This window comes from Salvelinus alpinus, chromosome 13 (genome assembly GCF_045679555.1).
Source record: "Salvelinus alpinus chromosome 13, SLU_Salpinus.1, whole genome shotgun sequence".
Lineage (NCBI taxonomy): Eukaryota > Metazoa > Chordata > Actinopteri > Salmoniformes > Salmonidae > Salvelinus > Salvelinus alpinus.
This window is the reverse complement of record NC_092098.1, coordinates 1,754,410-1,898,588: the sequence shown is the minus strand read 5'-3', so window position 1 is coordinate 1,898,588 and position 144,179 is coordinate 1,754,410. Positions and strand designations below refer to the sequence as shown.

The 144,179-nt window shown below is 43.0% G+C and overlaps 2 protein-coding genes across 8 annotated transcripts; one reads left to right on the top strand and one right to left on the bottom strand.

The window, feature by feature from the left end:
- Positions 1-28,750: 28,750 nt before the first annotated feature.
- Positions 28,751-119,517, bottom strand: LOC139536833 (stromal interaction molecule 1-like). Of its 7 annotated transcripts, none has more exons than XM_071337480.1 (14): positions 119,168-119,516; positions 110,703-110,827; positions 82,084-82,214; positions 80,377-80,491; positions 79,826-79,937; positions 73,824-73,939; positions 69,218-69,395; positions 52,164-52,341; positions 46,438-46,605; positions 40,628-40,728; positions 39,087-39,322; positions 38,627-38,713; positions 36,201-36,264; positions 28,751-31,389 (listed from the first exon to the last, which is right to left on the bottom strand). In XM_071337480.1, exons 2-14 carry the CDS (start codon positions 110,821-110,823, stop codon positions 30,969-30,971), a joined length of 2,028 nt encoding a protein of 675 aa, XP_071193581.1. In that variant the 5' UTR covers positions 110,824-110,827; positions 119,168-119,516; the 3' UTR covers positions 28,751-30,968. The 7 variants fall into 7 exon arrangements, 6 of the variants coding, with proteins under 6 accessions (XP_071193581.1, XP_071193583.1, XP_071193582.1 ...); XM_071337482.1 differs by lacking the exon at positions 119,168-119,516 and adding an exon at positions 116,470-116,488; XM_071337481.1 differs by lacking the exon at positions 119,168-119,516 and adding an exon at positions 116,353-116,474.
- Positions 119,518-120,018: 501 nt separating this feature from the next.
- Positions 120,019-134,189, top strand: LOC139536801 (rho-related GTP-binding protein RhoG-like). Its single transcript, XM_071337432.1, has 4 exons — positions 120,019-120,159; positions 130,588-130,767; positions 131,172-131,342; positions 131,456-134,189. Exons 2-4 carry the CDS (start codon positions 130,639-130,641, stop codon positions 131,729-131,731), a joined length of 576 nt encoding a protein of 191 aa, XP_071193533.1. The 5' UTR covers positions 120,019-120,159; positions 130,588-130,638; the 3' UTR covers positions 131,732-134,189.
- Positions 134,190-144,179: the final 9,990 nt, after the last annotated feature.

The window sequence follows — 144,179 nt, the reverse complement described above, 5'->3', positions numbered from 1 at the left end:
GTAACTGGGAGTCTCGTGAGTGCAAACATCCGAAGATCATCAAAGGTAAGCAATTCATTTTATTGCTTTTCTGATTTTCGTGACCAATCTACATTGCTGCTAGGTGTTTGTAATGTTTTGTCTAGTGATCGATAAACTCACACAAACGCTTGGATTGCTTTCACTGTAAAGCATATTTTCAAAATCTGACACGACAGGTGGATTAACAACAAGCTAAACTGTGTTTTGCTATATTGCACTTGTGATTTCATGAAATTATTATTTTTTTGTAATTTTTAAAACATTTGGCGCTCTGCAATTCAGCGGTTGTTGATGAAAATGATCCCGCTAAAGGGATCCGTGCACCAAGAGGATCCGTGCGCTTCCTGACTGATGTCTTGAGATGTTGCTTCCATATACAGTGGGGAGAACAAGTATTTGATACACTGCCGATTTTGCAGGTTTTCCTACTTACAACGCATGTAGAGGTCTGTAATTTTTATCATAGGTACACTTCAACTGTGAGAGACGGAATCTAAAACAAAAATCCAGAAAATCACATTGTATAATTTGTAAGTAATTAATTTGCATTTTATTGCATGACATAAGTATTTGATACATCAGAAAAGCAGATCTTAATATTTGGTACAGAAACCTCTGTTTGCAAATACACAGATCAAACGTTTCCTGTAGTTCTTGACCAGGTTTGCACACACTGCAGCAGGGATTTTGGCCCACTCCTCCATACAGACCTTCTCCAGATCCTTCAGGTTTCGGTGCTGGCGCTGGGCAATACGGACTTTCAGCTCCCTCCAAAGATTTTCTATTGGGTTCAGGTCTGGAGACTGGCTAGGCCACTCCAGGACCTTGAGATGTTTCTTACGGAGCCACTCCTTAGTTGCCCTGGCTGTGTGTTTCGGGTTGTTGTCATGCTGGAAGACCCAGCCACGACCCATCTTCAATGTTCTTACTGAGGGAAGGAGGTTGTTGGCCAAGATCTCGCGATACATGGCCCCATCCATCCTCCCCTCAATACGGTGCAGTCGTCCTGTCCCCTTTGCAGAAAAGCATCCCCAAAGAATGATGTTTCCACCTCCATGCTTCACGGTTGGGATGGTGTTCTTGGGTTGTACTCATCCTTCTTCTTCCTCCAAACACGGCGAGTGGAGTTTAGACCAAAAAGCTCTATTTTTGTCTCATCAGACCACATGACCTTCTCCCATTCCTCCTCTGGATCATCCAGATGGTCATTGGCAAACTTCAGACGGGCCTGGACATGCGCTGGCTTGAGCAGGGGGTCCTTGCGTGCACTGCAGGATTTTAATCCATGACGGCGTAGTGTGTTACTAATGGTTTTCTTTGAGACTGTGGTCCCAGCTCTCTTCAGGTCATTGAGCAGGTCCTGCCATGTAGTTCTGGGCTGATCCCTCACCTTCCTTATGATCATTGATGCCCCACGAGGTGAGATCTTGCATGGAGCCCCAGACCGAGGGTGATTGACCGTCATCTTGAACTTCTTCCATTTTCTAATAATTGCGCCAACAGTTGTTGCCTTCTCACCAAGCTGCTTGCCTATTGTCCTGTAGCCCATCCCAGCCTTGTGCAGGTCTACAATTTTATCCCTGATGTCCTTACACAGCTCTCTGGTCTTGGCCATTGTGGAGAGGTTGGCGTTTGTTTGATTGAGTGTGTGGACAGGTGTCTTTTATACAGGTAACGAGTTCAAACAGGTGCAGTTAATACAGGTAATGAGTGGAGAACAGGAGGGCTTCTTAAAGAAAAACTAACAGGTCTGTGAGAGCCGGAATTCTTACTGGTTGGTAGGTGATCAAATACTTATGTCATGCAATAAAATGCAAATTAATTACTTAAAAATTATACAATGTGATTTTCTGGATTTTTGTTTTAGATTCCGTCTCTCACCGTTGAAGTGTACCTATGATAAAAATTACAGACCTCTACATGCTTTGTAAGTAGGAAAACTTGCAAAATCGGCAGTGTATCAAATACTTGTTCTCCCCACTGTATCTACATCATTTCCCTCCTCATGATGCCATTTATTTTGTGAAGTGCACCAGTCCCTCCTGCAGCAAAGCACCCCCACAACATGATGCTGCCACACCCGTGCTTCACAGTTGGGACAGTGTTCTTCGGCTTGCAAGCCTCCCCCTTTCTCCCCTTTCTCCAAACACAACAGGGGTCATTATGGCCAAACAGTTCTATTTTTGTTTAATCAGACCAGAGGACATTTCTCCAAAAAGAATGATCTTTGTCCCCATGTGCAGTTGCAAACAGTATTCTGGCTTTTTTAAGGCGGTTTTGGAGCGGTGGCTTCTTCCTTGCTGAGCGGCCTTTCAGGTTATGTTGATATAGGACTCAGTTTACTGTGGGTATAGATACTTTTGTACTTGTTTCCTCCAGCATCTTCACAAGGTCCTTTGCTGTTGTTCTGGGATCGATATTCACTTTTCGCACCAAAGTACGTTCATCTCTAGGAGACAGAACGTGTCTCCTTCCTGAGCGGTATGACGGCTGCGTGGTCCCATGGTGTTTATACTTGCGTACTATTGTTTATACAGGCGTTTGGAAATTGCTCCCAAGGATGAATCAGACTTGTGGAGATATACAAAAAAAAATTATGAGGTCTTGGCTGATTTCTTTTGAATTTCCCATGATGTCAAGCAAGAGGCACGTTTGAAGGTAGGCCTTGAAATTCATCCACAGGTACACCTCAAATTGACTCAAATGATATCAATTAGCCTATCAGAAGCTTTTAAAGCCATGACATAATTTTCTGGAATTTTCCAAGCTGTTTAAAGGCAGTCAACTTTGTCTGACCCACTGGAATTGTGATACAGTGAATTATAAGTGAAATAATCTGTCTGTAAACAATTGTTGGAAAAATGACTTGTGTCATGCACAAAGTAGATGTCCTAACCGACTTGCCAAAACTATAGTTTGTTAACAAGAAATGTGTGGAGTGGTTGAGTACAGTGGGGCAAAAAAGTATTTAGTCAGCCACCAATTGTGCAAGTTCTCCCACTTAAAAAGATGAGAGAGGCCTGTAATTTTCATCATAGGTACACTTCAACTATGACAGACAAAATGAGAAAATAAAATCCAGAAAATCACATTGTAGGATTTTTTATGAATTTATTTGCAAATTATGGTGGAAAATAAGTATTTGAATGATCCCCAATGATCCATCGCATCTCCCAAAAACGTTTTCAACATACATCTGTAAAGTTATAGTCTAGAAACTAAAGCTGTGGTTGTCTTCCTCTCAGGCTTCCATGTCTTCTCCCTGGCCCTCCTCAATGTCCACCTCTTGAACATCAGACTCTGAGGACTCATCTTCACTATCATTTTCCAACTTTGTTTAGGATGGCTCGTTGTCAGGCTCAAAAATACTCAAATTTACCCGGACGGCCACCAATTTTTCAACCCTTGTATTGGTCAGCCTGTTGCATGCTTTGGTGTGTGTGTTCCCAAACAAGGACCAGTTGCGCTCTGAGGTGGCTTTGGAGGATGATGGAGGCAACAGGGGAAAGAGCCTCAGATCCACAAAGTCCCTTCCACCAGGTGGCTGATGAGATATGTTGACAAGACTGCCATATTGCATCTCCATCCCAAAGCCCTTGCTTGGGAGTGTATTTCGCAAGACTGCCAAGAACCTTGCCCTCATCCAGGCCAAGGTGGCGAGACACGGTAGTGATGACATCAAAGGCCTTGTTGATCTCTGCACCAGACAGGATGCTCTTGCCAGCATACTTGGGGTCCAACATGTACGTTGCGGCGTGTATGGGCTTCAGGCAGAAGTCTTCATGCTTTTTGATGTATTTCAGAACTGCAGTTTCCTCTGCCTGGAGCAACAGTGAAGCGGGCAGGGCAGTACGTATTTCTTCTCTTACATCTGCAAACAGAGTCTGAACATCAGACAGGATAGCATCGTCTCCCTCAATGCGTGCAAAGGTTACTGCTATAGGTTTCAGGAGTTTCAGGCTGCTTACCACTCTCTCCCAAAATACATCATCCAGGAGGATCCTCTTGATGGGGCTGTCCATATCGGCAGACTGTGATATGGCCATTTCTTGGAGAGACTCCTTCCCCTCCAGGAGACTGTCAAACATGATGACAACACCACCCCAATGGGTGTTGCTGGGCAGCTTCAATGTGGTGCTCTTATTCTTCTCACTTTGCATGGTGAGGTAGATTTGCTGCTATAACTTGATGACCCTTCACATACCTAACCATTTCCTTGGCTCTCTTGTAGAGTGTATCCATTGTTTTCAGTGCCACAATGTCCTTGAGGAGCAGATTCAATGCAGGAGCAGCACAGTCAATGGGTGTGATGTGAGGGTAGGACTCCTCCACTTTAGACCGAGCAGCCTTCATGTTCGCAGCGTTGTCTGTCACCAGTACAAATATCTTCTGTGGTGCAAGGTCATTGATGACTGCCTTCAGCTCATCTGCAGTGTAGAGACCGGTGTGTCTGTTGTCCCTTGTGTCTGTGCTCTTGTAGAATACTGGTTGAGGGGTGGAGATGATATGGTTAATTATTCCTTGCCCATGAACATTCGACCACCCATCAGAGATGATTGCTATACAGTCTGCTTTCTCTATGATTTGCTTGACCTTCACTTGAACTCTGTTGAACTCTGTATCCAGCAAAATAGTAGATAAAGCATGTCTGGTTGTGGTGTGTATGCTGGGTGAAGAACATTCAGAAATCTCTTCCAATACACACTACCTGTGAGCATCAGAGGTGAATCAGTTGCATACACAGCTCGAGCAAAACATTCATCAGCATTTCTCTGACTACGTTCCTCCATTGAGTCAAAAAAATGTCTGATTCCAGGAGGACCATGAGCTGTTGCTATCGATAAGGTGTCTGATTCTTCATTTTCACCTCAAATAGAAGTAGAGGGACTTTTGTCAGAGGTTGCTTGTTGTGAGCGCTGAGGGAACTTTATGCACTTGGCCAGATGATTCTGCATCTTTGTTGCATTCTTCACATATGATTTCTCAGAGTAATTGCAAATGTACACAGCTTTTCCTTTCACATTAGCTGCAGTGAAATATCTCCACACATCAGATAGTGCCTGCTGCATTTTCCTGTAAAGATTAGAAAAAAATTAGTAAAGGAAAAACAAATACAATTCCATGTACAGATAAATAGTTAAGCAGTTAGATCAAACAACTCCTTTTTAAGATGTATTTAACTAGGCAAGTCAGTTAACTTCTCACGAGTCAGCAACCCTGATCCGGTAGCACCCCCCAACTCACCCCACTGATTAGCACAGATAGCATAGCGTCACAAGTAACTTGTAGCATCTAAATATCATTAAATCACAAGTCCAAGACACCAGATGAAAGATACAGGTCTTGTGAATAAAGCCACCATTTCAGATTTTTAAAATGTTTTACAGGGAAGACAGAATATGTAAATCTATTAGCTAACCACGTTAGCGGAGGACACGATATTTTTACCAGGCAGATTCGGCTAGGCGCCCACGTCCAGTTCACATGCACAACAGATATGATATAAAATCGTAAATTGGGTCTTACTATGGCTGATCTTTCATCAGAATGTTGATCAAAGTGTCCTTTGTCAAGATGAGTCGTTGGTTCCGTTCAGAAATGTTCTTTTCCCACTGCATTTAGCACAGGTACCGGCCGAGTGGCACGAATTTCTCAAACGTAAATACAATCCGACAACGGTACACCGAAAAACTCCCGGAAAAATTCAAATAATCTGATTAAACTATATTGAAAAAACATACATTACGATGATATGGTCACATGTATCAAACAAAATTCGACACGGAGATAGTTTGCATACATAACGCCAGCAAAACAGTACACCAACGCAGCTCAAATTCGAGCGATTCAGTAAACCGGAAGTTGTCGGTCACGCCAAAGAATTGGGTCCTATTTCACGTCAGTCCCAGATAAACAAAGAATTTCTCCTCTGACGTCATCTTGACAACCAGAGGAAGGAGAACGAGGTGTGTTTCTGGTCATAGGGGGCACGACCATATATAGGCAGAGCTTTGAAGCCAGCATAACACATCTTGATTTTATGTTCTTGGTCATGGAAAGTGCTGTTGAATGACTTCTGTATCACTCAGAGACAAAATTGAAACGGATTTAGAAACTAGAGATTGTCTTCTTTCCAATGGTATGATTCATATGCATATAGTAAGAGCAATGATTGAATAAGAGGCAGTTTAATCTGTAGAGCAAATTATGCTAAAGCGAAAATATTACCTCCAGTATTCTCAAGAGGTTAAGAACAATTTCTTATTTACAATGACGGCCTAGGAACAGTGGGTTATCTGCCTTGTTCAAGGGCAGAATGACAGATTTTTACCTTGTCAGCTCGGGGATTCGATCTAGCAACCTTTCAGTTACTGGCCCAACGCTTTAACCACTAGGCTACCTGCCTGCCCTGTTTTAAAATGAAACATGTATGGAAACAGGTGATTTAAGACTTCTCAGTTGGCAGGCCCAAGCTAGCTACAAACCCACATGGTAGCAAAAACTAACTAGCAGAAATTGTTAACAAATTTGAAATGATTTAAACATTTACATTTAAGTCATTTAGCAGACGCTCTTATCCAGAGCGACTTACAAATTGGAAAGTTCATACATATTCATCCTGGTCCCCCCGTGGGGAATGAACCCACAACCCTGGCGTTGCAAGCGCCATGCTCTACCAACTGAGCCACACGGGACCACACTTTGCTGTAGGCTACTATTTACTAGGTAACACAAAAACATGTATGTCATATATAAAATATATTCACCCCACCCAGTATTGCAATTAAAAATGACCAGAAAGCATCTTTGGCTCAGACAGTGTAGTAGTGTGGGCTCAATATCATCTCATTAGTGTGCAAGATCTTGAGAATCAGCTGTACATGTGATGGAAGAGTGCACTGTGCATGCAGAGGGTTGCAATTCCATTGAATTGGGGATAGTTGAACCAAAATATGCCACAAGACCTAGAATTGCCTGTATCCCACAAAAAAGTTTCACTGTTATAGGAAACTTTTTTGATGAATATAAGCAAAATCCCCCAAATTCCCGGGCTTATCTTCCCATGGAAAATTTCTGGACATTTCTGGGAAAGTTTCCACCCCTTTGCAACACTACCCATACACATCAGACCATGTTTATGATCAAATGTAGGCATGATCTATGTTATTAATTGATCTAATGTAAAAATATTTCATTCAACTGATTACGTTACCATAAACAGCAGAGTACTGTCATGACGTGGCCCTCTTTGGGTATAGCGTGTGCCTTCCCCCTCTCTCCCTCTTACACCCAGGTTCTGTTATCACAGGTTGTAAATTCCTGGAGGAGACTCTCTCCCTCATGGCCAGGCAGTATAGAGAGAGAAAGTTTCACAGTAGAACAAAGGAACAAAGGAACTTCTTCTACATCACAGAACTTGAGAACTGAACAATATCCATGTTTTGGAGAATGTGTAAATGGTCGGTGGAGAAACCAGCTACCACCGGTCCATTTTGTTTCATGTTGTGACCTCATGGAAAACCAATACAGCCACATTACCATAACTCTGTTTATACAGGAGCCTCCGTTATGCGGTTTGCATCTAATTATTGTATAAAACGAATGAGTAAAGATGAAACTATTTGAGAAATTATGTAAGGTGATGTTGAAAACTTAATGTGAGAAAATTGTATTTCTGTTTAAAGTTTAACTAAGTCATTGGCCTGCCCCCATGAGCACAGACATAGATCTGGCTTCATGGGACAGCCCTTTTCTACTGTTACAAATATAACCCCCACCTGAAGAAATTCCCTGCAGACCATGCCTACCTCGGTCAGCTGAGGGAGCTAAGGTTTGAGTAGAGACCACAAGAATCTCAGTATAAGCTAAGGTTGTAATGGTTGTTGAAACTCAGAGAGTATCGATTCCGACAGAATAAGAGCAACTCTTCAATACTAATTACTAGTCTGCAAGAATTACATTGACTTCAGTTGACCGATGGAACGGAGCTCCCTCTCACGTGAACGCGCCTGTTCAATGCGTGGTCACCTCATGGCAGTGATTACTCATTCCTGTCTCCTTCGGCCCCCCTTCACATGAGTCAACAGACAAAGTTATATTGACTGTTGACATCTAATTTCATTGGGAGCTTGGTTGAAAATCTGCCACCCCCAGAAAAAATCTAAAGTGGAACTTCTCAGGTTTTTGCCTGCCATATGAGTTATGTTATACTCACAGACATAATTCAAACAGTTTTAGAAACTTCAGAGTGTTTTCTATCCAACACTAATAATAATATGCATATATTAGCAACTATGACATAGGAGCAGGCCGTTTACTCTGGGCACCTCTGTGTACCTTTCATCCAAGCTACTCAATACTGCCCCTTCAGCCATAAGAAGTTAACACAGGTGTGAGTGTTGATAAGGACAAGGCTGGAGATCACTCTGTCATGCTGATTGAGTTGGAGTAACAGACTGGAAGCTTCGAAAGGAGGGTGGTGCTTGGAATCATTGTTCTTCCTCTGTCAAACATGGTTACCTGCAAGGAAACACGTGCCGTCATCATTGCTTTGCACAAAAAGGGCTTCACAGGCAAGGATATTGCTGCCAGTAAGATTGCACCTAAATCAACCATTTATCGGCTCATCAAGAACATCAAGGAGAGCGGTTAAATTGTTGTGAAGAAGGCTTCAGGGCGCCCAAGAACGTCCAGCAAGCACCAAAACGTCTTCTAAAGTTGATTCAGCTGCGGGATCGGGGCACCACCAGTACAAAGCTTGCTCAGGAATGGCAGCAGGCAGGTGTGAGTGCATCTGCACGCACAGTGAGGCGAAGACTTTTGGAGGATGGCCTGGTGTCAAGAAGGGCAGCAAAGAAGCCACTTCTCTCGAGGAAAAACATCAGGGACAGACTGATATTCTGCAACAGGTACGGGGATTGGACTGCTGAGGACTGGGGTAAAGTCATTTTCTCTGATGAATCCCTCTTCCGATTGTTTGGGGCACCCGGAAAAAAGCTTGTCCAGAGAAGACGAGGTGAGCGCTACCATCAGTCCTGTGTCATGCCAACAGTAAAGCATCCTGAGACCATTCATGTGTGGGGTTGCTTCTCAGCCATGGGAGTGGGCTCACTCACAATTTTGCCTAAGAACACAGCCATGAATAAAGAATGGTACCAACACATAATCCGAGAGCAACTTCTCCCAACCATCCAGGAACAGTTTGGTGATGAACAATGCCTTTTTCAGCATGATGGAGCCCCTTGCTATAAGGCAAAACCGATAACTAAGTAGCTCGGGGAACAAAATATCGATATTTTGGGTCCATGGCCAGGAAACTCCCCAGACCTTAATCCCATTCAGAACTTGTGGTCAATCCTCAAGAGGCGGGTGGACAAACAAAACCCCACAAATTCTGACAAACTTCAAGCATTGATTATGCAAGAATGGGCTTCCATCAGTCAGGATGTGGCCCAGAAGTTAATTGACAGCATGCCAGGGCGGATTGCAGAGGTCTTGAAAAAGAAGGGTCAACCCTGCAAATATTGACTCTTTGCATCAACTTCATGTAATTGTCAATAAAAGCCTTTGACACTTATGAAATGCTTGTAATTATACTTCAGTATTCCATAGTAACATCTGACAAAAATATCCAAAGACACTGAAGCAGCAAACTTTGCGAAAATTTATATTTGTGTCATTCTCAAAACTTTTGGCCACGACTGTATATATTGATTACAATTATTCCCGAATGAGTGAGCGTTCATGTGTAAAGGATTAGCATTTCAAACACTATAATTATCAACTAGGTTGTGACTTTTGTCTTTCGCGCCCTTCTCAGTCCACACCCACTTCCCTTTGTCTACCAAGCCGTCATACCGGCATAGCCCACTAGGGAACCTCCCCTATCATTTCCTTAAAACCATATCTACTGTTTGTTTGTTATGCATTTCTGTGATTATTTAGTTCGTTAATAAATAAATTATTAAGACAATTGATGTATGGATAATTCATAGTGAAGGCTGGGTTTGTGCAGATAACCAACAACTTTTGACGTTTGGAATGAGAGTAACGTGAGGTAAAGAATAATTCATTAATTAGAAGACTAATTGATCAGATAATAAAAAATTATAACTTTGTAATCTGAAAGTTTTCCTTGGTGCCCCGACTTCCTAGTTAATCACATTTACATGATTCGTTTAATCACGTAATAATAATTACAGAGAAGTGATTTGATAAAATAACAGTCTTCAATTTAATAATGCCAAAGACACGACAGTACCTTGTGAACCACAACTCTGCGTGCCTTGTAGAATGTTACACCTGCATGACAACAAATGCTTTAGAAATTAGTTGATTTCTTTGTAATCTCTATGTTTGTGCCTCTATAGTAGCTCTGTAACTTATAGTCATGCAATATATCTGAATCTACAGTCAGTCTAATCACCCCTTTTATTCAGACGACATCAAGAGGAGGCATCAGATTCTGAGAAAAATTGTTGAGGACAAGTCAGCCTTGACAACTGCCATTGTTCAACTTCACGAGCAGCAGGCAGAGTTTAGGCTCCCCACAGTGGATGAGCTGATCAATACTGACAACTTTGTGTGGCCATGGGAGAGACTTGCCACCAGTAAGTATATGATTGCAGAAGGTATCTGTTGTGATTACATTTTTACCTTCAGGGTAGGCTGCAATCATTGCTGTTGTTCTGTTAAATACCTCTGTGAGTTTACATCTCACAGGCAGCAGTCATCTTGCCATCAAAGATACAATCTTGGACAGACTGATGTTGGTGAACAGACTGCAGGAGATGAAGAGCCACAGGAACTCTGGAGGCACTGTCCCAGCAGCTGCAAGTTCAGAGGAAGTTGAGGTTTATACTACATTTGGACTAAACTACCCTCCACACTATTTTGTGTAGTGGAATTGTAAATTATTTCCTGCTTTACGTGCAGTGGACTGGAGTTGTCAGAGGGAGGGAGGAATGGCCTTCTCTGCCACCTGAAGAGAAGATTGAGTGAACTGACACAAGACCAAGTCAACACCAGGAATACCTACCACAATCTGATTCTGGGAGAAGGGGATATTTTTGATGACTCTGATGTAGATGAGAACTCAGATGAAAATACAAGTCCTATTGCTGAGAGCTCAGATGACGACTGCTATGCTTTCTGAAATCATACACCGCCCCTGCCTCTTTCTCTCGGTTTCGCTCTCTCCCGCAGGAGAGGGAGAAGGCCGCCACCAGAAGGCGGCCACCAGAAGACCGCCATCTTGTCTGGTCCAGCGATGGTGGGTTTGTGCCCATAGGCGACGTTGTTGCCGGTGATGTCTGTTGAGGACCTATCTTACAACAGGCCTACAAGCCCTCAGTCCAGCCTCTCTCAGTCTATTGCGAACAGTCTGAGCACTGATGGAGGGATTGTGCGTTCCTGGTGTAACTTGGGCAGTTGTTGTTGCCATCCTATACCTGTCCCGCAGGTGTGATGTTCGGATGTTTTTCAGAGTCAGTGGAAAGGCCTCTTTAGGGTCCTACGTTTTCATAATTGTAACCTTAATTGCCTACCGTCTGTAAGCTGTTAGTGTCTTAATGACCGCCCCACAGGTTCATGTTCATTAATTGTTAATGATTCATTGAACAAGCATTGGAAACTGTGTTTAAACCCTTTACAATGAAGATCTGTGAAGTTATTTGGATTTTTACGAATTATCTTTGAGAGACAGGGTCCTGAAAAAGGGACGTTTCTTTTTTCGCTTAGTTTATCTGACTAAGATCATAACATCGTGTCAGAAGTGCTTCAACCTCATCAAATTTAAGATGAGAGATTATTTCAGATAAAATAATAAGGTTCCTTGAGTTTTGGCTGAGTTTAGAGTGATAAAGAAGTCACTAGCTAACTGCTCTTTCATACTATATCTCTTCATTGAGCAGAGCAGCCCAAGCGAATAGAAACACACACTCAGAGCCACCATGAGCAGAGTGTATGGAGAAGGAACTGCTTGCCTGCACAGAGTAATTGAGTGACCCGGGAATACTTCTTTGACATTCAGAGGCTGAGCTACAACAAAAAATGTACTTTGCTTGGGAAGTAATGTACAGTGAACAAAAATATTAACACAACATATAAAGTGTTGGTCCCAGAAATGTTTCATATGCACAAAAAGCTTATTTCTCTCAGAATTTGTGCACAAATTTGTTTACATCCCTGTTAGTGAGCATTTCTCATTTGCCAAGATAAGCCACACCTGTAAGGTGGATGGATTATCAAAAACCTGATTAAACAGCCTGATTATTACACAGGTGCACCTTGTGCTGGGGACAATAAAAGGGCACTCTAAAATGTTCAGTTTTGTTACACAACACAATGTCACAGATGTCTAAAGTTTTGAGGGAGCATGCAATTGACATGTTGACTGCAGGAATGTCCACCTGAGCTGAAATTAATGTTCATTAGACATTGGCAGTACGTCCAACTGGCCTCATAACCGCAGACCACGTGTATGGCGTTGTGTGGATGAGTAGTTTGCTGATGCCAACGTTGTGAACAGAGTGCCCCTTGGTGGCAGTGGCGTTATGGTATTGACAGGCAAAAGCTACGGACAACGAACACAATTGCATTTTATCGATGGCAATTTGAATGCAAAGAGATACCGTGATGAAATCCTGAGGCCCATTGTCGTGCCATTCATCCATTGCCATCACCTCATGTTTCAGCATGATAATGAACGACTCCATGTCTAGTTGTTCATTGTTTAAGGTTGTTACAGTTGTTTGTATTTTTATATAGTATAATGCAACTTAATTGAAAACTATCAGGGGGGTGCATGGGTAATATTAATACAAATTTGCATAGGGCCACTTCTGGGGGGATTCTGGCAAGACATTGGCAGTCTCCGCTTAGATCTGGGAGACGGAAAATGAAGTCGGGCTGAGCCTGTCGATTAAATCAGTTCTGACACACCAGAATAGGGCCGTGCTGGGACTTGATGTTTTGCCTTTGAGATAAGATCTCTAGCTAGCCTGAGAGAGAGAGAGAGTCATAAATCTAGATTGGCATCAGTAATTAGCCTGTCTCTGCTGAGATGTTTGTCTTTCCATTGGGCACAAACTTGTTGAATCAACTTAATTCAAAGTAATTTGTCAAGGTATTGTGACCTGGAATCTATGTTTAAATACATTGAATTTAAAAAAAGTCATCAACAAACTGTTGTTTTGAGGGTGAATTTCAACCACAGGATTATGTCATCATGGTAACCATAGACAAACCATGAATAAAAAATGTATTATTTGTACCTTTGAAACAATGTCAGATCTTATATGCCAGAATCTATATGCTGGTGACCAGCCACTAGGCAGCACCTCTTACTGGAGAATTTATCTATCTACAGCTGCCCTTTGGTCGCCCATTCAGGGTTTTAACAAAGCTTTGCTATTATTAACTGACTACTACCAATGTGTTATCGTGGAAATGATTATTGAGAATCCCCCAATTAAAAATTAAACAGATCCACAACACGATATCATAGGAAAATGTCATCTGGCAGGTTTTTGCAAAATAGTAATGTCACAGTAGCTGACATTTTCCTCAATAGATTGCAGTCAATGGGAAAATATGAGTGTCACAGGGTTGATGTTTTTCTCAATACTGTACATTGCAGTAAATAGGAAAAGACGAGTGTCGCATGGTTAACATTTTTCTCAATACATTGCAGTCAGTAGGAAACGATTAGTGTCACAGGGTTGATGTTTTTCTCAATAGATTTCATTCAATGGGAATAGATGTTGGTTTGACATTTTTCTCATTTATCTCATGACTGTCTCTATACCTCCTTTATCCCCCTCATTCTCTTCTCTCTCCCTCCCGTTCTTTCACCCCTCCACCCTCTCCCCTTCTCTTTATCTCCCTCCTTCTCTCTCCACATCCTTCCCTCACTCTCCCCCTTCTCCTCCTTTTCTCTCCCTCCTTCTTTCTTTCCCTGCCTCCCTTTCCTCTCATCTCCCTCCATATGCCTCCTCTCTCATTTGTCTGTCTTTTGACTCTCCCCTCGCTTTCTAGCCTCAACAGTTCTGCCAATGTCACTCAAAAGCACATTAACTCCAGGTCAGGCATTTATTTTTGCCATGTGGTGGGGGGAGGGGCAAATTAAATAATTGTTGATTTGATTAAGGTTAGGGCTATGTCTAGGATTGAGAACCATAACCAAAATCTAGCTTCATGTCCACTCCCAGCTCAACCCTAACCATAACCCTAACTCTAGCTTCATGTCCACTCCCAGCTCAACCATAACCATAACCCTAACTCTAGCTTCATGTCCACTCCCAGCTCAAACATAACCATAACCCTAACTCTAGCTTCATGTCCACTCCCAGCTCAACCATAACCATAACCCTAACTCTAGCTTCATGTCCACTCCCAGCTCAAACATAACCATAACCAAACTCTAGCTTAATGTCAACTCCAGGCTCATGCCAGACTCTAACACTGCCCCTAACCCTCACTTCATCTTGGCTCAACCCTAACCCTTACTTCTAGTCCACATCCCGGCTCAAACCTCAACCCTGCCCCTAACCCTCACTTCATCTTGGCTCAAACCTCAACCCTGCCCCTAACCCTCACTTCATCTTGGCTCAACTCTTACTTCTAGTCCACATCCCGGCTCAACCCTAACTCCAATAGCTGAGCTAAGATGTGGAATTTAACTATGCTCCCCCTAATTCTCGCTCTCTTTCTCCTTCTCTTGCTCTTTCTCTCGGAGGACCTAAGCACTAGGACCATGCCTCAGGACTACTTGGTCTGATGACTCCTTGCTGTCCCCAGTCCACCTGGTCGTGCTGCTGCTCCAGTTTCAACTGTTCTGCCTGCGGCTATGGAACCCTGACCTGTTCCCCGGACGTGCTACCTTGTCCCGGACCTGCTGTTTTGGACTCTCATTCTACCGCACCTGCTGTCTCTAACTCTGAATGATCAGCTATGAAAAGCCAACTGACATTTACTCCTGAGGTGCTGACCGGTTGCACCCTCTACAACCACTGTGATTATTTTTATTTGGCCCTGCTGGTCATCTATGAACGTTTGAACATCTTGGCCATGTACTGTTATAATCTCCACCCGTCACAGCCAGAAGGGGACTGGCCACCCCTCAGAGCCTGGTTCCTCTCTAGGTTTCTTCCTAGGTTCTGCCTTCCTAGGGAGTTTTTCCTAGCCACGGTGCTTCTACATCTGCATTGCCTGCTGTTTGGGGTTTTAAGCTGGGTTTCTGTACAGCACTTTGAGACCTCGGCGGCTGTAAATAGAGCTTTATAAATAAATGTGATTCATTGACGACTGACTGGTGATTTTTGATGTTGCAGTCACTCACCCGTTACTCAAACATCACACACTTCCTCTCAAAGCCTGGTGATGAGGTTACGCATTCATTAGCTATTTTATCGCTGTAACACTTCTGCACCCTATGGGCCCTGGTCAAAGGTAGTGCACTATATAGGGTGCCATTTGGGATGTAGCTATGGTCATTTAATTAGCAGTAATTTATCCCAAGAAATGTAATGCATAACAAAACTAAACCCAGATTCTTGATGTTGCTACCATCGTGCTCAAACCAAGTTATTTGGAGTGTACTATTGATTTCCAATGCATAAAACAAAGCTTGATGAAGTGAGCTTGCACCATGATTATATTATACCCAGGGGTGGAAATGGAAATGAATCACTCATGGAACAATCCAATGTATTAGCCATGAATTCAATGTAAAAATGCACATTTTAACATGTCAAAATGTCTGGATTATACCTGATCCACAAAGACTGGCTTTATTTAAAGAGGGACCTTTCTTACAAGCTCTGACGTCATGGACACTCCTGATTTGTGAATGAGATCATTTGTAGTCCTGTTGCGTACTTTGCTTCGTCCCGCAACAAGCCCTTGTTTACAGACGGCTCGTTGCGGAAGCTTCCAGAGCCTGGTGTCCTTGATTAACCAAATCGAAACTATGCGGTTTCACTAAAATAACGTTTCCAGTCAACAGAGGCATGTTTAGTATCTATAGGAACAATATTTACAATTTCACGTGTTACATTTTTATTAACATTAATTTAAACAGTGAGTCACATTGAGATAAAACTATTTTTACAAGAGAGCCCTGTATACGTTTACAAATAAAAACCCAATACATCAATAAAACACTATAATAAAACACATAATACACAACATTAAATATATTTAAGAAAAGCAATCCTATTCTGTAACACAAGTCTCCAATCAATAATGTAAAATGCTAGAAAAGCACCAGAATATCTAATTACAAGGAATTATGCATACACAAGGAGAAAAAAAAACTAAAAGCAGATTTTCCCAATTCCCAATTCTGTGGGATCTCCAGAGTTATCCATTCCTGAGAATGGGTTTGGTAATTTGTACGTCTAATATTAATCAATGAAGTAATGTACAGAGAAAGTTTCTGCAAGACCGCTTTGTAATTAAATGAAAGAAAGCGCAGCTCTTCTTACAGACAGAGAGGTCCATCCCACATGTTCGCAAAGAATACAATGAGTCTTAAAACCATCCACAGTGATAAAACGTATTGCTGAATGGAATACTGAGTCCCATGGTTTCAAAACAGAGGCTTCCACATGCATATAAATAATGTCACCATAGTCTATTACAGGGAGAAATGTTGTTTGAACAATCTTCCTTCTATTTTCAAAACTGAGGCTGGATTTATTTCTAGATAAAAAACAATCATAGATCTCATCTCCTTTGTCAAGTTTTCAATGTGTGTTTCAAAAAACAACTTGTCATCATCCAGATACCTGTCACGCCCTGACCCGAGATATCTTTGTTTTCTTTATATTTTGGTTAGGTCAGGGTGTGACTAGGGTGGGTACGTTAGTTTTTGTATTGTCTAGGGTTTTTTGTATGTCTAGCGTTTTTGTAGGTCTAGGTGATTTGTATGCCTATGGTGGCCTGATATGGTTCCCAATCAGAGGCAGCTGTTTATCGTTGTCTCTAATTGGGGATCATATTTAGGTAGCCATTTTCCCTTTGCTGTTTGTGGGTTATTGTTCTATGTTTAGTTGCCTGTCTGCACTACTCATATTAGCTTCACGTTTTGTTATTTTGTTCGTTTGTTCAGTGTTCATTCTTAAATAAAGAAGAATGTACGCATACCACGCTGCACCTTGGTCCGATTCATACGACGATCGTGACAATATCCAAGTACTTATAGTGAGAAAGTTGCTAAATTTGGGCTCCATTTGGAGTGTAAATACGCACGTCCTCAGGGTCAACACCTACAGAACAGCATAAACTTGCTTTTATTTGCATTTAACACGAATTTAACATCAGTAAGTGATTTTTGGATTGAGTCAAAATCACACTGAAGGTCACAAATGGCCTGGGTTGCACTGAAGATGCACTGAATAAATATCTGTGTCATCTGCATAGAGATGAATGTTACAGGTGTCAACAGTATTTCCAATGTAATTTATATACCATGTGAACAACAATGGCCCCAAAATTGAACCCTGGGGTACCCCTTTAAGTACTTCAAGAAATGTGGATTTAACCCTGTCTATCATAATAGCTTGGGTTCTGTCACTAAGATCATTCTGAAACCACAAACAGGCATCAGTGCCAAGGCTTAACACAGACAACTTACTCAATAAGATAGAATGATCAACTGTATCAAAAGCTTTTGACAAATCTATAACAAGGGCAGCAAAATGCATATTAGCATCCAAAAGCATTGACAATATCATTTAGAACTGATGTGGTTGCAGTACTAGTACTGTGCCCTGGTCTAAACCCTGATTGATGTACATTCAAAATACAGTTCACAGATAAAAACAGAACGAAGTTGCACATTCACCAAGGTTTCAAGAATCTTAGCTAGACAAGAAAGCCTTGATATGGGATGATAGTTATCAAGATCACAACAATCATGTTGGGGGCAGCACATACAATGATTTCCACACTTTTGGAATATTTCCTGATACATATTAAAATAAAGATGTGAGTTATTGAACCAACAATAAGGGACGCTGCAGACTTGAGCAGACCTGGATCCAAATGGTCGGCCCCTGGAGATTTCTTAATGTCTAATGCCAACATCACAGCAAGGACCCTGTCTGACATTTTCAAAATGATTCAGTAAAATTCCCCCATCAACATCCAGTACATTGTCACAGTGAGTAGGTTTTTGAATTATATCAAAGAGAGAGCCTGCAGAAGTAAAATGTTGATTAAATTCATTAATTATATCACCTTGGTCAGTAATCGTGTCAGACGCTACATTCATTTGTAAGGGAAGAGTAAGGGAACACTTTAACGTTTTCACAGTTTCACAGAATTTATATGGATTTCCAGTACAGTCAGCTAGTGTTAATATAATAATCAGACTTTGCTTTTCAAATAAGTTTTACACATAGATTTCTCAATTTTTGGAAGGATTGCCAGTCCCGGCCAGAGTCAGTACTTCTAGCCATGGCCCAGGCAATATCTCTATTGCGTATGAACTCAGATAATTCAGGTGTGAACCAAGAATTCAATCTATTTTGACCTCTTCGTTTTTTAAAACAGGGCATGCTTATCTGCAATGTTGTTGCCACCTTCTCCTCCCTCCTGAATCCTCCTCCCCCTCCTCCCCCCTCCTCCCTCTCTGCTGATGACTTCGTCAACCATTTTGAAAAGAAGGTCGACGACATCCGATCCTCGTTTGCTAAGTCAAACGACACCGCTGGTTCTGCTCACACTGCCCTACCCTGTGCTTTGACCTCTTTCTCCCCTCTCTCTCCAGATGAAATCTCGCGTCTTGTGACGGCCGGCCGCCCAACAACCTGCCCGCTTGACCCTATCCCCTCCTCTCTTCTCCAGACCATTTCCGGAGACCTTCTCCCTTACCTCACCTCGCTCATCAACTCATCCTTGACCGCTGGCTACGTCCCTTCCGTCTTCAAGAGAGCGAGAGTTGCACCCCTTCTGAAAAAACCTACACTCGATCCCTCCGATGTCAACAACTACAGACCAGTATCCCTTCTTTCTTTTCTCTCCAAAACTCTTGAACGTGCCGTCCTTGGCCAGCTCTCCTGCTATCTCTCTCAGAATGACCTTCTTGATCCAAATCAGTCAGGTTTCAAGACTAGTCATTCAACTGAGACTGCTCTTCTCTGTGTCACGGAGGCGCTCCGCACTGCTAAAGCTAACTCTCTCTCCTCTGCTCTCATCCTTCTAGACCTATCGGCTGCCTTTGATACTGTGAACCATCAGATCCTCCTCTCCACCCTCTCCGAGCTGGGCATCTCCGGCGCGGCCCACGCTTGGATTGCGTCCTACCTGACAGGTCGCTTCTACCAGGTGGCGTGGCGAGAATCTGTCTCCGCACCACGTGCTCTCACCACTGGTGTCCCCCAGGGCTCTGTTCTAGGCCCTCTCCTATTCTCGCTATACACCAAGTCACTTGGCTCTGTCATATCCTCACATGGTCTCTCCTATCATTGCTATGCAGACGACACACAATTAATCTTCTCCTTTCCCCCCTCTGATAACCAGGTGGTGAATCGCATCTCTGCATGTCTGGCAGACATATCAGTGTGGATGGCGGATCACCACCTCAAGCTGAACCTCGGCAAGACGGAGCTGCTCTTCCTCCCGGGGAAGGACTGCCCGTTCCATGATCTCGCCATCACGGTTGACAACTCCATTGTGTCCTCCTCCCAGAGTGCTAAGAACCTTGGCGTGATCCTGGACAACACCCTGTCGTTCTCAACTAACATCAAGGCGGTGACCCGTTCCTGTAGGTTCATGCTCTACAACATTCGCAGAGTACGACCCTGCCTCACGCAGGAAGCGGCGCAGGTCCTAATCCAGGCACTTGTCATCTCCCGTCTGGATTACTGCAACTCGCTGTTGGCTGGGCTCCCTGCCTGTGCCATTAAACCCCTACAACTCATCCAGAACGCCGCAGCCCGTCTGGTGTTCAACTTTCCCAAGTTCTCTCACGTCACCCCGCTCCTCCGCTCTCTCCACTGGCTTCCAGTTGAAGCTCGCATCCGCTACAAGACCATGGTGCTTGCCTACGGAGCTGTGAGGGGAACGGCACCTCCGTACCTTCAGGCTCTGATCAGGCCCTACACCCAAACAAGGGCACTGCGTTCATCCACCTCTGGCCTGCTCGCCTCCCTACCTCTGAGGAAGTACAGTTCCCGCTCAGCCCAGTCAAAACTGTTCGCTGCTCTGGCACCCCAATGGTGGAACAAACTCCCTCACGACGCCAGGTCAGCGGAGTCAATCACCACCTTCCGGAGACACCTGAAACCCCACCTCTTTAAGGAATACCTAGGATAGGATAAAGTAATCCTTCTAACCCCCCCCCCCCCCCTTAAAAGAGTTAGATGCACTATTGTAAAGTGGTTGTTCCACTGGATATCATAAGGTGAATGCACCAATTTGTAAGTCGCTCTGGATAAGAGCGTCTGCTAAATGACTTAAATGTAAATGTAAATGTTGTTAAAAACAGTTTTAAAGTGACTTAGAGACAATTCAGATTCCGGTATTGTCACATGCTCTCTCTCTCTGGCGCTCTAGGTCACCATGCTCGGGAGACTCAGCCGGATTGACAGGTTCCCTGATCCCAGGAAATGCCCCTTTGGTCGACGTCCTGCGGCTGAAGCCACGCCTCTGGTAGAGGGTACTGCCATGTGTGCTCCCTCTCCGGCCTCTAGGTCATCAGGCTGCTCATTATCCCGCACACCTGTCACCATCATTACACACACCAGCGCCTCATGACACTAACCTGGACTCAATCACCTCCTTGATTACCTTCCCTATATATATGTCACTCACTTTGGTTCCTTCCCCAGGCGTTATTGTTTCTGTTTCATGTCTGTGCGTTTGTTCCTGGTTTGTATTGTTTATTTATTAAATCACTCACTCCCTGAACTTGCTTCCCGACTCTCGTCGTTACAGGTATAGCTAAGACACCATTAAGATCACAATGGTAGACGTCATGTAAAAAAAACTTTTTCACAAAATAGTTTAAAATGTATCCTGATAATAATACATGGTTTTCCCCTATGAGTCCTAACATCTCTAAAACAAACAATAGGACATTGATCACTAACATCAAGGGAGAGTTTGACAAGGTCAATTATTGTTGATTTAGTAGAATCCCTCAGATTTGGACATTTGGGTTTAGTAATCAACTGAGTGAGGTTATTACAAAAATCCTTTAAAAGTCTTGAGTTCCCCAGGACAGGTTAAAGTCACCTATGACCAACATTTCAGAAGTAGAAAAGGAAGATATTTCGTCAGTGCGACTAGTTAACAAACATTTCTTAGCGAAGGGAGGGTGGTAGACTCCCAGAACAGTTACTTTACAATTAGAACCTAGTTGAATACGTAAAGCTATACATTCTAATTGCTTAGGACTGGACAAAGCCTTTAAAAGACACAGAAAGGTAACTTTTTGTGTAGATAGCAACACCACCACCTTTGCCCATTCTATCTGCCCTGAAAACCATCAATAGTAATCTCAGAATCCACAATGTTCTCAGATAACCATGTTTCTGATCAAATACAAATATCTGGATCCGCCTGGTCAGCCCAGATCTTGATGTAGTCCATTTTTGGACTAAAAAGGCTGGGAACATTTAGGCAAATGAATTTCAAACCCTTTCAGGCTTTGAAATCACATGGAGTGTCAACAAACGCTGGGTCATTACTTTCCAACCTATTATTGATAACCAAAGGCTGCATAGCAATGGAAATTAAATTGTCAAAATCGACCCCAATCCGCCCTACATACTGTTGGCATTGAGACGTAATAGTAGTACGCATTACCTGAGACAGCAGCGGCTTCAATTTACAATACAAATTAGTACAAATGCTAGGCAGTATCCTCCTTTCTAGCCATAGCAGGGCTAGCAAAAGAGCATAAGAGTCCATTTCTAAGAGCTGCCTTGTAGTGATTAGATGTGTTCTTCGCTGTCAAATAAGCGTTTAAAACACGTTTGTATCCAGGGTCGCCCTTTCGCCAAGCTACGGAAGCTTCCACAACAAGCCGTCTGTAAACAATGGCTTGTCACGGGACGGTCCGCTTATACAAGACTAGTAAAGGCCCAGTGCACAACGTTTAATTTTTTTACCAGTATTTATAACTTGTCTGATAATTATCTGTACAAAACAGTTAATCTGATAATACTTGTGGAATATAAAACACTTGCTTGGTACACGTTTTCCAGTTTCTTGAAGCACTTTGCAAATGCAACCTATTTCTATGTGAAAATTGAAATGGTTTATTCATTCCTTTTCACTAGATGCTCTTATCTAGAGTAACTGGATACATTTTCACACTGGTCCCCCGCAGGACTTGAACCCACAACCTTAGCATTGCAAGCACCATGCTCTACCAACTGAGACACAACACACCATCACAAACCACGTGATGTCTCAAAGTACTCAATTACTGTATTGTGCATTTTTTTCATCATGGTGATTGAAAGTCTACAGGTACTAACCTAGATGACCATCCTATCTGCAATACAGTGATGTACATTTGGTTTGTAAGGATGGTCAATTAATACCGCAAAAAAAGTGGTTGTTTTCCATGTTATTTGATTAAGAAAAATATTTAATTTGATGTGGATGTTTTGTTTTTCGTCCTCCTAGCCTTCTACACCGTGAACCATCAGATCATCCTCTCCACCCTCTCAGGACTGGTCGTCTCAGGTTCTGCACACTCTATATTGGCCCACCACCTCAAGCTCAACCTCGACAAGATGGAGTTGCTCTTCCTCCCGGGGAAGGCCTGCCCGCTCCAAGACATCTCCATCACGGTTGACAACTTCACAGTGTCTCTGTCCCAGAGTGCAAAGAACCTTGGCACTGTGTCATTCTCTGCACCCTGTTATTCTCTGCAAGCATCAAAGTAGTGACTTGCCCTACAAAATGTGGGTGTCAGAAAGGGCATCCTTAATTCCCGCAACTATGCCCTATCCCCTAGAAAATACTACAAAAGTAGTGCACTTTATATGGATTAGGACTCATACCCAGTCACACAGCTGAGTTAAAGGAGAGAAGATACCTATCTGTGTTCATAATCATATTCTCCTTAACAAGTGAATCACACAATCAGAGATTTATATTTATTTGCTTTGCAAAACAAGAGGAAAACAAAACTCTCTTCATAGTGCTGATTATTCCCAGACAGGAAGTTAGATGAAAAGCCGCCGAGTCATGATACACTCAATAACACGCATACAATAACTATACTGAAACAGAGTAAACAGTGTGTGTGTGTGTGTGTGTGTGTGTGTGTGTGTATATGTGTTACAAAGCTTTAAATCACATCTTTATCTACAGGTGGCAACAACCTACAGGGCACAAACTAGTTGAATCAACTTTGTTTCAATGTAATTTGACAACGTATTGTGAAGTGGAATTTGACATCACAATATGTCCTCAACCACAGGATTATGTCATCATGGTAACCACATTTCAACATAAACAAACCATGTAAAAATCTGTTGAATTTGTACCTTTAAAACAATGTCAGATCTTCAACAATCAGAAGAAAACAGTAGGCTTAGAAGCACCTCCTAGTGGAGAATTGATCACTGACTATTATCAATGTGCTATCATGACAATGGCTGTAGAACACTCCACTTAAAAATTCAATAGATCCACTGTTGCTATCAAAGTCATTCCAAAGGGTATGTTTAACAGAGCAAATGAATGATGAAAGGCCTAGGGTTTCAAGCTCTGATTGATTTCAAATGTAATGATATTTAGTGATATTGAGTTGTGTTTGGTTGTCAACGCAGCCAATTATCAACATTTGAAGGAGATGTATCTTCTGCTTGGAAGATTTAAATTGCATTTAAAGTTTGACTTGATTTACTCCTATTCTTGAACTTACTTTTTGGTTGAGATAGAGGTGTGAATCCAATATAACGACATTGAGTAAGGCCAGTGTGTCTATGTATGCGGATGACTCAACACTATACACGTCAGTTACTAGACTGACTGAAATGACTGCAACACTTAACAAAGAGCTGGCAGATAGTTTCGGAATGGGTAGCAAGGAATAAGCTAGTCCTAATTATTTCCAAAAATAAAAGCATTGTATTTGGGACAAATCATTCACTAAACCCTAAACCTCAACTACATCTCGTAATGAATAATAATGTGGAAATTGATCAAGATGAGGTGACTAAACTACTTGGAGTAACCCTGGAATGTAAACTGTTATGGTCAAAACATATTGATACAACAGTAGCTATAATGGGGAGAAGTCTATCCATAATAAAGCGCAGTTCTGCCTTCTTAACAACACTATCAACAAGGCAGGTCTGTGGTTTTGTCACACCAGTCGTGTGGTCAGGTGCCACAGAGGGACTTTGAAAGTACACAGAGAGCTAACATTAATGACATGCATGTCAATCTCTCATGCTCAAAGTGGAAGAGAGATTGACTTTCCTCATTACTTGTTTTTGTAAGAGGTTTTGATAAGCTGAAAGTACCGAGCTGTCTGTTTAAAATACTAGCACACAGCTCGGACACCCATGCATACCCCACAAGACATGCCAGCAGAGGTCTCCTCACAGTCCAAGTCCAGAAGAGACTGGTAACTGATGCAAGCAGTAGAATCAGATTTAAAAAGCAGGTAAAAATACAACATCTACTGTGAAGGGGACTGTGAAGAAACACAAACATAGGCTCAGACACATGCATACACACATGATAACATATGCACTATACACACACGTACACATGGCTTTTGCGCTGTAGATCTGTGGTAGTGGAGTATGGGCTTGAGGGCACACACTTAAGTGTGTTGTGAATTCTGTAATGAATCTATTATGTTTTTAAAATTGTATAACTGCCTTAATTTCACCAGACACCAGGAAGAGTAGCTAATGGGGATCCATAATAAATACAAATAACAATCATTCATTTGTAGACAAACTGAAATTAAAGCCAGACTAAGTCCGTGGCACAGATGGAACTATCCAAGCAGAAGATACATCTCCTTCAAGTTTTGATATTTAGTGGCATTGAAAACTGAACAATTCAATATCACTTTTGAAATACAATAAATAGCCTACTAACCTCTACAGGTATGGTGGGCCCCCCCGGGACGATTGAGCTAATGTAGGCTAATGCGATTAGCATGAGGTTGTAAGTAACAACATTTCCCAGGACATAGACATATCTGATATTGGTATAAAGTTTAAATTCTTGTTAATCTAACTGCACTGTCCAATTTACAGTAGCTATTACAGTGAAAGAATACCATGCTATTGTTTGAGGAGAGTGCACAGTTATGAACTTGAAAAGGTATTAATAAACCAATTAGGCACATTTGGGCAGTCTTGATTAAAAAAAAATAACAGAAACGAAATGGTTAATTGGATCAGTCTAAAACTTTGCACATACACTGCTGCCATCTAGTGGCCAAAATCTAAATGATGCCTGGGCTGGAATAATAATAATGCCTTTCTCTTGCACTTCAAAGATGATGGTAAAACAAATACAAAAACACACATGGATATTTATTTGTATTATCTTTTACCAGATCTAATGTGTTATATTCTCCTACATTCATTTCACATTTCCACAAACTTCAAAGTGTTTCCTTTCAAATGGTATCAAGAATATGCATATCCTTGCTTCAGGTCCTGAGCTACAGGCAGTTAGATTTGGGTATGTCATTTTAGGTGAAATTTGAAAAAAAAGGGTGTGATCCTTGTGGACAAGTTAACAAATTATACACTACATGACCAAAAGTATGTGGACACCTTCTTTTCGAACATCTTATTCCAAAATCATAGGCATTAATATGGAGATGGTCCCCCCTTTGCTGCTATAACAGTCTTTATTCTTCTGGGAAGGCTTTCCACTAGATGTTGGAACATTGCTGCGGGGACATCTTCCATTCAGCCACAAGAGCATTAGTGAGGTTGGGCACTGATGTTGGGCGATTAGGCCTGGCTCGTAGTCGCCATTCCAATACATCCCAAAGGTGTTCGATAGGGTTGAGGTCAGGGCTCTGTGCAGGCCAGTGAAGTTCTTCCACACCGATCTCCACAAACCATTTCTGTATGGACCTCGCTTTGTGCACAGGGGTATTGTCATGCAAAGGACCTTCCCCAAACTGTTGCCCCAATGTTGGAAGTACAGAATAGTCCAGAATGCCATTCTATGCTCTAGCGTTAAGATTTCCCTTCACTGGAACTAAAGGGCCTAGCCCGAACCATGAAAAACAGCCCCAGACTATTATTATTCTTCCACCAAACTTTACAGTTGGCACTATGCATTGGGGAGGTAGCATTCTCCTGGCATCAGCCAAAGCCTGATTCGTCTGTCGGACTGCCAGATGGGTGAAGCATGATTAATCACCCAGAGAACGCTTTTCCACTGCTCTAGAGTCCAATGGCGGCGAGACTTACACCACTCCAGCCGACGCTTGGCATTGTGCATGGTGATCTTAGGCTTGTGTGCAGCTGCTCGGCCATGGAAACCCATTTCATGAAGCTCCAGATTAACAGTTATTGTGCTGTCGTTGCATCCAGAGGCAGTTTGGAACTCGGTAGTGAGTGTTGTAACTGAGGACAGATGATTTTTAAGCGCTATGCACTTCAGCGGTCCCGTTCTGCAAGCTTGTGTGGCCTACCACTTCGCGGCTGAGCCGTTGTTGCTCCTAGACATTTCCACTTCACAATAACAGCACTTACAGTTGACCGGGGCAGCTCTAGCAGGGCAGAAATTGGACAAACTTGTTGGATAGGTGGCATCCTATGACGGTGCCACGTTGAAAGTCACTCAGATTTTCAGTAAGGCCATTCTACTGCCAATGTTTGCCAATAGAGATTACATGGCTGTGTACTCGATTTTATACACCCGTCAGCAACGGTGTGGTTGAAATAGCCGAATCCACTAATTTGAAGGGCTGTCCACATACTTTTGTATATAGAATGTTGGACTCACGTCTCCAACTCACCCAAAAATAAAAGATAAAGAATGAGGTTAAGTCAGTGGCTCAGATGAAACTATCCAAGCAGTGGATACATCTCCTTTTACATGTTGATGTTTGGTTGAATTATCAAATAGCCTAAAGTTAAGGCTATCTTACAAACTAATTTAACATTCAACTTTAAAATGAGTAACATCCATGGCCACATATTGAGGTTACCGTGACTATAAATGTCTTCTTTTTTTACCCCTTTTTCTCCCCAATTGGTATTAAAGTTTTGTCCCATTGCTGCAACTCCTGTACGGACTCGGGATAGGCGAAGGTCAAGAGCTGTGCACAACACAACCTTGCCAAGCAGCACTGTTTCTTGACAAAATGCTCGCTTAACTCAGAAGCCAGCTGCACCAATGTGTCAGAGGAAACACCGTACACCTGGCGACTGTATATTGCGCCCGGACCGCCACAGGAGTCGCTAGAGCGCGATGGGTCAAGAACAACCCAGCCAGACAAACCTTCCCCTAACCCGGACGACGCTGGGACAATTGTGCACTGCCTCATGGGTCTCCCGGGCGTAGCCGGCTGCGACACAGCCTGGGATCAAACCAGGATCTGTAGTGACGCAGCTAGCCCTGCGATGCAGCCTTAGACCGCTGTGCAACTCGGGAGGCCTCAAAAAATGTATTCTTATGTAATAATATCAAGTGTGCATGTCCAAGATAGCACGCATAGGTCGTCGCAGGTCTGTGGAGATGTTCACAATGGCTGTAACAATCTGTGCAGAATCTCGAACCACATTTATCACTTGCATTATGTACTTTTAATGTAATATCATCTACAATCTAGGTCATTTGGTTCTGCTATAAGATAAAGCATATCTGGCATTGCATTCCCATTTGAACTTTGCTGTGCATTTAAATGGTTAAAAGCGCTGTGATAAACATTTCGCTGACAACTTCGTTGGAATTTGGTTGTGCTTTTAGATGGTTGAAAGCATAGCGACTCCAGGATGCTGGCCTTCTAGGCAGAGTTGCAAAGAAAAAGCCATATCTCAGACTGGCCAATAAAAATAAAAAATTAAGATGGGCAAAAGAATACAGACACTGGACAGAGGAACTCTGCCTAGAAGGCCAGCATCCCGGACTCGCCGCTTCACTGTTGACGTTGAGACTGGTGTTTTGGGGGTACTATTGAATGAAGCTGCCAGTTGAGGACATGTGAGGCATCTGTTTCTCAAACTAGACCCTCTAAAGTGCTTGTCCTCTTGCTCAGTTGTGCACCGGGGCCTCCCACTCCTCTTTTTATTCTGGTTAGAGACAGTTTGCGCTTTTCTGTGAAGGGAGTAGTACACAGCGTTGTACGAGATCTTCAGTTTCTTGGCAATTTCTCACATGGAATATCCTTCATTTCTCAGAACAAGAATAGACTGACGAGTTTCAGAAGAAAGTTATTTGTTTCTGGCCATTTTGAGCCTGTAATCGAACCCACAAACGCTGATGCTCCAGATACTCAACTAGTCTAAAGAAGGCCAGTTTTATTGCTTCTTTAAATCAGCACAACAGTTTTCAGCTGTGCTAACATAAATTGCAAAATTATTTTCTAATGATCAATTAGCCTTTTAAAATGATAAACTTGGATTAGCTAACACAACGTGCCATTGGAACACAGGAGTGATGGTTGCTGATAATGGGCCTCTGTACACCTATGTAGATATTCCATTAAAAAAATCTGCCATTTCCAGCTACAATAGTAATTTACAACATTAACAATGTCGACAATGTATTTCTGATCAATTTGATGTTATTTTAATGGACAAAAAAATTGCTTTTCTTTCAGAAACAAGGACATTTCGAAGTGGCCCCAAACTTTTGAACAGTAGCGTACATCTTTGGCAGGATACATTGGGCCGGTTTCCCAGACATGGATTGAGCCTAAACTTGAACAAAAAGCACCTTAAAAAATTTGGGACACATCTACTCATTCAAGGGTTTTTCTTTATTTTTGCTATTTTCTACATTGTAGAATAATAGTGAAGATATCAAAACTATGAAATAACACATATGGAATCATATAGTTACCCAAAAAGTGTTAAACAAATCAAAATATATGTTATATTTGCAAATCTTCTAAGATTTTGCCTTGACAGCTTTGCACACTCTTGGCATTCTCTCAACTAGCTTCACCTGGAATGCTTTTCCAACAGTCTTGAATAAGTTCCCACATATGCTGAGCACTTGTTGGCTGCTTTTCCTTCACTCTGCAGTAAAACTCATCCCAAACCATCACAATTGGGTTGAGATCGGGTGATTGTGGAGGCCAGGTCATCTGATGCAGCACTCCATCACTCTCCTTCTTGGTCAAATAGCCCTTACACTGCCGGGAGGTGTTTTGGGTCATTGTCCTGTAGAAAAACAAATGATAGTTCCACTAAGCATACACCAGATGGGATGGCGTATCGCTGCAGAATGCTGTGGTAGACATGCTCGTTAAGTGTGCCTTGAATTCTAAATTAATCACTGACAGTGTCACCAGCAAAGCACCATCACACCTCCTCCTCCATGTTTCATGGTGGGAACCACACATGCAGAGATCATCGGTTCATCTACTCTGTGTCTCACAAAGACACGGCGGTTGGAACCAAAAATCATCAGACCAAAGCACAGATTTACACCGGTCTAATGTCCATTGCTCGTGTTTCTTGGCCCAAGCAAGTCTCTTCTTCTTATTTGTGTCCTTTAGTAGTGGTTTCTTTGCAGCAAATCGACCATGAAGGCCTGATTCACGCAGTCTTCTCTGAACAGTTGATGTTGAGATGTGTCTGTTACTTGAACTCTGTGAAGCATTTATTTGGGCTGCAATCTGAGGTGCATTTAACTAAAATAAACGTATGCTCTGCAGCAGAGGTAACTCTGGGTCTTCCTTTCCTGTGGTGGTCCTCATGAGAGCCAGTTTCATCATAGCGCTTGATGGTTTTTGCAACTGTACTTGAGGAAACTTTCAAAGTTCTTGACATTTTCCGGATTGACTGACCTTCATGTTTTAAAGTTATGACTGTCGTTTATCTTTGCTTATTTGAGCTGTTCTTGCCATAATATGGACTTGGTATTTTACCAGATAGAGCTATCTTCTGTATACCACCCCTACCTTGTCACAACAAAACTGATAGGCTCAAACAAATTAAGAAGGAAAGAAATTCCACAAATGAACTTTTAACAAGGCACACCTGTTAATTGAAAGGCATTCCTCATGAAGCTGGTTGAGAGAATGCCAAGAGTGTGCAAAGCTGTTGTCAAGGCAAAGGGTGGCTTCCTAGAAGAATCTCAAATATAAAATATATTTAGAATTGTTTAACACTTTTTTGGCGTTACTTCATAGGTTTCTTCACTATTATTCTACAATGTAGAAAACAGTAAAAATAAAGAAAAACCCTTGAATGAGTAGGTGTGTCCAAACTTTTGGCTGGTATCAACTCCATTCAAATATATAAATATTGAACATATGTGATCTATCTGTACCCACAGCCTCCGGAAAAGTAAAGTACCTAGTACCAAACCCCTTTCAAAACATAAACTAAAAAAAAAAAACACTTAAAGTACCCTTAAAATTAGAAATTACAAAAATAATATCAAATAAAACCTTGCTGGCCTGTATGGTCACAAACAACTTTATAAATAATATCTTTAATTATTGCTGCATTCGCATTTAAAGCTTAAAACATTTCTTCAACATTTCTTTTTCTTTAGTCTATGTAACTTCTTTTTTTGTTTTTAGTCCATGTAACTTATTTATTTTTCTTAAATTCATGTAATTTATATGTCTTTAGACCATGTCTCTTATTTATTCTTAGTACACGGCCATGTTCTAATATCCATACTAGTTGTAGACCCCTTCGAATGCATGCCCAATACACTGGTTTATTCTAAGTGGTATGCTAGCCTATAGTGTGAACAACGGGAATGTAGCTCTTCCTCTGTGGTGCCTCCCTGTGATTTTACTACGCCTACTTCCTCTTCTTGAAGATCTTGAAGGTGTGTTTCTTGCGCCCGTTGCCCGAGTCGATCTCTTCGCCCGTGAAACAGCTGTCCTCTTCCAGGGGGCTCTTCTTGGCCTGCATGTGGGGGATACGGCTGTCCCCCTTCCCTGACCGCGCATCAGGGTCAAAGGAGGCGGGGCATAGGGAGTGTGTGGAGTAAGCAGGGGCGAGGGCGGGACTTCCTCCGCCGCGGAGCTCCCCGAGACTGGAGCTCTTCTCCAGGCCGTATGACATCATCAAGGGGCTGTCAATGGGAGCCCTGCTCCCATTGGAGCTGTGGCCCTGCTGGGGGAGGGGCTTTGGTGGGAGGGGCTTAGATATGTAGGTGCGCTGTGATTCGCTCTGGGACAGGAAGAGGGAGGAGTCTGAGTCAGACCGGTTCAGATCCCTGAGGGATGGAGAGAAGAGAATGAGAGAGAGTGAGAGACAGAGCGAGAGTAGGTGAGAGAGGGATAGGGAGAAAGAGAGAGGTTAGGCTGATAAGATACATGAAAGATTGTCAGCAAAAACAAGCTTATAAAAAAGCAACTATCAAAAGCTTTCTACTGCAAATTGAAATCAGATCTTAACACTAGAATCTAGATCTACAGATAAATGCAGTTAGCCGGGGGGGCACGTACAGGATTAAGGGATGGAGAGGGGTGAGGGAGGGGGTAGGTAAAGAGAAAGGGGTGAGGGAAAGGGTATGCAAAGAGAGAGGGGTGAGGGAGGGGGTAGGTAAAGAGAAAGGGGTGAGGGATAGGGTAGGTAAAGAGAAAGAGGTGAGGGATAGGGTAGGTAAAGAGAAAGAGGTGAGGGTTAGGGTAGGTAATGAGAAAGGTTGAGGGAAAGGGTAGGTAAAGAGAAAGGGGTGAGGGATAGGGTAGGTAAAGAGAAAGGGGTGAGGAATAGGGTAGGTAAAGAGAAAGGGGTGAGGAATGGGGTAGGTAAAGAGAAAGGGGTGAGGGAAGGGGTAGGTAAAGAGAAGGGGGTGAGGGTTAGGGTAGGTAAAGAGAAGGGGGTGAGGGTTAGGGTAGGTAAAAAGAGAAAGGGGTTAGGGTAGGTAAAGAGAAAGGGGTGAGGGTTAGGGTAGGTAAAGAGAAAGAGGTGAGGGTTAGGGTAGGTAAAGAGAAAGGGGTGAGGGTTAGGGTAGGTAATGAGAAAGGTTGAGGGAAAGGGTAGGTAAAGAGAAAGGGGTGAGGGATATGGTAGGTAAAGAGAAAGGGGTGAGGAATAGGGTAGGTAAAGAGAAAGGGGTGAGGAATGGGGTAGGTAAAGAGAAAGGGGTGAGGGAAGGGGTAGGTAAATAGAAGGGGGTGAGGGTTAGGGTAGGTAAAGAGAAGGGGGTGAGGGTAGGTAAAGAGAAAGGGGTTAGGGTAGGTAAAGAGAAAGGGGTGAGGGTTAGGGTAGGTAAAGAGAAAGAGGTGAGGGTTAGGGTAGGTAAAGAGAAAGAGGTGAGGGTTAGGGTAGGTAAAGAGAAAGAGGTGAGGGTTAGGGTAGGTAAAGAGAAAGGGGTGAGGGAGGGGGTAGGTAATGAGAAGGGGTGAGGGATAGGGTAGGTAATGAGAAGGGGTGAGGAATAGGGTAGGTAAAGAGAAAGGGGTGAGGGAGGGGGTAGGTAAAGAGAAAGGGGTGAGGGTTAGGGTAGGTAAAGAGAAAGGGGTGAGGGAGGGGGTAGGTAAAGAGAAGGGGGTGAGGGAGGGGGTAGGTAAAGAGAAGGGGGTGAGGGCTAGGGTAGGTAAAGAGAAAGGCTGAGGGTTAGGGTAGGTAAAGAGAAAGGCTGAGGGTTAGGGTAGGTAAAGAGAAAGGGGTGAGGGTTAGGATAGGTAAAGAGAAAGTCTGAGGGATAGGGTAGGTAAAGAGAAAGGGGTGAGGGTTAGGGTAGGTAAAGAGAAAGGGGTGAGGGTTAGGGTAGGTAAAGAGAAAGGGGTGAGGGAGGGGGTAGGTAAAGAGAAAGGGGTGAGGGTTAGGGTAGGTAAAGAGAAAGGGGTGAGGGAGGGGGTAGGTAAAGAGAAAGGGGTGAGGGTTTGGGTAGGTAAAGAGAAAGGCTGAGGGATAGGGTAGGTAAAGAGAAAGGCTGAGGGATAGGGTAGGTAAAGAGAAAGGCTGAGGGAGGGGGTAGGTAAAGAGAAAGGGGTGAGGGAGGGGGTAGGTAAAGAGAAAGGGGTGAGGGAGGGGGTAGGTAAAGAGAAAGGGGTGAGGAATAGGGTAGGTAAAGAGAAAGGGGTGAGGAATGGGGTAGGTAAAGAGAAGGGGGTGAGGGTTAGGGTAGGTAAAGAGAAAGGGGTTAGGGTAGGTAAAGAGAAAGGGGTGAGGGTTAGGGTAGGTAAAGAGAAAGAGGTGAGGGTTAGGGTAGGTAATGAGAAAGGGGTTAGGGTAGGTAAAGAGAAAGGGGTTAGGGTAGGTAAAGAGAAGGGGGTGAGGGCTAGGGTAGGTAAAGAGAAAGGCTGAGGGTTAGGGTAGGTAAAGAGAAAGGCTGAGGGTTAGGGTAGGTAAAGAGAAAGGGGTGAGGGTTAGGATAGGTAAAGAGAAAGAGAAAGGGGTGAGGGATAGGGTAGGTAAAGAGAAAGGGGTGAGGGTTAGGGTAGGTAAAGAGAAAGGGGTGAGGGAGGGGGTAGGTAAAGAGAAAGGGGTGAGGGTTAGGGTAGGTAAAGAGAAAGGGGTGAGGGAGGGGGTAGGTAAAGAGAAAGGGGTGAGGGTTAGGGTAGGTAAAGAGAAAGGGGTGAGGTAGGGGGTAGGTAAAGAGAAAGGCTGAGGGTTAGGGTAGGTAAAGAGAAAGGCTGAGGGATAGGGTAGGTAAAGAGAAAGGCTGAGGGATAGGGTAGGTAAAGAGAAAGGCTGAGGGAGGGGGTAGGTAAAGAGAAAGGGGTGAGGGAGGGGGTAGGTAAAGAGAAAGGGGTGAGGGTTAGGGTAGGTAAAGAGAAAGGGGTGAGGGATAGGGTAGGTAAAGAGAAAGGGGTGAGGAATAGGGTAGGTAAAGAGAAAGGGGTGAGGAATGGGGTAGGTAAAGAGAAGGGGGTGAGGGTTAGGGTAGGTAAAGAGAAAGGGGTTAGGGTAGGTAAAGAGAAAGGGGTGAGGGTTAGGGTAGGTAAAGAGAAAGAGGTGAGGGTTAGGGTAGGTAATGAGAAAGGGGTTAGGGTAGGTAAAGAGAAAGGGGTTAGGGTAGGTAAAGAGAAAGAGGTGAGGGTTAGGGTAGGTAAAGAGAAAGAGGTGAGGGTTAGGGTAGGTAAAGAGAAAGGGGTGAGGGTTAGGGTAGGTAAAGAGAAAGGGGTGAGGGATAGGGTAGGTAAAGAGAAAGGGGTGAGGAATAGGGTAGGTAAAGAGAAAGGGGTGAGGAATGGGGTAGGTAAAGAGAAAGGGGTGAGGGAGGGGGTAGGTAAAGAGAAGGGGGTGAGGGTTAGGGGTAGGTAAAGAGAAAGGGGTGAGGTAGGGGGTAGGTAAAGAGAAAGGGGTGAGGTAGGGGGTAGGTAAAGAGAAAGGCTGAGGGATAGGGTAGGTAAAGAGAAAGGCTGAGGGATTGGGTAGGTAAAGAGAAAGGCTGAGGGAGGGGGTAGGTAAAGAGAAAGGGGTGAGGGATAGGGTAGGTAAAGAGAAAGGGGTGAGGGATAGGGTAGGTAAAGAGAAAGGGGTGAGGGAAAGGGTAGGTAAAGAGAAAGGGGTGAGGAATAGGGTAGGTAAAGAGAAAGGGGTGAGGAATAGGGTAGGTAAAGAGAAAGGGGTGAGGGATAGGGTGGGTAAAGAGAAAGGGGTGAGGGATAGGGTAGGTAAAGAGAAAGGGGTGAGGGTTAGGGTAGGTAAAGAGAAAGGGGTGAGGGATAGGGTAGGTAAAGAGAAAGGGGTGAGGGATAGGGTAGGTAAAGAGAAAGGGGTGAGGGATAGGGTAGGTAAAGAGAAAGGGGTGAGGGATAGGGTAGGTAAAGAGAAAGGGGTGAGGGTTAGGGTAGGTAAAGAGAAAGGGGTGAGGGATAGGGTGGGTAAAGAGAAAGGGGTGAGGGAAAGGGTAGGTAAAGAGAAAGGGGTGAGGGTTAGGGTAGGTAAAGAGAAAGGGGTGAGGGATAGGGTAGGTAAAGAGAAAGGGGTGAGGGATAGGGTAGGTAAAGAGAAAGGGGTGAGGGAAAGGGTAGGTAAAGAGAAAGGGGTGAGGGTTAGGGTAGGTAAAGAGAAAGGGGTGAGGGATAGGGTAGGTAAAGAGAAAGGGGTGAGGGATAGGGTAGGTAAAGAGAAAGGGGTGAGGGATAGGGTAGGTAAAGAGAAAGGGTGAGGGGCAAGGGGAAGTAAAGGGAGAGGGGTGAGGGATAGGGGGGATAAAAGGGAGAGGGGTGAGGGAGGGGGTAGGTAAAGGGAGAGTGGTGAGGGAAGGGGTAGGTAAAGGGAGAGGGGTGAGGGAAGGGGTAGGTAAAGGGAGAGGGGTGAGGGAAGGGGTAGGTAAAGGGAGAGGGGTGAGGGATGGGGAGGTAAAGAGAGGGGGGCAAGGTAAGAAATGGAGAGGGGAGAATAAAGAGAAGGGAAGAGGATGGATGGAGGGCTAGAGGATGAACAAATGAAGTGTGAGACTATACTAGTCCCATGTGGCTCAGTTGGTAGGGCATGGGGGACCAGTATGGAAAATAAGTATGTATGCACTCACTACTGGATGTCGGTCTTGGATAAGAGCGTCTGCTAAATTACTAAAATGTAAAAATATAATGCATATGATCAACTACAGATTCAAAATCTCATAAGAGAGACATATATGAGAAACATGCATGGGTCAAGCCGGCCAGCTCATCCAAGTCCCAAGTCATGCTGAGTGTGTGTGTGGGTGTGTGAGTGTGTGTGTGTACCCAAAGCTGCAGGAGTCTAAGCGTTGGGACCTGGCAGTGAGTGTGTGTGTGTGGGTGTACACAAAGCTGCCAGAGCGTTGTGGACTGGCTGTAGCGCCCCCTGTGGGTGGGAGATCAGACAAAGCCTCCAGAGACTGGAAATGGGAGGAGTGGAAGAGCAGAGTGGAAAAACAAGTGCCTTCAGAGGACGGACGGATGGATGGATGAACGGGGAGGGGGGGGACAGCGAGTGGGGAGGGATGGGAGGGGGAGGAAGAGAGAAGGCATAGGAAGGAACTCCAGCTGGCCAATGGAGTGGCTGCGAAACTGGTGAGCGTGTGGCTGGGGTGGGCAGGAAGATTATAGACCACATCCCTTGCCCTGAGGACCTCCGGGTGAGCCCAGCCCCTCTACCAACCTCTGAAAGCCCAGGGCCAGTGAGGGGTCTCCCGGGCGCTGTCGCAGGGGCATCAGGTTGGGAGCTAAAAGGAGGAAAGGAACACAAAAACGTTATACACTGTATACTGCAGACACACATGCACACTCATCACAATGACACACAAATACAGTATAATCCTCCACAGAGAGGAATGTGATATAAGGGTATGATACTGTACTGATAAAGCCTGGGAGTGTTTAGACATAATGAAGCTGAGATTGGAGGTGGGAGTGTGCAGAGCCAGACTCAACTGCACTGTTGGAAAAATACTAAAGTCCTTAGCACACAGAGTCCCATGTATGTTTGCAGTAAAGTTTGCAGTATTATAATTCTTTTTAAATATAAAAAAAAAAAATCCGTATTTTTTTCACTCCAAATACAGCCATATACATAAGGACAAAAACGTACAGACACACAAACGACTACATCTCATCTGTCCAGACACGCATGCTCACACCCCCATCCCCAGTGCCCCCATTATTGTGTGCCACTTGGCCTTAAATTGTACCAATTAGTTTTTCTCGGTCACCCATGCTATTTCAATATTTCGATAATAAATCATAACATTTTTCCAATGTGTTAATGATGGCGGATTGTTTGATTTCCATGCTTTAGTATACGTTTTTTCAAGATGAACGATGAAAAGAGAATCGTCCAGACGATTGGGTATCTCACTACACCCCCATGTGCCATGTCTTGAAATATGCAGACAGACGGAATAAAACTACATTTTACATTGTAATAGTAATACTTCTGACAGCCAACTTTCTAGCTCCGCTCATCGTTTTTGGACTTGATAGCATTCCCAGAAAGCAGGGATTATTGAGTCAATATTAGTTTTACACTTAAGACATGACTCTGTCATTGTGCTGTAGAATTGATACATTTTGTCTCTTGAATAATAAATTGTATACATTTGTTTATACTGGATTAAGCGTACCTTTTCGTTACTGGTAATTTCGTTAGTTATGCTCCAACTTTCCCTCCATCTTGTGCCAACAGTTCCTTTTAAGTATTTTTATTATTTTACATTTTTTTAGGGGGTAGGTCAGCTTTAATATTGCAGATACGATTGTAGCTTACATCAATGTCATTGTCTGCATCATTTCCAATTTCCCATATATTGTTTTGCAAATACAGTATTTATATATATATTTTCCTTTATTATTTCCCCCTAACCCTACCACCCCTCTCCTGTTTGGAGTAAACTAATGGACAACAACACATAGGCTTCTACTTCCAGCTTATACATACTAAATACATTTTACGGACACAATGTATTTTACAATAGTCATCTTCTGTTTGTTTTTAATCCCATCCTTCAGCTACCCTCAACCCCCCTCCCATCAATCTCAGAAGACCATCTAGTTGGATTTTTATTTGCCATACATTTTTAACTGTGCTGTTTCATAAATGTTCTGAACCTATATACATTTTACGGACACGGTATATTTTACATGAGTTATCTTGTTGTTTTTAGTCCCACCATTCAGTTCCTTTTAAGTTTTGGTTCCAATAGTTTCTATTCTTTAAAAAAAAAATCTTAATATAATGCAGAATTGAAAGTCATTTTGATAGAATTTTAAAATGGGCAGTCTGTTCCGGCACAGATACTGTAGAGAGGTTCGGCACAGATACTGTATTTTTCAGGCTCAACAATTTCCTGTGTGCATCAGAATGGTCCACCCCCCAAAAGGGCATCCAGCCAACTTGACACAACTGTGGGAAGCATTGGAGTCAACATGGACCAGCATCCCTGTGGAACGCTTGACGCCACGAATTGAGACTGTTCTGATGGCAAACTCAATATTAGTAAGGTGTTCCTAATGTTTTGTACACTCAGTGTATATAGGAAGTGACAGACATGCTAGAAATCATATTTTATCAGGCTTTTTGGTGTTCTGAGAAAATAAAGTGTTCTGACTGAAAACCCAATGTGCAAATATCCTGGTGTACCAGCCAGAAGATGTGGAGGGACAGAACAACTGTAGACCTGCAAGTGGAGGTTAGTCAGCAACAGAGGGAGGACAGGAAAGGAGGATAAATAATAAGCTTTCTGAAGGAAGAGTGAAAAAGGCGTAAGAGTCTTCCAGTTGGACAGAATGTCTGATTTGTAGAGAGATAGGGGGAGAGAGGAGAGAAAGAGAGAGGGCATGTGGATATAAAGTGGCAAATTCTTGTCGCTTCTCCACAAGATAAGATCAACCCCCCCCCCCCCCCCCCCCCGTCCGGCTCAACCCCACTGCTTCTGAGAGACAGTGGACCATCCACAGGTAGTGGAGCAGAAGGGGTAGTCTGTCTATGTGGGAGAATCCACAGAGAAAAGAGAAAATGGGGGGTTGGAAGGGTACATTAGTAGTGCTTGGTTAGGATTGGCAAGGAGAGTAAAGGAGGGTGGGCCCAACCAGAATACTTCCATGGGGATTGGCTGTCGGAGATGCCGCTCATTGGCCAGAGGTCACTCACTCGCCGGTCCATCTGCCAGGCTGCGTCTGAGGATAGCCAATCACGGGACAGATGATGAATGTGAGGAAACCAACCAATCAGGACAGAATTTGAGGAGATCATCCAATAAGGAGACAGAGTGGTGAGAAGATAGGATACCATTGACCTGGCACAGCAAATCACCAGTACAAATCACTTGTTTAGGAAGAGGTGTTTGATACAATCAACCCTGATACAGGACAGGACAGGAGAGTGGTTAAATAGCACTTTGACAGTTTTGCATTTTGCAGTTAAGGTTAGGATCGAGTGAAGGGAAACTGATCCTCAATCTGTACCACAGGGACACTTCATCCCGGAGCCACTAATACTCTATCTAACACAGAGTGATGTGTCGGTGTGCGGAGAAGTGATGACACGTACACCGCAGCGTCCCTGGGGACAGCATATTCTCGTCCATGTCGTCTAAATCGTCTGATAGGATTAGGTGCTGCGGGGTGGACGGGTGCAGGCCCAGGAAGGCGGGGTCTAGGTTGAGGGCAGCGGCCAGTGCGGGCAGACCGGGGTTATTGACCAATGGTAAGCCTGTAAGAGACTCCAACTGCTGCCAGCGGTGAAGCTTCTCCCTCAGCGCAGCCGTCACCTCACCGAGAGCCTGCCTAGAGAGGGGGGGGGGGGTGACAGACAAGAGGAGAGAGAAAAATGGAAAGAGCCTCAAGGACTTGAGAGGTGTGTAACCCAACAAGGTAAAGTCACTTGGTCTGTTGGCTGAGCAATTTAAAGTCATTTGGCTGAACAATGTGAAGTCAATTGGCTGAAAAAGGTGAAGTCAGTTTGTAAAGTGATTTGGCTGAACAAGGCAAAGTCTGTTAGCTGAACAAGGTAAAGTCAGTTGGCTGAACAAGGCAAAGTCAGTTGGCTGAACAAGGTAAAGTCAGTTGGCTGAACAACGTATAGTCATCTTGCTGAAAAACGTAACGTTAGTTGGCAGAACACAGTCAAGTCGGTTGGCTGAACAAGGTAAAGTCGGTTGGCTGAACAAGGTAAAGTCGGTTGGCTGAACAAGGTAAAGTCGGTTGGCTGAACAAGGTAAAGTCGGTTGGCTGAACAAGGTAAAGTCGGTTGGCTGAACAAGGTAAAGTCGGTTGGCTGAACAAGGTAAAGTCGGTTGGCTGAACAAGGTAAAGTCGGTTGGCTGAACAAGGTAAAGTCGGTTGGCTGAACAAGGTAAAGTCGGTTGGCTGAACAAGGTAAAGTCGGTTGGCTGAACAAGGTAAAGTCGGTTGGCTGAACAAGGTAAAGTCGGATGGCTGAACAAGGTAAAGTCGGTTGGCTGAACAAGGTAAAGTCGGTTGGCTGAACAAGGTAAAGTCGGTTGGCTGAACAAGGTAAAGTCGGTTGGCTGAACAAGGTAAAGTCGGTTGGCTGAACAAGGTAAAGTCGGTTGGCTGAACAAGGTAAAGTCGGTTGGCTGAACAAGGTAAAGTCGGTTGGCTGAACAAGGTAAAGTCGGTTGGCTGAACAAGGTAAAGTCGGTTGGCTGAACAAGGTAAAGTCGATTGGCAGAACAAGGTAAAGTCGGTTGGCAGAACAAGGTAAAGTCGGTTGGCAGAACAAGGTAAAGTCGGTTGGCAGAACAAGGTAAAGTCGGTTGGCAGAACAAGGTAAAGTCGGTTGGCAGAACAAGGTAAAGTCGGTTGGCTGAACAAGGTAAAGTCGGTTGGCTGAACAAGGTAAAGTCGGTTGGCTGAACAAGGTAAAGTCGGTTGGCTAAACAAGGTAAAGTCGGTTGGCAGAACAAGGTAAAGTCGGTTGACTGAACAAGGTAAAGTCGGTTGGCTAAACAAGGTAAAGTCGGTTGGCTGAACAAGGTAAAGTCGGTTGGCTGAACAAGGTAAAGTCGGTTGGCTAAACAAGGTAAAGTCGGTTGGCAGAACAAGGTAAAGTCGGTTGACTGAACTTACTTGGCAGTCAGGATCTTGTGATCAACGTCGTCCAGGGAGGAGCTATGAGCCACATGGAACGTCCCAAATAGGGTGCTCCTCTTCTTCTTGATCTTGTCAGCCTATATCATCATCATCATCAGCACCATCATAATTCACAAAACCACCATCAACTTTCTCACCAGGTTCATGTGTGTGTGTGTGTGTGAGCATGTATGAGTGTGTGTTTCTGTGTATCTGTGTAACTAAATGACTATCGCCCCGTAACGCTCACTTCTGTCATCATGAAGTGCTTTGAGAGGCTAGTTAAGGATCATATCACCTCTACCTTACCTGACACGCTAGACCCGCTTCAATTTAATTACCTCCCAAATAGATCCACAGACGATGCAATCGCCATCGCACTGCACACTGCCCTAACCCATCTGGACAGGAGGAATACCTACGTAAGAATGCTGTTCATTGACTATAGCTCAGCATTCAACACCATAGTACCCTCCAAGCTCATCATTATGCTCGGAGCACTGGGTCTGAACCCGGCCCTGTGCTACTGTGTCCTGGACATCCTGACGGAGGGTCAACAAAACAAAGAAGCTAATGGAAAGGTGGAACGCTTCAAGTTCCTCGGCGTACATATCACTGACGATCTGAAATGGTCCACCCACACAGACAGTGTGGTAAAGAGGCTGAAGAAATTTGGTTTGGCCCCTAAAACCCTAAAATTTTACAGGTGCACAATTGAGAGCATCCTGTCTGGCTGTATCACCGCCTGGTACAGCAACTGCACCACCCGCAAACGCAGGGCTCTCCAGAGGGTGATGCAGTCTGCCCAACGCATCACCGTGGGCAAACTACCTGCCCAAACTACCTGCCCTCCAGGACACCTACAGCACCTGTTCCGCCCGCTATCATCCAGAAGGTGAGGTCAGTACAGGTGCATCAAAACTGGGACCGAGAGACTGAAAAACAGCTTCTACCTCAAGGCCATCAGACTGCTAAACAGCCATCACTAGCCGGCTTCCACACAGTTACGCAACCCTGCACCTTAGAGGCTGCTGCCATATATACATAGACTTGGAATCACTGGCCACTTTAATAATGTAACACTAAATCAAATCAAACTTTGTCACATGTGCCGAATATAACAAGTGTAGACTTTACCTTGAAATGCTTACTTACAAGCACTTAACCAACAGTGCAGTTCAAGAAGAAGAAAATATTTACCAAGTAGACTAAAATAAAAAGTAATAATAAAAGTAACACAATAACGAGGGTATATACAGGGGGCACCGGTACTGAGTCAGTGTACTGGGGTACAGGCTAGTTGAGGTAATCTGTACATGTAGGTGGGGGCGAAGTGACCATGCATAGGTAACAAACAAACGAATATACAAAAGGGAGGGGGGGTTCATTTTATGAATTGTTCAGCAGTCTTATGGCTTGGGAGTAGAAGCTGTTGAGGAGCCTTTTGGTTCTAGACTTGGCGCTCCACTTGCCGTGTGGTAGCAGAGAAAACAGTCTATAATTTGGGTACCTGGAGTCTCTGACAATTTTATGGGCTTTCCTCTGACACCGCCTATTATATAGGTCCTGGATGGCAGGAAGCTTGGCCCCACTGATGCACTGGGCCGTTCGCACTACCCTCTGTAGCGCCTTACGGTCAGATGCCGAGCAGTTGCCATACCTGGCGGTGATGCAACCGGTCAGGATGCTCTTGATTGTGCAGCTATAGAACCTTTTGAGGATCTGGGGACCCATGCCAAATATTTTCAGTCTCCTGAGCGGGAAAAAGCTCTGTCGTGCCCTCTTCACGACTGTCTTGGTGTGTTTGGACCATGATAGTTCGTTGGTGATGTGGACACCAAGGAACTTGAAACTCTCGACCCGCTCCACTACAGCCCTGTCGATGTTAATGGGAGCCTGTTCGGCCCGCCTTTTCCTGTTGGCCACGATCAGCTCCTTTGTCTTGCTCACATTGAGGGCAAGGTTGTTGTCCTGGCACCACATAGCCTATAGGGAGGAGGTCAGAGAACTGGCAATCTCATCGTTGTCGGTGATCAGGCCGACCACTGTTGTGTCGTCAGCAAACTTAATGATAGTGGAGCCGTGTTTGGCCATGCAGTCGTGGGTGAAGAGGGAATACAGGAGGGGACAAAGTCCAGTTGCATAGGGAGGTGTTTAGTCCCAGGATCCTTAGCTTATTGATGAGTTTTGAGGGCACTATGGTATTGAACACTGAGCTGTAGTCAATTAACAGCATTCTCACATAAGTGTTTATTTTGTCCAGGTGGGAAAGGGCAGTGTGGAGTGCAATAGAGATTGCGCCATCTGTGGATCTGTTGGGGTGGTATGTGAATTGGAGTGGGTCTACGGTGTCCGGGAGGATGCTGTTGATGTGTGCCATGACCAGCCTTTCAAAGCACTTCATGGCTACCAATGTGAGTGCCACGGGCGGTAATCATTTAGGCAGGTAACCTTCACTTCCTTGGGCACAGGGACTATGGTGATCTGCTTGAAACATGTAGGTATTACAGACTCGGTCAGGGAGAGGTTGAAAATGTCAGTGAAGACACTTGACAGTTGGTCCGCGCATGCTTTGAGTACACGTCCTGGTAATCCGTCTGGCCCAGCGGCTTTGTGAATGTTGACCTGTTTAAAGGTCTTGTTCACACTAGCTACCGAGAGCGTTATCACATAGTCATCCAGAACAGCTGGTGCTCTCGTGCATGCATCAGTGTTGCTTACCTCGAAGCGAGCAAAAAATGCATTTAGCTCGTCTGGTACGCTCGCGTCACTGGGCAGCTCGCGTCTGGGTTTCCCTTTGTAGTCCGTAATAGGTTTCAAGCCCTGCCACATCCGACGGGCGTCAGAGCCGGTGTAGTAGGATTCAATCTTAATCCTATATTGACACTTTGTTTGTTTGAAGGTTCGTCTGAGGGCATAGCGGGATTTCTTATAAGCGCCCGGATTAGTGTCCCGCTCCTTGAAAGCGACAGCTCTAGCCTTTAGCTCGATGCGGATGTTGCCTGTAATCCATGGCTTCTGGTTGGGATATGTACGTACAGTCACTGTGGGGACGACGTTATCGATGCACTTATTGATGAAGCCGATGGACTGAGGTGGTGTATTCCTCAATGCCATTGGATGAATCCCGGAACATATTCCAGTCTTTGCTAACAAAACAGTCCTGTAGTGTAGCATCCGCATCATCTGACCACTTCCATATTAAGCGAGTCACTGGTACTTCCTGCTTTAGTTTCTGCTTGTAAGCAGGAATCAGGAGGATATAATTATGGTCAGATTTGCCAAATGGAGGGCGGAGGAGAGCTTTGTATGCATCTCTTTGTGTGGAGTAAAGGTGGTCTAGGATTTTTTTCTTCCCTGGTTGCACATGTGACATGCTGGTAAAAATTTGGTAAAACTGATTCAAGTTTGCCTGCATTAAAGTCACCGGCCACTAGGAGCGCCACTTCTGGGTGAGCATTTTCTTCTTTGCTTATGGCCTTATAGAGTTGGTTGAGAGCGGTCTTAGTGCCAGCTTCATTTTGTGGTGGTAAATAGACGGCTACGAATAATACAGATGAGAACTCTCTTGGTAGATAGTGTGGTCTACAGCTTACTATAAGGTACTCTACCTCAGGCGAGCAATACCTCGAGACTTCTTTAATATTAGACATCGCACACCAGCTGTTATTGACAAAAATACACACACCCCCACCCCTCGTCTTACCAGAGGTAGCGTCTCTGTTCTGCCGGTGCATGGAAAATCCCGCTAGCTCTATATTGTCTGTATCTTTGTTCAGCCACGTCTCGGTGAAACATAAGATGTTACAGTTTTTAATGTCCCGTTGGTAGGATAATCTTAATCTCAGGTCCTCCATTTTATTTTCCAATGATTGCACGTTAGCGAGAAGAATGGAAGGCAGTGGGAGTTTACTCGCCGCCTCCGGATTTTCAGAAGGATTCCCGATCTGTGGTCCCTTTTCCAGCGTCTTTTCTTCACACAAAAGGTGTGGATCTGGGCCTGTTCCAGTGAGAGCAGGATATCCTTCTCGTCAGACTCGTTAAAGGAAAAAGTTTCTTCCAGTCCGCGGTGAGTAATCGCTTTTCTGATGTCCAGAAGTTATTTTTGGTGGTCAGAGACAGTAGCAGCAACATTCTGTACTAGTCACTTTAATAATGTTTACATACTACTTTACTCATCTCATATGTATATACTGTATTCTATTCTACTGTATTTTAGTCAATGCCACTCCGACTTTGCTCAATCTAATTTTTATATATTTCTTAAATCCATTCTTTTACTTTTAGATTTGTGTGTATTGTTGTGAATTGTTAGATACTACCGCACTGTTCGAGCTAGGAACACAAGCATTTCACTACATCCACAACAACATATGCAAAATACAGTGGCAAGAAAAAGTATGTCAACCTGGATTTCTGCATAAATTGGTCATAAAATTTTATCTGATCTTCATCTAGGTCACAACAATAGACAAACACAGTCTGCTTAAACTAATAACACACAAACAATTATACATTTTCATGTCTTTATTGAACACACTGTGTAAACATTCACAGTGCAGGGTGGGGAAAGTGGATTTAATAACTGGTTGACCCTCCTTTGGCAGCAATAACCTGTAGTTATTCTGTAGTTGCGGATCAGACCTGCACAAGAGTCAGGAGGAAATTTGGACCATCCCTCTTTACAAAACTGTTTCACTTCAGCAATATTCTTAGGATGTCTGGTGTGAACTGCTCTCTTGAGGTCATGCCACAGCATCTCAAATCAGGTTGAGGTCAGGACTCTGACTGGGCCACTCCAGAAGGCGTACTTTCTTCTGTTGAAGCCATTCTGTTGTTGGATTTACTTCTGTGTTTTGGGTTGTTGTCCTGCTGCATCACCCACCATCTGTTGAGCTTCAATTGGAGGACAGATAGCCTATATTCTCCTGCAAAATGTCTTGGGAATTAATTTTTCTGTTGATGATAGCAAGCTGTCCAGGCCCTGAGGCAGCAAAGCAGCCCCAAACCATGATGCTCCCTCCACCATACATTTACAACTGGGATGAGGTTTTGATGTTGGTGTGCTGAGCCTTTTTTTCTCCACACATAGTGTTGTGTGTTCCTTCCAAACAACTCGAATGTAGTTTCATCTGTCCACAGAATATTTTGCCAGTAGCGCCGTGGAACATCCAGGTGCACTTTTGCAAACTTCAGCAATGTTTTTTTGGACAGCAGTGGCTTCTTCCGTGGTGTCCTCCCATGAACACCATTCTTGTTTAGTGTTTCACGTATCGTAGAGTAGTCAACAGAGATGTTAGCATGTTCCAGAGATTTCTGTAAGTCTTTAGCTGACACTCTAGGATTCTTCTTAACCTCATTGAGCGTTCTGCGCTGTGCTCTTGCAGTCATCTTTGCAGGACGGCCACTCATAGGGAGAGTAGCAACAGTGCTGAACTTTCTCCATTTATAGACAATTTGTCTTACTGTGGACTGATGAACATGTTAGCTGACTCCTGACTCCAATTAGCTTTTGGAGAAGTCATTAGCCTAGGGGATCACATACTTTTTCCAACCTACACTGTGAATGTTTAAATTGTATTCAATATTGACAAGAAAAATACAATAATGTGTGTGTTATTAGTTTAAGCAGACTATGTTTGTCTATTGTTGTGACTTAGATGAAGATCAGATACAATAGTATGACCAATTTATGTAGAAATCCAAGTAAGTCCAAAGGGTTCACATACTTTTTCTTGCCACTGTTTGTGTATGTGACCAAAATGTTTTGATATGATTTGATTTCTGCATGTATGCGTGTGTCTCACCCCTTCTTTTGCCTGAAGTAGTTGTTTCTCAGCGCTCTGTTTCTTGATGTTGTAGTACTGGACCTCTATCTCGTAGGTCAGCTGCAGCCAGGTCTTAAGGGCATCAGGGGGAGACCAACAGGCCCGAGACTCCAGCTCCCGCTCTGCCTTCTTCAGGGCCATACGCACCTGGATACACACACACACACACACACACTGTCACGCCCTGGCCTTAGTATTCTTTGTTTTCTTTATTATTTTAGTTAGGTCAGGGTGTGACATGGGAAGTTTGTGTGTTTTGTCTAGTTTAGGGTGTGTGTATTGTTTAGGGGGTTTTGTATAGTGTATGGGGTTGTGTTCAGGAGAGAGGTCTAGGAAAGTCTATGGTTGCCTGGTTTGGTTCTCAATCAGAGACAGCTGGTTATTGTTGTCTCTGATTGGGAGCCATATTTAAGGCAGCCATAGGCTTTAGGTGATTGTGGGAAATTGTCTATGTCTATGTTGCATGTTTTGCACTTAGTCGTTTATAGCTTCACGTTCGTCTATTTGTTGTTTTGTTTCGTTTTTTTCTTCTTCTAAATAAAGAGAAGATGTATTTTTCACACGCTGCGCCTTGGTCCTCTCTCTCACCGCAAGACGATCGTGACACACACACACACAAGTATATACACAGGTCTACGCACACACAGACGTATGCACACGTGCATGCACACGCAAACAAACAGATGGACACACACAGGTATACACCCACACACACCCATGCACGCTCACAGACACACATGTCTATGAGTGTGTGTGTGTGTATGTGTGTGTAGAGGTGTGTATGCAGGTCAGTGGAGGCTGCTCAGAGGAGGCTGCTCAGAGGAGGAAGGGAAGGACCATCCTCAGTGAATTTTATAAAAATTTTAAAACATTTAAAAAGTTATTTAGATAAAACTATACTAAATATATTCACGGCACCAAATAATTGATTAAAACACATTGTTTTGCAATGAAGGTCTACAGTAATCCCAACAGCACTTTGTAGGGTAGCACCATGTTGTAGCAGGAGGACAGGTAGCTTCCGTCCTACTCTGGGTACATTGACTTCAATACAAAATCTAGGAGGCTCATGGTTCTCACCTCCTTCCATAGACTTACACAGTAATTATGACAACTTCCAGAGGACGTCCTCCAACCTATCAGAGCTCTTGCAGCATGAACTGACATGTCGTCCACCCAATCAAAGGGTCAGAGAATGAATCTAGTACTGAAAGCATAAGCTACAGCTAGCTAGCACTGCAGTGCATAACATGTGGTGAATAGTTGACTCAAAGAGAGAGAAATACAATAGTTAAAAAGTTTTTAACAAATTAATTTCTTCTAAAATGAAGGATAAGCAAGAGAGAGAGAGTATACATTTTTTTCTCACTTACTTAGCTAGCAAATGCAGCTAGCTAGTTTACCCTACTCAAACATGCTATGTTAGCTAGCTGGCTATCAAACGCAAAACTGGAACTTTTCCAAGTCAAGGTAAGCTTTTGGTTTTACTAATTTATTGCCACCGGGGCCCGCCGGTGTAACTGCTAAACTGTTAACTGACTATACACTGTAAAGTTACTGCATGATTGTAGTGTGTTTACTAACGCGTTACTTCTATTAGCTATGTTGACTATGACGTTACTTTAGCTAATATGGTGACAACGATGTAGGCTGTGTGTAGGTGTTTTCGCCTGATGACTCTTCGCCTGTGCATTGAAGTCCACAAACGAAGGGAAAAGGTGAGAGGAGGAGAGCGCATAGATGTGAGAAGGAATACAACGTGGCTGCTATGAAAGTGAACTGTGCTTACGCATGATCAGGGGTTAATTCATTCCACAGATTCAGTTGAAAAACGTTTCTTAAACGGAAGCAAACGTAACAAAACTGGGATAAACATACCTGCATTTGTCCAATAGAAACTCTTGTTTGCAACTGTTGTACTAACGATTACACCCTAGATCAGCTAGATGCAGGCAAGAGTGTGCAAGGCAGTATGGAATGTGTCAATATCTGTCCAAGTGTCACTGTCTTTAATTTTCTTTTATTTGCATACCAAATAAAAAAAAAAATAATAATATATATATCAAAACTTTTAAATTTAATTGAGAGAAATATAATCTCTATTGTTCTCTATACAATGTTTAATGTTGATTGTATGAATCTCAAAATTGAGTGTATTACATTTACTTATGCAAACATTTTATTATGTTGTTAGATGTTTAAATGATCACTTATCCTTATTCTGCCAAAATAACAAGTGTTTCAGTGTCAATCGTAGAGATAAATAGGACTCTAGATTGAAATAACTCGTTTCGGTATAGACATTTTCATTGGGGGCTTTCACTATTTAAATGTAGTCATCTGAGTGGGAATTCCTATGGGTTGGGAGTGATCACTCAATGATCGGAGAGCATTGTCTTCTTCAAATTGGGTTGCCTATGGTTTGTAAACCAAAGACTAATGTAATATCCAGGAGCCTAGATCAAGATTTATACCAGGACATTGGTCCAAAGATCCAGGCCCATTGAGTTGAGACCATGACAAGTTATTAAAAAACAAATTTGAAGACCACTAGATCAAGAGTCCATGGGTCCTTTCTTCAATGTTGTTTTTGTCGCACTGCTTTGCTTTATCTTGGCCAGGTCGCATTTGTAAATATTTTAAATTGTAAGATTAAACTTCGGTACAGTACAGTAAAGCACAGTTGAGCCAGTATTTATACTGCAGTAGTTTATGTGTCGGGGGGCTAGGGTCAGTCTGTTATATCTGGAGTATTTATCCTGTCTTATCCGGTGTCCTGTGTGAATTTAAGTATGCTCTCTCTCTCTCTCTCTCTCTCTCTGAGCCCTAGGGCCATGCCTCAGGACTACCTGGCCTGATGACTCCTTGCTGTCCCCAGTCCACCTGGCCGTGCTGCTGCTCCAGTTTCGACTGTTCTGGAACCCTGACCTGTTCCAGACCTGCTGTTTTCAACTCTCTAGAGACAGCAGAGTACTGGCCACCCCTCATAGCCTGGTTCCTCTCTAGGTTTCTTCCTAGGTTCTGGCCTTTCTAGGGAGTTTTTCCTAGCCAACGTGCTTCTACACCTGCAATGCTTGCTGTTTGGGGTTTTACGCTGGGTTTCTGTACAGCACTTTGAGATATCAGCTGATGTAAGAAGGGCTTTATAAATAAATGTGATTTGATTTTAGATTTGATTTAGAGTACAGTACAGTAGGGCAGGGGTTTTCAAACTTTTCTTGCCCAGGGACCCCCCACACAGGTAAATTGGCAACGCAGGGACCCCCATCATATATGACTCGATTCAGGAAACTAGGCATATGTCGCGGGTCACTACTTCACAGGAGAGCCATTTGAACGAAAACGTATTTTTTATCAAAATATGTTTTTTTGCAGGAAATGCCTACTGGAACATGTGAACTTTCGTGTGCCTTAATAACAGACTTGTATGCCATCTGTAAATACAAATAATACATATAATTACGAAGCAAGTTGGTTTAGCCACAGAAAAAGCCAGCAACCTTCCCGCTAGCCATTATTGGCTGAGAAAATGAGTGGGCTGGACATGCCAAAAGATGAGTTTGGATTGGTCTGCCATATAGTACGCTTGTGTCTATTTGAGCTGGTCAGTTTGATAGCTAAGGAGATGGAGAAAACACATGTCTCCGGATTACATCTTCAAACTAAGGGCAACCATGGCATCCGTGACAGGGAGAAGCGTCCATCCATGACATAACGTTATGGGTAAGATAGTCTAGCTAGCTACATTTTCAGATATTACCTGTTTCCAATTTTGACAGAAAGACATTTTCATTTCAAGTTAATGTGTACTGTTAGCTAGCTAGCTAACGATAGCTGGCTGGCTCACTAGCTAACGTTATGTGTATGATCTCATTATTCGTATCTGAGAGCCATTTGCTTTGCTAGTTATAGCTTAATGTTAGCTAGCTAACATTGAACCTGGTTGGTTATCTACCTGCAGATTCATGCAGGGTAGTAACATCATGAGTTGGGATTATAATTAATTGTTTACCTCGGGTGTGTTCGTAAATTCGCTCTGGCTATCTACTCCAATTTCAGAGCACTCTTGTCTGAGTGTGCCAGAGCGCAGAATAACTGATGAATTTACGAACGCTCAACACCAGTTGAATATGGCTGGAATCAGTAAATGGTGGCCAAAAAAAGTGTAATTAAACTGTTGCCAGCAGCACAGTTACAGTCACCAACGCTCTAGATAACATGAAAACAGCCTAACCAGCTCTGCTAGGGGGAGTAAAATGGTCAGAGTGGGGTGTTCTCTCATTATGTGTCTGGAAGTAGCTGGCAAGACAGTAAGCTTGGGTGCTTGACTGCCATTGTGAGGTCAGAACGCTCAGATCAACCCTACTCCTCGGCCAGAGCGTCCAGTGTGCGCTCTGAATGCTCCGAGAGCGAAAGGCTCTGAATTTATGAAAGGACAATCTGACAACGCTCTGAATTTACCAACGCCCTGAGCTCACTATGAGTGCACTCCAGATTGAATTCACAAACACACCCCATAGCTAGCTAGCTACATGCCTTAACAAAATACTCCATCATGCAAGTAACCATTTCAAGAGAATGTCACTGCGACAACTGTTGATAGACGTGGCTGGTACTTTGGCACTCTCGTCTGAGTGCGCCAGAGCGCAAAATAACTGATGAATTTACAAACGCTCAACACCCGTTGAATATGGCTGGTGTCAGTAAACGTTGGCAAAAAAGCATAAATTGTTGCCAGCAGCACAGTTGCAGTCACTAACACTCTGGATAACATAAAAACAGCCTAACCAGCTCTGCTAGGGCGAATGAAATGGTCAGTGAGCTGTTCTCTCATTTGTGTCTGGAAGTAGCTAGCAAGCTAGCCGACATTAGCCAGTTAGCTTGGGTGCTTGACTGTTGTTGTTAGTACAGAACGCTCGGATCAAACCTTAAAGAGATGGGTGGGGCTAAAAAGAGGGTGTGAACGATGCTGAATGGGTGTAGACAAAGAAGAGCTCTCCGGTAGGTACCAAATCATTCAAAGGCCATTTTCTCAAAAGTGAGGTTACAAGTTTATCAACTTTCAAAGCAGAATTACTTTCCCATTGTTCCTCAAATGCAGTGTATGATATACCATTTTGTAGCTCTGTGTCTCTGCTTTTATCCAATGTAAAAAACACAAATTCACATTTTGCTACAAAAGATCGAATCAAGGCGGTCGGTCACATGTTAGAAAAAAACAAATAAAAATGTGTATAAAAACATGTCTTCTCATCAGGTGAATAATAAAGGCAAGTAGAAGTAATTAACATTTTAAAATTAATAGATTTGGTGGAACGCTTCAACAAAGTACTGAGAAAAGCGTCTGAATACTTATGTAAATGTGATATGAGTTTTTTTATTTTTAATAAACTTGCAAACATTTCTAAAAACCTGTTTTTGCTTTGTCATTATGGGGTATTGTGTGTATATTGTGTATAAAAAAACTCTTTAATACATTTTAGAAAAAGTCTAATGTAACAAAATGTGGAAAAAGTCACAGGGTCGGAATACTTTCCAAATGCACTGTATACAGGCATATTTCTTTTTGTGTGTGTGTATGCAGTTTGTGTGTGTGTGTGTGTGTTAATGTGTGTATGCTGTGAATGCACAGTATACAGGTGTATGTGTATAAACAGGTGTGTGTATGTCCAGGTGTACTGTATGTGTGTATGCAGTGTGTGTACCTGATCCAGCTCTTCCTCGGCGTATTTCTGCCTGCTCCACTCGTTCTCTGTTCCCTCCCGTAGCTTACCGAGTCTCTGGGCCTCTTGCTTGGCTTCGTTGATCTCGTCCCTCAGACGTTGCTCCAACGTTACCTTCTCAACCTCCACACTACGATGCTCCTCCTGGGCGATCTGCAACCTACAGAGAGAAGGAGAGATGGGGGAGAGCGAGAGAGAGACGGGAAAGAGAGGGCAAAAGAAGATAGTGGCAGGAGATGAAGGGAAGACAGAGAAAAAGGGAAAGAGTGAAATAGAGAGAAGATTAATACACTACTTTAAGATTATACATATAATTGGCTATATAGTTATGTTTATGCATTACCAGGGCAAAGATATCCTGTGGCGTGCCACATTGCTATTCTTAACCTATACTGAACACAAATATAAAACGCAACATGCAACGATTTTACTGAGTTACAGTTCATATAAGGAAATCAGTCAATTGAAATAAATAAATTAGGCCCTAATGTATGGATTTCACATGACTGGGCAGAGGTGCAGCCATTTTTCTATTTTACCTTTATTTAACTTGGCAAGACAGGGCCAGGAAGGGCATAGGCCCAGTCAATGAGGATGAGTTTTTCCCCACAAAAAGGCTTTATTACAGACAGAAATACTCCTGAGCACCCCTCCCCACCCCCCTCAGATGATCTGACAGCTGAAGAAGCTGAATGTGGAGGTCCTGGGCTGGCGTGGTTACACGTGATCTGCAGTTGTGAGGCCAGTTGGACTTACTGCCAAAGATGTTACTATGGAACACTAAAGTATAATTACAAGCATTTCATAAATGTCAAAGGCTTTTTTGACAATTACATGAAGTTGATGCAAAGAGTCAATATTTGCAGCATTGACCCTTCTTTTTCAAGACCTCTGCAATCCGCCCTGGCATGCTGTCAATTAACTTGTTATGGATAGGGGGCAGCATTTTCACGTTTGGATGAAAAGCATGCCCAGAGTAAACTGCCTGCTACTCAGTCCCAGTTGCTAATATATGTATATTATTAGTATATTTGGATAGAAAACACTCTGAAGTTTCTAAGTTTCTAAAACTGTTTGAATGATGTCTGTGAGTATAACAGAACTCATATGGCAGGCAAAAACCTGACAAAAAATCCAACCAGGAAGTGGGAAATCTGAGGTTGGTCGTTTTTCAACTCATTCCCTATTGAAGATAGTGGTATATTGGTCATGTTGCACTTCCTAAGGCTTCCACTAGATGTCAACAGTCTTTAGAACCTTGTCTGATGCTTCTACTGTGAAGCGGGGGCGAATGAGAGGAGATTGAGTAAGGTCTCTCCCAGAGTGCCACGAGTTGACCATGCGTGTTCATGTGAGAGTTAGCTGCGTTGCATCACATTTCTGAAGACAAAGGAATTCTCCGGTTGGAACATTATTGAAGATTTATGTTAAAAACATCCTAAAGATTGATTCTATACATTGTTTGACATGTTTCTACGGACTGTAATATGACTTTTCGTCTGAACTTTTGCCTGGACCTGCCCGTGCGTCGTGAGTTTAGATTGTGTACTGAATGAGCGAACCAAAATAAGTAATTTGGACATAAATTATGGACTTTATGGAACAAATCAAACATTTATTGTGAAACTAGGATTCCTGGGAGTGCATTCTGATGAAGATCATTAAAGGTAAGTGAATATTTATAATGCTATTTCTGACTTATGTTGACTCCAACATGGCGGATTGGCTTGATTTGTCGTCTGAGCGCCGTACTCAGATTATTGCATGGTGTGCTTTTTCCGTAAAGTTTTTTGAAATCTGACACAGCGGTTGCATTAAGGAGAAGTGGATCTAAAATTCCATGCATAACAGTTGTATCTTTTATCAATTAAGTTCTGCTTTTCTGATGTATCAAATACTTATGTCATGCAATAAAATGCTAATTAATTACTTAAAAATCATACAATGTGATTTTCTGGATTTTTGTTTTAGATTCTGTCTCTCACAGTTGAAGTGTACCTATGATAAAAAGTACAGACCTCTACATGCTTTGTAAGTAGGATAACCTGCAAAATCGGCAGTGTATCAAATACTTGTTCTCCCCACTGTAGGTGTTCCTTTTGTCCAGGTGGGAAAGGGCAGTGTGGAGTGCAATAGAGATTGCATCATCTGTGGATCTGTTTGGGTGATATGCAAATTGGAGTGGGTCTAGGGTTTCTGGGATAATGGTGTTGATGTGAGCCATTACCAGCCTTTCAAAGCACTTCATGGCTACGGACGTGAGTGCTACGGGTCTGTAGTCGTTTAGGCAGGTTGCCTTTGTGTTCTTGTACACAGGGACTATGGAGGTCTGCTTGAAACATGTTGGTATTATAGACTCAATCAGGGACATGTTAAAAATGTTAGTGAAGACACCTGCCAGTTGGTCAGCACATGCCCGGAGCACACGTCCTGGTAATCCGTCTGGCCCTGCGGCCTTGTGTATGCCAGTGACTGATGTGGTGTATTCCTCAATGTCATCGGAAGAATCCCGGAACATGTTCCAGTCTGTGATAGTTCCAGTCTGTGATAGCAAAACAGTCCTGTAGTTTAGCATCTGCTTCATCTGACCACTTTTTTATAGACCGAGTCACTGGTGCTTCCTGCTTTAATTTTTGCTTGTAAGCAGGAATCAGGAGGATAGAGTTGTGGTCGGATTTACCAAATGGAGGGCGAGGGAGAGCTTTGTATGCGTCTCTGTGTGTGGAGTACAGGTGATCCAGAATTAGAAGTAGAACTGATTTAAGTTTCCCTGCATTAAAGTATCCGGCCACTAGGAGCGCCGCCTCTGGATGAGCGGTTTCCTGTTTGCTTATTTCCTTATACAGCTGACTGAGTGCGGTCTTAGTGCCCGTATCTGTCTGTGGTGGTAAATAAACAGCCACGAAAAGTATAGCTGAGAACTCTCTAGGGAAGTAGTGTGGCCTGCAATTTATCACAATATACTCTACTTCAGGCGAGCAAAATCTAGAGACTTCCTTAGATTTCGTGCACCAGCTGTTGTTTACAAATATGCACAGACCGCCCCCCTCGTCTTACCTGAGTGTGCTGTTATATCTTGCCGGTGCAGCTTATATCCCGCTAGCTGAATATCCATGTCGTCATTCAGCCACGATTCCGTGAAACATAGCATATTACAGTTTTTGATGTTCCGTTGGTAGGATATTCGTGATCGGTCCTCGTCTAGTTTATTGTCCAATGATTGCACGTTGGCGAGTAATATTGACGGTAACGGCAGCTTTCCTACTCGCCTTCTGCGGGTCCAGACGAGGCATCCGGCTCTTCGTTCTCTGCGTCGCTTCCTTTAGCGTATAATTGGGATGTCTGCCCAGTGGGGTGTTTGGAGAATATCGTGTGAGTCCTGCTTGTTGTTGAAGAAATCTTCATCTAATCCGAGGTGAGTGATCGCTGTCCTGATATCCAGAAGCTCTTTTCTGCCGTAAGATACGTTTGCGGAAACATTATGTACAAAATAATTTACAAATATCGCGAAAAAAAACACATAATAGCACAATTGGTTAGGAGACCGTAGAACGGCAGCCATCTCCTCCGGCGCCATTTCTACAGAGGGTGCCCCTTATGGTTTTCATATGACAATGTTTGTGGAACAGTTTCATTTAACTTATAATAATGTCTTCATATCTCAAAATCTGTGTCATGTGCTTAATCAAAATTCAATCCAAATCTAAATGAAAATTATACAAACCTAAAAAGTAACTTCTATTGCCATTGCCAACAATGTAAAAACAGCCTATATAAAGCCCCCCCAAAAAACATTGCAGCCTGCAGGTAGAAATCACCCTGATTTAAAAATAAATATCCTATAAATCACATTGTTGCAGACAGACCATGTGTAGCCAAATTTTAAACATTGTATCAACTATAAATTTGAGTGCGCCCGAAGTTTGCAGCTAGAGAACTTGCAATATTGTATAAAATAATCTGGGCCCTCAGAGTTTCCTGTGCTAGTGAGCTCGGGACAGACACAGCTGTAGTCTATTTGCGCAAGGGATAAGAAGCAGTGCTTGACTTGGGCAGGAGCTCACCGGAGCCGAGTACCAGCACCTCAAATGTTCTACTGCTTGAGTTCCTGTTCCTCTTATAGAATATTAGCTCAAAAGTATTGTGGTTCTCCTGCACATAAATATAAACAGTACCAGCACCCAAAATGAGAACCGGAACCTATTTCAGTCCAAGTCAAGCACTTTTAAGAAGCCTATTCCACTGGATCAGAGCATGACATTTTTCCTTTCATGCTGAGTGGTTATCAAAAGGGAGAGAGCTGGAAAGATTTTTCAAATGCATTGAGGAACTATTGTCATTATCAACGGATGTAAAAACAAACTTTGCTTGCTGTTTGAGGTGAAGAAAACATTACTTTAAGAAGCTCCACAGCTCATTAGTGGTGGTGCGTCAAGCCAATCAGAAATACTATCAGATCCCCAAATGGGCACATTTATATGTCTACATTTGCGCTCAGGCCAGGTAGCCTATAGGCCTACTTCTATGCGTGCGCGTCCTTACTCAACATTGACAGGAGCGCTCCAAACAAAAGACAATGACTAAATTGACAGAAGTCGTAAATGGAATTAAATAAACCAAAACCTGTTTCTCACAAGTGTAGCATAGGTTGTGCACTCTGCCAACTTTGTGTCCACTCGGACAATGAGAACAGGAAGACTGTATTAATATTGAATGCATAAAAATAAATGACCATAACAAATTAGAAATTATAGGAATTGACGGTAAATGTACTACTGGTGATATATGTAATGGGGAATTGATAGACACTAACAATCAAACACAAACAATTCACACAATGAAGTTATGAAACAATGAATGTGCACAAATTGGCGGGAGAGAGCGCATTCTGGAGAGAGAAGTGCATTGTGGAGAGGGAAGTACATTGTGCATCTGGGTGCAAGGTCAATCTGACGTCTGCATTGGCCATGCAGAATTTACGTTGATATGGCCTCAGCAGAAGTCAGGGCATTCAGGGCACTCTTGCGCTACGTGGAGCAGTGCAGAGCTGTTGTCAAGGAAGTGAGTTTGTGTTTATACAGGATGTACCGCCCCCACCTACAGGCAACCAATCATGTCAATGTGGCGCTTTACAGAGCCCTCCACATTGTTACAACATTTGGAAGGCGCATGGCCATGCGGTACAGAACTCGATATGACCTCTGCCTGCCTCTGGAGGCTCCACAATTGCATCACACCCTCCATAAAGGAGCCTCCGAACACATTTTCGAATCAAGCATAAATTGGCTTTTAGTCTAGGTCTCCGCAAAGAATTAGTTCACTATACGACTAAAACTATCTCGATCGACCAACGGCTTAATGACCAAACAACCGACCAGTCGACTAATTGGGGTCAGCCCTAGTCGTCTATCACTTGTTTTCTTTGGTGAAAATAAATCAAACAAAATAAAACGGACATATCAATATAACTGATAAGGAATGAGTAGTTTTGTTTAGTCTACTTCCTGGCGAAGTTTCAGTAGGAAACAAAACACCAATATCGCCCATATAAGTAGTGGGAGGATGTTCTACAACTCTTAACAGCAGGGGGAGCCAACAGGAGGACAGAGAGCAGCCTTGGGAGATCAAAAGTCACAAAAACAGAAAGGCAGGCAAGGCAGACCGGCAGGCAGGCAAGGCAGACAGGCAGGCAGACAAGCAGACAGACATGCTCTCCACAGAGCCAGAAAGACGGGAGAGATGAAATTAAGGGGAGAGAAAGTGGGGAGGGAGAGCAGAGCAGGGGAGGGGAGGAGAAAGGGGTGACAGTTGGGGGTATGGAGGGAATGGGGGTGAATGTTTTTGAGCCTGCACGTGACTGTGTGTATTTTGGAGATAGAGAGGGGGGGGAGGGTATATTTCCAGAATGAGAGATATATTTTGAGAGGGGACACACCCTTTCATAGAGAACAAAGGGATTAGCTAGAGGAAATAGAGTGGATCTGTGGGTTGATCCCTGTTTGTGTCTGCGTGTGCATTTCTCTCTCTGTGTCTGTGTTACCTGCATGGTCTCCATGGAGAGAAGGGAGTGTGTCGATGTGCCCTTGAGCAAGGCACTTAACCCTAATTTGCTCTAGGGGCACTGTACTACTATGGCTGACCCTGTAAAACAACACATTGCACTGCACGTATACGGTGTGTGTGACAGTAAAACATCCATTTAAAAATAATAATGATTACTCTGTGTTCATCATTTGTAGTAGGCAAAATGACCTTTCCACACTTTGTGATTCTTCATCTATGTTGTTGTTCATGTGTTATAAGACCAGACCATACTGTCATTCATTGAACCATTTATTTAACCAGGTATACTATTGAGAACATTTACATTTTACAGCAATAACCTGGTTGGTCCAGAGGTGAACTGAACGATGTCTCTGTCTGCAGAGAGCTAAACCATGGTCTGCATCATCTTTATTTGAGAGATCTGACATTACCAGGATTTGAGCCTGCATGCCCATGGTTACATAATGTAATAAAACAGTGTGTGTGTTGTATGTGCCTGTGTTATGGTCTGAGACAGTCTGGCTGTATTCTCAGAGAACTGGCTGGTCTTTTCCCATGTAAGGGCCTCAGACAGAACCCTACGTCACTAAGCACTGACAGCAGGCACCCAATGTCCGGTCTGGAGTGTGAAGTCACCAGCTTTGTGTGGTGTCAAAAGCCCTGGTCTGCTCTAGAAAGCCTATGTAAGTTACGATCAGGAGAACGCCCCCCCCCCCCAACATTTTTAGACGGACGTTTTGGCCACAAAAATGTGTTTATTATGATCAAGTTCTATCCCCAATGAATTATGAAAGAATTTGCTACAAATCGAGATATTTAATGAAATAAATAGTGACCCATTCTGACTCCTACATTTGTCTTCACACAGGACCACGTGCTGACACAGACCAATCACAGGCAAGCTAAAAGGAGGCTAGCGCCCTCATACACGCTCTTTGCACGTGCATCATTTAGTTGTGTTACATTCTGAATTTAAAATGGATTCAATTGAGATTTTTTTTTGTCACTGGCCTATACACAATACCACCTCATGTCAAAGTGGAATTATGTTTTTTGAAAGATTTACAAATTAATACAAAATGTAAAGCTGAAATGACTTGAGTCAATAAGAATTCAAACCCTTTGTTATGGCAAGCCTAAATAAGTTCAGAAGTAAAAATGTCCTTTAACAAGTCACATAATAAGTTGCATGGTCTCACTCCGTGTGCAATAATAGTCTTTAGCATGACCTCAATTCTATATGTGGGGTACAGAGATATCTGTAAGGTCTCTCAGTCCAGCATATTCAACCACAAAGACAAGGGAGGTTTTCCAATGCGTCTCAAAGAAGGCCTCCTTTTGGTAGATGGGGGGACATTGAATATACATTTGAGTATGGTGAAGTTATTAATTACACTTTGGATGGCGTCACTACAAAGATACAGGCGTCCTTCCTAACTCAGTTGTCGGAGAGGAAGGAAACTGCTCAGGGATTTCACCACGAGGACAATGGTGACTAAAACAGTTGCAGAAAAAACTGAGGATGGGTCAAAAGCATTGTAGTTACTCCACAATACTAACCTAATTAACAGAGTGAAAAGAAGGAAGCCTGTACAGAAACAAAATATTCCAAAACATGCATCCTGTTAGCAACAAGGCACTAAAGTAATACTGCAAAAAGTGTTATGTTTGGGGCAAATCAAATACTGTCACACCCTGATCGTTTTCACCTGTCTTGTGCTTGTCTCCACCCCCCACCAGGTGTCTCCAATTTGTCCCCATTATCTTCTGTGTATTTCTACCTGCGTGGTTGTCTGTGCCAGTTAGTTCTGTCTTGTCAGGTTGTTCCAGCGTGTTTTCTAGTCTTTCTGTTTCATTTATTTATATTTTTTACCCCTTTTTCCCCCCAATTTCATGGTATCCAATTGGTAGTTAGAGTCTTGTCCCATCACTGTGGATGTTAAAAATATTTGTTGGTCCGATGTGATTAATGAGGAGCATCCAGATGCTGCACTTGATGAATTTATGAAATTTCTTCTTGCAACTATTGATAAACATGCACCTGTTAAGAAACTGACTGTTAGAACTGTTAAGGCTCCATGGATTGATGGGGAATTGAAAAACTGTATGGTTGAAAGAGATGGGGCAAAAGGAGTGGCTAATAAGTCTGGCTGTACATCTGACTGGCTTACTTACTGCAAATAGAGAAATGATGTCACTAAACTCAACAAAAATAAGAAACTTTATGAAGCCAAGATCAATGATATAAAGAATGATGGAAAAAAACTTGAGTACTTTAAATTCAATTATGGGCAGAAAGACAAATTCAACTCCATCTTTCATCGAATCAGATGGCTTATCACAAAACCATTTGATGTTGCCAATTATTTGAATGATTATTTCATTGGCAAAGTGGGCAAACTTAGGCAGGAAATGCCAATGACAAACAGTGAGCAATTATATTCATGTATAAAAAATCTAATAATGAAAAAAAAGCAGTGCAAGTTTGAATTTTGTAAAAGTTAGTGTGGGAGAGGTGGAAAAATGACTGTTATCGATCAATAATGACAAACCTCCTGGCATTGACAACTTAGATGGAAAGCTACTGAGGATGGTAGCTGACTCTATAGCCACTCCTATCGGTCATAGTTTTAATCTGAGCCGAGAGGAAAGTATTTGTCCTCAGGCCTGGAGGGAAGCCAAAGTAATTCCGTTACCAATGAGCGGTAAAGCAGCCTTTACTGGTTCTAACAGCAGACCTATAAGCTTCCTGCCAGCTTTAAGCAAACTGTTGGAAAAAATTGTGCTTGACCAAATACAATGCTATTTCTCTGTAAACAAAGTAACAAGACTTTCAGCATGCTTATAGAGAAGGGCACTCAACATGTACTGCACTGACACAAATGACTGATGATTGGTTGAAAGAAATGTATAATAAGAAGATTGTGGGAGCTGTACTGTTAGATTTCAGTGCAGCCTTTGATATACGCATCAGCAACCACAGCTAATGAAGTCACTGAAACCCTTAAAGAGTTGCAGTCTGTTTTGGAATGGGTGGCCAGTAATAAACTGGTCCTGAACATCTCTAAAACTAAGAGCATTGTATTTTGTACAAATCATTACTTAAGTGCTAGACCTCAGCTGAATCTGGTAATGAATGGTGTGGCTGTTGAACAAGTTGAGGAGACTAAATTACTTGGCGTTACTTTAGATTGTAAACTGTCATGGTCAAAACATATAGATTCAATGGTTGCAAAGGTGGCAGAGGTCTAGCCGTAATGAAGAGATGCTCTGCTTTTTTGACACCACACTCCAAAAAGCAAGTTCTGCAGGCTCTAGTTTTGTATAATCTTGATTATTGTCCAGTCGTGTGGTCCATTGCTGCAAGGAAAGACCTAGTTAAGCTGCAGCTGGTCCAGAACAGAGCGGCACGTTTTGCTCTTAATTGTAATCAGAGGGCTAATATTAATACTATGCATGCCAGTCTCTCATGGCATCACTTCTTTTGATAAGAAACATTAATGTGTTGAAAATCTTTTCATAGTCCCAAAATCCAGAACAAATTCAAGAAAACATACAGTATTATATAGAGCCCTTATTGCATGGAACTCCCATCTCATATTGCTCAAATAAACAGCAAACCTGTTTTCAAAAAACAGATAAAGCAACACCTCGCGGCACAACGTCTCCTCTATTTGACCTAGATAGTTTGTGTGTATGCATTGATATGTAGGCTACGTGTGCCTTTTTAAAAATGTCGTTTTGTCCTTGAGCTGTTCTTGTCTAATGATGTTATGTATTATGTCATTCTGTATTATGTTTCATGTTTTGTGTGGACGCCAGGAAGAGTAGCTGCTGCTTTTGCAACAGCTAATGGGGATCCTAATAAAATACCAATACGAAATACCGTACGGTCGAGAGCCGTGCGTCCTCCGAAACACAACCCAGCCAAGCTGCACTGCTTCTTGACACATTGCCTGCATAACCCGGCAGCCTGCCGCACCAATGTGAGGAAACATCGTACACCTGGCGACCGTGTCAGCGTGCATTGCACCAGGCCCGCCACAGGAGTCGCTAGAGCGTGATGGGACAAGAACATCCCTGCCGGCCAAACCCTCCCCTAACCCGGACGACGGTGGCCCAATTGTGCGCTGGCCCATGGGTCTCCCGGTCACGGCCGGCTGCGACAGAGCCTGGACTCGAACCAGGATCTCTAGTGGCACAGCTAGCACTGCGATGCAACGCCTTGCGCCACTCGGGAGGCAGCCTTCCCGTTTCTGACCATTCTGCCTGCCCTGACCCTGAGCCTGCCTGCCATTCTGTCCCTGTATTGACTCTGCCTTGGATTACTGACCTCTGCCTGCCCTTGATGTTCCGTTTGCCTGCCCCCTCTTGTATAATAAATCTGAGATTCGAACGGTCTGCCTCCTGTGTCTGCATCTGGGTCTCACCCGGAGTCGTCATAAATACAACACTGAGTACCACTCTGCATATTTTCAAGCATAGCGGTGGCAGCATCATGTTATGGGTATGATTGTAATCGTTAAGGAAGTTTTTCCAGGATAAAAAAGAAACGGAATGGAGCTAAACACAGGCAAAATCCTATTGCAAAATCTGGTTCAGTCTGCTTTCCACCAGACACAGGGAGATGAATTCAACTTTCAGCAGGAGAATAACCTAAAGCACAAGGCCAAATCTACACTGGAGTTGCTTACCAAGAAGACCTTGAATGTTCCTGAGAAGACTTCAAAATGGTTGTCTAGCAATGATCAACAATCAATTTGACAGAGCTTCAATAATATTGTACAATCCAGGTGTGTAAAGCTCTTAGGGGTGTGAATACTTATGAAAATTTGATATTTCTGTATAAAATTTTCTCACACTATAATGCTGATGACATAGCAGAGAATGGAGGATTGAACTCACACTATGTTTGAAATATCTATTTAGTATGCAATACATTTTGAATTCCAAACTACATCATATGTTAACAGTTTTGACTTGAGGTTAGTAGGGGTGGCAGGTATGTCGGCCTAAAAGAGAAATGGTATGTTTTCTTTTGTTTTGTGAGTTGGTCTCATCTGTCGGTCATAGTCTAGACCAATACAAAGGACTTATGTAAAAGTAAATGTCGTAAAATACACTTTGCATAAACCCTTAACTTAAAATAAATTAAAAAACAACTGTTCTTTTGCATTGATTGAAAATTCAACATAAATGATCTAACAAACACAACAGTCACAAAATAATAATACCTTAGGTTCACTTGTAAATGTCCCATACCTCGGGCATAAAAAAATGTGTCCAGGCCGGTAAATGATTAGAGTGAACCCCAAGTGACCTTAGTCGCAAGCAATTGTCCATTCATACATTCAGAATGCAATAACCACCTGTTCCACACAGGAATAGCAATGATAAGGATTCACTATCTTTTCACCAACAACTGAACACATAACCCAACGGAGCAAATCACAATAAAAACAAATTAAATACCGCTTGGGAAAAGTTGTAGTCGGTCAGTCAATCTAATCCGCCAACAGATCGAGAAAGGCCCCAGAGACCAGATGATACCAACGGAGATTTGTAGTTGTCCATCAATAGAAATGAGTGGATCTGATCCTTGTTAATCTTATAACACTGCCACAATGCACACTGTTAAATACAACAAAACGATCTAAAGGACCTATGGAACTGAGGGTTTAACCATCTCTGCACAGGTAATGCTGGCAATTTAATGGGGAAATAAAGGGGAAGCGCAGCATCGGGAGGAGAAGCACTGAGACAGTCAGACATAATTTGGGGTTTTCGCACCCCCCCCCTCTTGAAAAAAGCCAACCACTGCTGTAGAAGCCACATCTTGGTCTGGGAAACAGAGAAGTCTCCCCCTCACTTTCTGCTACAAAGATATTCAGGACTTGGCGATGCTCATTCTCCTCAGCTGAGGTGTAAACAGGCCTTCAAGCGTGAGACTTCTGCTTCCCGGAATCCGACAAAAGCCTCCTCATTTTTTTCCCTCTTCAAAGACATATCAGGACCTTGCTGTGCTCAATCTTCTCCAGTTCTTCAGCCGAGGGGTAACAGGCCTTAAGGAACCTGGAACAGTATTGTACTTTTCATTTCTGTATTCTACAGCCAAGGTGAAGCCCCTCTGAAGCGTCGGGTGCTTGGTTTGTTGGTCTTGAACACCTACACGAGGAGGAATTGTCAGTGAGTATCTTCATTCCAGGTTCCTCCACCTTTCCAAAGCCCAGACAACTGCAAGACACTCTTGCTTGGTTTTGGAATCGTTCCGTTTCGCTCCATTCAACATGCGAACACCAGCACTTCTTCAGTGCCAATTACAGTCCGTTGGACTAGGACAACAACAACTCCAACATCACTTGCATCAGTGTAAACAACAAAAGGACAATCAAAGTTGGATGACCCAAACTGGGAGGTGTGATAAGGTGTCGTATCAGGGTTTCAAATGAGGTCCGGCAGTCTGCCGTCCATCGGAACTTTGGTCCTTTCCACGTTGAGTGGTTCTGCCACCAGGGAGAAGTTTGACACAAACTGATGGTACCATCCTGTCATCCCAAGGAACAGTTGAAGGGCCTTGAGGGTGGTTGGCACAGGGAAGTCTTGTACAGCCTTGGTCTTTTTAGGATCTACATGGATGCTATCAGAGGACAGAATATGACAAGGAACTTCAGGGAGGTTTGGCAGAAGTTGCTCTTTTTCATGTTCACAGTCAGACCAGCTTCTCTTAGCTTGTCCAACACTGCTTGAAGATCTTGAAAGTGTTGTTCTCTGGTCTGAGATTAGATAATTATATTGTCCAGATAGACTAAACAGGGCTCACCTCACGCAATCTCCATGAGTCTTTGGAAGATGGCAGGTGCATTCTTTAATCCAAAAGGCATCACCTTAAGGGAAAACAGGCCCTCAGCACAGACAAAAGCAGTCTTGTCCTTGCTGTCCTGGCACATCACAACCTGTCAATAGCCACTATTGAGGTTGAGGGTGATGAACACAACAGTGTCAGACAATGACTCCAGGATCATTTGGATGGAGGGAAGAGGATAGGCATCAGTCTGGGAGACGTTGATGGTCTTCCTATAGTCCACACAAAATCCAAGACCACCGGCCTTTTTGTGGATGAGGACAACAGGAGCAGCCCCGGGAGAGGAGAAACGTTCAATTATATCTCGTGTCGACATATCATTAATGAGTCCCTTTGGATGATGAGCTTTGCTGTTGACAAACAATATAGCTTCTGCTTGTTAGGTATTTCCTGGGTAAGGAATATATTGGGCTTAAGGAGCCCGTTGCATCCCAGCTTTGAGGTACATACATCTGAGTTATTCTGTAACTGTTCCCACAGCCTTAACTCCTATTGCTGTTCAAGCTGAGCTCTTCTTACAGCCTGTGAAAGGAGATCATCAGCAGGATTGCCAGGGGTTAGCTGTACCGGAGCAAAAGCAGAGAAGACTACCACACTTGGACCCCAATCATGTACAGTACCAGTCAAAAGTTTGGACACACCAACTCATTCAAGGGGTTTTCTTCATTTTAAAATAGTTCTACATTGTAGAATAATACTGAAGACATCAAAACTATGAAATAACACATATGGAATCATGTAAACTCAGCAAAAAAAGAAACGTCCTCTCACTGTCAACTGCGTTCATTTTCAGCAAACTTAACATGTGTAAATATTTGTATGAACATAAGGTTCAACAACTGAGACAAACTGAACAAGTTCCACAGACATGTGACTAACAGAAATTGAATGTGTCCCTGAACAACAGGGGGGGTCAAAATCAAAAGGTAACAGTCAGTATCTGGTACTGACTGAAAAGGTAACAGTCAGTATTAAGTACTGCAGTGCATCTCCTCCTCATGGACTGCACCAGATTTGTCAGTTCTTGCTGTGAGATGTTACCCCACTCTTCCACCAAGGCACCTGCAAGTTCCCGGACATTTCTTGGGGGAATGGCCCTAGCCCTCACCCTCCGATCCAACAGGTCCCAGACGTGCTCAAAGGGATTGAGATCCAGGCTCTTCGCTGGCCATGGCAGAACACTGACATTCCTGTCTTGCAGGAAATCACGCACAGAACAAGCAGTATGGCATTGTCATGCTGGAGGGTCAAGTCAGGATGAGCCTGCAGGAAGGGTACCACATGAGGGAGGAGGATGTCTTCCCTGTAACGCACAGCGTTGAGATTGCCTTCAATGACGACAAGCTCAGTCCGATGATGCTGTGACAACACCGCTCCAGACCATGATGGACCCTCCACCTCCAAATCGATCCTGCTCCAGAATACAGGTCTCAGTGCAACGCTCATTCCACTCTTCCTGAGCTCTGTTAATTAGCGGGTTAGAGTGCTCAGTGAGTCTGAGATCCATTGTGCTCTATTGTTGCTCTTCACTCAGACGTTGGAATTTTATGGTGGATGGAGATGCTTGGAGATGTGAGTCCGACGAATATCAAGTATGTTACCTTGAAACTGGAGGACTACGACCTCTGGAGATGAACCAGAAAAGGGAGGAAGGTTGGGTGTCAGAGGAAGGGCTAGCTCAGAACTTCCACACACAGGTCCATGTCAATAAGAGAGTAACTGGTTAGACCTCCTGTGGCCTGTGGTCCAGCCCGAGCCTTCAGATTCCCAGAACTCTGGCCCAAATCACCTCCATTATCTCCATTCACATGATCCGTATTCTCATTATTTGCATTGTCCCCACTGTTATTTGCACTACGACCAGTCACTAGTCATTTAGTAAGTTTACCATTCTGCGATTCTGACTGTTAAACATCGCAAAGTGTCAACACAATGCTCTTCATGTCATCATTTGTTCTGATCAGTCAACGCCAATTTTTTCTAAAGTAATCTGATATAATTTCATTTCAACCCAATAAGCAAAAAATAAAACTGTTCTTTTGCCCATCTTAATCTTTTCAAATTGGCCAGTCTGAGATATGGCTTTTTTTTGCAACTCTGCATAGAAGGCCAGCATCCCAGAGTCGCCTCTTCACTGTTGACGTTGAGACGGGTGTTTTGCGGGTACTATTTAATGAAGTTGCCAGTTGAAGACTTCTGAGGCATCTGTTTCTCAAACTAGACACTCTAATGTTCTTGGCCTCTTGCTCAGTTGTGCACTGGGGCCTCCCACTCTTTCTATTCTGGTTAGAGCCAGTTTGTGCTGTTCTGTGAAGGGAGTAGTACACAGCGTTGTACGAGATCTTCAGTTTCTTGGCAATTTCTTGGACGGTTCTGACTTAGAATATGTGGACAACTACAAAATACCTAGGGGTCTGGTTAGACTGTAAACTCTCCTCCAGACTCACATTAAGCATCACCAATCCAAAATGAAATCTAGAATCGGCTTCCTATTTCGCAACAAAGCATTCTTCACACATGCTGCTAACCATACCCTCGTAAAACGGACTATCCTACCAATCCTTGACTTCGGCGCTGTCATTCACAAAATAGCCTCCAACACTCTACTCAGCAAATTGGATGCAGTATCACAGTGCCATCCGTTTTGTCACCAAAGTCCCATATACCACCAACCACTGCGACCTGTATGCTCTCGTTGGCTGGCCATCGCTTCATATTCGTCGCCAAACCCACTGGCTCCAGGTCATCTATAAGTCTTTGCTAGGTAAAGCCCCGTCTTATCTCAGCTCACTGGTCACCATGCAGCATCCACCCATAGCATGCGCTCCAGCAGGTATATTTCACTGGTCACCCCCAAAGCCAATTCCTCCTTCGGCCGCCTTTCCTTCCAGTTCTCTGCTGCCAATGACTGGAACGAACTGCAAAAATCACTGAAGCTGGAGACTTATATCTCCCTCACTAGCTTTAAGCAACAGCTGTCAGAGCAGCTCACAGATCACTGCACCTGTAAATAGCCCATCCAACTACCTCATCCCCATACTGTTATTTATTTTGCTCCTTTTTACCCCAGTATCTCTACTTGCACATTCATCTTCTGCACATCTATCACTCCAGTGTTTAATTGCTATATTGTAATTATTTCGCCACTATGGCCTATTTATTGCCTTACCTCCCTTATCCTTCCACATTTGCACACACTGTATATAGACTTTTTCTACTGTATTATTACTGTATGTTTGTTTATTCCATGTGTAACTGTGTTGTTTGTGTCGTGCTGCTTTGCTTTATCTTGGCCAGGTCGCAGTTGTAAATGAGAACTTGTTCTCAACTAGCCTACCTGGTTAAAGGTGAAAAAAAACGAATACAAATAAACATTTCTTACCAGGATTATCTCACCTGCCATTATTTGAAGGACCATTTCATGCCCAAAAAATTATTTAATGTAGCCAAGAAACAGGCAAGTAATGTGGACTCAACTTTTGTTACAGTGAAAAGGATTTGAATAGTGGGTTCCAATCTGGTGCGCCGAGCTGAATCAAGGGCTATCCAAACTTTGGGGAGTAAACTCAGGCTTAATGCCACAGTGTCCTCGTTTGGACAACATACAAGCTACAGTATCTATTTTGCACACACACCTTCCCACACATGAAACTTAAATAAGCAAACATTGGCAATACAATAATGTAACCCCCCACACACTGTCTTGTACAACTATCCTTGTGGGGACACACAATTCAGTCCAATTTAAAATCCTATTTTCACTGTACCCTAACCTGAAAACCTTAACCCTAAACCTAACCGTAGCTCCTAACCCTAATTCTAACACTAATTCTAACCTTAACCCTAAACTTAGAAGTATCATTTGACCTTGTGGGGACTAACAAGAAATGTCCCCAGATGGTCAACTTTTTGTTTACTATTCTTGTAGGGACTTTTGGTCCCCACAAGTATAGTTAAACACATCCACCCACACACACTTTTTGCTGACCCTGTACAATACCCATACACTCAAGTCAAATACATGTGTTTATGTCTCTGTGTGAGAATGTGTGAGGATGTGGTGTGTATGTGAGAATCTGCTTTGAGAGTCCCTCCAGGTGTGTGTGTGTGTGTGTGTAATGTGACTGACTTCTCTTGCAGGTCGTGCAGGCTCTGCTCTGCTCTCTGTAGGCCCTCCAGGTCCCTCATCATCTTGCCCAGGTGGTCTTTGGAGCTACGGTTCTGGATGTAAGCAAACCAGCAGCCACCCAGCGCCATCACTATGGAGACCACTAACATCAGGTCCTTCAGGTAGCTGTGTCTGCTCACTGGCAGAGGGAGAGAGAGAGAAGGGGTGGGGGGTGAGTGGGAGAGGGACAGAAACAGACATGGTTTCGTTAATTTGAAATTGATTTCACGTGTGTTGAGAACCCAAATTGTATTCTGATCTGAAGAGGACTAGCCAGAAGAGGCCTGGCCACCCCCCTGAGCCTGGTTCCTCTCTAGGGTTCTGCCTCCTAGGGAGTTTTTTGCTTCTGCCTATGCATTTCTTGCTCTTCTGGGTTTTAGGCCGGGTATCTGTAAAGCACTTTGAAAATTGCTGATGTAAAAAGCGCTTTATAAAATAAATGTGATTGATTGATCTGATGCCTTTGCTTGTGAAGGAAGTTTCCTTTCTTTTGACGTTGAGGGGAATGTTGATACAATGGCTGTCTGGAGAGTGATAAAGATGTGATCATGAGACAAGTTATAGTTACACTGTAGGCTACACTGAGTAACTTCTGTGGAACAAAATGTGTGCATACACAGGTGTGTCTGACTGAACAAATGAGTTACCTGGAAATGTTGCCTATTGTTTGTTAAAGGTTGGCAGAGAAATGCATGAAAGCAGCTGACTAAAGGTCTTCACATCCATAAATATGAATACAATTGTTAAATGATGAGCCTAGTTGGTTAGCTAGCAAACATTAGCTTGACAGAGTGAAAAGAAGGAAGACCAGAACAAAAATAATCCAAAACATGCATACTGTTTGCGCTAATGTAATACTAAACCCTCAGAGGTAGTAATCACAGGTACGATTACTACTTCTGAGGGTTTAGAGCTTGAGGTAGTCACCTCATACAAGTACTTGGGAGTATGGCTAGACAGTACACTGTCCTTCTCTCAGCACATATCAAAGCTGCAGGCTAAAGTTAAATCTCGACTTGGTTTCCTCTATCGTAATCACTCGTCTTTCAATCCAGCTGCCAAACTAACCCTGATGACCATCCTACCCATGCTAGATTACGGAGACATAGTTTATAGATCGGCAGGTAAGGGTGCTCTCGAGCGGCTAGATGTTATTTACCTTTCGGCCATCAGATTTGTCACCAATGCTCCTGATAGGACACATCACTGCACTCTATACTCCTCTGTAAACTGGTCATCTCTGTATACCCGTCGCAAAACCCACTAGTTGATGCTTGTTTATAAAACCCTTTTAGGCCTCACTCCCCCTATCTGAGATATCTACTGCAGCCCTCATCCTCCACATACAACAACCGTTCAGCCAGTCACATTCTGTTAAAGGTCCCCAAAGCACTTTGACAGAGTATTTTGTGTAGATTGTTGACAAAAAAGTACAATTAAATACTTTAATCCCACTTTGTAACACAACAAAATGTGGAAACACTCAAGGGGTGTGAATACTAAGTCGCTCTGGATAAGAGCGTCTGCTAAATGACTTAAATGTAAATGTAAATGTAAATACTTTCTGAAGGCACTGCATATCTCTTTATCAGGGATGGGCAACCCCCCTTTTGAAGGCACTCGTATCAACAACAAAAAAAGGAAATTAGAGTTGAAGTCGGAAGTTTACATAAACAAGTTTTAATGACTCCAACCTAAGTGTTTCAACCACTCCACAAATTTCTTGTTAACAAACTATAGTTTTGGATAGGACATCTACTTTGTGCATGACAAGTATTCTTTCCAATAATTGTTTAAAGACAGATTATTTCACTAATAGTTCACTGTATCACAATTCTAGTGGGTCAAAAGTTCACATACACTAAGTTGACTGTGCCTTTTGCACACATTGTATATAGATTCTCTTTTTTTCTACCATGTTATTGACTTGTTTATTGTTTACTCCATGTGTAACTCTGTGTTGTTGTCTGTTCACACTGCTATGCTTTATCTTGGCCAGGTCGCAGTTGCAAATGAGAACTTGTTCTCAACTAGCCTACCTGGTTAAATAAAGGTAAAAAAAATTAAATAAATTAAATTAAATAAAACTGTGCCTTTAAACAGCTTGGAAAATTCCAAAAAATGATGTCATGGCTTTAGAAGCTTCTGATAGGCTAATTGACAAAATTTGAGTCAATTGGAGGTGTACCTGTGAATTTATTTCAAGGCCTACCTTCAAACTCAGTGCCTCTTTGCTTGACATCATGGGAAAATCAAAAGAAATCAGCCAAGACCTCAGAATATTTTTTTGTAGACCTCCACAAGTCTGATTCATCCTTGGGAGCAATTTCCAAATGCTTGAAGGTACCACGTTCATCTGTACAAACAATAGTACGAAGGTTTAAACACCATGGGACCACACAGCCATCATACCGCTCAGGAAGGAGACACGTTCTGTCTCCTAGAGATGAATGTACCTTGGTGCAAAAAGTGCAAATCAATCCCAGAACAACAGCAAAGGACCTTGTGAAGATGCTGGAGGAAACGGGTACAAAAGTATCTATATCCACAGAAAAACGAGTCCAATATCGACATAACCTGAAAGGCCGCTCAGCAAGGAAGAAGCCACTGCTCCAAAACCGCCATAAAAAATCCAGACTACGGTTTGCAACTGCACATGGGGACAAAGATCGTACATTTTGGAAAAATGTCCTCTGGTCTGATGAAACAAAAATAGAACTGTTTGGCCATAATGACCATCATTATGTTTGGAGGAAAAAAGGGGATGCTTGCAAGCCGGAGAACACCATCCCAACCGCGAAGCACGGGGGTGGCAGCATCATGTTGTGGGGGTGCTTTACTGCAGGAGGGAATGGTGCACTTCACAAAATAGATGGCATCATGAGGTTGGAAAATTATGTGGATATATTGAAGCAACATCTCAAGACATCAGTCATGAAGTTAAAGCTTGGTCGCAAATGGGTTTCCAAATGGACATTGACCCAAGCATACTTCCAAAGTTGTGGCAAAATGGCTTAAGGACAACAAAGGCAAGGCATTGGTGTGGCCATCACAAAGCCCTGACCTCAATCCTATAGAAAATTTGTAGGCAGAACTGAAAAAGCGTGTGCGAGCAAGGAGGCCTACAAACCTGACTCTGTTACATCAGCTCTGTCAGGAGGAATGGGCCAAAATTCACCCAACTTTTTGTGGGAAGCTTGTAAGGCTTGTAAGCTTGTAAGGCTACCCGACACGTTTGACCCAAGTTAAACAATTTAAAAGGCAATTCTACCAAATACTAATTGAGTATGTAAACTTCTGACCCCCTGGGAATGTGATGAAAGAAATAAAAGCTTAAATAAATCTCTATTATTCTGACATTTCACATTCTTAAAATAAAGTGGTGATCCTAACTGACGTAAAATGGGGAATTTTTACTTACAGGAATTGTCAAAAACAGAGTTTAAATGTATTTTGCTAAGGTATATGTAAACTTCTGACTTAATCTGTATATAAGAACACCTGCTCTTTCCATGACATGGACTGAACAGCTAAATCCAGGTGACAGCTATTATCACTTGTTAAATTCACTTAAAATCAGTTCAGATGAAGGGGAGGAGACAGGTTAAAGAACGGTTTTAAGCCTTAAGACATGCATGTGTGCCATTCAGAGGGTGGGGGGGGGTGCAACTCAATATTAGGAAGGTGTTCCTAATGTTTGTTAAACTTTGTAAATAATCTCTGCCCCATTGCAAAATGTGTAGAATTGCAGCAAATTTGCTTTTAAACTGATTCATTTTTTCTACGCCCCATGCCCAATTGTGTAGAATTGCAGGAAATGAACTCTAAAACTTAAAAATGTCTCTCTGCTGACAAGAGCGGGTAGAGTTGCAAAGAAAAAGCCATATCTCAGACTGGCCAATAAAAATAAAAGATTAAGATGGGCAAAACAGACACTGGACAGAGGAACTCGGCCTAGAAGGCCAGCATCCCGGAGTCGCCTCTTCACTGTTGACGTTGAGACTGGTGTTTTGCGCGTACTATTTAATGAAGCTACCAGTTGAGGCCTTGTGAGGCATCTGTTTCTCAAACTAGACACCAATGTACTTGTCCTCTTGCTCAGTTGTGCACCGGGGCCTCCCACTGTTCTCTCTATTCTGGTTAGAGCCAGTTTGCACTGTTCTGTGAAGGGAGTAGTACACAGCGTTGTACGAGATCTTCAGTTTCTTGTAATGATCATGCTGTTTAAGCAACTTCTTGATATGCCACACCTGTCAGTTGGATGGGTTATCTTGGCAAATGAGAAATGCTCACTAACAGGGATGTAAACAAATGCGTGCAGCAAATTTGAGAGAAATAAGCTTTTTGTGCACATGGAAAATGTATGGGATCTTATATTTCAGCTCATGAAACATAGGACCAACACTTTCCATTTTATTCAATATATGTATATATATTTCAATGTCTATTTCAGGGATTTCAGGCTATTCCAAACACAGTAAATAGACAGCATACAGCAGAGAGCATACAAGGTCAGACAGGAATTCACATATCAACCCCACATGCACACACACACTTAGACACTCACTGAGTGGTGGTCCGAACAGCACGGTGTCCATTGCTTTCAGCTGTAGTTTCTGGGCGTGACTCCGGTCAATAATCTTCAGAATGGACAGAGTGAGAGTGGTGTTCTTTACTGCCAACCTGAGGGAGGAGAGGAGAGAGAGATTTTTATTTTATTTTACCTTTATTTAACTAGGCAAGTCAGTTAAGAACAAATTCTTATTTTCAATGACGGCCTAGGAACAGTGGGTTAACTGCCTGTTCAGGAGCAGAATGACAGATTTGTACCTTGTCAGCTCAGGGATTTGAACTTGCAACCTTTCGGTTACTAGTCCAACGCTCTAACCACTTGGCTACCCTGCCGCCCCAGGGTAGTGAGAAGAGAAGAGAGAAGTGTGTGTGTCTGGTATAATGCATGTGCGTGGGTGGGTTCTTGAATTGTGGTGGCATTTAGGATTTTTTTATTCAAATGTAATTGGCTACAGCTTCCCATTCTAAATCAACTAATATAATGACTTTAAATATTTGGTTTTACCTTTATAACTTTGTGCCACCAGTAGGGGCTAACACCAATGAGAAGTTGTAGGTTATTTCAGATTTTATTAAATGCCTTGTAACTATGTGCGCTGAGAGTCGGGAAGAAAGTTCAGGGAGTGAGTGATTTAATAAAACAAGAACCTCGAACAATGCCCAGACATGAAACAGAAACAATGACGCCTTGGGAAGGATCCAAAGGGAGGGACATATATATAGGGCAGGCAATCAAGGAAGTGATGGAGTCCAGGTGTCTGATGCGCAGGTGCGCGTAATTTCTCCAAAAAGTATGAGCTTTGTCCGCATGTGCAGTTGCAAACCGTAGTCTGGCTTTTTTTATGGCAGTTTTGGAGCAGTGGCTTCTTCCTTGCTGAGTGGCCTTTCAGGTTATGTCGATATAGGACTTGTTTTACTGTGGATATAGATACTTTTGTACCCGTTTCATCCAGCATCTTCTCAACGTCCTTTGCTGTTGTTCTGGGATTGATTTGCACTTTCGCACCAAGGTACGTTCATCTCTAGGAGACAGAACGCGTCTCCTTCCTGAGCGGTATGACGGCTGCGTGGTCCCATGGTGCTTATACTTGCGTACTATTGTTTGTACAGATGAATGTGGTACCTTCAGGCGTTTGGAAAAGGGGCAGTATTGAGTAGCTTGGATGAAAGGTGCCCAGAGTAAACGGCCTGCTCCTATGTCATATTTATTTATTATTTGTCATAATGCAAATTCATTACTTAAAAATCATACAATGTGATTTTCTGGATTTTTGTTTTAGATTCCGTCTCTCACAGTTGAAGTGTACCTATGATAAAAATTACAGACCTCTATATGCTTTGTAAGTAGGAAAACCTGCAAAATCGGCAGTGTATCAAATACTTGTTCTCCCCACTGTATGTAATATTGTACACTTATCATAATTAGGTTTTAGTCCATAGAGTACAGAAAAGTTATCTAGATCTTCAATGAGACATTGCAGGGATCTAGCTTGCGGACTTAATATAAAACTTGAGTCATCGGCATACATGGACACCTTGTTTTTAAGCCTTGGATTTCTAATCCTCTAATGTTGTGTTTGGATCACACCACATTTTAATAGCTAGCATTTCGATGGCCATAACGAATAGATATGGTGACAGCGGACACCCTTGTTTAACTCCTCTTGACAATTCAAAACTCTCTGAGAAGTTGCCGTTATTTACTATTTTACACCTGGTGTTGCTATAAATTATTTTTACCCATTGTATAAGAGAATTACTGAAATTGAAAAAATCCAGGCATTTAGAAATAAAATCCAGTCTTACTTTATCAAATGCCTTTTCAAAATATGCTATAAATACCATACCTGGCTTTTTATAAGTTTCATGATGTTCTATTATTTCTAGTAGTTGTCGTATATTATCTCCAATGTATCGTCCATGTAAAAAAACCTGTCTGATCAGGATGAACAATACCTGATAAAACCCTTTTAATTCTGAGTGCTATGCATTTTGCTAATATTTTTGCATCACAACATTGAAGTGTAAGGGGCCTCCAGTGTTTTAGAAATACTGGGTCTTTATATTTGCCATCTGGGTCTTGTTTTAATAATCGAGAAATCAGACCTTCCTGCTGAGTACCTGACAGACTATCATTTCTATAGGAGTAGTTAAAACAATCTAACAATGGAGCTTTAAGTATATCAAAAAATGAGATGGAAAAGAGAACATCTGCCTAAAATGAATATTGAATTGAATGACCCCCCTTGCTCTACCTACATTATACTGGAAGAAATTATAAAAAGTTATATATTTTTTTGTATTAGTTAAAAATAAGTTGTCCTCCAGTAAACTTTGATTCAATTTCCAATATCCCTGTCCACGTGGAAAATCTATAAGAGTTATGTGAATGCCAATTAGATGATGATCCGATCGCATTCTGTCTCCTATTAAATCTTTTTTAACCTTTGATGCAAGAGAGAAAGAGACCAGAAAGTAGTCAAGACGACTAGCTTGATTAAGTCTCCTCCATGTATATCTCACTAGGTCGGGGTTTTTTAGTCTCCAAATATCCACTATTTCTAACGTGTCCATAATATTTGTGATTTCCTTGAGGGCACGGTGATGATAGTTTGTAGAGTGATTACATTTACGGTCCATTGAGGTACTTAACACTGTGTTATAGTCTCTTACCATAATGATTAGATCATTATAAATTGGTATAAATGTTTTCGAAGAAGTATGGATCATCCTGATTTGGACCATAAGGATTAATGAGCCAAATCACTTTTTCGTCCACTTTCATAATCAAAAGGATCCACCTTCCTTGCTAATCATTCCTGACTATTTGCACATTCAGATCGAAATTTTTGTTAATGAATATCATCACACCCTTTACTTCCTTTGTCCATGACAGAAAATTATTTCACCACCCCATTCCTTTTTCCACGCAACATAAACTAAGGATGTAGAGTGAGTTTCCTGTAAACAGTATATGTTATATTCCTTTTCTTTTAGCCACGTAAAGACTGATCATATTTTTTTAATAATCTGCTAAACCATTACAATTATAACTGGCTATACTTATTTCACCCCTTACCATAACTAGATACTATTCTCAGTCAAAATTGACCATAATTAGTGCTTGTAAAGTTACAGCCATCATAGGTATTATGAAGGTCAAAACTAGAGTTTCAAATGTCTGATATTTAGAATTCAAGAAATAGGTTAGGCAATATGTGTTTTATTCCCTTGCTTGTTTGCCTGTGAGCCAATGCCACAGATATTAGAAAATTAAGACAAGATATTATGTGTGTAGCAAATCTGAGTAGGTGTGACGCCCTGACCTTAGCGATCCTTTTTATTCTCTATTTTGGTTAGGTCAGGGTGTGACTAGGGTGGGTACCCTAGTTTTTGCATTTCTATGTTGGCCTGGTATGGTTCCCAATCAGAGGCAGCTGTCTATTGTTGTCTCTGATTGGGGATCATATTTAGGCAGCCTTTTCCCACCTGTTGTTTGTGGGATCTTGTTTTTGTGTAGTGCCTGTGAGCACTCCATTACTTCACGTTTCGTTTGTTTCTGTATTTGTTTTGGTGAGTTTAATTTATTAAAATATGTGGAACTTTACGCACGCTGCGCCTTGGTCCATTTATTCCCACGATCGTGACAGTAGGTTGATGTGTATGATATTGGATGTGATATAGTGAGAGTGTGTACGATGTCTGTATAAGAGTAAGACTATAAAGTGTGATGTCCAAATAAATAATAACTCTGCCAATTTGCATGGTTGAGTGTCTATGTGTGTAACATGTAGTGGGTATAGCCTTAATATTCATGATGATAATTGTAATCCATATCGTATCACCACGATAGTTGCATCATAATTACCTTTAAAATAATTGAAAAAGACATCCTAGCATTTCCATAGCAATTGACGTTTCACATGTTCATGAAAGAGACCTTGCATTACTCTAGAGATGGCTTCACTACAGTACAAATGTATTCCGTACAATATGTTATTATTCCCCAATGCCCCTATTCTGATATCTTCCCCTTGCTTGTAAACATATATAAACTTCTAGACAAATACATAAAAAAGATAGACAAACAAGAAATACATTAAATTATAACAGTTCTCGACAATAGACAGGGAGAGAAGAGAAAAGAGCGAGTGAGAGAAGAGAGCGAGATAAGGTGTGTGTGTATGTATAAGTCTGTATGTGTAAGCAAGCATGTAATTGAGTATGTGTGTGTTCATATCCACTTCATAATGTTCAGATATTTTTACAATTCCCATACCTTCTTTTATTTTCGTAACCTGAAGTCTCTGTAGAATTTAGTACAGCCACGGTGTTATTGAGCCGTCTCGGAATAGCTGTCCAAAACTATAGTTTGTTAACAAGAAATTTGTGGAGTGGTTGAAAAACGAGTTTTAATGCCTCCAACCTAAGTGTATGTAAACTTCAGACTTCAACTGTAGCTCACCAACTACATTTTGAGAGTTAATTGGCAGTCCACCTGGCCGTGCTGCTGCTCCAGTTTCAACTGTTCTGCCTTCGGCTATGGAACCCTGACCTGTTCACCGGACGTTCTACCTGTCGCAGATCTGAGTTTACAACTCTCTAGAAACAGCAGGAGCGGTAGAGATACTCTGAATGATCGGCTATGAAAAGCCAAAAGCCACCCTCGACAACCACTTTGGTTATTATTATTTGACCCTGCTGCTCATCTATGAACATTTGAATATCTTGGCCACGTTCTATTATAATCTCCACCACAGCCAGAAGAGGACTGGCCACACCTCATAGCCTGCTTCCTCTCTAGGTTTCTTCCTAGGTTCTGGCCTTTCTAGGGAGTTTTTGCTAGCCACCATGCTTCTACACCTGCATTGCTTGCTGTTTGGGGTTTTAGGCTGGGTTTCTGTACATCACTTTGAGATATCAGCTGATGTACGAAGGGCTTTATAAATCAATTTGATTTGAATCACCGACAACGATGAGACAGCCTATAGGGAGGAGGTCAGAGACCTGGAAGTGTGGTGTCAGGACAACAACCTCTCCCTCAATGTGAGCAAGACAAAGGAGGTGATTGTGGACTACAGGAAAATGAGGGCCGAGCACGCCCCCATTCTCATTGACGGGGCTGCAGTGAAGCAAGTTGAGAGCTTCAAGTTCCTTGGTGTCCACATCACCAACAAACTATCATGGTCCAAGCACACCAAGACAGTTGTGAAGAGGGCACGACAACACCTATTCCCCCTCAGGAGACTGAAAAGATCCTCAAAAAGTTTTACAACTGCACCAATGAGAGCATCCTGGCTGGTTGCATCACTGCCTGGTATGGCAACTGGTCGGCCTCCAACCGCAAGGCACTACAGAGGGTAGTGTGTAAGGCCCAGGACATCACTGGGGCAAAGCTTCCTGCCATCCAGGACCTCTATACCAGCCGTAGTTATAAACTGATCATTCTGCTACCGCACGGCAAACGGTACCGGAGCGCCAAGTCTAGGTCCAAGAAGCTTCTACACAGCTTCTACCCCCAAGCCATACGTCTACTGAACATCTAATCAAATGGCTACCCAGAATACTTGCATTGCCTACTTGCATTTCTCTTTAATTATTTGTTACTTCTATTTAAAAAAAATTGTAGGTATTTTTCTTAAAATGGCATTGTTGGTTAAGTGCTTGTAAGTAAGCATTTCACTGTAAGGTCAACACCTGTTGTATTCGGCGCATGTGACAAATACAATTTGATTTGATATGGCCGTACATGGTTCTGATTTCTGGGTGTGTGCGTGCGCGTTCTTGCAAGTAGAAAAACATGTTGACTCACCCTATGTTTTTGTTATTGGTAAACTTTTGGGGGGAGCCTGGCTTCCCTTGGCATCCATGAATACAAGTCAGTGTGTGTAACAACTATTCGTCATTGAAAAGTGTTTTTCATGGTTGCAAAGGGACGCAAATGCCCCCGCAATTCAAGGAATACCCGTGTGTCTATATGAGGCGTGTGTGTGTTACCTGGGTAAGGCCCTTCCGTCCAGATTGTGCTTCTTGAAGATGTCCACATACGGAGGGAGCTCCACATATTGTATGAGCCAGTCCCCCACCTTCTCCACTGTCCAGTTGTACACTACACACACACACACACACACACACACAGAGAAAGATTAATTGAGTAAGAGCACTGGCTGATCTCTGGCTTTCTCCCAAATGGCACCCCGTTCCCTATATAGTGCCTTACTTTTGAACAGAGCTCCATGGGCCCTGGTCAAAAGTAGTGCATTAAATAGAGAATAGAGTGCCATTTGGGACGCAGCCCTGGCTATCTGGGGCCTACTCTGTCTCTCTGTATCTACCATGCTAATCTGCTCCAACACAAACAGCTGTCCCAACGCACTGCACACTCACTGACTAACACAAAACAGCCTACTGGAGGACTGGCTGTCCCAATGGACAAACCAGAAACACCTGGATTTATGACAGTGTGAATGATCTCAGGCTTATCCTCCCTCCACAATCCCATCTTAGTCCCCCTCGCTCCCTCCCAGATGCCCTCATTCCCTCCGTACCGTCCGAGGCCCTCCATACGTTCCACATGTCCTCTACACTGATGAGCAGGTCTGCTCCATGGAAACTGTTGTGTTTCCCTTTGGGGTCATGGTACTTCAGATCCTCCCTCAGGAACTAACAGAGAGTGAGAATGTTTTAATTACATACCATAAATACATGTTGCTACTGTATGAGGCACAGCAGTACAATGCATGGGTATACTACTATACTACACTATAGTAGTATACTGTAACAGTAATACATATTATGAGGCTGGTGTTGCGGGTGCTATGTGTTTTGCCTCGCATTGTGAACAACTGTTCATATCCACAGCCACACAAGCAGACACACGAGAAACACACAGACACATGAGAAACACAAACACACACACACGAGAAACACACAGAAACACACGAGAAACGCACAGAAACAGACACACGAGACAGACACACGAGAAACACACAGAAACAAACACACGAGAAACACACACACACACACACACACGAGAAACACACAGGATTAGGACAGCTGTTCTGAGCGCTGCCAGAGGGTTTGGAGGGACACACAAGGACAGGCAGGTCGGGGGGCAGGAGGAGAAGGGAGGGGGGCAGGGGTGATGTGGTCCCTACAGTTGCCAATCATAATATTATTTTGGCCAATATTATATCGATACCAACTATCAATTTAATAAAAATAAAAAATGTAATCCTATAGCTTCTTCTCCATCTTCTTTTTAAATAGTGAGCCAACCTGTTTTGAGCACTTTTATTTCTGTGACTGATCAAAACTCACTTCTCATGCTTTCTCTTGTCTTTCTGCAGCAGAAACTGAGTGTACAAAACATTAAGAACACCTTCCTAATATTGAGCTGTGCCCCCTTTTGCCCTCAGAACAGCCACAATTTGTCGTGACATGGACCGCAAGGTGTCGAAAGCATTCCACAGGGATGCTGGCCCCATGAGCTTCCCATTGTTGTCTCAAGTTGGCTGGATGTCCTTTGGGTGGTGGACCATTCTTGATATACACAGGAAACTGTTGAGTGTGAAAAACCCAGCAGTGTTGCAGTTCTTGACACAAACCGGTGCGCCTGGCACCTACTACCATACCCTGCTCAAAAGCACTTAAATCCTTTGTCTTGCCCATGTACCCTCTGAATGGCACACATACAGAATCCATGTCTCATTTGTCTCAAGGCTTAAAATCCTTCTTTAACCTGTCTCCTCCCCTTCATCTACACTAATTGAAGTGGATTTAACAAGTGACATGGGATCATAGCTTTCACCTGGATTCACCTGGTCAGTCTAAGTCATGGAAAGAGCAGGTGTTGTTAATGTTTTGTACACACAGCGTATAGTGAGCAATATGCTTGGAACATCAAATTGCAATAATATCGCAGTATCGAATCACAATACATATAGAATCATGTATCGGCACCTACGTATTGTGGTAATATCGTATCGTGAGGTCCCTGGCAATTCCCTGCCCTAGTGCTGGTTTACATCTCATATGGTGTCCAGGAAACTGACACGTCTAGATAAAACAGACATGAGCTTCAATGTGGCCCTAACCTTCAGAGAGAGTACTGTGTGTGTGTGTGTGTGTGTGTGTGTGTGTGTGTGTGTGTGTGTGTGTGTGTGTGTGTGTGTGTGTGTGTGTGTGTGTGTGTGTGTGTGTGTGTGTGTGTGTGTGTGTGTGTGTGTGCATTGTTATGTGTGCATGTATCTCACCCCGTCTGTCTCGCTCATGTCCACGGTTCCATCCGCATCATCATCCATCAGTTTGTGGATGCTACGGATCGCCTCGAAACTCAGCAACGCATTCTCATCTTGGCACAGAATCACATCTATCATACACAGTTCTATGGAGAGAGGGAGAGAGGGGGGCAGAGAGAGAGAGAGAGGAAGAGAGAGGGGGAAGAGAGAGATTGAGGGAGAGAGAGAGGGGAGGGGGGAGAAAGAATGTGAGAGAGAAAGAGTGAGAAAGTTAGAGAGGCAAACAGTATCTGTTTACACTAGGCAAATTTCAACCCATCCATCAACACAGCCAACAAAGTGGCCTTCAGGGGAACTGACAGAGGGAGGAAATTACTACGCATTTAGAAGTATGTGCGTACGTACGTGCGTGCGTGCGTGCGTGCGTGCGTGAATGTGTGCACACAATGCATGCGTGCGTGTAGTATTGGCCAAGTGAATGTGCAGGGCTACGGGGTCAGACCTCATGATCCAACTATAAAATGAACTGGTCTTAATAGACTAGGAACCACACACAGTCCCCATTGGGAAAATGAATACAGTGATGTGATACTTACAGTATACCGTGCATTCAGAACGTTTTTCAGACCCCTTGACTTTTTCCCCAAAAATGTACGTTACAGCCTTATTCTAAAATTGTTTCAATCGTTTTTTCCCCTAATCAAACTACACACAATACCACATAATGACAAAGCAAAAACAGCGAAGCACCTTTGGCAGCGATTACAACCTCGAGTCTTCTTTGGTATGACTCTACAAGCTTGGCACACCTGTATTTGGGAGTTTCTCGCATTCTTCTCTGCAGATCCTCTCAAGCTCTGTCAGGTTGGATGGGGAGTGTCACTGCACAACTATTTTCAGGTCTCTCCAAAGATGTTAGATCGGGTTCAAGTCTGGGCTCTGGCTGGGCCACTCAAGGACATTTAGAGACTTCTCCCAAAGCCACTCCTGCGCATCTTGGCTGTATGCTTTGGGTCGTTGTTCTGTTGGAAGGTGAACTTATGCCCCAGTCTGAGGTCCTGAGCACCCTGGAGCAGGTTTTCATCAAGGAACTCTTTGTACTTTGCTCCATTCATCTTTCACTCGATCCTGACTAGTCTCCCAGTCCCTGCCGCTGAAATACACCCCCACAGCATGATGCTGCCACCACCACGCTTCACCGTAGGGATGGTGCCAAGTTTCCTCCAGACGTGATGGTTAGAATTCAGGCCAAAGAGTTCAATCTTGGTTTCATCAGACCAGATAATCTTATTTCTCATGGTCTGGGAGTCTTTAGGGGCCTGTTGGCAAACTCCAAGCGGGCTGTCATGTGCCTTTTACTGAGGATTGGCTTCTGTCTGGCCACTCTACCATAAAGGCCTGATTGGTGGAGTGCCGCAGAGATGGTTATCCTTCTGGAAGGTTCTCCCATTTCCACGGAGGAACTCTAGAGCTCTGTCAGAGTGACCATCGGGTTATTGGTCACCTCCCTGACCAAGGCCCTTCTACCCCGATTTCTAAGTGTGGCGGGGCAGCCATCTCTAGGAGGAGTCATTAAGAATGATGGAGGCCACTGTGTTCTTGGGGACCTTCCCCAGATCTGTGCCTTGACACAATCCTGTCTCGGATCTCTACGGATAATTCCTTCGACCTCATGCCTTGGCTTTTGCTCTGACATGCACTGTCAACTGTGGAACCTTAGATAGACAGGTGTGTGCATTTCCAAATCATGTCCAATCAATCAATTTAGCACAGGTGGACTCCAATCAAAACATCTCAAGGATCATGGAAACAGGATACACCTGAGCTCAAGTTTGAGTCTCATAGCAAAGGGTCTGAATACTTATGTAAAAAGCATTTCTGTTTTAATTTTTTATAAATTTTCTAAAATATCTAAAAACGTGTTTTTGTTTGGTCATTACGGAGTTCTGTGTGTAGATTGCTGAGGATTTACATTTTACAATAAGGCTGTAACGTAACAAAACATGGAAAAAGTCAAGAGGTCTGAATACTTTGCGAATGCACTGTATGTTATGTGATTCGATGTGATGCTATGCGACACTATTCTATGCTAATTGATGCTACAGAATGTTGTCTAACCCTCCGTTGGTGAACATATGACAACCACTTTCAAGTGTCTGCCTTGGGACCAAAAGGTTGTGGGTTCAATGGCACTTACAGACAGGCCTGCTTTCATTGTACACTTACAGACAGGCCTGCTTTCATTGTACACTTACAGACAGGCCTGCTTTCATTGTACACTTACAGACAGGCCTGCTTTCATTGTACACTTACAGACAGGCCTGCTTTCATTGTACACTTACAAACAGGCCTGCTTTCATTGTACACAGCACGCAAGTCTTTGTACGCATCTGTGAGTCTGACAACAATTATAAATCATACTATTTTATTTATTTTATTTTACTGAAATGTACACTGATTGCAGAAAACATTGAGGACACCTGCTCTTTCCTTGACAGATTGACCACGTGAATCCAGCTGAAAGCTATGATCACTTATTGATGTCAGTTATTAAATCCACTTCAAATCAGTGTAGATAAAGGGGAAGAGTCAGGTTAAAGAAGGATTTTTAAGCCTTGAGACAATTGAGACATTGATTGTGCATGTGTGCCATTCAGAGGGTACATGGGCAAGACAACATATTTAAGTAACTTTGAACGGGGTATGGTAGTAGGTGCCAGGCGCACTGGTTTGTGTCAAGAACTGGCACGCTGGTGAGTTTTTCACGCTCAATAGTTTCCCGTGTGTATCAAGAATGGTCCACCACCCAAAGGATATCCAGCCAACTTGAGACAACTGTGGGAAGCATTGGAGTCAACATGGGCCAGCCTCACTGTGGAACGCTTTCGACACCTTGCAGAGTCCATGCCCCAAAGAATTTAGGCTGTTCTGAAGGCAAAAGGGGGGGGTGAGTGCAACTCAATAGTAGGAAGGCGTCCTTAATGTTTTATACACTCAGTGTATGTTGTGGGACGGCAGGTAGCCTAGTGCGTTAGAGCGTTGGGCCAGTAACTGAAAGGTTGCTGGATCGAATCCCCGAGCTGACAAGGTAATCTGTAGTTCTGCCCCTGAACAAGGCAGTTAACCCACTGTTCCCCGGGCGCTGAAGATGTGGATGTCGATTAAGGCAGCCCCCCGCACCGCTCTGATTCAGAGGGGTTGGGTTAAATGCGGAAGACACATTTCAGTTGAAGACATTCAGTTGTACAACTGACTAGGTATCCCCCTTTCCCTGTGTGTGGTATCCCCCTTTAACCTGCTTGGCTCATTGGACAGGTCAGAGTCCATGTTTGAAGTTGTTGAGTGGTATGGGGGTTTGGGCAGTACACTGTAGATGTAGGCCTATTTGTTCCAGAGTAGTGACACCCACAGTAGCTACTGTAACTGAACACTGGCAGTGTCTGCTGTGGCAGTTGGGACGGGGCAAGTTACCAGAATGTCTTGTATTTGTAATGTATCGGCTTTTTAAGAGAATTGACATGAGTGTATTCTTGTATTTAAAAAATAAAAATAAAAAGTACATTCTTCGTAGATTTAATCTGTCAATGTTCATCTCAAAGTGCACCAGATTGATGCACTTAGCTGTAGAAATGCAATTTTCTTTCTTCTGGGGGAGACCCCTGGACCCCCCTACTAGGGTTCCCCATTGGGCTTTGGGCTAAGTCACAAATGTCCTCAAATCCTAGAAACATCTCTGCACACTCACACAGCCAAAACCATTCTAGCTATATACAGTGGGGAGAACAAGTATTTGATACACTGCCGATTTTGAAGGTTTTCCTACTTACAAAGCATGTAGAGGTCTGTAATTTTTATCATAGGTACACTTCAACTGTGAGAGACGGAATCTAAAACAAAAATCCAAAAAATCACATTGTATGATTTTTAAGTAATTAATTTGCATTTTATTGCATGACATAAGTATTTGATCACCTACCAACCAGTAAGAATTCCGGCTCTCACAGACCTGTTAGTTTTTCTTTAAGAAGCCCTCCTGTTCTCCACTCATTACCTGTATTAACTGCACCTGTTTGAACTTGTTACCTGTATAAAAGACACCTGTACACACACTCAATCAAACAGACTCCAATCTCTCCACAATGGCCAAGACCAGAGAGCTGTGTAAGGACATCAGGGATAAAATTGTAGACCTGCACAAGGCTGGGATGGGCTACAGGACAATAGGCAAGCAGCTTGGTGAGAAGGCAACAACTGTTGGCGCAATTATTAGAAAATGGAAGAAGTTGAAGATGACGGTCAACCACCCTCGGTCTGGGGCTCCATGCAAGATCTCACCTCGTGGGGCATCAATGATCATGAGAAAGGTGAGGGATCAGCTCATAACTACACGGCAGGACCTGGTCAATGACCTGAAGAGAGCTGGGACCACAGTCTCAAAGAAAACCATTAGTAACACACTACACCGTCATGGATTGAAATCCTGCAGCGCATGCAAGGTCCCCCTGCTCAAGCCAGTGCATTTCCAGGCCCGTCTGAAGTTTGCCAATGACCATCTGGATGATCCAGAGGAGGAATGGGAGAAGGTCATGTGGTCTGATGAGACAAAAATAGAGCTTTTTGGTCTAAACTCCACTCGCCGTGTTTGGAGGAAGAAGAAGGTTGAGTACAACCCCAAGAACACCCTCCCAACCGTGAAGCATGGAGGTGGAAACATCATTCTTTGGGGATGCTTTTCTGCAAAGGGGACAGGACGACTGCACCATATTGAGGGGAGGATGGATGGGGCCATGTATCGCGAGATCTTGGCTAAAAACCTCCTTCCCTCAGTAAGAGCATTGAAGATGGGTCGTGGCTGGATCTTCCAGCATGACAACGACCCGAAACACACAGCCAGGGCAACTAAGGAGTGGCTCCGTAAGAAGCATCTCAAGGTCCTGGAGTGGCCTAGCCAGTCTCCAGACCTGAACCCAATAGAAAATCTTTGGAGGGAGCTGAAAGTCCGTATTGCCCAGCGACAGCCCCGAAACCTGAAGGATCTGGAGAAGGTCTGTATGGAGGAGTGGGCCAAAATCCCTGCTGCAGTGTGTGCAAACCTGGTCAATAACTACAGGAAACGTATGATCTTTGTAATTGCAAACAAAGGTTTCTGTACCAAATATTAAGTTCTGCTTTTCTGATGTATCAAATACTTATGTCATGCAATAAAATGCAAATGAATTACTTAAAAATCATACAATGTGATTTTCTGGATTTTTGTTTTAGATTCCGTCTCTCACAGTTGAAGTGTACCTATGATAAAAATTACAGACCTCTACATGCTTTGTAAGTTGGAAAACCTGCAAAATCGGCAGTGTATCAAATACTTGTTCTCCCCACTGTAGCCCAGGTTATTTCCATGTAAGAGGACCCATGAGCACCAACATGTGAAGTTCATTGGAGCATGTCAAATTGGGTGTCAAATGACATTTTTGAGAAATTAAGACGTGTAATTTTTTCAATTATTTTCCATCCCGAAAAATGTTGAATAAGTAAAGGCATTGATACCTTGTCAAACAAATGGAAAAGGGGTCTTATGAAACATCTACCAGAAAAAGTCTTAAAAGGAATTAGACATGCTTTAAAACACAATACTGCTGAAGTTAAGACCCTGCCAACTAATACCAACACTTTTACTTAGTTTTGGAGAAATGATTCTGCCTTCTGTAAGTTTAAGAAACCTTGCTTTATGCCTTGATATTATGTTACCAAAAACCCACATATCTTGAAGATAATGAAAGTTCACAGAAGTAACAAGTAAATGAAGACCTATTATTTTACTTACAGATTATTTTTATGAATTATTAAGTGATAATAAAATTGAACAGAATTCCTGAAAAAATCTGTAACGGAATTTCTGCAATTGAATTGGCTACAATGGGAAATCATAGAAGTCACAAAACACAGTTGGGTCACCTGCTACGACTTGCTGTCATCTGGTGGTCAAAAGCAAGAGTTTGAAATGTCTGGACATCCCCTCCCTCTCCCCTTTCTCTCTGCAATTAATGCCACCGGTCCCTACTCTTACTAACACCTACCCATGAGTCCCCTCTCTTTCCATTTACTGTAAGCAGCATACCCACTGAGCACTGGCCGACACCGGACGTCCACTGATGTATAACAGTAGGTTGGTCAGTCCGCCCTGGCCTCGATTTCAACGTCATATACTTCGGACCAGCCTTGATTTCAATGTTCACAGACGTCTGGACCAACTTTTATTTGGCCTAAACATAGACTTCCATTATTGTTTCAGATTTGGTCCGGTCCAAATCTGAACCAATCATAGACATCTAAGTTTCACAAGTGTGTACAGCACAGTAGAGTACAGTACAGTACACTACAGTAGAGCACAGAGTACAGCACAGTAAAGCAAAGTAGAGTATAGTTCAGTACATTACAGTACAGTAGAGCACAGTAGAGTACAGTATAGTAAAAACACGTAGAGTAGAATTCAGTAGAGTAGAATAGTCGTGTGAACTTAAGTACAGTACACTGTAGAGCACACTAGGGTTGACTATACTGAACTCTACTCTACTGTTTTGTACTGAACTATACTCCACTATATTCTACTGTTCTGTAATGTGCTGTACTCTACTCTACTGAGCTCTACTGTGCTGTACTGAACTATACTCCACTATATTCTACCGTTCTGTAATGTACTGTACTCTACTCTACTGAGCTCTACTGTGCTGTACTGAACTATACTCCACTATATTCTACTGTTCTGTTCTGTACTCTACTGAGCTCTACTGTGCTGAACTATACTCCTATATTCTACTGTTCTGTAATGTACTGTACTCTACTGAGCTCTACTGTTCTGTACTGAACTATACTCCACTACATTCTACTGTTCTGTAATGTACTGTACTCTACTGTGCTGAACTATACTCTACTATATTCTAATGTTCTGTAATGTACTGTACTCTACTGAGCTCTACTGTGCTGTACTGAACTACACTCCACTATATTCTACTGTTCTGTAATGTACTGTACTCTACTGAGCTCTACTGAACTACACTCCACTATATTCTACTGTTCTGTAATGTACTGTACTCTACTCTACTGAGCTCTACTGTTCTGTACTGAACTACACTATATTATACTGTTCTGTAATGTACTGTGCTGTACTCTACTGAACTCTACTGTTCTGTACTGAACTACACTATATTCTACTGTTCTGTAATGTAATGTACTCTACTGAGCTCTACTGAACTATACTCCACTATATTCTACTGTTCTGTAATGTACTGTACTCTACTGAGCTCTACTGAACTATACTCCACTATATTCTACTGTTCTGTAATGTACTGTACTCTACTGAGCTCTACTGAACTATACTCCACGATATTCTACTGTTCTGTAATGTACTCTACTGAGCTCTACTGTTCTGTACTGAACTATACTCCACTATATTATACTGTTCTGTAATGTACTGTACTCTACTGTGCTCTACGTTGATGTGCAAACTTGTGAAACATAGATGTCTATGATTGGTTCAGATTTGGTCTGGTCCGGACCAACCAAATTTGACATTGTAATAGCCAGTGTGTAGAATAATACCCAAATATGCAATATGGATTTTCCCCCTACTGCAATCCACGAAACACACACGTGGCACCGTACACTAGATACAGTGAGGGAGCAGAGAGAGAGGTGGAAGAAAGAGGAGTAGCATTCCTTTTGGAATGAAGAGAGAAAACAAGTGGATGTTATAGCGAGAGGCCGCGGTGCATTCCTTTCCAAATGAAGAGCGAGAGAGAGAGAGCATGAGAGGAAAGGGAGAAGGACAGGTATGAGTCAAATGATTTTCCTAAAGGAATTGTGCCTTCCCTGAATTACACACATACTGTTCTCCTGTTGTGTGTGTGTGTGTAAAGAGATCTGAGGAGTCTGACAGAGAACTGGAGCCATGAGGATTTATACAGTGTTCTGTATAGACAGGTCATATCTCTCTCTCTCTCTCCCTCCAATTCAATGGGCTTTATTGGCATGGGAAACACATGTTAAGATTGCCAAAGAAAGTGAAGTAGATAATACACAAAAGTGAAATAAACAATAACAATTAACAGTAAAGAATACACTCACAGAAGTTCCAAAATAATAAAGACATTACAAATGTCATATTATGTACAGTTGAAGTCGGAAGTTAACCTACACCTTAGCCAAATACATTTAACCTCAGTTTTTAACAATTCCTGACATTTAATCCTAGTAAAAATCTAGGTCAGTCCCTGTCTTAGGTCAGTTAGGATCACCACTTCATTTTAAGAATGTGAAATGTCAGAATAATAGCAGAGAGAATGATTTATTTCAGCTTTTATTTCTTTAATCACATTCCCAGTGGGTCAGAAGTTTACATACACTCAATTAGTATTTGGTAGCATTGCCTTTAAATTGTTTGACTTGGGTCAAACCTTTCGGGTAGCCTTCCACAAGCTTCCCACAATAAGTTGGGTGAATTTTGGCCCATTCCTCCTGACAGAGCTGGTGTAACTGAGACAGGTTTGTCGGCTTCCTTGCTCACACACGCTTTTTCATTTCTGCCCACATATTTTCAATAGGATTGAGGTCAGGGCTTTGTGATGGCCACTCCAATACTTTGACTTTCTTCTCCTTATGCCATTTTGCCACAACTTTGGAAGTATGCTTGGGGTCATTGTCCATTTGGAAGACCCATTTGCGACCAAGCTTTAACTTTCTGACTGATGTCTTGAGATGTTGCTTCAATATATCCACATACTTTTCCTCCCTCATGATGCCATCTATTTTGTGAAGTGCAACAGTCCCTCCTGCAGCAAAGCACCCCCACAACATGATGCTGCCACCCCCATGCTTCACAGTTGGGATGGTGTTCTTCTGCTTTCAAGCGTCCCCCTTTTTCCTCCAAACATAATGATGGTCATTATGGCCAAACAGTTATATTTTTGTTTCATCAGACCAGAGGAAATTTCTCCAAAAAGAATGATCTTTGTCCCCATGTGCAGTTGCAAACCATAGTCTGGCATTTTTTATGGCGCTTTTGGGGCAGTGACTTCTTCCTTGCTGAGCGGCCTTTCAGGTTATGTCGATATAGGACTCGTTTTACTGTGGATATAGATACTTTGTACCTGTTTTCTCCAGCATCTTCACAAGGTCCTTTGCTGTTGATCTGGGGTCGATTTGCACGTTTTGCACCAAAGTACGTTCATCTCTAGGAGACAGAACACGTCTCCTTCCTGAGCGGTATGACGGCTGCGTGGTCCCATGGTGTTTATACTTGCCTACTATGGTTTGTACAGATGAACATGGTACCTTCAGGCGTTTGGAAATTGCTCCCAAGTATGAACCAGACTTGTGGAAGTCTACAATTTATTTTCTGAGGTCTTGGCTGATTTTCTTTTGATTTTCCCATGATGTCAAGCAAAGAGTCACTGAGTTTGAAGGTAGAGCATGAAAAACATTCACAGGTACACCTCCAATTGACTCAAATTATGTCAATTAGCCTATCAGAAGCTTCTAAAGCCATGACATCATGGAAATTTCCAAGCTGTTTAAAGGCATAGCCAACTTTGTGTATGTAAACTTCTGACCCACTGGAATTGTGATACAATGAATTATAAGTGAAATAATCTGTCTGTAAACAATTGTTGGAAAAATGACTTGTCATGCACAAAGTAGATGTCCTAACTGACTTGCCAAAACTATAGTTTGTTAACCAGACATTTGTGGAGTGGTTGAAAAACGAGTTTTAATGATTCCAACCTAAGTGTATGTAAACTTCCGACTTCAACTGTATATATACAGTGTTGTAACGATGTGCAAATGGTTAAAGTACAAAAGGGAAAATAAGTGTTTGTTCTTCACTGGTTGCTCTTTTCTTGTTGCAACAGGTCACAAATATTGCTGCTGTGATGGCACACTGTGGTATTTCACACAGTAGATATGGGAGTTTATCAAAATCGGGTGTGTTTTCAAATTCTTTGTGGGTCTGTGTAATCTGAGGGAAATATGTGTCCCTAATATGGTCATACATTTGGCAGGAGGTTAGGAAGTGCAGCTCAGTTTCCACCTCATTTTGTGGGCAGTGTGCACATAGCCTGTCTTCTCTTGAGAGCCAGGTCTGCCTACTGCGGCCTTTCTCAGTAGCAAGGCTATGCTCACTGAGTCTGTACATAGTCAAAGCTTTCCTTAAGTTTGGGTCAGACACAGTGGTCAGGTATTCTGCCACTGTGTACTCTGTTTAGGGCCAAATAGCATTCTAGTTTGCTCAGTTTTTTTGTTGATTCTTTCCAATGTGTCAAGTAATTATCTTTTTGTTTTCTCATGAGTGGGTTGGGTCTAATTGTGTTGCTGTCCTGGGGCTCTGTGGGGTCTGTTTGTGAACAGAGCCCCAGGACCAGCTTGCTTAGGGGACTTTTTCTCCAGGTTCATCTCTCTGTAGGTAATGGCTTTGATATGTAAGGTTTGGGAATCGCTTCCTTTTAGGTTGTTATATAATTTAACGGCTCTTTACTGGATTTTGATAATTAGCGGGTATCGGCCTAATTCTGCTCTGCATGCATTATTTGGTGTTTTATGCTGATACACAGAGGATATTTTTGCAGGATTCTGCATGCAGTCTCAATTTGGTGTTTGTACCATTTTGTGAATTCTTGGTTGGTGAGCGGACCCCAGACCAACAATAAAGGGCAATGGGTTCTATAACTGATTTAAGTATTTTTAGCCAGATCCTAATTGGTATGTCGAATTTTATGTTCCTTTTGATGGCATAGAAGGCCCTTCTTGCCTTGTCACTCAGATCGTTCGCAGCTTTGTGGAAGTTACCTGTGACGGTGATGTTTAGGCCAAGGTATACATTGTTTTTTGTGTGCTCTAGGGCAACGGTATCTAGATGATATTTGTATTTGTGATTCTGGCGACTGGACCTTTTTTGGAAGACCATTATTTTGGTCTTACTGAGATTTACTGTCAGGGCCCAGGTCTGGCAGAATCTTTCCAGAAGATCTAGGTTCTGCTGTAGGCCCTCCTTGGTTGGTGACCAAAGCACCGGATCATCAGCAAACAGTAGACATTTGACTTCAGATTCTCTCTCTCACACAGTGCATGCTGGGAGTTTGAGTGTTTGGTTTGGAGGGCTCTGTCCTAACTTATTTTCTTGATTCTCTCCTTGGTCTTTCTTTAAATTTTTATTTTCTATGGTTGAGGGTTAATGCACTGTATGTTTTACCGGTACCCAAATTTTTTTTCAAAGGTAGGGTGGAAGAGGACAGAGTTTTAGTTTTCTGGGGTTTGGAAAGTGTGGTGTGCGCGATGGCTTCTCAGCCTAGCGTGGAGGAGACGCTGTCGTTACGGCATGGATTCAGGTGGGTTCCTGAGAATTGAGTTAAGGTGGAGGAGGTTCTGCTCGCGGTCGATGAACAGGAAGGAGCTGCATTTATACATTCCGCTTCCAGAATGAACAAAGCTGTGGTTGTGTTCATGAAAAGAGCAAATTTGGTGGGTAGGTTCATTGCTAGTGGAATATTTGTAAGCGGTGTATTAGTGCCAATTTCTCCTCTTTCTACCCCTTTGACCAGGGTGGTAGTTGCAAATTTGCCTCCATTTATTACGGATGATCAATCAGGAAAGAGCTGAGTCGGCAGGTTTTCGGGCAGATGCCGCTAAGAACAAGTTTTCCGTGATTGAGCGTCCCGGTACACAATATGTCTGGTCCTTGTGTACTGTATAGTCCAGATGGGACTTCAGTCTGTTAGAGAGGACCTTGGCAAATATCTTGTAGTCCGCACAGAGCAATGCCACAGGCCTCCAGTTCTTAAGTTCACACAAGTCACCAATTTTTGGCAGGAGAGTCAGAGCCACCCGACGGCAGCTCATCGGCAACTCTCCTACCCCGACGCATTCACGCAACACGCAAAAGAAATTCAGTCCAATTATTCCCCAGAAAAAAGAAAAAAAAACTCCACTAGGAGTCCATCGACCCCGGTACACGGTCGGGGGCATCTGGGTTACAGCCTCTGCCAGTTCATGGGAGAACAGAGGAATGTCCATTTCATCCCTCTGTGCCAGAGAGACCTTAGGGAGTTCTGCAAACAAAACCTGAGCACACATAGGATCACACAGTCCTGCCCTGTACAACTCCACATTCCCCTCCCGCATCTCCCCCGCCACAGAGGTCACCCTCCCATCAGACAGCCGTAGACAATGCATACCCTTGGCTTCACCACTGTGTCTTTCCAAACCAAAGAATAAGGAACTGGGAGCGTCCATCTCCTTGAGTATGGAGAACCTAGCTCTTACAAGTGCTCCCTTTGCTTTAACCTGGAAAAAACTGCCCAGGTCCCTATGTAATTCAGCTAAATTAGCCTGGAGGCCTACATTGCCTTGCTCCACCATCTCTACCTCCATCTCACTAATACTGCGCTCGAGTTCCCCCAATACTCTCCTAGCCTCTGAGGATGAGAGCTGTGTACTGTTGACAGAAAAGCCACATTTTGACTTTCCCCACATCCCACATCATACTCCTCTCTTTGTTGCCCCCACCTTTCCCAAAAAATCTGGAAACCTGAGCAAAAAGTAGCATCTTTTAAGAGCTTTACATTAAACTTCCAATAGGATGCCTGCCGAGGCCCTGGTGAAATAGACAGCCGAGCCATGGTTATGTGATGATCCGAACAACCCACCGGGAGAATGGTAGCGCCCAACAGCCTATTGCTCTGATTCCTGGACATGTAAAAACGATCAAGTCGGGCTGCACTCACTCCAGCCCCAAATACCTTAACCCATGTATACTGTCTTGTCAGGATGTCTAGTTCTCCAAACATCCACTAGGTCAAACTGATTAATGATGTCCCTTAACACTCCCACTGACCCTGAATGAGGCTCTTCCCCATTTCTGTCTTTCGTAAAATCCATTGTACAGTTCCAGTCCCCGCCAACCACCAGCGTCTCCTCAGGAGCTACCTGTGAAAGTTCCTGTCTAAGACACCCAAATAGAACCCCTCTTTCTCTCCCTGTGTTAGGCGCATACACGTTTATTATGACAAAACCCATGTTGTTAATTTCTGCTTTAATCAAGGACATGCTGGACTTGTCGAGAGGTTCTAATGTGAACTTTGGACTGGTCTCTTTAGATCAAGAGAAGGCCTTTGATAAAGTGGACCATGAGCATCTGTTTAATGTGATGTTTGGGGAAGGGGAAGGGTTTTTGACCTATGTGAAGATGTTGCATGCTAGGGCGTCATGTATGGTCAAGGTGGGAGGGGGGCTCAGTAGGCCAGTCTGGGTGAAACTGGGCATTAGACAAGGATGCCCTCTATCGGGGCAGTTATATACACTAGTCAGTGAGCCTTTTTTGGGCCTTCTAAGCAGGAGACTGCAGGGAGTGTGCTGGACAGACATGGGTGTGTTGACAGGCATAGCAGTGTCAGCATATGCAGATTACGTATGCAGGCACTTTAGACTAGTTTGAAGGTGTACGAGGGAGCATCGTCAGCTAAGGTAAACTGGGGCAAGAGCAAAGCTCTTATGTGTGGCATGGGGGGATAGGGCCCCTCTGCTTCCAGGGGGTTTGAAGTGGGGTTGTGAAGGGCTTAACATTTTGGGGGTGTACCTGGGCTCGGAGAGGTGGGTCAGGAAGAATTGGGAGGGGCGGTCACAGGCAGTGGTGTCAAGACTGGCCAGGTGGAGGTGGCTCCTGTCCCAAGTGGCATATAGAGGGAGGGTGCTGATAATCAACAACCTGGTGGCATAAACTGACTGTCCTCAACCCCAAACACACCCCCCCCCCCGCAAGCTAGTGGACTTTTTCTGGTCGGGCCATCACTGGCTGAGGGTGGCCGTGTTGTACATGTCCGTCCACGAAGGAGGACAGGGCCTGGTGGAACTGGAGAACAGGGTGGCTGCTTTCCGACTAAAGGTGGTGCAGAGACTGCTGTACCATACTGATGTCGGCTGGAGGGAACCAGCATGTGCGCTGCTGAGGAGAGCTGGCGGATTAGGGTTGGACCGGCAGCTGTTCCTCGTGAAGCTGGAGAGGGTGAGTACAGCAGATCTCTCAGACTTCTCCTCTGCAGTTCTGAGGGCCTGGCTGCTAAGGTCCACACGAGAAGGTGGTGTGGGGCCAGGGCTGTGAGTGTGGGAGGAGCCTATCTTCCACAACCCAGACATCCCTCTGAGATTTGTTCAGTCGGCCACCTGCAGAGGCGACTGATGGCAGCAGGCTTACTGCGACTGCTGGGAGAGGAGGGGTGCAAAACCATGCAAGTCCTGGCACAACAAACAGGAATAACGTCTCTAAGGCTGCTGGAAAGATTCCTGTAGGAGGTCCAGGAGGCATTGTCTGAGCCGGTAAGGGGGGGGTGTTTGAGCGGCCAAAGGGGGAGGGGCCACCAATGTTTCCGCCACTGCAGGTGACTGCAGAGACTGGGGACTGGCAAGGGGGTCTGGAGGACTTGTTAGATTTTAACACTCAGAGCCTGGGGGAGTTTGAGGGGGTGGGTTGGAAAGCCCTCTACAACCTCTGCATTAAGGTAAGGAACATTAGGAGCCTAACAGGAGTGAAGGCACATCAGTGGCAGGGTGTATGTGGGGCAGAGAGTATGGTGGGTTTTAGATGGAGGGGGCTCTACAAACCTCCAGTACCAAAGAGATCAGGGGACCTCCAGTGGAGGGTTCTACATGGAGCCCTGGCCACTAACAGCTGGTTGGCACGGGTTGCACCGGGAGTCGGACATGGGTGTCCTTTCCATGCTATGAGTGAAACTGTGATTCATGTGTTTTCTGTGTGCGCCAGGTTAATGCCATTAATGTCTCTGTTGGAATATCTGTGTGAGAGGTTGGGGGTGGAGTTTACTGTTGGGATGTTTATAATGGGATACAGGTATTCAAATAAGGAGAAGGCCAAATGTGTGTTGTTGAATTTTCTCTTTTCTCAGGTAAAGTTGGATATTTGGCTAACAAGGAGGAACAGCGTCAAAGGTGGGGGGATAACAGACCCTTTACTATTATGAAAATGATCACAACTATTTCATCGTAATGTTACATCTTTGAAAACAGATCTGCAGCCTGCCGTGCCCTTAGCTAGCTACGTGCTTTAGAAGGACGAGAAGTTGTACAGTGCCTTCAGAAAGTACTCACACCCCTTGACTTTTTCCACATTTTGTTGTGTAACAGACTGATTTTAAAATGGATTAAATTGAGATTTGTTGTCACGGGCCTACACACAATAACCCACAATGTCAGTTCAATTATGTTTTTCGAAATGTTTACAAATTATTTAAAAATGAAAAGCTGAAATGTCTTCAGTCAATAAGTATTCAACCCCATTGTTATGGCCAGTCTAAATAAGTTCAGGAGTAAACATTCGCCGAATAAGTCACATAACAAGTTGCAATAATAGTTTTTGACATGATTTTTTTTGAATAACTACCTCATCTCTGTACCCCACACATACTGTCCCTCAATCGAACAGTGCATTTCAGACACAGATTCAACCACAAAGACCAGGGAGGTTTTCCAATGCCTTGCAAAGAAAGGAACATATTGATAGGTAAAAATTTAAAAGCAGACATTGAATATCCCTTTGAGCATGGTGAAGTTATTAATTACACTTTGCATGGTGTATCAATACACACAGTCACTACTAAGATACAGGTGACCTTCCTAACTCAGTTGCCAGAGAGGAAGAAAACTGAGGATGGATGAACAACATTGTAGTTACTCCACAATATTAACTTTATTGACAGAGTGCAAAGAAGGAAACCTGTGCAGAATACAAATATTCCAAAACATGCGTCCTGTTTGCAACATGGCACTAAAGAAATACTGCAAAAAAGTTGGCAAAGCTAATTAACTTTTATCCTGAATACAACGTTTTATGTTTGGGGCAAAACCAATTTATACACATTACTGAGTATGCTTGTAATCGTTTAGGACTGGGGAGTGTTTCAGGATAAAATAAGAAACGTAATGGAGCTAAGCACTGGCAAAATCCTAGAGGAAAACCTGGTTCAGTCTGCTTTCCACCAAACACTGGGAGATGAATTGACTGTTCAGCAGGATAATAACCTAAAACAGAAGTCCAAATCTACACTGGAGTTGCTTACTACTGAATGTTCCTGAGTGGCCTTGTTACAGGTTTGACTTAAATCTACAGCAAGACCTGATAATGGAGGCCTAGCAGTGATCAACAACCAATTTGACAGAGCTTGAAGAATTTTGAAAAGAATAATGGGTAAATGTTGTACAATCCAGAAGCGCAAAGCTCGTAGACTTACCCAGACAGTTGTAATCACTGCCAAAGGTGCTTCTAAAAAGTATTGACTCAGTGGTGTGAATATTTATGTAAATTTGATATTTCTGTATTTCAATTTTCAAAGAATTTGCAAACATTTCTAAAAACATGTTTTCACTTTGTCATTATGGGGTATTGTGTGTAGATGGTTGAGGAAAAAGTGTGTATAGTAACCGTAGCTACAGGGAACTCGCTTGCTATTGAGTGAAAACGTCATATTTAACATTAGCCTAGTTAGCTAGCCAGTTACTTGTTGTAAATACCAGGGCTGGTCTTCAAACTGTTACAGGGTCTAATGACAATACCAAGCACGTAATTCAGTGGTGAACACGGCCAAAGAAAAAAAATATTTTGAGTTGGTCATGTGGCCATAGTTAACTATCTTGCCACTGCACTATGCACTGCCACTAGCTATAGCTAACATTAGTAACACGGTAGCCTAGCTACATTCCTATTTTCCACAGCGGTGCTGTTCCCAACACTTTTCTTCTAGTTCTCCTGATTTGTCACTCCAGTTTATTTGTGTTAAACTGATTGCAATGTTCAGTTTCTACCTGAACGGTTACAGCCTGAATGAGTCTAGCTAGTTCCATTGCACATAACGTGTTATGGTGAAAGTAATGGAATGCTGTACTCCTTATTGTTTCACCTTGGCACTCCAATTTGATAAAATGTGTGGCAATCTACAGAAATCTCATACAACTCTACTTTGCTCATGTTTTGGTTAATGCACTTCCTATGAATTATTTTCAGGATCTATGTGAAGGAGTGTGAGCTGGAGAGACATCTGTCACCTGCATGGGGTGAAAAAGAGGTGGGAGAACCATAAGCGAAAAATACACGTTATCTTGACATGTATTGCTGTGCTGTACTTGGCTAATAAAAGTGAACCTTTTCTCTGAGAGCAAAAAAACACTTTCCCATCTATTTCGTATGCTTCACCAGCACATTCATGTCAGTTTGAATATATACGTGTTATAAAGGTGCAAGTAATTCCAGAGAAATGTAATTGGCATAATACCTTTTACAGGCCTTTACATGTAGTATGTTTGATTCTGAAAGCTATTATTTAAATTTTTTCAGGAGTTCAAAGCTTCTGCCATTGGAGTCAGGGGTTGCCACTCCATCAGCCCACCAGTCATCTCCTCCTCTCCCTCTCAGAAGGGTCCAGATGTGGAGGCGGGAGAAGTAGGTGACTGCCAGGGAGGCACGCCTTAGTGTACTATTTTAGAGTCCATGATTTAAGAAGTCGTTCTTTGTATTTTGTTTCAAGGGGAAACAGTAACGAGTGCAGCTTAGCATTACTTTCACCATAACAGGTTATGTGCAATGAAACTAGCTGGCTAGACAACTAGGCTCACTTTAAATAGGAAGTTGTCGCTCAACAGCAAGTAACCGTGTAGCTAATGTTACTGTTCGAACAGTTATAGTTCTACTACTAGTCCTAGTCCTACTAAAGCACATAGCTAGTTAAAGGCAGTCGTAATCCTTTTAAGGAGAACACAAACGACTTACATTTGAACACTATCGCAGAAGCCTCGCTATTCGCTATCTACCAAGCTGTTTTGTCCACCTGTGTGTGTGTGTGAGAATCAGAAAGAGTGTGTGCCTTGCACACGCGTGTTACTGTACTACTCATCTATCTGTGACATAACCAGCGTCAAATACAGTTCCCCCACACTGGCACTCCCCATCCTGTAGTTAAACTCCTAGCTAAGTGGCTAGAAACCTTCATACCGGATTATGTAGTGTTTACATAGCTAATACGTAGCTCTTATGAAGGGTCTAAGGCAAACTGTGAGTGATATTGTTTAGCTATGGCTGTGAGGGGTGGATAGGACTCTGCTTCTACTCAGGGAGATGGACGGGCAATAGGATTCCTGCAGTGACGGGCTGCATCCCAAATGGCACTATATTACCTACATAGTACACTACTTCTTACGAGAGCCCTATGGCCATATAGGAAATAGGGTGCCATTTGAGGAGCAACCATGGACTGTAGCAGAGCATTCAGACAGCAGGGGTAAATATTAGGATTAGTTTCCACCAGAGCAGAGCAGGGCTTTGTACCAAATAGCACCCTATTCCCTTTTTAGTGCAATGTAATAAATAAAGGTTCAATCAGTAAGACTGGTCTGAATGCTCATTTAAATTCATCAAGTAATAGTGCTGAGCGATTAACCAACATTTCATATTTTTGTTTTGTTCTTAAACAACTAATTGACTGACGTCGGATCAATTACTTGAATTCCATTTAGTTCGTTTTTTTGTGAGCCCATTCACAAAATAAATCAATAACTATGTGGGACAATGGGATGAAGGGAGTTGTAGTTTTCACTAAGCAAATATTCAACCTAGCTCAGCGCAGAAACGTGGTAATTAACTACAATGACCATATTCCATTGCGGCAATTTTTTTCCGGCTCATATGGATCAGAGGAAGAGGTGAAGCCAGAGGTTTCACTTTCGCCAAAACCTGTCCAAAATAAGCCCAATGTTTCTATGGGAAGTAGTGCACTGTAAAGGGAATAGGGTACTGGACTCTGGTTAAAAGTAGTGCACTGTAAAGGGAATAGGGTACTGGGCTCAGGTTAAAAGTAGTGCACTGTAAAGGGAATAGGGTACTGGGCTCAGGTTAAAAGTAGTGTGCACTGTAAATGGAATAGTGTACTGGGCTCAGGTTAAAAGTAGTGCACTGTAAAGGGAATAGGGTACTGGGCTCAGGTTAAAAGTAGTGCACTGTAAAGGGAATAGGGTACTGGGCTCAGGTTAAAAGTAGTGCACTGTAAAGGGAATAGGGTACTGGGCTCAGGTTAATTAAAAGTAGTGCACTGTAAAGGGAATAGGGTACTGGGCTCAGGTTAATTAAAAGTAGTCCACTGTAAAGGGAATAGGGTACTGGGCTCAGGTTAATTAAAAGTAGTCCACTGTAAAGGGAATAGGGTACTGGGCTCAAGTTAAAAGTAGTACACTGTAAAGGGAATATGGTACTGGGCTCTGGTTAAAAGTAGTCCACTGTAAAGGGAATAGGGTACTGGGCTCAAGTTAAAAGTAGTACACTGTAAAGGGAATATGGTACTGGGCTCTGGTTAAAAGTAGTGCACTGTAAAGGGAATATGGTACTGGGCTCAGGTTAAAAGTAGTGTGCACTGTAAAGGGAATATGGTACTGGGCTCAGGTTAAAAGTAGTGCGCTGTAAAGGGAATATGGTACTGGGCTCAGGTTAAAAGTAGTGTGCACTGTAAAGGGAATATGGTACTGGGCTCAGGTTAAAAGTAGTGCACTGTAAATGGAATAGTGTACTGGGCTCAGGTTAAAAGTAGTGCACTGTAAAGGGAATAGGGTACTGGGCTCTGGTTAAAAGTAGTGCACTATAAAGGGAATAGGGTACTGGGCTCAGGTTAAAAGTAGTGCACTGTAAAGGGAATATGGTACTGGGCTCAGGTTAAAAGTAGTGTGCACTGTAAAGGGAATAGGATACTGGGCTCAGGTTAAAAGTAGTGTGCACTGTAAAGGGAATAGGGTACTGGGCTCAGGTTAAAAGTAGTGCACTATAAAGGGAATAGAGTGCCATTTGGGACACCCAATAACACTTCAGACAGTTGTCTTCATCACATATTTCCTTTCCCATCACGCACTCCTCCATCATGGTAGAGTGGAGTCTATTTCAGTCCCACATAACTTCCTGTAGCAGCGTCACCACATGTCAGAAACCCGGAAACTGTGGGAGTGAGAAACACAGAGCCTCCCACACTATCTCTCCAGCTTCGCTAGATACACGCAGGCACGCCAGACCCACACACACACACAGCGCAGACCAACGCATGCATGTACACACACGAAGACACACAAAAAAAGTTGACGAGCCACAGACTGAAAGATACTAATGATGAGGAAGAGTCGTTGGTCTTCTTTACTGAAGTAAAGAATGAGAGTACAATAGAGACCAGTGCCGTTTCAGATGAGGGAGGACAATAGTTTTGTTTTTATGAGCATGGCCTTATTTCTATTACAGCATATTGGATGACTGTCATTCATATTCCATTCACCCAGTTCAATGTAACAGTGAAAGGTTTAGGTTACTGTCATTCATATTCACCCAGTTCAATGTAACAGTGATAGGTTTAGGTTACTGTCATTCATATTCACCCAGTTCAATGTAACAGTGATAGGTTTAGGTTACTGTCATTCATATTCACCCAGTTCAATGTAACAGTGAAAGGTTTAGGTTACTGTCATTCATATTCACCCAGTTCAATGTAACAGTGATAGGTTTAGGTTACTGTCATTCATATTCACCCAGTTCAATGTAACAGTGATAGGTTTAGGTTACTGTCATTCATATTCCATTCACCCAGTTCAATGTACCAGTGATAGGTTTAGGTTACTGTCATTCATATTCACCCATTTCAATGTAACAGTGATAGGTTTAGGTTACTGTCATTCATATTCCATTCACCCAGTTCAATGTACCAGCGATAGGTTTAGGTTACTGTCATTCATATTCCATTCACCCAGTTCAATGTACCAGCGATAGGTTTAGGTTACTATCATTCATATTCCATTCACCCAGTTCAATGTAACATTGATAGGTTTAGGTTACTGTCATTCATATTCCATTCACCCAGTTCAATGTAACATTGATAGGTTTAGGTTACTATCATTCATATTCCATTCACCCAGTTCAATGTAACATTGATAGGTTTAGGTTACTGTCATTCATATTCCATTCACCCAGTTCAATGTAACAGTGATAGGTATAGGCTACTACATCATACTCAAATTTTCCCTATACCCAGTGGCGGATTTAAGTATAGGCGACATGGGCAGCCGCTCAGGGTGGCATCTTGCCGGGGGCGCCCTTTACCGCCCCCGGCACCATTACGAAATGGTGACGAGTGCACAATCAGTTTTCTACGTCACGTCAATGATATCATGTCACCGTGTGGGACTGTGGGTCAATTAACCTTGTCGGAGTGGGCGCCCTGATTCTAGTTTGTGAGCTAGGCAGGCTACTGCCTGGGAAGGTCTCCCACTCAGAAGTACGAGATGGGGAGGTGGGCGGGGGTAGGTTGACATCAGGTCTCCCCACTGGAAGCCCGAGGTAGGTGGAGAGGGGGAATCTATCAAATAGCGCACCTCTGACTTTGTACAGTACTAACGCGATTAGTCAAAATCAGTCACACTACGAAATGCTACCAAATAAACTACAATTCATTCGCATCCTGTGAATATATAGTTTCACGGACATATTTTTGCATTTTCTTATGGTTTGTGTGAAATGGTTAAGAATAATATAAAACCAGTCTGCACACCACCAAGGTGAATCGGTTTAGTCTTGACTCTTGGTTGACAGTGTTGGGGGATGGGTAATGTATTGATGCTCGAGTGCCAAATCAACACAAATGTGTGTCTATTTGTCTTTGTTACTTCTTTTTGACATTTATGAGTCTAGTTTTTGTATATATTTTTATTATTATATAGTTTTAAATGTTATGATTATTTATTTGTGTTGTTCCAAATGTCTGAATAAAATGTACAGTTAGTGCAGAATGATGCTTTTTTTTTGGCGGGGGTTAGTTTTAAACAGTTTAAAACAAATTAAGCTAGAGCCACCACTGCCTATACCCATCATGAGGTTGCTACAACATAGGTGCACAGGTTGAGAGAAAAAAGTGACAAATTGACAGACAGTGACACATTCAATGCACACTCTTGCCTGCATCTAGTTGAATTAGGGTGTAACCATTAGTCCAACAGTTGCAAACAAGAGTTTCTGTTGGACAAATGTAGGTATGTTAATCCCCGTTTCGTTCAGTTTGTTTCCATTTTTTCAACAGAATTGTCGGAACGAATACACCCCTGATCACTCATAAACACAGTTCACTTTCATAACAGCCAAGTTGTATTCCTTCTCGCATCTATGCGCTCTCCTCCCCTCACCCTGTCCCTTCGCTTGTGGACTTCAATGCACAACACATCAGCTGTATGTGACCAGGCAAAAACTTTACAAGCCAAACCATATCATAACCACTACACACAGCCTACATCGTTGTCACCATATTAGCTAAAGTAACGTCATAGTCAGCTAGCTTATAGAACTAACACGTTAGTAAACCCGCTACAATCATGCAGTAATGTTACAGTGTACAGTCAGTAAGCAGTTTAGCAGTTACACCAGGGGGCCCCAGTGGCAATACATTTGTAAAACCAAAAGCTTCCCTTGACTTGGAAAAGTTCCAGTGTTGTGTTGGAAAGTCATAGCCAGCTAGCTAACATAGCATCCCTCTGTTTGAGCAGGTTGTTTGAGTAGGCTAAATTAGCTAGCTGCATTTGCTAGCTAAGTAAGTGAAACTGAAAAGAAAATGAAATCTCTCTCTCTCTTTCTTGTCCTTCATTTTGGAAGAAATTCATTTGTTTTAAAACTGTTCTACTATTGTCTTTCCCTCTCTTTTTGTCAACTACTACTACTCCACATTTTATGTACTGCAGTGCTAGCTAGCTGCAGCTTATGCTTTCAGTACTAGATTCATTCTCGGATCCTTTGATTGGGTGGACAACATATCAGTTCATGCTGCAAGAGCTCTGAATGTAATTACTTCCGGAGGACGTCCTCCAACCTATATACGTCTATGTAAGGTTTGAGAGCCATGAGACTCCTAGGTTTTGTATTAAAGTCAATGTACCCAGAGGAGGACGGAAGCTAGCTGTCCTCCGGCTATACCATTGTGCTACCCTACAAAGTGCTGTTGAGGCTACTGTAGACCTTCATTGCAAAATAATGTGTTTTAATAAATTATTTGGTGACGTGATTATATATAGTATAGTTTTATCTAAAAATGATAACTTTTTAAATGTTTTACTTTTTGTATTTTTTTTTTATTCACTGAGGAGCCTCCACTGATAGAGTCTGCTACTCTCCGTTCTTAATGCTCTTGAATCCAGCAACCAATTTTCTTTCAGAGAGGGCCAGTGTGTGTGTGTGTGTGTGTGTGTGTGTGTGTGTGTGTGTGTGTGTGTGTGTGTGTGTGTGTGTGTGTGTGTGTGTGTGTGTGTGTGTGTGTGTGTGTGTGTGTGTGTGTGTTTGTCGTCAGTTTATACCATATGTTTATTTTGGCTATGGATACATACCACTGCAGCACTGACTGCATCGCCGAATAGTATTGACTTATGCATGGTTCATTAACTGCAATCTTATCAACATACACACGCACACACAGAGAATGTGTGAGAATTTTCTTCAGTTACTGTCACTGCCGTGCATATTCTCCCCCAAGACGACATCATGACGGCTCAAGAAACTACACTGGACTTAGTGCAAACTGGAGACAGGCTTTGCGGTAATACAGATTGTCATACCTTCATACCGACCTTGTGCCATACCGGGATGTCCGCTGTTTTCATATCCCACTGATATCATTGCTAACCTTTTGGATTACAGGGTAACAAGTACATGGAAAATCCAATAGAGAATGCTAACTAAATGCTAACGAGCGCATTGTGAACATTTTGTACGGTTTCTGACCTAAACTATACAAGTATAAAAGTAACTCAAAATCCTACTCACAGTTTACTGAACGCACAAAACAAATATTAGCTAGGAGGGGATTCTCTGCTGTTACCAAGCAAATTCTTTATTTTGGAACAAGCTAACCACTTATCTAGATAGCTAACGAGCTCCTAAATTAGAAAACTAAATGCACAAATGCATTTAGCACATTTTAGACAGTTAACTTTATAGTTATAAGATATCTAGCTGGTAAACATATAGTTGTGTATTCCATACTGTAATTAAATCACCTGGCTCATGCTGCACAACAATGAGTGACTCACAAGGCTCCGGTCTCTCCTCCCCACCTATAGGCAGAAACTCAAACAGGAAGCACCCGTGGTAAGGACTGTTCAATGTTGGTCTGAACCATCAGAGTCTATGCTTCAAGACTGTTTTTGATCATGCGGAGAATAGTATCGAAGTTCAGTGCATTCGGAAAATATTCAGACCCCTTCAGTTTTTACACATTTTGTAACTTTACAGCCTTATTCTAAAATGGATTAAATAAAACATGTTCCCCATCAATCTACATACAATACCCCATCATGACAGAGCAAAAACAGGTTTTTAGAATTTTTTTCAAATGTATTCATTTTAAAAACAGAAATTACCTTATTTACATAAGTATTCAGACCCTTTGCTATGAGACTTAAAATTGAACTCAGTTGCATCCGATTTCCATTGATCATCCTTGAGATGTTTCTACAACTTGATGGGAGTCCACCTGTGGTAAATTCAATTGATTGGACCGGATTTTGAAAAGGCACACACCTGTCTATATAAGGTCCCACAGTTGACAGTGCATGTCAGAGCAAAAACCAAGCCATGAGGCATATTTGGAATGCTAAGCCAGACAAAATTAAACGTGCCTATTTATATAATGAATATGAGTTTGAGGTGGCTAAAATCATTCAATATTAAAGCTTTAAACATTCACTCATACATAAGTTACACTTAAATGGTTGTCCAGTAGATTATTAAGAAAGGCTCATCCTTTGTTCAAAAATTGTCTTTTTGCCTTTATACAGATTACAACGTCTCATTTCTGACTAATTGAAATTAAATTTTGTTTAAAGTGTAGCCCTTTCTTAAACAAGCCATACAAAGTTGGTTACAATTTCAGTTTTATCCTCCAGAAAAGACAAATAAACTCAGCAAAAAAGGAAACGTCCTCTCACTGTCAACCGCGTTAATTTTCAGTAAACTTAACGTGTAAATATTTGTATGAACACAACAAGATTCAACAACTGAGACATAAACTGAACAAGTTCCACAGACATGTGACTAACAGAAATTGAACAATGTGTCCCTGAACAAAGGCGGGGTCAAAATCAAAAGTAGCAGTCAGTATCTGGTGTGGCCACCAGCTGCATTAAGTACTGCAGTGCATCACCTCCTCATGGACTGCACCAGATTTGCCAGTTCTTGCTGTGAGATGTTACCCCACTCTTCCACCAACGCACCTGCAAGTTCCCGGACATTTCTGGGGGGAATGGCCCTCGACCTCACCCTCCGATCCAACAGGTCCCAGACGTGCTCAAAGGGATTGAGATCCAGGTTCTTCACTGGCCATGGCAGAACACTGACATTCCTGTCTTGCAGGAAATCACACACAGAACGAGCAGTATGGCTGGTGGCATTGTCATGCTGGAGGGTCATGTCAGGATGGGCCTGCAGGAAGGGTACCACATGAGGGAGGAGGATGTCTTCCCTGTAAAGCACAGCGTTGAGATTGCCTACAACGACAAGAAGCTCAGTCCGATGATGCTGTGACACACGCCCCAGATCATGACGGACTCTCCACCTCCAAGTCGATCCCGCTCCAGATTATAGGCCTCAGTGTAACGCTCATTCCTTCGAGAATACAAGCGAATCCGACCATCACCCCTGGTGAGACAAAACCGAGACTCGACAGTGAAGAGCAGCGACGGTGGGTTTGTGCCCATAGGCGACGTTGTTGCCGGTGATGTCTGGTGAGTACAGGCCTACAAGCCCTCAGTCCAGCCTCTCTCAGCCTATTACAGACAGTCTGAGCACTGATGGAGGGATTGTGCGTTCCTGGTGTAACTCGGGCAGTTGTTGTTGCCATCCTGTACCTGTCCTGCAGGTGTGATGTTCGGTTGTACCGATCCTGTGCAGGTGTTGTTACACATGGTCTGCCACTGCGAGGACGATCAGCTGTCCGTCCTGTCTCCCTGTAGCACCGTCTTAAGCGTCTCACAGTACGGACATTGCAATTTATTGCCCTTGCCACATCTGCAGTCCTCATGCCTCCTTGCAGCATTCCGAAGGCCCGTTCACGCAGATGAGCAGGGACCCTGGGCATCTTTCTTTTGGTGTTTGTCAGAGTCAGTAGAAAGGCCTCTTTAGTGTCCTAAGTTTTCATAACTGTGACCTTAATTCCCTACCATCTGTAAGCTGTTAGTGTCTTAACAACCGTTCCACAGGTGCATGTTCATTAATTGTTGGGAAACAGTGTTTAAACCCTTTACAATGAAGATCTTTGAAGTCATTTGGATTGTTATGAATTATCTTTCAAAGACAGGGTCCTGAAAAAGGGACATTTCTTTTTTTGGTGAGCTTATATTTGCCTTTGAAGTTGGAGCACAGCGACTGGCATTTCCATCAATTAATAAAAAGCATTATAAGCAATGGATATTTTTTTTTTCAGACAATTTGGCCAGCAACAATTTTATTTATCAGCTTTTTATAAATAATACCGGCCAAAAGCCTGCATTTATCAGCTAACGGAAACCCTGGTGGGAACGTACGTTTTTGGTTTCCCATAGCTTCTGGGAACGAAGCCTGACCGGTAAAACTGAACGCTTTTTCAGCGTTCTGAGAACGGAAGCGACATTTTTGCCTGTTCCGAGAACATACATTTTTAGGTTGCAGGGATATTCAGAGAACATTTTACTATGGTTCCCTAAAATAATTTCTGGTAGGTTTTGTTATCGTTCTGAGAATGGAAATGATAGGTTATTTGAAGGTAATTAAATAACGTTCTGAGAACATTTTTCAAGAAGACTTTTAATAACTGTTTTGAACCCCAAGCACAGATAGGACACATGGAAATGCATTTGCTTAGGCATTAATCATGTCAACACATTTATTTTTTATTGTGGCATGGCATCAGTGAGATCTGAAACTACAAACTTCTGTTCTCTATCCATGGAGCTAGTCCACTGAACCAGCGGGATGGAGCTAGTCCACTGAACCAGCGGGATGGAGCTAGTCCACTGAACCAGCGGGATGGAGCTAGTCCACTGAACCAGCGGGATGGAGCTAGTCCACTGAACCAGCGGGATGGAGCTAGTCCACTGAACCACCGGGATGAGGCTAGTCCACTGAACCACCGGGATGAGGCTAGTCCACTGAACCACCGGGATGTGGCTAGTCCACTGAACCACCGGGATGTAGCGAGTCCACTGAACCACCGGGATGTAGCGAGTCCACTGAACCACCGGGATGGAGCTAGTCCACTGAACCAGCGGGATGGGCTAGTCCACTGAACCACCGGGAGCTAGTCCACTGAACCTAGTCCACTGAACCACCGGGATGGAGCTAGCATCGCATGTTTTTTGAACTCATATAAAAAGCTGTTCGTTGTAGTCTATTCAAAACAGACCCCATTTCAAAGTAACTCATTAAAATAATTTGTGGCCAATTAGTGGGCACGGCCAACACACCTGACCACACTTAACAAGATAGATGATAAGAGAGAGTTTTGTTGATTCTGAGAACAGAATGTATATGTTTTTAAATATTTAAAAAAAATTCTAAGAATGTTACTTACAGTTTCTTGTGGTTTTGATGGAAAGTTCTTAACGTCCTTTGAACTATTTAAGAACATGACAGTAAATAGAGTCATGATTAAACCTGTAGGAAACGTTATGCTGAAATTCCCACAGAAGAACGTTGTTTCTTAATGTTCTCTGAAAAATGCGAGAACGTGACTTTAAATAGAGCCATGAGGACACTTGTAGTAAACGTTATGCTGAAATTCCCACAGAAGAACGTTGTTTCTTAATGTTCTCTGAAAAATGCGAGAACGTGACTTTAAATAGAGCCATGAGGACACTTGTAGTAAACGTTATGCTGAAATTCCCACAGAAGAACGTTGTTTCTTAATGTTCTCTGAACTATGAGATTATTCCAATGTCAAACCAGTTGGAGAACGTTCCTATAAAATTACCAACATTGAAATTAAATGTAACCATGTTTGCACTTTGAGGAAACGTTCTGTTAAATGCTAGCTGGGTTTTCAACTGTACATGTCATACATCAACTATGGCTATCCCATCCACAACAGTCCAGAAACAGTTTGGTCATCCTGAATGCACCCAACCAGGTCAGTCTTTCACAGACCTGAGGGGCCTATAGGCAGGAAGTAAGCAGGGAATAGGCAGGGCTATGTTCAAAGGATTTGGGAACATGAGGAGTCAACCTCATGTTCCCAGCAGTCTGCACTACAAAACAACCACCGGACCACTTCCTCTCTGTGTCCCAAATGGCACCCAATCTCCCCTATAAAGTGAACCACTATTGACCAGGGCCCATAGACCCCGTAGGGCTCTGGTCAAAAGTAGTGCACTATGTAGGGAATGCGGTGCTCAGTCTGGTCTGTGTGATGATGATGTCACTTGCTAGGCCACAATGGATGCAATAGGCTGCTCTATGTTGTGTGTTAGATTGCAGAATGCTTTAAAGACCTGAATGCTGCCAAACGCTGCCATCCTAAATGGTATTTACGGAGAGTTTGGCCAGTCAGTCTTACCCGAGGCTCCATTGCCAACCTGCAGATGGATGGGAGAGGCCTGATTGGTCCTGTCTGACTCGCTCTGACCCCAAAGGCACACACACACCACATACACCGTCACCAGCCACACACACCCCATCCTCCTGAAAAAGAGAGAGAGAGAGAGAGAGATAAAGACAGCAACACAATTAGACCCAACCAAATCATTAGAAAACAAAAAGATAATTACTTGACACATTGGAAAGAATCAACAAAAAAACTGAGCAAACTAGAATGCTATTTGGCACTAAACAGAGAGTACACAGTGGCAGAATACCTGACCACTGTGACTGACCCAAACTTAAGGAAAGCTTTGACTATGTACAGACTGTAGTGAGCATAGCCTTGCTATTGAGAAAGGCCACCGTAGGCAGACCTGGCTCTCAAGAGAAGATAGGCTATGTGCACACTGCCCACAAAATGAAGTGGAAACTGAGCTGCACTTCCTAACCTCCTGCCAAGTGTATGACTATATTAGAGACACATATTTCCCTCAGATTACACAGACCCACAAAGAATTTGAAAACAAACCCAAATTTGATAAACTCCCATATCTACTGGGTGATATAACGCAGTGTGCAGTCACAGCAGCAAGATTTGCAACATGTTGCCACAAGAAAAGGGCAACCAGTGAAGAACAAACACCATTGTAAATACAACCCATATTTATGTTTATTTATTTTGTCTTTTAACTATTTGCACATAATATGTCATTACTCTTTCGGAGCTTTTGTGAATGTAATGCTTACTGTGAATTTTTATTTTTTATTGTTTATTTCACTTTTGTTTATTAACTATTTCACTTGCTTTGGCAATGTAAATATATGTTTCCCATGCCAATAAAGCGCCTTGAATTTGATTGAATTGAGAGAGAGAGAGAGAGAGAGATAATATTATCTATCTCTACATCCAGGGCTTTAAGTTAATATTTTTAATTAGTAGCACTGGTGCTCCCAACTAAAAAAAGTTAGGAGCACCACATGAAATTTATCGATTGTGATACAGCCTACTGTATATAGGGCCTATATGAATTATATCTACTTTTGAAGCACGTGCCCTAGAAACTAATCAAATAAAGTGTTATTTGTCACATGCTTCGCAAACAACAGGTGTAGACTAACAGTGAAATACACTGCTCAAAAAAATAAAGGGAACACTTAAACAACACAATGTAACTCCAAGTCAATCACACTTCTGTGAAATCAAACTGTCCACTTAGGAAGCAACACTGATTGACAATAAATTTCACATGCTGTTGTGCAAATGGAATAGACAAAAGGTGGAAATTATAGGCAATTAGCAAGACACCCCCAAAAAAGGAGTGATTCTGCAGGTGGTGACCACAGACCACTTCTCAGTTCCTATGCTTCCTGGCTGATGTTTTGGTCACTTTTGAATGCTGGCGGTGCTCTCACTCTAGTGGTAGCATGAGACGGAGTCTACAACCCACACAAGTGGCTCAGGTAGTGCAGTTCATCCAGGATGGCACATCAATGGGAGCTGTGGCAAAAAGGTTTGCTGTGTCTGTCAGCGTAGTGTCCAGAGCATGGAGGCGCTACCAGGAGACAGGCCAGTACATCAGGAGACGTGGAGGAGGCCGTAGGAGGGCAACAACCCAGCAGCAGGACCGCTACCTCCGCCTTTGTGCAAGGAGGTGCACTGCCAGAGCCCTGCAAAATGACCTCCAGCAGGCCACAAATGTGCATGTGTCAGCATATGATCTCACAAGGGGTCTGAGGATCTCATCTCGGTACCTAATGGCAGTCAGGCTACCTCTGGCGAGCACATGGAGGGCTGAGCGGCCCCACAAAGAAATGCCACCCCACACCATGACTGACCCATCACCAAACCGGTCATGCTGGAGGATGTTGCAGGCAGCAGAACGTTCTCCACGGCGTCTCCAGACTCTGTCACGTCTGTCACATGTGCTCATGTGCTCAGTGTGAACCTGCTTTCATCTGTGAAGAGCACAGGGCGCCAGTGGCGAATTTGCCAATCTTGGTGTTCTCTGGCAAATGCCAAACGTCCTGCACGGTGTTGGGCTGTAAGCACAACCCCCACCTGTGGACGTCGGGCCCTCATACCACCCTCATGGAGTCTGTTTATGACCGTTTGAGCAGACACATGCACATTTGTGGCCTGCTGGAGGTCATTTTGCAGGGCGCTGGCAGTGCTCCTCCTTGCACAAAGGCGGAGGTAGCGGTCCTGCTGCTAGGTTGTTGCCCTCCTACGGCCTCCTCCACGTCTCCTGATGTACTGGCCTGTCTCCTGGTAGCGCCTCCATGCTCTGGACACTACGCTGACAGACACAGCAAACCTTTTTGCCACAGCTCGCATTGATGTGCCATCCTGGATGAACTGCACTACCTGAGCCACTTGTGTGGGTTGTAGACTCCGTCTCATGCTACCACTAGAGTGAGAGCACCGCCAGCATTCAAAAGTGACCAAAACATCAGCCAGGAAGCATAGGAACTGAGAAGTGGTCTGTGGTCACCACCTGCAGAATCACTCCTTTTTTGGGGGTGTCTTGCTAATTGCCTATAATTTCCACCTTTTGTCTATTCCATTTGCACAACAGCATGTGAAATTTATTGTCAATCAGTGTTGCTTCCTAAGTGGACAGTTTGATTTCACAGAAGTGTGATTGACTTGGAGTTACATTGTGTTGTTTAAGTGTTCCCTTTATTTTTTTGAGCAGTGTATATACTTATGGGCCCTTCCCAACAATGAAAAATAGAGAAATAATTGAAAAATAATTACAAGGAATATATACACAATGAGTAACGATAACTTGGCTATATGCACGGGGTAAGTACCGAGTCGATGTACAGGGATACGAGCTAATTGAAGCAGATACACTACCGGTCAAAAGTTTTAGAACACCTACTCATTCAATGGTTTTTCTGGTGTCTGGTGGTTATGGGGAAGCAAGCGAGTCGCTTGCACGATGATGTGTAGCCTATGATCGAAGGCGAAGCCGGAATGGAGCTTGCCTGCCCACACTCAATACAAAATATACACATACAAACGACAGCATACAAATACACACAAACATTAACACCACACCTGCCCAAGTGCAAATACAAGTCACTGGGAAGGTGAGTCCAAGTCACCAATGGTCGAGAAGGCGAGTCCAAGTCCGAGTCACCAATGGTCAAGTCCAAGTCGAGTCACAAGTCATGAAAATCGGGACTCGAGTACTACAACACTCGTTGAAATGCGTCACTAGGTACAGTACAGTAGAATGTGTAAATAGGATTTACACTGTAGCCCTTCGTCTAAGCAAGGCAAACCATGTGATGTAGACAGGGCTCTAAAGTGCGAAATATCTTGCTGTGCGACCAGGAATTTTAATTTGGGGAGCACTGTGTGACTATGAAAAAAAGTATTGTTGTAATGATAAGGCTTCACTGTACTGTTATTTATGAGTGCTCTGGAGAAACAAGTGCGTGTAGATTCATTAGCGTCAGGGTTGCACCATTACCGCAGTGAAAACGACTTGCTTCTAGCCCAACCAGGACAAAAGATCTGACCCATATTACCGGCACAACATTTTTTATCTTACTATAGCGGATCGCCCGGACCGCATTTTACATTCAGAAACCATGTTGTGGGCCGTTCTAAAACTACACTTTGTTGAGCTGTGTTACATCATTGGCTAGCTAGCTAATGACCTGGTAACTTTACTAGTATATCCAAACATTTAGGGGCACAGAAAGAAAGGAAAACAGATAGCTTCTTCGGGAGATCAATAATCATAGCAATGAATGAACGACGGGTCTCTTGCATGTTGTCATCACAAACGTCACTTTTTTAGAGACAGTGTACAATTTTCAATGTAGTGCATCTCAATAGGAAAATAGTGCTTTCACACAATGTAGAAACCTAATATTCCACAAATGACAGGTATTCCTATCAACAATTTAGCTTTTATAATAAACTAATGTATTTGCAGTGTTACATATTACATACCTGGATAAGAGGAACACCTATGTGAGAATGCTATTCATTGACTATCGCTCAGCGTTCAACACCATAGTGCCCTACAAGCTCATCACTAAGCTCAGGACCCTGGGACTGAACACCTCCCTCTGCAACTGAATCCTGGACTTCCTTACGGGCCGCCCCCCAAGTGGTGAGGATAGGCAACAACACATCCGCCACACTGACCCTTAATACGGGGGACCCTCAAGGGTGCGTGCTTAGTCCCCTCCTGTACTCCCTGTTCACCCACGACTGCGTGGCCGCGCACGACTCCAGCATCATCATCAAGTTTGCTGACGACACAATGGTTGTTGGCCTGATCACCGATGACGAGGGAGGAGGTCAGTGACCTGGTATTGTGGTGCCAGCAATCTCTCCCTCAAAGTCAGCAAGACAAAGGAGCTGATCGTGGACTACAGGAAACAGAGGGACAAGCACACCCCCATCTACATAGATGGAGCTGTAGTGCAGTGGTTTGAGAGATTCAAGTTCCTCGGTATCCACATCACCAAGAAATGATCATGGTCCGCAAACACCAAAACAGTTGTGAAGAAGGTACAATAACGTCTCTTCCCCCTCAGCAGGCTGAACATATTCGGCATGGGCCCTCAATCCTCAAAACGTTATATAGCTGCACCATTGAGAGCATCTTGACTGGCTGCATCACTGCTTGGTATGGTAACTGCTTGGCATTCGACCGCAAGGCGCCACAGAGGGTAGTGCGTACGGCCCCTGCCAACAAGGACCTCTATACCAGGCGGTGTCAGAGAAAGGCCCTAAAAATTGTCAAAGACTCCAGCCACCCAAGTCATAGACTGTTCTCTCAGCTACCACATGACAAGCGGTACCGATTCACCAAGTCTGGAACCAACAGGATACTGAACAGCTTCTACCCCCAAGCCATAAGACTGCTAAATAGTTTACTACTTGAGAAAAAGTTTACAAGTATTTGGTTTTAAACATACTTAAGTATCAAAAGTAAATGTAATTGCTAAAATATACTTAAGTATTAAAAGTAAAAGTGCAAATAATTTCACATTCTTTATATTAAGCAAACCAGACGGCACGATTTTCTTGTTTTTTATGTTTACGGATAGCCAGGGGCGCAGTCCAACACTCAGACATAATTTACAAATGAAGCATGTGTTTAGTGAGTCTGCCAGATCAGAGGCAGTAGGGATGACCAGGGATGTTCTCTTGATAAGTGGACCATTTTCCTGTCCTGCTAAGCATTTGAAATGTAACTACTTTTGGGAGTCAGGGAAAATGGATGAGTACATTATTTTCTTTAGGAATGTAGTGGAGTAAAAATTGTCAAAAATATAAATAGTAAAGTACAGATACCAAAAAAAACGACTTAAGTAGTACTTTTAAGTATTTTTACTTAAGTACTTTACACCACTGTTAAATTATTAGTGGATTTTATGGTCGAAAGCTTATACGTAGCCTAGATAATTTAGTAATTTATCAATCCTGAAATTATTAGATAATTCCCGACTGTTTGAAATGCAATGTACTGACCTTTAATTCGTTTTCTGTTCCTAAACAAACCACACAGACACGAAACACATCCACCCAGAAACAATGACAACAAAAGTAGCCTATCAATGTTGTTATGCTGAAGAAAACAAAAAGAACTGCTTACTTTAAAAGTTAAAGTAGGCCTTTAACTATGGATATTCGATAAGATAATAAATGCCCACCTTCTCATTCTCAATATTAGATATTACAGAACTTGTGGTCAAGTCCTTCAGTTACTCACTTTTAGTTCCGCTTTATTTTACAACCAACCCAGCTAGCACATAATGTTCTGAGAACCATATGTTTCTTAGTTGGGAATTTCAGTAAGATAACTTCAGTATGTTTCCTACAGGTTTCCTCATGGTTTTATGTAAGTCATGTTCTCAGAATGATCAGAGAACATTAAGAAACAGCATTCTTCTGTGGGAATTTCAGTACTTCAACATAGTTTTTTTGCAGGTTTCCTCATGTTTCTATTTAAAGTCATGTTCTCAGAACATTCAGAAAACGTTCCATGAAAACCTTAGTAACATTCAAAAAATAATTGTACTAATGTTATTCAAAAACATGTGCGCTAAACTCTATATATTGTTACGTGTGTTCAGGTGTGTTGGCTGCACACATTAACCTCTTGACGCTAGGGGTCAGATTTTTTTATTTTTAAATAACGTTCCCAAGGTAAACAGACTATTTCTCAGGTTCAGATCGTAGAATATGCATATAATTTACAGATTAGGATAGAAAACACTCCAAAGTTTCCAAAACTGTCAAAATATTGTCTGTGAGTATAACAAAACTGATTCTGCAGGCGAAAACCTGAGGAAATCTAACCCGGAAGTGATTTAAAAAAAAAAATGTAATCTGTGTTTCCTGGCCCGTCTTTCTTCCATTTCCAATGGCTTCCTCAGGCTGTGACCAGGCTTTAGACATAGTTTCAGGCTTTTATTTTGAAAAATGAGCGAGATTTTTCAAAACTAGTCAGGTGTCCTCTGATTAGTTCCTGTGCGCGAGAGGGGTAGCTCTCCATTTTCTTTCTCTCTTTTATTGAATAGGTTACGGTCCGGTTGAAATATTATCGATTATGTTTGTTAAAAACAACCTGAGGATTGATTATAAAAAACATTTGACATGTTTCTACGAACATTACGGATACTTTTTGGAATTTTCGTCGAACGGAACGGGGCTTTGGTTTTCTGAACATAACGCGAAACCCAAATGCCGTTTTTTTGTTAAAAAAAGTAATATTTATCGATCAAAAATAACATTTGTTGTGTAACTGGGAGTCTCGTGAGTGCAAACATTTTTTAAATTTTTTTTTTATTTTACCGTTATTTTACCAGGTAAGTTGACTGAGAACACGTTCTCATTTGCAGCAACGACCTGGGGAATAGTTACAGGGGAGAGGAGGGGGATGAATGAGCCAATTGTAAACTGGGGATTATTAGGTGACCGTGATGGTTGAGGGCCAGATTGGGAATTTAGCCATTTAACATCCGAAGATTATCAAAGGTAAGCGATTCATTTTATTGCTTTTCTGACTTTCGTGACCATGCTAATTTGGGGCTAGCTGTTGTAGCATTGATTGATACACTCACAAAAGCTTGGATTGCTTTCGCTGCAAAGCATATTTTCAAAATCTGACACGATAGGTGGATTAACAACAAGCTAAACTGTGTTTTGGTATATTTCACTTGTGATTGCATGATTATAAATATTTTTTGTAATATTTTTGAGTCTGATACGTTTGGGAATTTTCTTCTGCCTTTCAGTACCGTAACGAGGCTGTAGTTTTCTGAACATAACGCGCAACCCAAATTGCGTTTTTTTGTTATAAAAGTAATATTTATCGAACAAAAATAACATTTATTGTGTAGCTGGGAGTCTCGTGAGTGCAAACATCCGAAGATATCAAAGGTAAGCGATTAATTTGATTGCTTTTCTGACTTTCGTGACCATGCTAATGTGGGGCTAGCTGTTGTAGCATTGATTGATACACTCACAAAAGCTTGGATTGCTTTCACTGCAAAGCATATTTTCAAAATCTGACATGATAGGTGGATTAACAACAAGCTAAACTGTGTTTTGGTATATTTCACTTGTGATTGCATGATTATAAATATTGTTTGTAATATTTTGCGCCCTGCAATTCAGCGGTTGTTTAGGAAAATGTTCCCGCTAAAGGGATTTGTAGCGCAGAGAAGTTAATTGGCCACACCTGATCTTAATGAGTGCTTGTTTCCATTGAAATGGGTTCCGTTTGAATAGACTAAAATGTACAGCTTTGTATGAGTAAAAATAAAATGACACACTAGCTCCTTCCTTTTGGCGTAGTGGACAAATTCCATGGTTATAGAACAGAAGATTATAGGTTCGAATCGCACTGAAGTGCCACCTATAGAAAAATAAATGTGTTTGAGTGACTAATACCTATTCATTTCCATGTGTCCTATCGGTGCTCGGAGTGCAAAGCAAATAAACTAGGCTAGCAGTGATATTGGAAGTATTATTGAAACATTCAATTAAACTTTTATGAAGTTTTTAAAAAAACACTAATTTCCATTCTATAGTAAACCATAGTAAAACGTTCTCAGAACCTCAATGCAACCTAAAAATGAATGATCCCAGACAGGCGAAACTTTCACTTCCATTCACAGAACATTTAAAAGCTAAGTTTTACCAGTCAGGAAACGTATGGCTCAGTTCCCAGAACTAATAGGGAAACCAAAACATTACGTTCCAACAACTTCCAACGAACCAAATCTGCTAGCTGGGAAGTGACACAAACGTGGCCAGACAATAAGCATATCACAGTAATAAATAAGCGATGCCAATGTAAACAAAGTAACAACCTTCGATGTATACCTAATAATAACTCGGTATTCAATATCAAAGTGCAACTTTCCATCTCCATTTTACTACGTCGTCGTTGAGAAACTCACCTTTACAACTTGGGATATCCTATGAGATATGCAGCTGTTTTACGATCCCCAACACAGTAAAGTCCTCTGGAGTTTCTGTGTACTGTGACTAGATATTGTCCGGTCCTTTTGTGTAGATCATTTGAAATCAGTTTTAAAATAAGTCCACTCGGAGCGCGATGTCTGATGTCGCCCTTGTCTTCGCGCGGAGAATAGGCACTGCACTGTATGGGTAGACTAAACTATACCTAATCGAGATCAGTTTACTTCAAACAGCTCCTTCCCCTCTCACCAGAACACATTTTTATATCATCTCTAACTTGTCCTCTGGATATGATCTGTGGATAATATACTGTCGTACACTGAGTGCGCTCCACACGGAGCGCGGAAGCCACCTACAGGATTTACCAGAAAAGCGCACTTCATTCCGGAGTTCTTTTTTCTATCCGAACTGTCACTAAACTCAGACGTCAAAACCCCTTCCTGCACTTAACCCCTCTAGTAGGCCTATAAACATAACTTTTATCTGTTAAATGTAGGGGCCTATGTTATCCTATTTAACTATAATGAACACACACTTTATTTATGTTGTTTTCGTTGTGGCTAGCAATGTGCATTAACTGCTATGAATGCATAAAGATGGTATTTAACGAATTCGTTCATATGTGTATATATATATATCTAGTGTGAGCAATTACCTACAAAATATAATCTTTATGATAACTTTTATTAGGATGTACAAAACAATTGTAGGCCTAGGCTACTGTAGCTATGGTTCTCAGTCAGAGTCGCATCCTCAGCTCAGCGGCTATTCGCCAAAAAATAAACTTCCTCAAACTTCACCAAAGCCGTTTCATACACTTCCTCTCCTCTCCGCAAATGAACCGACTTCCTTCATAACGCAACCACGCCCGCCCGCCCAATTGACAACACAAGACAACGAAGATCCATCCGCTCCTCGGGCGTCCGACCAATTCTGCCACAGAGAAGGAGAGGAGGAAGGACTATGTTAGGTGAGTTTTTGACCCAAGACTCCTTACTTATTATACCTCATCGGAAATGAATAGGCTGGGACTACTAGACCTTTTAAACTGTGTAGCGTAGCCTAATGCTGCGAGTTATTCTACAACAAATGTTGTCTGGCTTCCCATAAACTCTACTGGGTTTGACTCCGAGATGTCCAGCTTTCTGTCTGGAGCTTCTCCGTTATCATTTAGACGTTTGCTATAGGCTAGCGTCAGTTATTATTTGTCTATGCCATGGGATTATAGGTTATTGTGTTTTACTCATAAGTACTTGGTCGACGGACCAACTGCTCCCTAAGAATGTTGACATGTCTTCTACACTCACTTGTTTAGGGGTGTTCTGTATGTGTGTGTGTGTGTGTGTGTGTGTGTGCGTGCGTGAGAGTGCATGTGTGTGTGTGTGTGTGTGAGAGTGCATGTGTGTGTGGTATCATCTCCTATCACCAGAAACAGATGTGAAATCATTCATAGAATAGTCACTCAGGCAATCACACAGTTTGATGGTTTCATGTTATGTAGAAATAGAATTGAGAGTGAAATGACTGACTTTCCACCAAAATGTCCATAAATAATTTTCCTTGCACCACCCACCCTCCAATATATATTCTCTCTGTATACTCCAATAATACAGGGAGATTTACAGGAGGACATACCTGCTATTTCATTATGGTAGTGGTGGTATTTTCATACTTTACTAGTGTTTTCTCTACTCGGACAGTTAGGTGTGGTTCGATACCTGAAACCTTTTGTGGGGAAGGAAGGAGTGAGGGAATGAGGGGAGTAAGGAGGGAGGAAAAGAGGAAAGGAGGAAAGGAAGAAGGGAATATTGAGTCCTGTGTTTGGACAGCTGGTTGACTGACAGCTCAGTCCTCAATGATTTTAACAGCCACCAAGAGGTGGTCATAACACACATTATAACACACTTATAACATATACACACCAACTAGTTGATGTCTGCCTGGGGCACATACAAGATAAAGTACATACTTAAATGATATATAAACATTGTATATACAGTTGAAGTCGGAAGTTTATATACACTTAGGTTGGAGTCATTAAAACTCGTTTTTCAACCACTCCACACATTTCTTGTTAACAAACTATAGTTTTGGCAAGTCGGTTAGGACATCTACTTTGTGCATGACACAAGTCATTTTTCCAACAATTGTTTAAAGACAGATTATTTCACTTATAATTCACTGTATCACAATTCCAGTGGGTCAGAAGTTTACATACACTAAGTTGACTGCCTTTAAACAGCTTGGAAAATTCCAGAAAATGATGTCATGGCTTTAGAAGCTTCTGATAGGCTAATTGACATAATTTGAGTCAATTGGAGGTGTACCTGTGGATGTATTTCAAGGCCTACCTTCAAACTCAGTGCCTCTTTGCTTGACATCATGGGAAAATCAAAAGAAATCAGCCAAAGACCTCAGAAAAAGAATGTAGACCTCCACAAGTCTGGTTCATCCTTGGGAGCAATTTCGAAACGCCTGAAGGTACCACTTTCATCTGTACAAACAATAGTAGGCAACTATAAACACCATGGGACCACACAGCCGTCATACCGCTCAGGAAGGAGACGCGTTCGGTCTCCTAGAGATGAACGTACTTTGGTGCGAAAAGTGCAAATCGATCCCAGAACAACAGCAAAGGACCTTGTGAAGATGCTGGAGGAAACAGGTACAAAATATCTATATCCACAGTAAAACGAGTCCTATATCGACATAACCTGAAAGGCCGCTCAGCAAGGAAGAAGCCACTGTCCAAAACCCCCATAAAAAAGCCAGACTACAGTTTGCAACTGCACATGGTGACAAAGATCGTACTTTTTGGATACATTTTCTCTGGTCTGATGAAACAAAAATAGAACTGTTTGGCCATAATGACCATCGTTATGTTTGGAGGAAAAAGGGGGACGCTTGAAAGCCGAAGAACACCCTCCCAAAGTGATGCACGGGGATGGCAGCATCATGTTGTGGGGGTGGTTTGCTGCAGGAGGTGGTGCACTTCACAAAATAGATGGCATCATGAGGTAAGAAAATTATGTGGATATATTGAAGCAACATCTCAAGACATCAGTCAGGAAGTTAAAGCTTGGTCGCAAATGGGTCTTCCAAATGGACAATGACCCCAAGCATACTTCCAAAGTTGTGGCAAAATGGCATAAGGACAAGAAAGTCAAAGTATTGGAGTGGCCATCACAAAGCCCTGACCTCAATCCTATAGAAAATTTGTGGGAAGAACTGAAAAAGTGTGTGCGAGCAAGGAGGCCTACAAACCTGACTCAGTTACACCAGCTCTGTCAGGAGGAATGGGCCAAAATTCACCCAACTTATTGTGGGAAGCTTGTGGAAGGCTACCCGAAATGTTTGACCCAAGTTAAACAATTTAAAGGCAATGCTACCAAATACTAATTGAGTGTATGTAAACTTCTGACCCACTGGGAATGTGATGAAAGAAAGAAAAGCTGAAATAAATCATTCTCTCTACTATTATTCTGACATTTTACATTCTTAAAATAAAGTGGTGATCCTAACTGACCTAAAACAGGGGATTTTTACTCTGATTAAATGTCAGGAATTGTGAATAACTGAGTTTAAATGTATTTGGCTAAGGTGTATGTAAACTTCCGACTTCAATTGTAGCCATGGTTGTTTTTCGAATACCGGATTGCCCCTTTAACCGCTAGTCACTTTGGATGAGTAAATGGTTGCTGAATGACCATATTGTTGTCGTGATAACCCACAGCTCATGGAGTAGACTCTGACAACCGACCCAACTAGGCCTGTCCCTTAGGACATGTAGCCCTTCCTGTTTCACTTTCTCACACCACTAGTTCACTCTCCTGGGGCCTTGCTTGTAAATGCTGTGAACTACACACACACGCACGCACGCACCGCTCGCTCGCTCACACAAACACACACACAATTATACACCAAACTGAGTACACACCAAAGTGGTAGTGCCTGGACTTGTGTTCTTTAAAAGTGAGCATTAACAGGCATACCAACATCACTCTGTCTCTACCTTATTCCCTTTAAAAAGCACTATTTTTGACCAGGACACATAGGCCTATTAGGCACTATATTAGGGTGCCATTTGGGATGCGTCCTATGTTGCTGCTGTGAATACAAGCCTTTCAGTTCAGCCCTTAAAGGAACAATCTGTAACTCTCATATCCAGTCTAAAGTGCTGCGTCTCTCTCTCTCTCTCTCTCTCTCTCTCTCTCCGAATGTTTATTCTCCTCTGTGTCTCTCTTCTTTCCACTCTGCATCCTCTCTATCTCTCTCTTTCCTTCCCTCTCTCACTCTGACTGTAGCTTAGTGCTACTGGGGACTGTTCGAGTGTGTAACATGCTGACTAGATCAGGTACGCGCGTGGGGTCCTTGTGCGCCATTGCGTGCATGTTGATTTTGCCCGTCCGCACCAGACGTGATCAAGACACGCAGGTTGAAATATCAAAATGAACTCTGAACCAACTACACTATAAATACAAAAGTGTGTGAACACCCCTTCAAATGAGTGGATTCGGCTATTTCAGCCCCACCCGTTACTGACAGGTGTATAAAGTCGAGCACAGAAATCGTGTGTTCTCTACTCCGACAATTAATCCACAGACAAAAGGGGAAACCAAATTACTTTCTAGTAATCTCTCCTCCTTCAGTCTTGTTCTTCTTCTTGTTCTTCTTCTGTGGGCTTCACATGGCGGTTGGCAACCAACTTTAAGAGGCATTACCAGCACCAACTGGTTTGGAGTGTGGACCTCAGATTTGCTTTCAATCACCCACGTGGGTATATGCTCCTAAAAACCAGTGAGGAGATGGAAGAGCCAGGACTTGCAGTTTGGATGAAATGACAGAATAATATCAGGAATCAAGGTAAGACCCAAGTGCAGACTGTGTGAAGTAATGAAGTTTATTGTAAAAACAGGGGCAGGCAAACGACAGGTCAAGGCAGGCAGGGGTCGATAATCCAGAGGTGGAGGTACAGGACGGCAGGCAGGCTCAGGGTCAGGCAAGAGTCAAAAACCAGGCGGACGAGAAAAAGAGAGACTAGGGAAAACGCTGAGACAAAATGCTGGTAGGCTTGAACAAACAAGACGAACTGGAAAACAGACAGAAAACACAGGTATAAATACCCAAGGGATAATGGAGAAGATGGGCGACACCTGGAGGGGGGTGGAGACAAGCACAAGGACAGGTAAAACAGATCAGGGCATGACAGAATAACATGTATGTGTACATTTATTTTGCATCGCTCGCGCACCCACCACAGGCAGTGTGGTCAGCATGCTGACTAGACCAGGTAGGAACGTGCATCCACGTGCGTCATCGTGTGCATGTTGATTTTGTCCATCCACACCAGACGCAATCAGGACACGCAGGTTGAAATATCAAAACAAACTCTGAACAACCTAAACTCAGCATGAAAATAAACGTCCTCTCACTGTTAACTGCGTTCATTTTCAGCAAACTTAACATGTGTAAATATTTGTATGAACATAACAAGATTCAACAACTGAGACATAAACTGAACAAGTTCCACAGACATGTGACTAACAGAAATTGAACAATGTGTCCCTGAACAAAGGGGGGTGGTCAAAATCAAAGTAACAGTCAGTATCTGGTGTGGCCACCAGCTGGATTAAGTACTGCAATGCATCTCCTCCTCATGGACTGCACCAGATTTGCCCGTTCTTGCTGTGAGATGTTACCGCACTCTTCCGCCAAGGCACCTGCAAGTTCCCGGACATTTCTGGGGGGAATGGCCCTGGCCCTCACCCTCCGATCCAACAGGTCCCAGACGAGCTCAAAGGGATTGAGATCCAGGTTCTTCGCTGGCCATGGCAGAACACTGACATTCCCGTCTTGCAGGAAATCACACACAGAACGAACAGTATGGCTGGTGGCATTATCATGTTGGAGGGTCATGTCAGGATGAGCCTGCAGGAAGGGTACCACATGAGGGAGGAGGATGTCTTCCCTGTAAAGCACAGCATTGAGATTGCCTGCAATGACAACAAGCTCAGTCCGATGATGCTGTGACACACCGCCCCAGACCATGATGGACCCTCCACCTCCAAATCGATCCCGCTCCAGAGTACAGGCCTCGGTGTAATGCTCATTCCTTCGACGATAAACGCGAACCCGACCATCACCCCTCGCGAGACAAAACCGCAACTCATCAGTGAAGTGCACTTTTTGCCAGTCCTGTCTGGTCCAACGACGGTGGGTTTGTGCCCATAGGTGACGTAGTTGCCGGTGATGTCTGGTGAGGACCTGCCTTACAACAGGCCTACAAGCCCTTAGTCCAGCCTCTCTCAGCCTATTGTGGACAGTCTGAGCACTGATGGAGGGATTGTGTGTTCCTGGTGTAACTCGGGCAGTTGTTGTTGCCATGCTGTACCTGTCCCGCAGGTGTGATGTTCGGATGTACCGATCCTGTGTAGGTGTTGTTACACGTAGTCTGCCACTGCAAGGACGTTCAGCTCACCGTCCTGTCTCCCTGTAACACTGTTTTAGGCGTCTCACAGTACGGACATTGCAATTTATTGCCCTGGCCACATCTGCAGTCCTCATGCCTCCTTGCAACATGCCTAAGGCACGTTTACGCAGATGAGCAGGGACCCTGGGCATCTTTCTTTTGGTGTTTTTCAGAGTCAGTAGAAAGGCCTCTTTAGTGTCCTAAGTTTTCATAACTGTGACCTTAATTGCTTACCGTCTGTAGGCTATTAGTGTCTTAACAACCGTTCCACAGGTGCATGTTCATTAATTGTTTATGATTCATTGAAAAGGCATGGGAAACAGTGTTTAAACCCCTTACAATGAAGAACTGTGAAGTTATTTAGATTTTTACGAATTATCTTTGAAAGACAGGGTTCTGAAAAAGGGACGTTTATTTTTTTGCTGGTTTATATTAATTTGGGGACAGGTCAAAACGCATGAAACATTCATGGCCATTTAACTAGCTTGCTCCGGCAATTAATCCACAGATTCTAGCCTCCTCATTCAGTCTTCTTTTTCCTTCTTCTTCTTCTTCTTTGGACTTTATATGGCGGTTGGCAACCAACTTTAAGGTGCATTACCACCACCAACTGGACTGGAGTCTGGACCTCAGTTCAGCTTTCAATCACCCATGTGGTTATATGCTCCTAAAAACTAATGAGGAGATTGGAGAGGCGGGACTTGCAGCGCCTCAAGCGTCTGAATTAGAACCAAGTTCTATTTTAGCGCCTGGCTGCGCAGACGCACATTGACACGCGCGAACAGTTTGGATGAAATTATTGAATAACATGTATGTGTAATTTATTTTGCAACGCTCGCGCACCCAACGCAGGCGGTGTGGTCAGCTTGTAAGGGAAGAAGTGGAGTGGTAAAGTAACGTCCTGTCTTACTTCTCCTTTCATCTCTCTCTTTCGATGAAGTTGTAATCTGCGGTGAGGAGGATGTGTGAGCTTCTGAGTGAGCTTCTTTAACATGGAACCCTATTCCATATGTGGGTCATTCTACAGAAGTGGTGCACATTGGAGGTTGATTTTTTTCTCATTTATATCCTATTTTCCCCAAACTTTCAGAGCACATGAAAATAAAATAAAAATAAAAATAAAAAGTTGTAATAAAGGGAGAACCTGTCACGCCCTGACCTTAGATATCTCTGTCTTTCTATATATGTTGGTTAGGTCAGGGTGTGACTAGGGTGGGTTAGTTTTGTATGTCTAGGGTTTTTGTATGTCTAGGGTTTTTGTATGTCTAGGGGTGTTGTATGTCTAGGGGTGTTGTATGTCTAGGGGTTTTGTATGTCTATGTTGGCCTGATATGGTTCCCAGTCAGAGACAGCTGTTTATCGTTGTCTCTGATTGGGGATCATATTTAGGAAGCCATTTCCTCGTTTGTGTTGTGGGATCTTGTCTATGTTTAGTTGCCTGTCAGCACTAGTTTGTATAGCTTCACGTTTCGTCATTAAAAAAGAGAATGTACGCATACCACGCTGTGCCTTTGTCCGATCCTTTCAACGAACGTGACAGAACCGCACAGTAGTGATCATTTTGATTAACCTTATATTACAGATTCATTGTACAAATTGTATTTGAATTCTAAATGAACAAAATAGTAAACAATTTTTTACCTGATTTTCAAAACCTTTACATTTCATTTTGAGAATTATAATCGCTATTGTTCTCTGTAAAATGTTCAATGTTGATTGTAAGAATCTGAAACTTGTTGATTGACTTACTTATGCATCTAATTAATTATATTGTTAGACGTAATGGTTGGAACCGGTTCAAGAAAACAGAACCAAAAACAGACAAGGAACAGACACAGAACAGGGAGCGAAAATTATTATTTTAAAAGCTTGTAAACTGGATAATATCATCATTTTACATCAAAAATGTGATTGGACTCAGAGCAGTGGAAACGCGTTCTCTGTAGTGATGAATCACGCTTCACCACCTGGCAGTCCGACGGACTAATCTTGTTTTGGCAGATGCCAGGACAACGCTACCTGTCCGAATGCAGAGTGCCAACTGTAAAGTTTGACGGAGGAGGAATAATGGTCTGGGGCTGTTTTTCATGGTTCGGCTAGACCTCTTATTTCCAGTGAAGGGAAATATTAACGCTACAGCATACAATGACATTCTAGATGATTCTGTGCTTCCATCTTTCATCTCCATCTTCAAAAAACTAAATTTTAGTCTCATCTGACCAGAGTACCTTCTTCCATATGTTTGTGGAGTCTCCCACATGCCTTTCGGCGAACACAAAAGTGTTTGCTTATTTTTTTCTGGACACTCTTCCGTAAAGCCCAGCTCTGTGGAGTGTACGGCTTAAAGTGGTCCTATGTACAGATACTCCAATCTCCGTTGTGGAGCTTTGCAGCTCCTTCAGGGTTATCTTTGGTCTCTTTGTTGTCTCTCTGATTAATGCCCTCCTTGCCTGTTCTGTGAGTTTTGACAGGTTTGTTGTGGTGCCATATTCTTTCCATTTTTTAATAATGGATTTAATGGTGCTCCGTGGGATATTTTTTTAGAACCCAATCCTAATCTGTACTTCTCCACAACTTTGTCCCTGACCTGTTCGGAGAGCTCCTTTGTCTTCATAGTGCCGCTTGCTTGGTGGTGCCCCTTGCTTAGTGGTGTTGCAGACTCTGGGGCCTTTCAGAACAGGTGTATATATACTGAGATCATGTGACAGATCATGTGACACTTAGATTACACACAGGTGGACTTTATTTAGCTAATTATGTGACTTCTGAAGGTAATTGGTTGCACCAGATCTTATTTAGGGGCTTCATAGCAAAGGGGGTGAATATATATGCACGCACCACTTTTTCAGTTTTGTATTTTTTAATTTTTTTTAAACAAGTTATTTTTTTCATTTCACCTCACCAATTTGGACTATGTTGTGTATGTCCATTACATGAAATCCAAATAAAAATCAATTTAAATTACAGGTTGTAATGCAACAAAATAGGAAAAACGCCAAGGGGGATGAATACTTTTGCAAGGCACTACTTTTGATGAGTTAGGGCCGCGTCGTAAAAAAGCTCACAGGGCTCTGGTCAAAAGTAGTGCACTGTATAGGGAATAGGTGACATTTGGGATGCAACCAATTAGTGGGAAAATTGCAGAACTGACCTTAGATCAGCATTATGGGGAAACGTAATCCTTCTCCACATGATTGGCAGAAGACCAGTGGGCCAGGGTCCCGCCTAGTGGATAGTGATTGACAGGCATGAAACCCCAGCCATAAGGACTGTTCTGATTGGTCTGCAGGCTACAGTGACCTCAGTGGGTCACACCCCAAGTGGAGGTGGGGCTGACTGCCTGTTTCCCTGGAGTCTGGGTGGAGTCACTGTATCTAAACATCTGGACAGAGAGAGAGAGAGAGAGAGAGATGAGGGGGTGAGAGAAAAATACAGAGACAGAGAAGGAGAGCGAGAGGGAGATGAGGAGAGAGAGGTAGATAGAGACAGAAACGTACAGACATAGCAAGAGGGAGATAGACATTACATTTACATTTAAGTCATTTAGCAGACGCTCTTATCCAGAGCGACTTACAAATTGGTGCATTCACCTTATGATATCCAGTGGAACAACCACTTTACAATAGTGCATCTAACTCTTTTAAGGGGTGGGGGGGGGGGGGGTTAGAAGGATTACTTTATCCTATCCTAGGTATTCCTAGGTATTCCAGACATTAGTCTGTATCTCATGTAAAGTAAATCATTCTATTTTATACGTTTGCGCTCTATGGGAGGATGTTGCTCAGTATGTGTGTTTGTGTGTTCCATAGAGCTGAAGCCTATTGGCTGAACCCAGGATAACATCTCTGATTTGTTTGGATCCCGTTTCCTTGTGTACTCTTCATTTCCATAAACACTCTCTGTCTCTCCGTCTCACTGTGTCTGTCTCTCGGTCTGTGTCTGTCTCTCTTTGTGTCTGTTCTTTTTCTCTCTCTCTGTCGCTCTGTCTGTCTTGGCCTCTGTCTATTTCTCTCTCCGTCTCACTGTGTCTGTCTCTCTCTGTCTCACTGTCTCACTGTGTCTGTCTCTCGGTCTGTGTCTGTCTCTCTTTGTGTCTGTTCTCTTTCTCTATCACTCTGTCTGTCTTGGTCTCTGTCTGTTTCTCTCTCTGTCTCACTGTCTCACTGTCTGTCTGTCTTGGTCTCTGTCTGTTTCTCTGTCTCACTGCGTCTGTCTCTCTTTGTGTCTGTTCTCTTTCTCTATATCTCTGTATGTCTGTCTGTCTGTATCTCTAATCTCTTTCATATTTAAATTCAAATTCAATATTCTTTAGTGGCATGACTGACAATGTCAATGTCTCCAAAGTGAAGTGATCCACATGACAATAATGAAAACAACAGCGACAACAATAGGAATAGTAGCTATAATACTAAATGACATGACGGATTCTCTGTCTGTTTCTCTCTTGTCTCCTTGGGTGTCTGCTTCCGCTTTGTCCTGAACTAAAAAACATGCCCAATGAAGAATCTCTATTGAAAGTGCTTTTTAGTCCCGGACAAGGCTTAATCTGTGTCTGGCAAAACCGGCCCTTCATGTCTGGTTTCTCTACAGTCCTCTAACCCTCAGCTGTTTACTGATACGTAGGTATTTAAGCATGATCTGTAATCCCCCCACGATACAGTACTTTCACCCATCCAATCTTCCTATGCAAATCTCTCTACGCAAATAAAATCAGCTAGTAGGGACTAGAGTAGTGTTTCCCAATCCTGGTACTGGGAACGCTAAGAGGTGCACAATGTCGTTGATTTGTGACTTCTAGGGAAACATCTAGAACGTGCATCTGTTTGGGTTCCCAGGACCAGGATTGGGAAACACTGGGCTAGGGGAAGGGTGAAGGAACCGTAATAGAATTGGGACCTAAGTGTGTGGTATGTCTGTGTGTTCCATCAGGTTGCTGAGGGGTGAGAGGTGAGAGTTGAAAGGGTCGGCAGCGCAGCAGGCATGCAGAGCATTAAGTGTGTGGTGGTGGGCGATGGTGCTGTAGGGAAGACCTGTCTGCTCATCTCCTACACAACCGGAGCCTTCCCCAAGGAATATATACCCACCGTGTTTGACAATTATAGCAGCCAGGTACTGTGTATGTGTTTGTTTGTGTATGTATTTGTTTTTACACGTGTGGGTGTGTGTGTTCCATGTGTGTGTGTCTATTTACTTCCCTGTGTGTGTTTACTTCCCTGTGTGTGCGTTTACGTCCCTGTGTGTGTATCATACACCTGTGTGTTCTTACCTGTGCGTGTGTATGTTCTTACCCCTGTGTTTCTGTGCGTTTACTTACCCATGAGTGTCTGTGTGTGTTTACTTACCCCTGTGTTTCTGTGTGTGTTCTTACCCCTGTGTGTTTGTGTCTTACCCTGTGTTTCTGCGTGTGTTCTTACCCTGTGTCTGTGTGTTTACTTACCCCTGTGTTTCTGTGTGTGTGTTCTTACCCCTGTGTGTTTGTGTCTTACCCCTGTGTGTGTGTGTGTGTGTTTTAGGTGACAGTAGACGGGCGCTCCATCAGTCTGAACCTGTGGGACACGGCGGGTCAGGAGGAGTACGACCGCCTGAGGACCCTGTCCTACCCTCAGACCAACATCTTCATCATCTGCTTCTCCATCTCCAGCCCCGCTTCCTATGAGAACGTCAAACTCAAGTGGCACCCAGAGGTCAGTGTGTGTGTGTGTGTTTGTCTGTGGGTTTATTACATGTTGTTGTGTGTGTATGCATGCTTGTGTGCAAATGTCTGTGTGTTTACACATGTATGTGTGTGTACCCACAGGTGTCCCACCACTGCCCCGGTGTGCCTGTCCTCCTGGTAGGCACTAAGAGTGACCTGCGTAACGACGAGGAGACCCAGCGCAAGCTGAAGGAGCAGAGCCAATCTCCTGTCACTCATCACCAGGGGGCGGGACTGGCCCGTCAGATCCAAGCCGCCCGCTACCTGGAGTGTTCCGCCCTCAACCAGGATGGGATCAAAGAGGTGTTCGCTGAGGCCGTCCGAGCCTTCCTCAGCCCACAGCACACCACCAGCAAGAGGTCCTGTAGGCTACTGTAGAGAGAGAGGGGGGGGGGGGGAACAGTGGGACAGAGGGAGAGAGAGGAGGGGTAAAAAGAGAGAGGAAAGAAGGGTGGCTAGCTAGATGAAGAGACAGAAGGGGGTGGGCAGTTGAAACTGAAAAACTTACTGCAACAATGGAAATAATAGAAATGTACATGACTATGGTAGAATAATTCAGTTACATGTAAATATGACAGGGGAACAGTATTCTCTTTTCCCCCAGTGACCGACGAGCCTTACTATTGGGAAGAGGGAGGGGCAACTGCACTCTGCAAATGACGAATTACAGTGGTCTGTTATCATGGACACTTGGGCAGTTCTGATAGGCCAGAGCAGTGTCACTCAACGGCTTTACCAGAGACTGATCGGTCTGTGATGGTGGCGCCTACTTTCTCTTCCCACCCCCTGACCCTCGTCTCTTCTCCTCTTATTCCAGCTTTAGAGCTCTGTAGAAACCCAACTGAAGCATATGTAAAGCATATTGAGAAATATCATGATGAGCCATGCCTCTTTCACTTCCCAGAAAGGAGCCTTTAATATTTGTTTGTTTGTAAATCAAAAATGTGCCCTGTGTGTTGACGCTGGCTGCCTCTGTCCAGGCCAGAGGTTAGAGGTCGCAGATGAAGCTGGGGAGCTGCGAGGTTGTGTCCCAAAAGTTGTGAAACCTTTTTTCCTTTCTTCCACGACCTCTGATCTTCCTTCATATCTTCCCTTATGTCATATCCCCTCCTGAGTTGTGTACTACGAAGCAAGCTAGATCTACTCAGGCTTTTTATAAACGCTAGCCAGCTTCAGTTAGCTTCACATTCCAGATCAGGCTTTTATAAAGCTAGCCAACTTCAGTTAGCTTCACATTCCAGATCAGGCTTATATGAAGCCAGCCAACTTCAGTTAGCTTCACATTCCAGATCAGGCTCGTACTACTACGGTGGATGTTGCTCGTCCGCCTGCCGCTAACTCTAGCAGGCTGGTTACTGCGCGTACATGTCGCACATGGCTTGTCGAATGCCAAACTCTTCATTGAGACAACGCTGAAACATCAACCTATGGGCGAGTCAGTGCCACATTTGAATTTGTGCCGAAATCGAAATGAAATGAAAAAGTTATCTTGCAAATTCAGCAGGCTATGGTGTGAAATAGGCTTTTAGAAGTGCCATCTTTATTTTATTACTTATCGTTAATGCTACTTTTGTTGTGCTCATCAATGCACGAGCACCTTCTATCTGTAGAACAGCTTGTTGCATTGTGGCCATAGACATATAATCCATAGCAGGGTTTTGGAACCTCTAAACCTGGCAATTTGACTGTTACACTGATGGTAACCTAACATAGCAGGGATAAAAGAAACACTTGAAACTAGATCCCCTACATACTGGTCTAGACAAGAAGAAAATAAGCTGTCGGGGGAGGTCCTTTTCTGCACTGTTCAACCAATCCAGTAAATGTGGAGGAGGAGTTAAGATGGGTTGCTGTGCTGCTAATAATGTCTGAAAGCGGAAGTCGCGCCACAGGCTCTCTTTCCATTTCCCCTGAAAACCAGATCATCCAGCTGTTGGGGACTCAACAGAGGCTACATACACTAGCAACGGCTGCCAGTCTTCACTTGAATGTGAACTGCCATCTATGGATTATGTGTATGGTTGGTTGCCTTTCGCAAATTTCAAAATACAATTGCACAAAAAAAACATACCGTTTGGAAAGCAAGTACTGTCATTACTAAATGTGTCATGTGATAGGTGTTAAAAATATGTATATTTACACACAAAAAACATTTTATTAATATAATATTTAACCAATCGTCTTCCTCAAATGAAGGGGATAATGACACAATCTTTGCGAGAGGGAGGGTATCTGATTTCATTGGTCCTCATGGCTCAGACACTTCATTCAGGATAAATGGAGTTAGCCCTGAGTTAGCCTTCAGGTTAGACACAGCTTGAGTCCAGTCTCTTTGCTACAGGAAGTAATCCTTCTACTGAGGTTCACAATGAGACAGGGAGCCATTTCCACTTCCCCCCTCACTTCCTGTCTGCCTGTATACCTTCCAGACCATTCCATCAGTGGAATCTTTAGACCACCCTTTGCCCCCCCTTTCATCCGCTCTTCTACCCTCTTTCCTCCCCCCTCATTTCCCCTGTTCTCCTACCCTCTGCCTCCACTCCCTGTTCCTATCCTCCTCTTTCCCTACCTCTCCTTTCCCCTGTTCTCCAACCCCATGCCTCCCCTCACCTCTTAACGTTACTTCCTTCTCCTCCCCATTATATTTCACAAGGGCTGTGCTTGAAAGTAATTTTGTATGTATAATATTTATCAAACCTGTAATGTAATATGTGTTTAACATGATTGAATATTTTTTTTTTATATTTCAGTGACCATGCAATGTTAAAAAAGTTGTCAAATGCCAGGCATTGTGTAAACAATATAAACTGAGAATAAAATCATGTTACAATCCTGACCGCCATCCTGTCTTTTACAATATTGGAGTCAGAAAGATATGTTCTAATTCAACTTCTATGGTTGGATTTTTTAAAGTAATTATTAGTGAGTATGTGTGTGTCTCTACTTTTTACTCCACACCGAACACCCTTCAGTTTAAGGCCCAACCTGTCCAGTCTTACTTTACCTACTCTAACAACCCTAATCTCTCATGGACAGATGCACATAACATAAACGGCAGTAGCATCTGGCGACAGAGTGGGATGCAAAGACCATACAGATTTTTTTGACACTGATCATTTGGACAAATCACAATTTCGCAGGTGCTCGCATCTTGGGACATTTGGCCCACAGACTTGCGCGAAACTCACTGTCAGTTTCCGTTTAGAGTGGGGGAGGACATTGAACATTATCCAACACGTTTCCTTCCAGAATTTAAACAAGCATCTGATGCAATTACACAAGATTTTAGTTCTGGGTGGCCGAGATTAAACAAGCTCCAAAAGCATCTGTACGCCAGAGCTAAATGATACAATGACTATGAGGTTAAAGTGCAGCGTTAGAGGCAGGCGGACGAGGAATATCCACCGTCGTAGTACGAGCCTGATATGGAATGTGAGGCTAACTGAAGTTGGCTAGCTTCATAAAAGCCTGAGGTAGATAGATCTAGCTTACTTCATAGTATACAACTCAGGAGGGGATATGATATAAAGGACACAACCTATCAAATTCCCCAAAAAATGCTAACTTCTCACCATTACATTAACAGGGGAGGTTAGCATTTTATATCATACCTCCAAGACATGCTAACCTCTCACCATTACAATAACAGGGGAGGTTAGCATTTTATATCATACCTCCAAGACATGCTAACCTCTCACCATTACAATAACAGGGGAGGTTAGCATTTTATATTATACCCCCAAGACATGCTGACCTCTCACCATTACAATAACAGGGGAGGTTAGCATTTATACCCCCAAGACATGCTGACCTCTCACCATTACATTAACAGGGGAGGTTAGCATTTTATATCGTACCCCCAATACATGCTGACCTCTCACCATTACAATAACCAGGGGAGGTTAGCATTTAATATCATACCCCCAAGACATGCTGAACTCACCATTACAATAACAGGGGAGGTTAGCATTTTATATCATACCTCCAAGACATGCTGACCTCTCACCATTACAATAACAGGGGAGATTAGCATTTTTTGAGAGGTTTATTTATGCCAATTTTTTTGCAGTTTTACTTTAGTGCTTTATTGCAAACAGGATGCATGTTTTTGAATATTTGTATTCTGTAAAGGCTTCCTTCTTTTCACTCTGTAATTTGGGCTGGTATTGTGGAGTAACTACAATGTTGTTGATCCATCCTCAGTTTTCTCCTATCACAGCCATTAAACATTTATAAAGCCACCATTGGCCTCATGGTGAAATTTTCTGTAACTTTCTCACTCATCATTGTTCACGATTAATTCAGGATGATCTGTAATCATGGTAGCGTCCACATTATTGTTGAAGTGTTTTGAAACCCTTCTGATTTACAATAAAAGTGACTCCAAAATGACAATACATTATTTACCATAAATTTCTATTGGGCACAAAATAATCTGACACAACCAAAACAAAACAGCAAATGCATCCAAGTTTGTAGAGTCACAAGCTTGATGTAATCATTGTGTGCTTGGAATATGGGACAAAATACTACACTTTTGACTACTTTAATACACATGTGATGTTGTCCCAATACTTTTGGTCTCCTAAAATGGGGAGGGCTATGTACAAAAGATTACTGTAATTTCTAAACGGGTCACCTGATATGGATGAAAATACCCTCAAATTAAAGCTGGCAGTCTGCACTTTAACCTCAGTCATTGTATCAAAGCGCTGGAGTACCGAGATCCAAAACAAATACATTGTCACTGTTCCAATACTTTTGGAGCTCACTATACGTCAACCACAGACCAGGGGTCGTATGTAGCAAGATTTTCAGAGTAGGAGTGCTGATTTAGGATCAGTTTTGCTTGGGGATCTGTAGTTTGACTGTGTAACCAACCCAGGCCAATCCTGCTACCTGCATCCTCTCTCCCTGCTGTGCCTCCTCTTCCTATAGCCAGTCTGATTTGAAAGTCAAATCAACCCTCAGTATTTCCCTCCACCTCTTACAGGTTCAATCATAATGCTTCTTTGTCCCAGGCAACCGTATGCTGAGTCACCCTCGTTTCTGTAACACACTCACGCACACTGTTACTGCGCTGGTGACATTCACAAGTGTACACATACTCACGCAAACAAACCGTGGTTAAAGGGGCATTGACTGTGGGCGACAGCAGGCAACTGTTTGAGTAAATCAAATCAAATTTTATTTGTCACATACACATGGGTTAGCAGATGTTAATGCGAGTGAAGCGAAATGCTTGTGCTTCTAGTTCTGACCATGCAGTAATATCAAAACAAGTAATCTAACCTAACAATTTCACAACGACTACCTTATACACACAAGTGTAGAGGAATGAAATAAGAATATGTACATAAAAAATATATGGATGGCCGAACGGCATAGGCAAGATGCAGTAGATGGTATAGAGCACAGTATATACACATATGAGATGAGTAATGTAGGGTATGTAAACATTATATAAAGTGGCATAGAATAATCCATGAGATGGCGTATCCCGCTCTCTAACCCCCGACCCACACACAGTAATAACACACTCATACTACACCATTCAAACAGTACATATAATCATAGCATACAGTACAAAATGGTCCCATAATATGACTGAGATACTGGGCCTTCAGAAAGTATTCATACCACTTGACTTATTCCACATTTTGTTGCGTTACAGCCTGAATTCAGAATGGATTCATTTTTTTCTCTCATCCATCTACAAACAATAACCCACAATGGCAAAGTGAAAAGTTGTTCATAGAAGTTTTTGCTAATTTGACAAATTTATTCAGAAATATCTAATATACATAAGTATTCACACCCGAGTCAACACGTTAAGAATCACCTTTGGCAGCGATTACAGCTGTGAGTCTTTCTGGGTAAGTCTAAGAGTTTTGCACACCTGGATTGTGCAATATTTAAACATTATTATTTAAAAAGTTCTTCATGCTCTGTCAAGTTTGTTGTTGATCATTGCTAGACAGCCTTTTTCAAGTATTGACATTGATTTTCAAGACGATTTAAGTCACTGTAACTAGGCCACTCAGGAACATACAATGTCGTCTTGGTAAGCAACTCTAGTGTATATTTGGCCTTGTGTTTTAGGTTATTCTCCTGCTGAAAGGTGAATGTGTCTCCTATTGTCTGTTGGAAAGCAGACTGAACCAGGTTTTCCTCTAGGATTTTACCTGTGCTTAGCTTTATTCCGTTTCTTTTGATCCTGAAAAACCCCCTAGTCCTTGCCGATGACAAGCATACCCGTAACATGATGCAGCCACCACCATGCTTGAAAATATGAAGCGTGTTACTCAGCAATGTGTTGGATTTGCCCCAAACAAAACGGGGCAAACAGGATGCATGTTTTGGAATATTTGTATTATGTACAGGCTTCCTTCTTTTCACTCTGTCAATTAGGTTAGCATTGTGGAGTAACTACAATGTTTTTGACCCATCCTCAGTTCTCTTATCACAGCCATTACACTCTCCGTTTAAAAAAGTCACCATTGGCCTCATGGTGAAATCCCTGATCGTTGTCCTTCCTCTCCGGCAACTGAGTTAGGAAGGACGCCCGTATCTTTGTAGTGACTGGGTGTAATGATACACCATCCAAAGTGTAATTAATAACTTCACCATGCTCAAAGGGATATTCAGTCTCATTTTTACCCATCTACTAATATGTGCCCTTCTTTGCGAGGCATTGAAAAACCTCCCTGGTCTTTATGGTTGAATCTGTGTTTGAAATTCACTGCTTGACTGAGGGACCGATAATTGTATGCGTGGGGTACAGAGATGAGGTAGCCATTCAAAATCATACATATTGCACACAGTGCGAGTCCATGCAACTTTTACTCCTGAACTTATTACTTGCCATAACAAAGGGGTTGAATATTAATTGACTCGACATTGCAGCTTTTAATATTTTATTTTTTTGTAAACATAATTCCACTTTAACATTATGGGGTATTGTGTAGGCCAGTGACACAAAATATACATTTTATCCATTTAAAATGAAGGCTGTAACACAACAAAATGTGGTGTGTGGTGGTCCCAACTAGCTATCTTTATATAAATGCATTAAGTTGCTCTGGCTAAGAGCATCTGCTAAATTACTAAAATGTTAAAGTACAGAGGTTGTGCTTTGAGTTCTCTAGATCTCGAAATCAGTGTTTCCTCAACATCTTTCTGATTGGGGACTCACACCTGTCGAGATAATCAGTGACATAGCTACCAGTCATCTTCATTGAAAGGAGAAAGCGACTTAACAGCCAGCAACCAGAGATCGGCACGACCGCCAATCGGGAGACGGCAGCTCTTGCTAGCAAGCTTTGACGTCGCCGTATAAAACTGCCATCGTGCGTTTGAAGGATACGCCCACCAGGATAGATCTCAACATCTTCATCACTGATTATTTCGGCAAGTGTGAGTCTAGAGTCAGAACTTAATCCAGGGCTGCTGACACTGACAGCCTTTTCATATGAAACCATCTGAGGCAGAGGCATTTTTTTGGTAGAGATGAACTGCTAATCCAATGTATACACGGGACGGGCCCCAAATGGCACCCTATTCCCTACATAGCATTCCACACGCAGTAGCTAACATAGTTAACAGCACGAAAGCACGATATGTTACTAGTGCGAGATGGACAAAATGGGAGTTAACGTTAAATGGGGAAAATCTACAATTCCATAAAATGTGTGCGTCTTTAATGCCGTTGCCTAGCCTCTGTGTCAGCCCAGGGGGCGGGGTTATATGCATTAGCTGAGGACTGTAGGTTGTCGGAAGGGGAGAATGTAACAATGTACACCGATTCTCAATATGCTAGTGCATGATTTCGGTACATTGTGGTCCCAACGGGGCATGTTAACAGAGAATGGAACACCAATAAAAAAAAAATGGACAGGAGGTAGAGGCATTATTAGAAGCGTGTCAACTACCCAGTAAATTAGCAGTGGTGAAATGTGAAGCTCATACTAGTCGTACAGATAAAATAGCCGTTTCTCTGCTCGGGGATTCCCTAAGGCTAAGGCGGCAGCCTTAGTAAGAGAAGGTGTTAAGGAACCACATGTAAATATTGTGAATATAAGGGCTGGGATTCAAGTCTAAAAGAGTTACAGCAGCAAACTAACAAGAAATAAATGTGGGAGTGGTTAGAACAGGGGTGCCAAGTAGACACTGAAGGTTGTGGTATAATACTACCACTGACCTGTAGTACCAAGCTGGATACATAGTAGACACTGAAGGGTTGTGTTATAACCCTACCACTGACCTGTAGTACCAAGCTGGATACATAGTAGACACTGAAGGGTTGTGTTATAACCCTACCACTGACCTGTAGTACCAAGCTGGATACATAGTAGACACTGAAGGGTTGTGGTATAACCCTACCACTGGAAGACCTGTAGCACCAAGTGGGATACATGTTACTCTCTCTGAAATGTATCACGGACCAATACATCAATTGACTGTGAACATGTATTCTCAGTTCAGGACGAAGTGGTGGGCAAAGAGGGTGTTGGGAACATTTCGGGACTGGGTTAAAAGATGTGTGATATGTGCCCAACACAATACTGCACCTACAATGCCTACTCCTGCCCGATGGACCATTTACATCATTACAGATAGACTTTATAGGGCCACCCCCTCGAAGCAGGGGAAAGACTCATGCATTGGTGGTGGTGGACAGATTCTCCAGATGGACAGAATTATTTGCAACTTCCTCAGCTTCAGCGAACTTTGTAGCACAAACTTTGTTAAGGGAAGTGATGCCGAGATGGGGATTATTCCGGACATTAGATTCTGATCAAGGGACGCATTTCAACTCCCAAGTGCTACAGGCTTTGGGAATTGCCCATGCTTTCATTGTTCATATAGGCTGCAAGCGGCAGGGATTACAGAGCGTCAGAATACTTGATTAAGGAGAAATTGGCCAAGACGTTAAGCGCCGAAGGAAAAGACTGGGTTAAGAATTTACCCATGGTACCTATGTCAATGAGTGCGTCAACTAATGCCACCACAGGACTCACACCACATGAAGTGGTAACTGGGAGACCGATGAGAGTCACAGGTGCTGTTATTCACGTCACAAATTAGTGATTTGGGAAAAATGGGAGAATCTGTCCCATTGTCAGAAAATGACCAATGCGTTGCAGTGTGTATATTCCCAGGTGAATGCAGCTCAGGGCGAGCAGGCACCGGGAGATAACCGAGGGCACGGGCTGAATCCTGGAGACAGAGTGTACATCAAAATCACCAGGCAGGGGTGTTGGGACGGCGTTGGTCTGGACAACACAGTACTCCTTACAGCACCTGCAGCGGTAAAGACCACAGCCTCTCCTCGGTGGGTTCACACTTCTCACGTGAAACGAGATCCAGCTGCATAATGGGTGAGCTGGAAGCCGCCATGACAGAGGAAGAGGAGCTAAAGAGAGAGAGGAAGAGTAGATTCCACTGTAGACAAGCCATTGGGTTGGGGAGCTACTTTAACAGCCATAGTGTCGGTTGCTTTAATGTTTACTGAACCATGAAAAAGGATAGATTGACTATTAGCATAGAATGGGTTGCCAAATAAGACAAGAGAATGCATTCGGGTAGAGTCAGTACTAATGCTACAGATACTAGACAGGTCACTAATCACAATGGTATGGTGATCTGGGTGGAGCTACTTGATAACAAGACTAGTACATTGGACGTAGGTTGTTCTGAACAAGGTGTGGTTTTATTACAGACAGGAGTGTGGAAGGAACGTAATAATACTGAGAGTCCAAAGAACCAAACTAGATTCTCTCTGTTGCCACAGATAGAAGTAAATGTGCCAGGGTTCTAGATCAGCTGAAGCTCAGTAGATAACTTTCAGATGAATGCTACCAGAACATTTCAGGAGGCTGATAGCGTGGACACAACCATTGCTGACGATAGAGCAGTAGTGTGGGGGAAATGCCATCTCGTAAAAGGAGGTTTTATTCACCAGTAATGCTCTTTAGTACAGCAACTAAAGGAGTGAAGAGGTCAGGGAAAGTTTCAGACACCAGTAGACCACGAACCTGGGGAAAGATAGCTTGTTGGGGTAATTATACTCTAGACAACATCCTAATATGGGAACCAAACTACTCTTACTCTTAAGCGTCAGGGGGAAGAAGATGCAGATGAAGGCATACTTACAGACTAATTTAGGGCCTGAACTAGTGACAGAGACAGACATCCATCAGTATAGATGGTATGATGGGGACCCATAGCATTCTATGGAGTCCCAAAAACCAAGGGATTAACGTTACAGGGAATTGGGAAAGCAGAATTTAATATGACTGGGGCGGAGATTTGTGTGGCTAAGTGGGTGATGTATTGTTCCCCAGAAAATCCCACTCCTCTATGTATAGTGTTACAGGAGATAGCTCGTAGGAGAGGAAGGACAGCTAACTATGCACAATATAGAGACTACTATGGAGGTTAAATTGAATGTCACACATACCCAGATCATGGTGAAAGTAGCAGAGATAGTGTCTGAAACGACAACAGTCAACTTTCAGCGAGGAGTTTGTTAAAGAAGTTACAATGCTTGAAAGAATAGCCACAGATCCCTGTATACAGGAGGCCACATCACAGGAAGGGAAGTTCGCTGATGTATCACATCTTCTGCAGAGTTTGATTAAGAAACATGTGGCTCTCCCCCATTCCTAACAGCCAGCTAACACTTGACACATCTCTCAGAAGATTGGGACCGAGTGATGGTAAACAGAAAGTGTCTGAAGGTGGCTGCTTATCAACCGTCAGACCCAAAAGGTTACACTGTAACGAGGCTGTTCACAAAGGAGTGGGGTGTAGATCGGCCTTGGGATGAGAGATGTGTATACATTATGGTTTACTGTGCTGCACTATTCTTTAAAAAAACAAAATATTTATTTAACCAGGTAGGCCAGTTGAGAACAAGTTCTCATTTACAACTGTGACCTGGCCAAGATAAAGCAAAGCAGCGTGACAAAAACAACAAGAGTTAGACAAACGTAGTCAATAACACAATAGAAAATCTATGTACAGTGTTTGCAAATGTAGAAGACTAGGGACGTAAGGCAATAAATAGGCCATGGAGTCGAAATAATTACAATTTAGCATTAACACTGGAGTGATAGATGTGCAGATGATGATTTGCAAGTAGAGATACTGGGGTGCAAAAGAGCAAGAAGATAAATAACAATATGGGGATGAGGTAGTTGGGTGTGCTATTTACAGATGGGCTGTGTGCAGGTACAGTGATCAGTAAGCAGCTCTGACAGCTCATGCTTAAAGTTAGAGAGGGAGATATAAGATTCCAGCTTCAGTGATTTTTTCAGTTCGTTCCAGTCATTGGCAGCAGAGAACTGGAAAAGGAAGTGTTGGCTTAGAGGATGACCAGTGAAATATACCTGTTGGAGCGTGTGCTACGGGTGGGTGTTGCTATGGTGACCAGTGAGCTGAGATAAGGCGGAGGTATACCGAGCAAATACTTATAGATAACCTGGAGCCAGTGGGGTTGGCGACGAATATGTAGCGAGGACCAGCCAACGAGAGCATACAGGTCGCAGTGGTGGGTAGTATACGGGGCTTTGGTGACAAAACGGTTGGCACTGATAGACTACATCCAATTTGCTGAGTAGAGTGTTTGAGGCTATTTTGTAAATGACATCGCCGAAGTCAAGGATCGGTAGGATAGTAATTTTTACGAGGGAATGTTTGGCAGCGTGAGTGGAGGCTATGTTGCGAAATAGGAAGCCGATTCTAGATTTAATTTTGGATTGGAGATGTTTAATGTGAGTCTGGAAGGAGAGTTTACAGTCTAACCAGACACCTAGGTATTTGTAGTTGTCCACATATTCTAAGTCAGAACCGTCCAGAGTAGTGATGCTAGCCGTGCGGGCGGGTGCGGGCAGCAAATCGGTTGAAGAGCATGCACTTAGTTTTACTAGCATTTAAAAGCAGTTGGAGGCCACGGAAGGAGTGTTGTTTGGCATTGAAGCTCGTTTGGAGGTTTGTTAACAGTCTCAAAAGGGTCAGATGTATACAGAATGGTGTTGTCTGCGTAGAGGTGGATCTGAAAATCACCAGCAGCAAGAGCGACAGCATTGATATATACAGAGAAAAGAGTCCGAGGCCCGAGAATTGAACCCTGTGGCACCCCCATAGAGACTGCCAGAGGTCCGGACAACAGGCCCTCCGGTTTGACACACTGAACTCTGAGAAGTAGTTGGTGAACCAGGCGAGGCAGTCATTTGTGAAACCAAGGCTCTTGAGTCTGCCGATAAGAATGTGGTGATTGACAGAGTCGAAAGCCTTGGCCAGGTCGATGAATACGGCTGCACAGTAATGTCTTTTATCGATGGCGGTTATGATATCATTTAGGACCTTGAGTGTGGCTGAGGTGCACCCATGACGAGCTCGGAAACCAGATTGCATAGTGGAGAAGGTACGGTGGGATTCGAAATGGTTTGTGATCTGTTTGTTAACTTGGCATTCAAAGATTTTAGAAAGGCAGGGCAGGATGGATATAGGTCTGTAACAGTTTGGGTCGAGAGTGTCACCCCCTTTGAAGAGGGGGATGACCGCGGCAGCTTTCCAATCTTTGGGGATCTCAGACGATACGAAAGAGGTTGAACAGGCTAGTAAAAGGGGTTGCAACAATTGTGGCGGATAATTTTAGAAAGAGAGGGTCCAGATTGTCTAGCCCAGCTGATTTGTAGAGATCCAGATTTGCAGCTCTTTCAGAACATCAGCTGTCTGGATTTGGGTGAAGGAGAAGCAGGGGGACTTAGGCATGTTGCTGCAGGGGGTGCAGAGCTGTTGGCCAGGGTAGGGGTAGCCA

What these genes read in the sequence shown, in the direction of transcription:
- LOC139536801 (XM_071337432.1), top strand. Translation starts at nt 130,639, where the DNA reads ATGCAGAGCATTAAGTGTGTGGTGGTGGGCGATGGTGCTGTAGGGAAG. An exon ending in TTGACAATTATAGCAGCCAG is followed by an intron (nt 130,768 to 131,171) that starts GTACTGTGTATG and finishes TGTGTGTTTTAG; the next exon opens with GTGACAGTAGACGGGCGCTC. An exon ending in AACTCAAGTGGCACCCAGAG is followed by an intron (nt 131,343 to 131,455) that starts GTCAGTGTGTGT and finishes GTGTACCCACAG; the next exon opens with GTGTCCCACCACTGCCCCGG.
- LOC139536833 (XM_071337479.1), bottom strand. An exon ending in CACAAGATCCTGACTGCCAA is followed by an intron (nt 39,323 to 40,627) that starts GTAAGTTCAGTC and finishes CCCCCTCTCTAG; the next exon opens with GCAGGCTCTCGGTGAGGTGA. An exon ending in ATCCCCATGGAAGTATTCTG is followed by an intron (nt 36,265 to 38,626) that starts GTTGGGCCCACC and finishes TCCTCCTTTTAG; the next exon opens with CTCCCAACCTGATGCCCCTG.